Source organism: Bombus terrestris, unplaced genomic scaffold, assembly GCF_910591885.1.
Source record: "Bombus terrestris unplaced genomic scaffold, iyBomTerr1.2, whole genome shotgun sequence".
Lineage (NCBI taxonomy): Eukaryota > Metazoa > Arthropoda > Insecta > Hymenoptera > Apidae > Bombus > Bombus terrestris.
In genome coordinates, this window is record NW_025963551.1 from 1,482,595 (window position 1) to 1,626,773 (window position 144,179).

Consider the following 144,179-nt stretch of genomic DNA (forward strand, 5'->3'; position numbering starts at 1 on the left):
ACATAGTAAAGTGCAATGTGATGTCCGAAATGGCTGACAAAATTAGGTAATAAAACGAAATATATGCAAGGCAATATAAGTTACATGTATAGCTTGGAAATTGTGATCGTTGCTCGCTCGCTCCGCTCGCTCGAAAAAATCTAGTCCAACCTCACAACCGTTCCGACACGCTCCCAAATTAGAAATAAGTCGCCTCCTTATCGAATAACGAACGCGAGAAGGATTGGTTTCAGGTTAGGCTACAGTATTCGAGCGAGCACGGCGAGCGAGGGACGCGTAAAGGTGTGTCACAATCCAACGGTTTGGCACATGGGTACATTGAAATATTCGCAGCAGCCCGCCGAGCCGGAAGTCTTTATCCTATTGCCTACTGACAAAAGTTTACAGTTTATCAATAGTTTCACATAAATAGTACTATTTCCACATAGTAAAGTGCAATGTGATGTCCGAAATGGCTGACAGAATTAGGTAATAACACGACATATATGCAAGGCAATATAAGGTATATGTATAGCTTGGATATTGTGATCGTTGCTCGCTCGCTCCGCTCGCTCGTAAAAATTTAGTCCACTCTCACATCCGATCCGGCACGTTCGCAAATTTGAAATAAGTCGCCTCCACATCGAATGACGAACGCAAGAGGGATGGATTTTGGTTAGGCTATAGTTTTCGAGCGAGCACAGCGAGCGAGGGACGCGTAAAGGTGTGCCACAATCCAACGGTTTGGCACATGGGGACATTGAAATATTCGCACCAGCCCGCGGAGCTGGAAGTCTTTATCCTATTGCCTACTGTCAAAAGTTTAGAGTTTATCAATAGTTTCACATAAATAGTACTATTTCCACTTAGTAAAGTGCAATGTGATGTCAGAAGTGTCTGACAAAATTACGTAATAAGACGAAATATTTGCAAGGCAATATAAGGTATATGTATAGCTTAGAAATTGTGATCGTTGCTCTCTCGCTCCGCTCGCTCGTAAAAATCTAGTCCAACCTCACAACCGATCCGACACGTGCCCAAACTTGAAATAAGTCGCCTCCTCATTGAATGACGAACGCAAGAGGGATTGGTTTTAGGTTAGGCTATAGTTTTCGAGCGAGCTCGGCGAGCGAGGTACGCGTAAAGGTGTGTCACAATCCAACGGTTTGGCACAGTGGGACATTGAAATATTCGCACCAGCCCGAGGATCCGGAAGTCTTTATCCTATTGCCTACTGACAAAAGTTTTCAGTTTATCAATAGTTTCACATAAATAGTACTATTTCCACATAGTAAAGTGCAATGTGATGTCCGAAATGGCTGACAAAATTAGGTGATAACACGAAATATATGCAAGGCAATATAAGTTACATGTATAGCTTGGAAATTGTGATCGTTGCTCGCTCGCTCCGCTCGCTCGTAAAAATCTAGTCCAACCTCACAACCGATCCGACACGGTCCCAAACTTGAAATAAGTCGCCTCCTCATTGAATAACGAACGCGAGAAGGATTGGTTTCAGGTTAGGCTACAGTTTTCGAGCGAGCACGGCGAGCGAGGGACGCGTAAAGGTGTGTCACAATCCAACGGTTTGGCACATGGGGACATTGAAATATTCGCAGCAGCCCGCCGAGCCGGAAGTCTTTATCCTATTGCCTACTGACAAAAGTTTACAGTTTATCAATAGTTCACATAAATAGTACTATTTCCACATAGTAAAGTGCAATGTGATGTCCGAAATGGCTGACAGAATTAGGTCATAACACGACATATATGCAAGGCAATATAAGGTATATGTATAGCTTGGATATTGTGATCGTTGCTCGAGCGCTCCGCTCGCTCGTAAAAATTTAGTCCACTCTCACATCCGATCCGACACGTTCGCAAATTTGAAATAAGTCGCCTCCACATCGAATGACGAACGCAAGAGGGATGGATTTTGGTTAGGCTATAGTTTTCGAGCGAGCACAGCGAGCGAGGGACGCGTAAAGGTGTACCACAATCCAACGGTTTGGCACATGGGGACATTGAAATATTCGCACCAGCCCGAGGAGCCGGAAGTCTTTATCCTATTGCCTACTGACAAAAGTTTTCAGTTTATCAATAGTTTCACATAAATAGTACTATTTCCACATAGTAAAGTGCAATGTGATGTCCGAAATGGCTGACAAAATTAGGTAATAACACGAAATATATGCAAGGCAATATAAGTTACATGTATAGCTTGGAAATTGTGATCGTTGCTCGCTCGCTCCGCTCGCTCGTAAAAATCTAGTCCAACCTCGCAACCGATCCGACACGTTCCCAAACTTGAAATAAGTCGCCTCCTCATTGAATAACGAAAGCAAGAGTGATTGGTTTTAGGTTAGGCTATAGTTTTCGAGCGAGCAAGGCGTGCGAGGGACGCGTAAAGGTGTGTCACAATCCAACGGTTTGGCACATGGGGACATTGAAATATTCGCACCAGCCCGAGGATACGGAAGTCTTTATCCTATTGCCTACTGACAAAAGTTTTCAGTTTATCAATTGTTTCACATAAATAGTACTATTTCCGCATAGTAAAGTGCAATGGGATGTCCGAAATGGCTGACAAAATTAGGTAATAACACGAAATATATGCAAGGCAATATAAGTTACATGTATAGCTTGGAAATTGTGATCGTTGCTCGCTCGCTCCGCTCGCTCGTAAAAATCTAGTCCAACCTCACAACCGATCCGACACGTGCCCAAACTTGAAATAAGTCGCCTCCTCATTGAATGACGAACGCAAGAGGGATTGGTTTTAGGTTAGGCTATAGTTTTCGAGCGAGCTCGGCGAGCGAGGTACGCGTAAAGGTGTGTCACAATCCAACGGTTTGGCACATGGGGACATTGAAATATTCGCACCAGCCCGAGGATCCGGAAGTCTTTATCCTATTGCCTACTGACAAAAGTTTTCAGTTTATCAATAGTTTCACATAAATAGTACTATTTCCACATAGTAAAGTGCAATGTGATGTCCGAAATGGCTGACAAAATTAGGTAATAACACGAAATATATGCAAGGCAATATAAGTTACATGTATAGCTTGGAAATTGTGATCGTTGCTCGCTCGCTCCGCTCGCTCGTAAAAATCTAGTCCAACCTCACAACCGATCCGACACGTGCCCAAACTTGAAATAAGTCGCCTCCTCATTGAATGACGAACGCAAGAAGGATTGGTTTTAGGTTAGGCTATATTTTTCGAGCGAGCACAGCGAGCGAGGGACGCGTAAAGGTGTGCCACAATCCAACGGTTTGGCACATGGGGACATTGAAATATTCGCACCAGCCCGAGGAGCCGGAAGTCTTTATCCTATTGCCTACTGACAAAAGTTTTCAGTTTATCAATAGTTTCACATAAATAGTACTATTTCCACATAGTAAAGTGCAATGTGATGTCCGAAATGGCTGACAAAATTAGGTAATAACACGAAATATATGCAAGGCAATATAAGTTACATGTATAGCTTGGAAATTGTGATCGTTGCTCGCTCGCTCCGCTCGCTCGTAAAAATCTAGTCCAACCTCACAACCGATCCGACACGTTCCCAAACTTGAAATAAGTCGGCTCCTCATTGAATAACGAAAGCAAGAGGGATTGGTTTTAGGTTAGGCTATAGTTTTCGAGCGAGCAAGGCGTGCGAGGGACGCGTAAAGGTGTGTCACAATCCAACGGTTTGGCACATGGGGACATTGAAATATTCGCACCAGCCCGAGGATACGGAAGTCTTTATCCTATTGCCTACTGACAAAAGTTTTCAGTTTATCAACAGTTTCACATAAATAGTACTATTTCCACATAGTAAAGTGCAATGTGATGTCCCAAATGGCTGACAAAATTAGGTAATAACACGAAATATATGCAAGGCAATATAAGTTACATGTATAGCTTGGAAATTGTGATCGTTGCTCGCTCGCTCCGCTCGCTCGTAAAAATCTAGTCCAACCTCACAACCGATCCGACACGTTCCCAAACTTGAAATAAGTCGCCTCCTCATTGAATGACGAAAGCAAGAGGGATTGGTTTTAGGTTAGGCTATAGTTTTCGAGCGAGCAAGGCGTGCGAGGGACGCGTAAAGGTGTGTCACAATCCAACGGTTTGGCACATGGGGACATTGAAATATTCGCACCAGCCCGAGGATCCGGAAGTCTTTATCCTATTGCCTACTGACAAAAGTTTTCAGTTTATCAATTGTTTCACATAAATAGTACTATTTCCGCATAGTAAAGTGCAATGGGATGTCCGAAATGGCTGACAAAATTAGGTAATAACACGAAATATTTGCAAGGCAATATAAGGTATATGTATAGCTTAGAAATTGTGATCGTTGCTCGCTCGCTCCGCTCGCTCGTAAAAATTTAGTCCACTCTCACAACCGATCCGACACGTGCCCAAACTTGAAATAAGTCGCCTCCTCATTGAATGACGAACGCAAGAGGGATTGGTTTTAGGTTAGGCTATAGTTTTCGAGCGAGCTCGGCGAGCGAGGTACGCGTAAAGGTGTGTCACAATCCAACGGTTTGGCACATGGGGACATTGAAATATTCGCACCAGCCCGAGGATCCGGAAGTCTTTATCCTATTGCCTACTGACAAAAGTTTTCAGTTTATCAATAGTTTCACATAAATAGTACTATTTCCACATAGTAAAGTGCAATGTGATGTCCGAAATGGCTGACAAAATTAGGTAATAACACGAAATATATGCAAGGCAATATAAGTTACATGTATAGCTTGGAAATTGTGATCGTTGCTCGCTCGCTCCGCTCGCTCGAAAAAATCTAGTCCAACCTCACAACCGTTCCGACATGCTCCCAAATTAGAAATAAGTCGCCTCCTTATCGAATAACGAACGCGAGAAGGATTGGTTTCAGGTTAGGCTACAGTTTTCGAGCGAGCACGGCGAGCGAGGGACGCGTAAAGGTGTGTCACAATCCAACGGTTTGGCACATGGGGACATTGAAATATTCGCAGCAGCCCGCCGAGCCGGAAGTCTTTATCCTATTGCCTACTGACAAAAGTTTACAGTTTATCAATAGTTTCACATAAATAGTACTATTTCCACATAGTAAAGTGCAATGTGATGTCCGAAATGGCTGACAGAATTAGGTAATAACACGACATATATGCAAGGCAATATAAGGTATATGTATAGCTTGGATATTGTGATCGTTGCTCGCTCGCTCCGCTCGCTCGTAAAAATTTAGTCCACTCTCACATCCGATCGGACACGTTCGCAAATTTGAAATAAGTCGCCTCCACATCGAATGACGAACGCAAGAGGGATGGATTTTGGTTAGGCTATAGTTTTCGAGCGAGCACAGCGAGCGAGGGACGCGTAAAGGTGTGCCACAATCCCACGGTTTGGCACATGGGGACATTGAAATATTCGCACCAGCCCGAGGAGCCGGAAGTCTTTATCCTATTGCCTACTGACAAAAGTTTTCAGTTTATCAATAGTTTCACATAAATAGTACTATTTCCACATAGTAAAGTGCAATGTGATGTCCGAAATGACTGACAAAATTAGGTAATAACACGAAATATATGCAAGGCAATATAAGTTACATGTATAGCTTGGAAATTGTGATCGTTGCTCGCTCGCTCCGCTCGCTCGTAAAAATCTAGTCCAACCTCACAACCGATCCGACACGTTCCCAAACTTGAAATAAGTCGCCTCCTCATTGAATAACGAAAGCAAGAGGGATTGGTTTTAGGTTAGGCTATAGTTTTCGAGCGAGCAAGGCGTGCGAGGGACGCGTAAAGGTGTGTCACAATCCAACGGTTTGGCACATGGGGACATTGAAATATTCGCACCAGCCCGAGGATACGGAAGTCTTTATCCTATTGCCTACTGACAAAAGTTTTCAGTTTATCAACAGTTTCACATAAATAGTACTATTTCCACATAGTAAAGTGCAATGTGATGTCCGAAATGGCTGTGTTACGCCACGAGGTTTAACACAGGCTGTATTTTCTAACCGTCACTCGCGGCCCTACAATGTCTCAGTCAGATCGTCTTATCTGACCGCCGGATCATATACAATGTATCGACGAGCGCATAGCTGTTGCCAAGCAGCGAGTTCTCGAAACGTCGAATTTGGTCCGTTACGTTTTCCACGCAAGAACAGACATACGTGATCATAGGCGCGAACGGTGGCGTGACCTAAGGATAGTGGGGGTCGTCTTAAAAGATGAGACAAAGAAATCATCCAAAGTCGATCAGTTCCTTGTGACGCGTCGAACATTACACATTGCCAAACATTCGCTTATTCTGTTAAGTATCATATCGTGCTACGTCCACCAAGAGACTAACTTCAAGTGTAAGAGCCTTGCTCGATACTGTATACATTTACATTATCTGCGTGCGATGAAGTTGTTAATTGTTTATATCTTTTCAATCGTGTAGACTAGTTGTTGGAAATATACATTATTATAATTCTGTGACTCTCAGTGTTATACCGCATCAACCACCCCGATTATCCTAACCGAAATACGGGGATCGAACTATTCGTGGTGTCGATTATTCTAATCGTAACGGGAATTTACGACTCTCGTTGACGCGTATTCTAACGACCGCGTCTCCCCGCGATAGTACGAAGTTACATGGTCCTTCGAGCCGGATTCTGTGTCAAGTGAAAAGTGCACGCCAGTGACACCCACTCTCATACAGTGCCACGTGAATCCAACACAACCAGCAGCAGAAGCGTTACCACCCCAGCGAGGTCAGTAACGTAAAGGGTCGTCACCTTTGAAGAGGTATAATTCGGTGGTTGAAACGCAACCACACAGCCTCCCGCCACAAAGTGGACAATCGCCAACAGAAGTAAGTTCAAACGATTTCATTACCAATTACATAAAAAATAATGGCAACCGGAGACGAGCTCGCCAACTTGCGTCGTCGCCGGGGCTACTGTAGCGCCCAGTTTACACGCCTCGCAAAAAAACTGGGCGACATTGAACAATCAGGCTGTCCGGACGAGTTCGACTTGCTTCACATTAAAGACCGTCTAGAAACCTACGAGAAGGACATCCGTGCACTACAATACCAGATCGTAACTCTAGACGAGGGAGAGACCGCGCGCGGCAGTGAGCTAGAGGAAGAATACGAGAGGCTGCAACGCCGAGTAGCCAAACAATTAAGCAATACACGACGGAGCACGCCGTCACAGTCGACAAGCGGCGAATCAGCCGTCGGCCGCGAGTCCGCACCGCTTAAACTACCGGAGGTTCGCATACCTACATTTGATGGCGCCCTCGAGGATTGGCATTCGTTTCACGATGCCTTCTCATCAGCGATAGATAGAAATGAAAATTTAGCACCGGTTCAGAAATTTCATCATCTCCGAACAGCCCTGACTGGCTGGGCCGCGCGAAGCATACAGTCATTACCCATCACCGACGCAAATTACGCAATCGCCATGGACGCTCTTAGGGAAAAATTCGACTGCCACCGCCAGATCTGCATGCGTCACTGGGACCTGATTCTCGACTATCCCAGAATAACTAAAGAAACACCCGAAGCCATAGACGATCTTATCGAGACAGTCAAAGTACATCTTCAAGCGTTAGAAAGACTCGGGGACCCAGTCACGTCAAACGCCTTTCTCATAAAGCTTGTCACGTCGAAGTTACCCTCAGCCGTCGTTCGCGAATGGCAACATACCCTACCGGACAAGAAATTGCCGCCATATACGCATTTAGTGGATTTTTTGAAAACACGGACGAATAGCGACAGAGCATGCTCATCATTAACCGTCAAAAGGGGGGCGTCCGAGCAACACGACCGTCGGCGACAGGACGCGCCGCGAAGTTATACATTCGTAACTACACACAATACGTTGTTGTGTCCGAACTGCCACGGACAACACAAATTATGGAATTGCCATGTCTTCAAAACGAAGACGCCCAAAGAACGCCTGGAAATCGCCAAAAGGGCGTCGCTCTGTACCAATTGTTTAGGCAAGGGACACGCTCTCACTCAATGCTCCGCGGGATCATGTCGCATCTGTAGACAGCGACATCACACGTACCTGCATCAAGACCAGGGGCATAGCAAAACACGAACACGTGTCGACCGAACATCGAGCGGCCGATCGTCGAGCGACCGATCATCCAGCGGTCGATCTTCGCCCAGTTCACCGTCCCCGCGTTCGTCACATCGTTCGAGACGCTCATCTTCGTCTCCCCGAGCGTCTCGCCAGTATTCTCGCCGAGATTCTCGCCGAGATTCTCGCCGAGAGTCTCCCCGAGCGTCTCCCCGAACGTCTCCCCGAGCGTCTCCCCGAACGTCTCCCCGAACGTCTCCCCGAGCGTCTCGTCGAGATTCTCGCCAAGAGTCTCCCCGAACGTCTCCGCGAACATCCCCGAAACGCGAATCTCGGTTACCGCGATCGTCGGCATCGGGATCGACCATATCGTCCAGCCCTAAACGACACGGAAAACAATGACGTCATCAGACGAGCCTGTTAGGGACCGAACCACAGAAAACGGACTCATCGACCCCGCTCCCTTTTGAACAATTGCAACACGACTTGTTAGTCACAGCGCAGGTCAACATCTTGAATAATGAAATTCAACCAGTTCGTTGTAGAGCTCTGCTAGATACCGGCTCTAGCATGAACTTTATCACCGAAAGGCTCGCTAACTCATTAAAACTCAATCAACAGAAATGTTCGGTCCCAATCGGAGCACTCAACACGTTATCGACGACCTCGAAACGCTACATCACGGCCACGATCACCTCTATTGACGGCACATACGAACGCAACTTGACGTTTCTGATCATACCGACTATCGCGTCTTGGGTCCCAAACCAACCCGTAGATCGCTCAACGATACAGATACCTAGGAATCTCCAATTAGCCGGTCCAAGATTCCATAGACCTGCTCCGATCGAAATATTGTTGAGCGCCGGACCAACACTAGCATCACTCTGTGTCGGCCAACTTGATATCAGTCAAGCAAACGGGCCCGACTTGCGTCTGCAAAAGACGAGATTCGGATGGGTCATCGGGGGGAGCCCAACCTCACAATCATTAGCATACGCATTTCACACCTCCACGACGGCTTTACAGGCGGACCTCGCCCGTTTTTGGGAAATCGACGAGGGACCGCCCACCGCAAGAATTTCGGAATCGGAACGACAGTGCGAGGAGCACTTTCGAAATCACGTTCAACGCAACAACGAAGGGCGATACGTTGTCGCTCTCCCATTCAACGAAACAACTCCTCCGCTTGGATCTTCGAAAGCCATGGCAATGAAGCGACTCACGTCCCTCGGCCGTCGATTCCAACGAGACAAACAATTCGAAGCCGACTATCACGCCGTAATACAAGAATACTTGGAATTAGGACATATGACGAAGATCACCACGGACCACTGCACGGACGACGGATATTTTCTGCCACATCACGGCGTGATCAAAGAATCCAGCCGGACTACAAAACTCCGAGTTGTGTTTGACGGATCTGCACCAACCACCACCGGAGTTTCATTAAACGACGTACTTCATACGGGACCGAAACTACAAGACGACATATTTCTTATCCTTTTAAGATTTCGTTTTCATCAGTATGTCATTACAGGCGATGTCGAAAAGATGTATCGACAATTTCTTGTGCGTCCAGAGGATCGGAAATTCCAACAAATCTTGTGGCGCAACTCGGACGGAGAAGTGGACATCTATCAACTTAACACAGTGACATTCGGGCTGTCAGCGGCCCCCTACCTAGCCATTCGGTGCCTCAAACAACTGGCAGACGACGAGGGACATCGATACCCACGAGCAGCGATGGTCTTACAGCGAGACTTCTACGTCGACGATGTTCTCACAGGAGCCGAAACAAAGAACGAGGCACAATCACTAAGAACGGAGCTCATAGAATTGCTTAAATTAGCCGGCTTAAACATCCGAAAATGGGCAGCGAACGACCGGGAACTGCTACGAGGACTTTCCGAGCAGGACATAAACGATAAGCTGCTACTAGGCGAATCGCAAACTTTCAAAACTCTGGGTGTTGTTTGGAATTCCTTTGACGATTCGATCCTGTATTCCGTCAAAATCAATCCTACCGCCTCTCGAATTACGAAGAGAACAATCAGCTCCGAAATTGCCAAAATCTACGACCCTCTTGGATTACTGGCACCAGTGATCGTTCGCGCTAAGATGTTGCTCCAACGACTTTGGACTTTAAAACTTGACTGGGACGAATCTCTTCCGGCTGACGTACACACAGAATGGAGCAAATATTATTCACAGCTACCTTTGCTAAATAACGTGAAGTTTCCACGTAAAACTATAATCAAGACTGCAGCGGAAATTGAATTACACGGATTCTGCGACGCCAGCGAAAGGGCGTATGGGGCATGCGTCTACCTTCGCACCATCGCTCCGGATGGTCATGTTTGGACACGACTCCTCACCGCAAGGTCAAAAGTGGCTCCACTCAAATCACAAACCATTCCAAGGCTGGAACTGAGTGGAGCACTTCTTCTCGCATCATTGGCCACTACAGTCCTTCAAGCGTTACCAAGCAACATTTCTCGGACCGTTTACTGGACTGATTCTACAATCGTTTTACACTGGATTAATACATCACCCCATACGCTGAAAACCTTCGTCGCCAATCGTGTGACAGAGATTCAACAAAAGACTCACACCTCAGATTGGCGCCACATTCCCACTACCGATAACCCTGCAGATCTCATATCTCGAGGCCAATCACCCCAAGACTTCCTGCGATCTACCATTTGGCAACATGGACCAGAATGGCTCCAACAACCTGAAAAATACTGGCCGTCGTGGAACCCAGTACCATTAGTTGAAATACCAGAGCAAAAGAAGGCAACATGTCTGTCCGTGACTCCGCCTGACCACAGTCTACTGGAGAGATATTCTTCTTGGCCCAAGCTGATAAGAATTGCCGCTCGTTGCCTCCGATGGAGGCAAAAGCAGGATCGGGGGAGACCTCTAACCACACATGATTTAACCAATGCGCATAACAAATTGGTCAAATTGTTACAACTTTGTTATTTTCCAGATGAAATACGTACTCTCCGCACAGATCGAAATTCTGCAGTGAAGGGGAAGCTGCATCGACTCAATCCATTTCTGGACAAGGACGAGATATTGCGAGTCGGAGGCCGACTCAGTCATTCACCAATGCCCTTCACTCAGAAACACCCAATCATTCTACCCAAATCCTCAGTTACAGCACTCATAATCGAGCATGAACACCTCCTAAATCTCCACTCCGGAACTCAAGCTACCTTATATGCCTTAAGGAGATCTTACTGGCCTATCGACGGCCGTAGTCAAGTTTGGAGCACGCTGAAGAAGTGCGTACGTTGCTGCCGAGCCAATCCACCTCCAGTAGAGTACGTAATGGGCGACCTTCCAGCTGCACGGATAACGGAATCTCGTCCATTTACGAACGTCGGAATCGATTATTGCGGACCGTTCTACATCAAGGAACGAAAGGATCGCAACCGACGAAAAATCAAGGTATATGTAGCAATCTTCGTATGCCTTGCAGTTAAAGCAGTCCACCTCGAGCTGGTCACCGATCTCACTAGCGAGGCCTTCATTGCTGCTCTGCGAAGATTCATCGCTCGCCGAGGATTCTGTGCAACAATTTATTCTGACAACGGCACCAACTTCGTTGGCGCCAACAATGAATTACGAGAGCTCCGAAACCTCCTGCAGTCCGACGATCATAAGGTAAGGATTCAGTCCTTTTTAGCCGATCGACGAATCGAATGGCACTTCATTCCTCCCAACTCACCTCACTTCGGCGGGCTGTGGGAGGCTGCGGTGAAGTCCTTCAAACGACATCTCAGACGTGTCGCAGGTAACGAGCTCTTAACATACGAAAATTTGAACACACTGATCATTGAAATCGAGTCTATCCTCAACTCCCGTCCTCTGACTCCAATATCATCTGACCCAAACGATCTTCTTGTCCTTACTCCCGGTCACTTCCTCATCGGAGATGCACTAACAAGCTTTCGAGAACGAGATTTCCAGGATACTCCATCCAATCGTCTCTCCAGCTGGCAACATATTCAAAGGATCAAACAACATTTCTGGCGCCGTTGGCATCGAGAATACCTGAACGAGCTGAACATCCGAAATAAATGGAGCAAGGGCAGTCACGACATCCGAGTAGGCACCGTAGTAGTCCTCAGGGAGGATAACGTACCATCCATGCAATGGCCTTTGGGCCGCGTGATCAAGGTCCATCCAGGAGTCGACGGAATCATACGGACCGCCACCGTGCAGACGGCAACAACTACCCTGGATCGTGGCGTCAAAAGACTGGTCCCCTTACCCATTCACCCAGATCCAGACGAGTCCGACCACCCACACGGAGCCAAGGAGATTCGCCAGCGACGCAACTGACTCCACATCATATCATTTGATCGGTACCCTCTCAACGGGGGGAGGATGTTACGCCACGAGGTTTAACACAGGCTGTATTTTCTAACCGTCACTCGCGGCCCTACAATGTCTCAGTCAGATCGTCTTATCTGACCGCCGGATCATATACAATGTATCGACGAGCGCATAGCTGTTGCCAAGCAGCGAGTTCTCGAAACGTCGAATTTGGTCCGTTACGTTTTCCACGCAAGAACAGACATACGTGATCATAGGCGCGAACGGTGGCGTGACCTAAGGATAGTGGGGGTCGTCTTAAAAGATGAGACAAAGAAATCATCCAAAGTCGATCAGTTCCTTGTGACGCGTCGAACATTACACATTGCCAAACATTCGCTTATTCTGTTAAGTATCATATCGTGCTACGTCCACCAAGAGACTAACTTCAAGTGTAAGAGCCTTGCTCGATACTGTATACATTTACATTATCTGCGTGCGATGAAGTTGTTAATTGTTTATATCTTTTCAATCGTGTAGACTAGTTGTTGGAAATATACATTATTATAATTCTGTGACTCTCAGTGTTATACCGCATCAACCACCCCGATTATCCTAACCGAAATACGGGGATCGAACTATTCGTGGTGTCGATTATTCTAATCGTAACGGGAATTTACGACTCTCGTTGACGCGTATTCTAACGACCGCGTCTCCCCGCGATAGTACGAAGTTACAGGCTGACAAAATTAGGTAATAACACGAAATATATGCAAGGCAATATAAGTTACATGTATTGCTTGGAAATTGTGATCGTTGCTCGCTCGCTCCGCTCGCTCGTAAAAATCTAGTCCAACCTCACAACCGATCCGACACGTGCCCAAACTTGAAATAAGTCGCCTCCTCATTGAATGACGAACGCAAGAGGGATTGGTTTTAGGTTAGGCTATAGTTTTCGAGCGAGCTCGGCGAGCGAGGTACGGGTAAAGGTGTGTCACAATCCAACGGTTTGGCACATGGGGACATTGAAATATTCGCACCAGCCGGAGGATCCGGAAGTCTTTATCCTATTGCCTACTGACAAAAGTTCTCAGTTTATCAATAGTTTCACATAAATAGTACTATTTCCACATAGTAAAGTGCAATGTGATGTCCGAAATGGCTGACAAAATTAGGTAATAACACGAAATATATGCAAGGCAATATAAGTTACATGTATAGCTTGGAAATTGTGATCGTTGCTCGCTCGCTCCGCTCGCTCGTAAAAATCTAGTCCAACCTCACAACCGATCCGACACGGTCCCAAACTTGAAATAAGTCGCCTCCTCATTGAATGACGAACGCAAGAAGGATTGGTTTTAGGTTAGGCTATATTTTTCGAGCGAGCACAGCGAGCGAGGGACGCGTAAAGGTGTGCCACAATCCAACGGTTTGGCACATGGGGACATTGAAATATTCGCACCAGCCCGAGGAGCCGGAAGTCTTTATCCTATTGCCTACTGACAAAAGTTTTCAGTTTATCAATAGTTTCACATAAATAGTACTATTTCCACATAGTAAAGTGCAATGTGCTGTCCGAAATGGCTGACAAAATTAGGTAATAACACGAAATATATGCAAGGCAATATAAGTTACATGTATAGCTTGGAAATTGTGATCGTTGCTCGCTCGCTCCGCTCGCTCGTAAAAATCTAGTCCAACCTCACAACCGATCCGACACGTTCCCAAACTTGAAATAAGTCGCCTCCTCATTGAATAACGAAAGCAAGAGGGATTGGTTTTAGGTTAGGCTATAGTTTTCGAGCGAGCAAGGCGAGCGAGGGACGCGTAAAGGTGTGTCACAATCCAACGGTTTGGCACATGGGGACATTGAAATATTCGCACCAGCCCGAGGATACGGAAGTTTTTATCCTATTGCCTACTGACAAATGTTTTCAGTTTATCAACAGTTTCACATAAATAGTACTATTTCCACATAGTAAAGTGCAACGTGATGTCCGAAATGGCTGACAAAATTAGGTAATAACACGAAATATATGCAAGGCAATATAAGTTACATGTATAGCTTGGAAATTGTGATCGTTGCTCGCTCCCTCCGCTCGCTCGTAAAAATCTAGTCCAACCTCACAACCGATCCGACACGTTCCCAAACTTGAAATAAGTCGCCTCCTCATTGAATGACGAAAGCAAGAGGGATTGGTTTTAGGTTAGGCTATAGTTTTCGAGCGAGCAAGGCGTGCGAGGGACGCGTAAAGGTGTGTCACAATCCAACGGTTTGGCACATGGGGACATTGAAATATTCGCACCAGCCCGAGGATCCGGAAGTCTTTATCCTATTGCCTACTGACAAAAGATTTCAGTTTATCAATTGTTTCACATAAATAGTACTATTTCCGCATAGTAAAGTGCAATGGGATGTCCGAAATGGCTGACAAAATTAGGTAATAAGACGAAATATTTGCAAGGCAATATAAGGTATATGTATAGCTTAGAAATTGTGATCGTTGCTCTCTCGCTCCGCTCGCTCGTAAAAATCTAGTCCAACCTCACAACCGATCCGACACGTGCCCAAACTTGAAATAAGTCGCCTCCTCATTGAATGACGAACGCAAGACGGATTGGTTTTAGGTTAGGCTATAGTTTTCGAGCGAGCTCGGCGAGCGAGGTACGCGTAAAGGTGTGTCACAATCCAACGGTTTGGCACATGGGGACATTGAAATATTCGCACCAGCCCGAGGATCCGGAAGTCTTTATCCTATTGCCTACTGACAAAAGTTTTCAGTTTATCAATAGTTTCACATAAATAGTACTATTTCCACATAGTAAAGTGCAATGTGATGTCCGAAATGGCTGACAAAATTAGGTAATAACACGAAATATATGCAAGGCAATATAAGTTACATGTATAGCTTGGAAATTGTGATCGTTGCTCGCTCGCTCCGCTCGCTCGAAAAAATCTAGTCCAACCTCACAACCGTTCCGACACGCTCCCAAATTAGAAATAAGTCGCCTCCTTATCGAATAACGAACGCGAGAAGGATTGGTTTCAGGTTAGGCTACAGTTTTCGAGCGAGCACGGCGAGCGAGGGACGCGTAAAGGTGTGTCACAATCCAACGGTTTGGCACATGGGGACATTGAAATATTCGCAGCAGCCCGCCGAGCCGGAAGTCTTTATCCTATTGCCTACTGACAAAAGTTTACAGTTTATCAATAGTTTCACATAAATAGTACTATTTCCACATAGTAAAGTGCAATGTGATGTCCGAAATGGCTGACAGAATTAGGTAATAACACGACATATATGCAAGGCAATATAAGGTATATGTATAGCTTGGATATTGTGATCGTTGCTCGCTCGCTCCGCTCGCTCGTAAAAATTTAGTCCACTCTCACATCCGATCCGACACGTTCGCAAATTTGAAATAAGTCGCCTCCACATCGAATGACGAGCGCAAGAGGGATGGATTTTGGTTAGGCTATAGTTTTCGAGCGAGCACAGCGAGCGAGGGACGCGTAAAGGTGTGCCGCAATCCAACGGTTTGGCACATGGGGACATTGAAATATTCGCACCAGCCCGCGGAGCCGGAAGTCTTTATCCTATTGCCTACTGTCAAAAGTTTAGAGTTTATCATTAGTTTCACATAAATAGTACTATTTCCACTTAGTAAAGTGCAATGTGATGTCAGAAGTGTCTGACAAAATTACGTAATATGACGAAATATTTGCAAGGCAATATAAGGTATATGTATAGCTTAGAAATTGTGATCGTTGCTCTCTCGCTCCGCTCGCTCGTAAAAATCTAGTCCAACCTCACAACCGATCCGACACGTGCCCAAACTTGAAATAAGACGCCTCCTCATTGAATGACGAACGCAAGAGGGATTGGTTTTAGGTTAGGCTATAGTTTTCGAGCGAGCTCGGCGAGCGAGGTACGCGTAAAGGTGTGTCACAATCCAACGGTTTGGCACATGGGGACATTGAAATATTCGCACCAGCCCGAGGATCCGGAGGTCTTTATCCTATTGCCTACTGACAAAAGTTTTCAGTTTATCAATAGTTTCACATAAATAGTACTATTTCCACATAGTAAAGTGCAATGTGATGTCCGAAATGGCTGACAAAATTAGGTAATAACACGAAATATATGCAAGGCAATATAAGTTACATGTATAGCTTGGAAATTGTGATCGTTGCTCGCTCGCTCCGCTCGCTCGTAAAAATCTAGTCCAACCTCACAACCGATCCGACACGGTCCCAAACTTGAAATAAGTCGCCTCCTCATTGAATAACGAACGCGAGAAGGATTGGTTTCAGGTTAGGCTACAGTTTTCGAGCGAGCACGGCGAGCGAGGGACGCGTAAAGGTGTGTCACAATCCAACGGTTTGGCACATGGGGACATTGAAATATTCGCACCAGCCCGAGGATCCGGAAGTCTTTATCCTACTGCCTACTGACAAAAGTTTTCAGTTTATCAATAGTTTCACATAAATAGTACTATTTCCACATAGTAAAGTGCAATGTGATGTCCGAAATGGCTGACAAAATTAGGTAATAACACGAAATATATGCAAGGCAATATAAGTTACATGTATAGCTTGGAAATTGTGATCGTTGCTCGCTCGCTCCGCTCGCTCGTAAAAATCTAGTCCAACCTCACAACCGATCCGACACGGTCCCAAACTTGAAATAAGTCGCCTCCTCATTGAATGACGAACGCAAGAAGGATTGGTTTTAGGTTAGGCTATATTTTTCGAGCGAGCACAGCGAGCGAGGGACGCGTAAAGGTGTGCCACAATCCAACGGTTTGGCACATGGGGACATTGAAATATTCGCACCAGCCCGAGGAGCCGGAAGTCTTTATCCTATTGCCTACTGACAAAAGTTTTCAGTTTATCAATAGTTTCACATAAATAGTACTATTTCCACATAGTAAAGTGCAATGTGATGTCCGAAATGGCTGACAAAATTAGGTAATAACACGAAATATATGCAAGGCAATATAAGTTACATGTATAGCTTGGAAATTGTGATCGTTGCTCGCTCGCTCCGCTCGCTCGTAAAAATCTAGTCCAACCTCACAACCGATCCGACACGTTCCCAAACTTGAAATAAGTCGGCTCCTCATTGAATAACGAAAGCAAGAGGGATTGGTTTTAGGTTAGGCTATAGTTTTCGAGCGAGCAAGGCGTGCGAGGGACGCGTAAAGGTGTGTCACAATCCAACGGTTTGGCACATGGGGACATTGAAATATTCGCACCAGCCCGAGGATACGGAAGTCTTTATCCTATTGCCTACTGACAAAAGTTTTCAGTTTATCAACAGTTTCACATAAATAGTACTATTTCCACATAGTAAAGTGCAATGTGATGTCCGAAATGGCTGACAAAATTAGGTAATAACACGAAATATATGCAAGGCAATATAAGTTACATGTATAGCTTGGAAATTGTGATCGTTGCTCGCTCGCTCCGCTCGCTCGTAAAAATCTAGTCCAACCTCACAACCGATCCGACACGTTCCCAAGCTTGAAATAAGTCGCCTCCTCATTGAATGACGAAAGCAAGAGGGATTGGTTTTAGGTTAGGCTATAGTTTTCGAGCGAGCTCGGCGAGCGAGGTACGCGTAAAGGTGTGTCACAATCCAACGGTTTGGCACATGGGGACATTGAAATATTCGCAGCAGCCCGCCGAGCCGGAAGTCTTTATCCTATTGCCTACTGACAAAAGTTTACAGTTTATCAATAGTTTCACATAAATAGTACTATTTCCACATAGTAAAGTGCAATGTGATGTCCGAAATGGCTGACAGAATTAGGTAATAACACGACATATATGCAAGGCAATATAAGGTATATGTATAGCTTGGATATTGTGATCGTTGCTCGCTCGCTCCGCTCGCTCGTAAAAATTTAGTCCACTCTCACATCCGATCGGACACGTTCGCAAATTTGAAATAAGTCGCCTCCACATCGAATGACGAAGGCAAGAGGGATGGATTTTGGTTAGGCTATAGTTTTCGAGCGAGCACAGCGAGCGAGGGACGCGTAAAGGTGTGCCACAATCCCACGGTTTGGCACATGGGGACATTGAAATATTCGCACCAGCCCGAGGAGCCGGAAGTCTTTATCCTATTGCCTACTGACAAAAGTTTTCAGTTTATCAATAGTTTCACATAAATAGTACTATTTCCACATAGTAAAGTGCAATGTGATGTCCGAAATGGCTGACAAAATTAGGTAATAACACGAAATATATGCAAGGCAATATAAGTTACATGTATAGCTTGGAAATTGTGATCGTTGCTCGCTCGCTCCGCTCGCTCGTAAAAATCTAGTCCAACCTCACAACCGATCCGACACGTTCCCAAACTTGAAATAAGTCGCCTCCTCATTGAATAACGAAAGCAAGAGGGATTGGTTTTAGGTTAGGCTATAGTTTTCGAGCGAGCAAGGCGTGCGAGGGACGCGTAAAGGTGTGTCACAATCCAACGGTTTGGCACATGGGGACATTGAAATATTCGCACCAGCCCGAGGATACGGAAGTCTTTATCCTATTGCCTACTGACAAAAGTTTTCAGTTTATCAACAGTTTCACATAAATAGTACTATTTCCACATAGTAAAGTGCAATGTGATGTCCGAAATGGCTGACAAAATTAGGTAACAACACGAAATATATGCAAGGCAATATAAGTTACATGTATTGCTTGGAAATTGTGATCGTTGCTCGCTCGCTCCGCTCGCTCGTAAAAATCTAGTCCAACCTCACAACCGATCCGACACGTGCCCAAACTTGAAATAAGTCGCCTCCTCATTGAATGACGAACGCAAGAGGGATTGGTTTTAGGTTAGGCTATAGTTTTCGAGCGAGCTCGGCGAGCGAGGTACGCGTAAAGGTGTGTCACAATCCAACGGTTTGGCACATGGGGACATTGAAATATTCGCACCAGCCGGAGGATCCGGAAGTCTTTATCCTATTGCCTACTGACAAAAGTTCTCAGTTTATCAATAGTTTCACATAAATAGTACTATTTCCACATAGTAAAGTGCAATGTGATGTCCGAAATGGCTGACAAAATTAGGTAATAACACGAAATATATGCAAGGCAATATAAGTTACATGTATAGCTTGGAAATTGTGATCGTTGCTCGCTCGCTCCGCTCGCTCGTAAAAATCTAGTCCAACCTCACAACCGATCCGACACGGTCCCAAACTTGAAATAAGTCGCCTCCTCATTGAATGACGAACGCAAGAAGGATTGGTTTTAGGTTAGGCTATATTTTTCGAGCGAGCACAGCGAGCGAGGGACGCGTAAAGGTGTGCCACAATCCAACGGTTTGGCACATGGGGACATTGAAATATTCGCACCAGCCCGAGGAGCCGGAAGTCTTTATCCTATTGCCTACTGACAAAAGTTTTCAGTTTATCAATAGTTTCACATAAATAGTACTATTTCCACATAGTAAAGTGCAATGTGCTGTCCGAAATGGCTGACAAAATTAGGTAATAACACGAAATATATGCAAGGCAATATAAGTTACATGTATAGCTTGGAAATTGTGATCGTTGCTCGCTCGCTCCGCTCGCTCGTAAAAATCTAGTCCAACCTCACAACCGATCCGACACGTTCCCAAACTTGAAATAAGTCGCCTCCTCATTGAATAACGAAAGCAAGAGGGATTGGTTTTAGGTTAGGCTATAGTTTTCGAGCGAGCAAGGCGAGCGAGGGACGCGTAAAGGTGTGTCACAATCCAACGGTTTGGCACATGGGGACATTGAAATATTCGCACCAGCCCGAGGATACGGAAGTTTTTATCCTATTGCCTACTGACAAAAGTTTTCAGTTTATCAACAGTTTCACATAAATAGTACTATTTCCACATAGTAAAGTGCAATGTGATGTCCGAAATGGCTGACAAAATTAGGTAATAACACGAAATATATGCAAGGCAATATAAGTTACATGTATAGCTTGGAAATTGTGATCGTTGCTCGCTCCCTCCGCTCGCTCGTAAAAATCTAGTCCAACCTCACAACCGATCCGACACGTTCCCAAACTTGAAATAAGTCGCCTCCTCATTGAATGACGAAAGCAAGAGGGATTGGTTTTAGGTTAGGCTACAGTTTTCGAGCGAGCACGGCGAGCGAGGGACGCGTAAAGGTGTGTCACAATCCAACGGTTTGGCACATGGGGACATTGAAATATTCGCAGCAGCCCGCCGAGCCGGAAGTCTTTATCCTATTGCCTACTGACAAAAGTTTACAGTTTATCAATAGTTTCACATAAATAGTACTATTTCCACATAGTAAAGTGCAATGTGATGTCCGAAATGGCTGACAGAATTAGGTAATAACACGACATATATGCAAGGCAATATAAGGTATATGTATAGCTTGGATATTGTGATCGTTGCTCGCTCGCTCCGCTCGCTCGTAAAAATTTAGTCCACTCTCACATCCGATCCGACACGTTCGCAAATTTGAAATAAGTCGCCTCCACATCGAATGACGAGCGCAAGAGGGATGGATTTTGGTTAGGCTATAGTTTTCGAGCGAGCACAGCGAGCGAGGGACGCGTAAAGGTGTGCCGCAATCCAACGGTTTGGCACATGGGGACATTGAAATATTCGCACCAGCCCGCGGAGCCGGAAGTCTTTATCCTATTGCCTACTGCCAAAGTTTAGAGTTTATCATTAGTTTCACATAAATAGTACTATTTCCACTTAGTAAAGTGCAATGTGATGTCAGAAGTGTCTGACAAAATTACGTAATATGACGAAATATTTGCAAGGCAATATAAGGTATATGTATAGCTTAGAAATTGTGATCGTTGCTCTCTCGCTCCGCTCGCTCGTAAAAATCTAGTCCAACCTCACAACCGATCCGACACGTGCCCAAACTTGAAATAAGTCGCCTCCTCATTGAATGACGAACGCAAGAGGGATTGGTTTTAGGTTAGGCTATAGTTTTCGAGCGAGCTCGGCGAGCGAGGTACGCGTAAAGGTGTGTCACAATCCAACGGTTTGGCACATGGGGACATTGAAATATTCGCACCAGCCCGAGGATCCGGAGGTCTTTATCCTATTGCCTACTGACAAAAGTTTTCAGTTTATCAATAGTTTCACATAAATAGTACTATTTCCACATAGTAAAGTGCAATGTGATGTCCGAAATGGCTGACAAAATTAGGTAATAACACGAAATATATGCAAGGCAATATAAGTTACATGTATAGCTTGGAAATTGTGATCGTTGCTCGCTCGCTCCGCTCGCTCGTAAAAATCTAGTCCAACCTCACAACCGATCCGACACGGTCCCAAACTTGAAATAAGTCGCCTCCTCATTGAATAACGAACGCGAGAAGGATTGGTTTCAGGTTAGGCTACAGTTTTCGAGCGAGCACGGCGAGCGAGGGACGCGTAAAGGTGTGTCACAATCCAACGGTTTGGCACATGGGGACATTGAAATATTCGCACCAGCCCGAGGATCCGGAAGTCTTTATCCTATTGCCTACTGACAAAAGTTTTCAGTTTATCAATAGTTTCACATAAATAGTACTATTTCCACATAGTAAAGTGCAATGTGATGTCCGAAATGGCTGACAAAATTAGGTAATAACACGAAATATATGCAAGGCAATATAAGTTACATGTATAGCTTGGAAATTGTGATCGTTGCTCGCTCGCTCCGCTCGCTCGTAAAAATCTAGTCCAACCTCACAACCGATCCGACACGTTCCCAAACTTGAAATAAGTCGCCTCCTCATTGAATGACGAAAGCAAGAGGGATTGGTTTTAGGTTAGGCTACAGTTTTCGAGCGAGCACGGCGAGCGAGGGACGCGTAAAGGTGTGTCACAAACCAACGGTTTGGCACATGGGGACATTGAAATATTCGCAGCAGCCCGCCGAGCCGGAAGTCTTTATCCTATTGCCTACTGACAAAAGTTTACAGTTTATCAATAGTTTCACATAAATAGTACTATTTCCACATAGCACAGTGCAATGTGATGTCCGAAATTGCTGACAAAATTAGGTAATAACAAGAAATATATGCAAGGCAATATAAGGTATATGTATAGCTTGGATATTGTGATCGTTGCTCGCTCGCTCCGCTCGCTCGTAAAAATTTAGTCCACTCTCACATCCGATCCGACACGTTCGCAAATTTGAAATAAGTCGCCTCCACATCGAATGACGAGCGCAAGAGGGATGGATTTTGGTTAGGCTATAGTTTTCGAGCGAGCACAGCGAGCGAGGGACGCGTAAAGGTGTGCCGCAATCCAACGGTTTGGCACATGGGGACATTGAAATATTCGCACCAGCCCGCGGAGCCGGAAGTCTTTATCCTATTGCCTACTGCCAAAGTTTAGAGTTTATCATTAGTTTCACATAAATAGTACTATTTCCACTTAGTAAAGTGCAATGTGATGTCAGAAGTGTCTGACAAAATTACGTAATATGACGAAATATTTGCAAGGCAATATAAGGTATATGTATAGCTTAGAAATTGTGATCGTTGCTCTCTCGCTCCGCTCGCTCGTAAAAATCTAGTCCAACCTCACAACCGATCCGACACGTGCCCAAACTTGAAATAAGTCGCCTCCTCATTGAATGACGAACGCAAGAGGGATTGGTTTTAGGTTAGGCTATAGTTTTCGAGCGAGCTCGGCGAGCGAGGTACGCGTAAAGGTGTGTCACAATCCAACGGTTTGGCACATGGGGACATTGAAATATTCGCACCAGCCCGAGGATCCGGAGGTCTTTATCCTATTGCCTACTGACAAAAGTTTTCAGTTTATCAATAGTTTCACATAAATAGTACTATTTCCACATAGTAAAGTGCAATGTGATGTCCGAAATGGCTGACAAAATTAGGTAATAACACGAAATATATGCAAGGCAATATAAGTTACATGTATAGCTTGGAAATTGTGATCGTTGCTCGCTCGCTCCGCTCGCTCGTAAAAATCTAGTCCAACCTCACAACCGATCCGACACGGTCCCAAACTTGAAATAAGTCGCCTCCTCATTGAATAACGAACGCGAGAAGGATTGGTTTCAGGTTAGGCTACAGTTTTCGAGCGAGCACGGCGAGCGAGGGACGCGTAAAGGTGTGTCACAATCCAACGGTTTGGCACATGGGGACATTGAAATATTCGCACCAGCCCGAGGATCCGGAAGTCTTTATCCTATTGCCTACTGACAAAAGTTTTCAGTTTATCAATAGTTTCACATAAATAGTACTATTTCCACATAGTAAAGTGCAATGTGATGTCCGAAATGGCTGACAAAATTAGGTAATAACACGAAATATATGCAAGGCAATATAAGTTACATGTATAGCTTGGAAATTGTGATCGTTGCTCGCTCGCTCCGCTCGCTCGTAAAAATCTAGTCCAACCTCACAACCGATCCGACACGTTCCCAAACTTGAAATAAGTCGCCTCCTCATTGAATGACGAAAGCAAGAGGGATTGGTTTTAGGTTAGGCTATAGTTTTCGAGCGAGCTCGGCGAGCGAGGTACGCGTAAAGGTGTGTCACAATCCAACGGTTTGGCACATGGGGACATTGAAATATTCGCAGCAGCCCGCCGAGCCGGAAGTCTTTATCCTATTGCCTACTGACAAAAGTTTACAGTTTATCAATAGTTTCACATAAATAGTACTATTTCCACATAGTAAAGTGCAATGTGATGTCCGAAATGGCTGACAGAATTAGGTAATAACACGACATATATGCAAGGCAATATAAGGTATATGTATAGCTTGGATATTGTGATCGTTGCTCGCTCGCTCCGCTCGCTCGTAAAAATTTAGTCCACTCTCACATCCGATCGGACACGTTCGCAAATTTGAAATAAGTCGCCTCCACATCGAATGACGAACGCAAGAGGGATGGATTTTGGTTAGGCTATAGTTTTCGAGCGAGCACAGCGAGCGAGGGACGCGTAAAGGTGTGCCACAATCCCACGGTTTGGCACATGGGGACATTGAAATATTCGCACCAGCCCGAGGAGCCGGAAGTCTTTATCCTATTGCCTACTGACAAAAGTTTTCAGTTTATCAATAGTTTCACATAAATAGTACTATTTCCACATAGTAAAGTGCAATGTGATGTCCGAAATGGCTGACAAAATTAGGTAATAACACGAAATATATGCAAGGCAATATAAGTTACATGTATAGCTTGGAAATTGTGATCGTTGCTCGCTCGCTCCGCTCGCTCGTAAAAATCTAGTCCAACCTCACAACCGATCCGACACGTTCCCAAACTTGAAATAAGTCGCCTCCTCATTGAATAACGAAAGCAAGAGGGATTGGTTTTAGGTTAGGCTATAGTTTTCGAGCGAGCAAGGCGTGCGAGGGACGCGTAAAGGTGTGTCACAAACCAACGGTTTGGCACATGGGGACATTGAAATATTCGCACCAGCCCGAGGATACGGAAGTCTTTATCCTATTGCCTACTGACAAAAGTTTTCAGTTTATCAACAGTTTCACATAAATAGTACTATTTCCACATAGTAAAGTGCAATGTGATGTCCGAAATGGCTGACAAAATTAGGTAACAACACGAAATATATGCAAGGCAATATAAGTTACATGTATTGCTTGGAAATTGTGATCGTTGCTCGCTCGCTCCGCTCGCTCGTAAGAATCTAGTCCAACCTCACAACCGATCCGACACGTGCCCAAACTTGAAATAAGTCGCCTCCTCATTGAATGACGAACGCAAGAGGGATTGGTTTTAGGTTAGGCTATAGTTTTCGAGCGAGCTCGGCGAGCGAGGTACGCGTAAAGGTGTGTCACAATCCAACGGTTTGGCACATGGGGACATTGAAATATTCGCACCAGCCGGAGGATCCGGAAGTCTTTATCCTATTGCCTACTGACAAAAGTTCTCAGTTTATCAATAGTTTCACATAAATAGTACTATTTCCACATAGTAAAGTGCAATGTGATGTCCGAAATGGCTGACAAAATTAGGTAATAACACGAAATATATGCAAGGCAATATAAGTTACATGTATAGCTTGGAAATTGTGATCGTTGCTCGCTCGCTCCGCTCGCTCGTAAAAATCTAGTCCAACCTCACAACCGATCCGACACGGTCCCAAACTTGAAATAAGTCGCCTCCTCATTGAATGACGAACGCAAGAAGGATTGGTTTTAGGTTAGGCTATATTTTTCGAGCGAGCACAGCGAGCGAGGGACGCGTAAAGGTGTGCCACAATCCAACGGTTTGGCACATGGGGACATTGAAATATTCGCACCAGCCCGAGGAGCCGGAAGTCTTTATCCTATTGCCTACTGACTAAAGTTTTCAGTTTATCAATAGTTTCACATAAATAGTACTATTTCCACATAGTAAAGTGCAATGTGCTGTCCGAAATGGCTGACAAAATTAGGTAATAACACGAAATATATGCAAGGCAATATAAGTTACATGTATAGCTTGGAAATTGTGATCGTTGCTCGCTCGCTCCGCTCGCTCGTAAAAATCTAGTCCAACCTCACAACCGATCCGACACGTTCCCAAACTTGAAATAAGTCGCCTCCTCATTGAATAACGAAAGCAAGAGGGATTGGTTTTAGGTTAGGCTATAGCTTTCGAGCGAGCAAGGCGAGCGAGGGACGCGTAAAGGTGTGTCACAATCCAACGGTTTGGCACATGGGGCATTGAAATATTCGCACCAGCCCGAGGATACGGAAGTTTTTATCCTATTGCCTACTGACAAATGTTTTCAGTTTATCAACAGTTTCACATAAGTAGTACTATTTCCACATAGTAAAGTGCAATGTGATGTCCGAAATGGCTGACAAAATTAGGTAATAACACGAAATATATGCAAGGCAATATAAGTTACATGTATAGCTTGGAAATTGTGATCGTTGCTCGCTCCCTCCGCTCGCTCGTAAAAATCTAGTCCAACCTCACAACCGATCCGACACGTTCCCAAACTTGAAATAAGTTGCCTCCTCATTGAATGACGAAAGCAAGAGGGATTGGTTTTAGGTTAGGCTATAGTTTTCGAGCGAGCAAGGCGTGCGAGGGACGCGTAAAGGTGTGTCACAATCCAACGGTTTGGCACATGGGGACATTGAAATATTCGCACCAGCCCGAGGATCCGGAAGTCTTTATCCTATTGCCTACTGACAAAAGATTTCAGTTTATCAATTGTTTCACATAAATAGTACTATTTCCGCATAGTAAAGTGCAATGGGATGTCCGAAATGGCTGACAAAATTAGGTAATAAGACGAAATATTTGCAAGGCAATATAAGGTATATGTATAGCTTAGAAATTGTGATCGTTGCTCTCTCGCTCCGCTCGCTCGTAAAAATCTAGTCCAACCTCACAACCGATCCGACACGTGCCCAAACTTGAAATAAGTCGCCTCCTCATTGAATGACGAACGCAAGACGGATTGGTTTTAGGTTAGGCTATAGTTTTCGAGCGAGCTCGGCGAGCGAGGTACGCGTAAAGGTGTGTCACAATCCAACGGTTTGGCACATGGGGACATTGAAATATTCGCACCAGCCCGAGGATCCGGAAGTCTTTATCCTATTGCCTACTGACAAAAGTTTTCAGTTTATCAATAGTTTCACATAAATAGTACTATTTCCACATAGTAAAGTGCAATGTGATGTCCGAAATGGCTGACAAAATTAGGTAATAACACGAAATATATGCAAGGCAATATAAGTTACATGTATAGCTTGGAAATTGTGATCGTTGCTCGCTCGCTCCGCTCGCTCGAAAAAATCTAGTCCAACCTCACAACCGTTCCGACACGCTCCCAAATTAGAAATAAGTCGCCTCCTTATCGAATAACGAACGCGAGAAGAATTGGTTTCAGGTTAGGCTACAGTTTTCGAGCGAGCACGGCGAGCGAGGGACGCGTAAAGGTGTGTCACAATCCAACGGTTTGGCACATGGGGACATTGAAATATTCGCAGCAGCCCGCCGAGCCGGAAGTCTTTATCCTATTGCCTACTGACAAAAGTTTACAGTTTATCAATAGTTTCACATAAATAGTACTATTTCCACATAGTAAAGTGCAATGTGATGTCCGAAATGGCTGACAGAATTAGGTAATAACACGACATATATGCAAGGCAATATAAGGTATATGTATAGCTTGGATATTGTGATCGTTGCTCGCTCGCTCCGCTCGCTCGTAATAATTTAGTCCACTCTCACATCCGATCCGACACGTTCGCAAATTTGAAATAAGTCGCCTCCACATCGAATGACGAACACAAGAGGGATGGATTTTGGTTAGGCTATAGTTTTCGAGCGAGCACAGCGAGCGAGGGACGCGTAAAGGTGTGCCACAATCCAACGGTTTGGCACATGGGGACATTGAAATATTCGCACCAGCCCGCGGAGCCGGAAGTCTTTATCCTATTGCCTACTGTCAAAAGTTTAGAGTTTATCATTAGTTTCACATAAATAGTACTATTTCCACTTAGTAAAGTGCAATGTGATGTCAGAAGTGTCTGACAAAATTACGTAATATGACGAAATATTTGCAAGGCAATATAAGGTATATGTATAGCTTAGAAATTGTGATCGTTGCTCTCTCGCTCCGCTCGCTCGTAAAAATCTAGTCCAACCTCACAACCGATCCGACACGTGCCCAAACTTGAAATAAGTCGCCTCCTCATTGAATGACGAACGCAAGAGGGATTGGTTTTAGGTTAGGCTATAGTTTTCGAGCGAGCTCGGCGAGCGAGGTACGCGTAAAGGTGTGTCACAATCCAACGGTTTGGCACATGGGGACATTGAAATATTCGCACCAGCCCGAGGATCCGGAGGTCTTTATCCTATTGCCTACTGACAAAAGTTTTCAGTTTATCAATAGTTTCACATAAATAGTACTATTTCCACATAGTAAAGTGCAATGTGATGTCCGAAATGGCTGACAAAATTAGGTAATAACACGAAATATATGCAAGGCAATATAAGTTACATGTATAGCTTGGAAATTGTGATCGTTGCTCGCTCGCTCCGCTCGCTCGTAAAAATCTAGTCCAACCTCACAACCGATCCGACACGGTCCCAAACTTGAAATAAGTCGCCTCCTCATTGAATAACGAACGCGAGAAGGATTGGTTTCAGGTTAGGCTACAGTTTTCGAGCGAGCACGGCGAGCGAGGGACGCGTAAAGGTGTGTCACAATCCAACGGTTTGGCACATGGGGACATTGAAATATTCGCAGCAGCCCGCCGAGCCGGAAGTCTTTATCCTATTGCCTACTGACAAAAGTTTACAGTTTATCAATAGTTTCACATAAATAGTACTATTTCCACATAGTAAAGTGCAATGTGATGTCCGAAATGGCTGACAGAATTAGGTAATAACACGACATATATGCAAGGCAATATAAGGTATATGTATAGCTTGGATATTGTGATCGTTGCTCGCTCGCTCCGCTCGCTCGTAAAAATTTAGTCCACTCTCACATCCGATCCGACACGTTCGCAAATTTGAAATAAGTCGCCTCCACATCGAATGACGAACGCAAGAGGGATGGATTTTGGTTAGGCTATAGTTTTCGAGCGAGCACAGCGAGCGAGGGACGCGTAAAGGTGTGCCACAATCCAACGGTTTGGCACATGGGGACATTGAAATATTCGCACCAGCCCGAGGAGCCGGAAGTCTTTATCCTATTGCCTACTGACAAAAGTTTTCAGTTTATCAATAGTTTCACATAAATAGTACTATTTCCACATAGTAAAGTGCAATGTGATGTCCGAAATGGCTGACAAAATTAGGTAATAACACGAAATATATGCAAGGCAATATAAGTTACATGTATAGCTTGGAAATTGTGATCGTTGCTCGCTCGCTCCGCTCGCTCGTAAAAATCTAGCCCAACCTCACAACCGTTCCGACACGCTCCCAAATTAGAAATAAGTCGCCTCCTTTTCGAATAACGAACGCGAGAAGGATTGGTTTCAGGTTAGGCTACAGTTTTCGAGCGAGCACGGCGAGCGAGGGACGCGTAAAGGTGTGTCACAATCCAACGGTTTGGCACATGGGGACATTGAAATATTCGCAGCAGCCCGCCGAGCCGGAAGTCTTTATCCTATTGCCTACTGACAAAAGTTTACAGTTTATCAATAGTTTCACATAAATAGTACTATTTCCACATAGTAAAGTGCAATGTGATGTCCGAAATGGCTGACAGAATTAGGTAATAACACGACATATATGCAAGGCAATATAAGGTATATGTATAGCTTGGATATTGTGATCGTTGCTCGCTCGCGCCGCTCGCTCGTAAAAATCTAGTCCACTCTCACATCCGATCGGACACGTTCCCAAACTTGAAATAAGTCGCCTCCTCATTGAATAACGAAAGCAAGAGGGATTGGTTTTAGGTTAGGCTATAGTTTTCGAGCGAGCAAGGCGTGCGAGGGACGCGTAAAGGTGTGTCACAATCCAACGGTTTGGCACATGGGGACATTGAAATATTCGCACCAGCCCGAGGATACGGAAGTCTTTATCCTATTGCCTACTGACAAAAGTTTTCAGTTTATCAACAGTTTCACATAAATAGTACTATTTCCACATAGTAAAGTGCAATGTGATGTCCGAAATGGCTGACAAAATTAGGTAATAACACGAAATATATGCAAGGCAATATAAGTTACATGTATTGCTTGGAAATTGTGATCGTTGCTCGCTCGCTCCGCTCGCTCGTAAAAATCTAGTCCAACCTCACAACCGATCCGACACGTTCCCAAACTTGAAATAAGTCGCCTCCTCATTGAATAACGAAAGCAAGAGGGATTGGTTTTAGGTTAGGCTATAGTTTTCGAGCGAGCAAGGCGTGCGAGGGACGCGTAAAGGTGTGTCACAATCCAACGGTTTGGCACATGGGGACATTGAAATATTCGCACCAGCCCGAGGATACGGAAGTTTTTATCCTATTGCCTACTGACAAAAGTTTTCAGTTTATCAACAGTTTCACATAAATAGTACTATTTCCACATAGTAAAGTGCAATGTGATGTCCGAAATGGCTGACAAAATTAGGTAATAACACGAAATATATGCAAGGCAATATAAGTTACATGTATAGCTTGGAAATTGTGATCGTTGCTCGCTCCCTCCGCTCGCTCGTAAAAATCTAGTCCAACCTCACAACCGATCCGACACGTTCCCAAACTTGAAATAAGTCGCCTCCTCATTGAATGACGAAAGCAAGAGGGATTGGTTTTAGGTTAGGCTATAGTTTTCGAGCGAGCAAGGCGTGCGAGGGACGCGTAAAGGTGTGTCACAATCCAACGGTTTGGCACATGGGGACATTTTAATATTCGCACCAGCCCGAGGATCCGGAAGTCTTTATCCTATTGCCTACTGACAAAAGTTTTCAGTTTATCAATTGTTTCACATAAATAGTACTATTTCCGCATAGTAAAGTGCAATGGGATGTCCGAAATGGCTGACAAAATTAGGTAATAAGACGAAATATTTGCAAGGCAATATAAGGTATATGTATAGCTTAGAAATTGTGATCGTTGCTCTCTCGCTCCGCTCGCTCGTAAAAATCTAGTCCAACCTCACAACCGATCCGACACGTGCCCAAACTTGAAATAAGTCGCCTCCTCATTGAATGACAAACGCAAGAGGGATTGGTTTTAGGTTAGGCTATAGTTTTCGAGCGAGCTCGGCGAGCGAGGTACGCGTAAAGGTGTGTCACAATCCAACGGTTTGGCACATGGGGACATTGAAATATTCGCACCAGCCCGAGGATCCGGAAGTCTTTATCCTATTGCCTACTGACAAAAGTTTTCAGTTTATCAATAGTTTCACATAAATAGTACTATTTCCACATAGTAAAGTGCAATGTGATGTCCGAAATGGCTGACAAAATTAGGTAATAACACGAAATATATGCAAGGCAATATAAGTTACATGTATAGCTTGGAAATTGTGATCGTTGCTCGCTCGCTCCGCTCGCTCGAAAAAATCTAGTCCAACCTCACAACCGTTCCGACACGCTCCCAAATTAGAAATAAGTCGCCTCCTTATCGAATAACGAACGCGAGAAGGATTGGTTTCAGGTTAGGCTACAGTTTTCGAGCGAGCACGGCGAGCGAGGGACGCGTAAAGGTGTGTCACAATCCAACGGTTTGGCACATGGGGACATTGAAATATTCGCAGCAGCCCGCCGAGCCGGAAGTCTTTATCCTATTGCCTACTGACAAAAGTTTACAGTTTATCAATAGTTTCACATAAATAGTACTATTTCCACATAGTAAAGTGCAATGTGATGTCCGAAATGGCTGACAGAATTAGGTAATAACACGACATATATGCAAGGCAATATAAGGTATATGTATAGCTTGGATATTGTGATCGTTGCTCGCTCGCTCCGCTCGCTCGTAAAAATTTAGTCCACTCTCACATCCGATCCGACTCGTTCGCAAATTTGAAATAAGTCGCCTCCACATCGAATGACGAACGCAAGAGGGATGGATTTTGGTTAGGCTATAGTTTTCGAGCGAGCACAGCGAGCGAGGGACGCGTAAAGGTGTGCCACAATCCAACGGTTGGGCACATGGGGACATTGAAATATTCGCACCAGCCCGCGGAGCCGGAAGTCTTTATCCTATTGCCTACTGTCAAAAGTTTAGAGTTTATCATTAGTTTCACATAAATAGTACTATTTCCACTTAGTAAAGTGCAATGTGATGTCAGAAGTGTCTGACAAAATTACGTAATATGACGAAATATTTGCAAGGCAATATAAGGTATATGTATAGCTTAGAAATTGTGATCGTTGCTCTCTCGCTCCGCTCGCTCGTAAAAATCTAGTCCAACCTCACAACCGATCCGACACGTGCCCAAACTTGAAATAAGTCGCCTCCTCATTGAATGACGAACGCAAGAGGGATTGGTTTTAGGTTAGGCTATAGTTTTCGAGCGAGCTCGGCGAGCGAGGTACGCGTAAAGGTGTGTCACAATCCAACGGTTTGGCACATGGGGACATTGAAATATTCGCACCAGCCCGAGGATCCGGAGGTCTTTATCCTATTGCCTACTGACAAAAGTTATCAGTTTATCAATAGTTTCACATAAATAGTACTATTTCCACATAGTAAAGTGCAATGTGATGTCCGAAATGGCTGACAAAATTAGGTAATAACACGAAATATATGCAAGGCAATATAAGTTACATGTATAGCTTGGAAATTGTGATCGTTGCTCGCTCGCTCCGCTCGCTCGTAAAAATCTAGTCCAACCTCACAACCGATCCGACACGGTCCCAAACTTGAAATAAGTCGCCTCCTCATTGAATAACGAACGCGAGAAGGATTGGTTTCAGGTTAGGCTACAGTTTTCGAGCGAGCACGGCGAGCGAGGGACGCGTAAAGGTGTGTCACAATCCAACGGTTTGGCACATGGGGACATTGAAATATTCGCAGCAGCCCGAGGAGCCGGAAGTCTTTATCCTATTGCCTACTGACAAAAGTTTTCAGTTTATCAATAGTTTCACATAAATAGTACTATTTCCACATAGTAAAGTGCAATGTGATGTCCGAAATGGCTGACAGAATTAGGTAATAACACGAAATATATGCAAGGCAATATAAGTTACATGTATAGCTTGGAAATTGTGATCGTTGCTCGCTCGCTCCGCTCGCTCGTAAAAATCTAGTCCAACCTCACAACCGTTCCGACACGCTCCCAAATTAGAAATAAGTCGCCTCCTTTTCGAATAACGAACGCGAGAAGGATTGGTTTCAGGTTAGGCTACAGTTTTCGAGCGAGCACGGCGAGCGAGGGACGCGTAAAGGTGTGCCACAATCCAACGGTTTGGCACATGGGGACATTGAAATATTCGCACCAGCCCGCGGAGCCGGAAGTCTTTATCCTATTGCCTACTGTCAAAAGTTTAGAGTTTATCATTAGTTTCACATAAATAGTACTATTTCCACTTAGTAAAGTGCAATGTGATGTCAGAAGTGTCTGACAAAATTACGTAATATGACGAAATATTTGCAAGGCAATATAAGGTATATGTATAGCTTAGAAATTGTGATCGTTGCTCTCTCGCTCCGCTCGCTCGTAAAAATCTAGTCCAACCTCACAACCGATCCGACACGTGCCCAAACTTGAAATAAGTCGCCTCCTCATTGAATGACGAACGCAAGAGGGATTGGTTTTAGGTTAGGCTATAGTTTTCGAGCGAGCACAGCGAGCGAGGGACGCGTAAAGGTGTGCCACAATCCAACGGTTTGGCACATGGGGACATTGAAATATTCGCACCAGCCCGAGGAGCCGGAAGTCTTTATCCTATTGCCTACTGACAAAAGTTTTCAGTTTATCAATAGTTTCACATAAATAGTACTATTTCCACATAGTAAAGTGCAATGTGATGTCCGAAATGGCTGACAAAATTAGGTAATAACACGAAATATATGCAAGGCAATATAAGTTACATGTATAGCTTGGAAATTGTGATCGTTGCTCGCTCGCTCCGCTCGCTCGTAAAAATCTAGTCCAACCTCACAACCGATCCGACACGTTCCCAAACTTGAAATAAGTCGCCTCCTCATTGAATAACGAAAGCAAGAGGGATTGGTTTTAGGTTAGGCTATAGTTTTCGAGCGAGCAAGGCGTGCGAGGGACGCGTAAAGGTGTGTCACAATCCAACGGTTTGGCACATGGGGACATTGAAATATTCGCACCAGCCCGAGGATACGGAAGTCTTTATCCTATTGCCTACTGACAAAAGTTTTCAGTTTATCAACAGTTTCACATAAATAGTACTATTTCCACATAGTAAAGTGCAATGTGATGTCCGAAATGGCTGACAAAATTAGGTAATAACACGAAATATATGCAAGGCAATATAAGTTACATGTATTGCTTGGAAATTGTGATCGTTGCTCGCTCGCTCCGCTCGCTCGTAAAAATCTAGTCCAACCTCACAACCGATCCGACACGTGCCCAAACTTGAAATAAGTCGCCTCCTCATTGAATGACGAACGCAAGAGGGATTGGTTTTAGGTTAGGCTATAGTTTTCGAGCGAGCTCGGCGAGCGAGGTACGCGTAAAGGTGTGTCACAATCCAACGGCTTGGCACATGGGGACATTGAAATATTCGCACCAGCCCGAGGATCCGGAAGTCTTTATCCTATTGCCTACTGACAAAAGTTTTCAGTTTATCAATAGTTTCACATAAATAGTACTATTTCCACATAGTAAAGTGCAATGTGATGTCCGAAATGGCTGACAAAATTAGGTAATAACACGAAATATATGCAAGGCAATATAAGTTACATGTATAGCTTGGAAATTGTGATCGTTGCTCGCTCGCTCCGCTCGCTCGTAAAAATCTAGTCCAACCTCACAACCGATCCGACACGGTCCCAAACTTGAAATAAGTCGCCTCCTCATTGAATGACGAACGCAAGAAGGATTGGTTTTAGGTTAGGCTATATTTTTCGAGCGAGCACAGCGAGCGAGGGACGCGTAAAGGTGTGCCACAATCCAACGGTTTGGCACATGGGGACATTGAAATATTCGCACCAGCCCGAGGAGCCGGAAGTCTTTATCCTATTGCCTACTGACAAAAGTTTTCAGTTTATCAATAGTTTCACATAAATAGTACTATTTCCACATAGTAAAGTGCAATGTGCTGTCCGAAATGGCTGACAAAATTAGGTAATAACACGAAATATATGCAAGGCAATATAAGTTACATGTATAGCTTGGAAATTGTGATCGTTGCTCGCTCGCTCCGCTCGCTCGTAAAAATCTAGTCCAACCTCACAACCGATCCGACACGTTCCCAAACTTGAAATAAGTCGCCTCCTCATTGAATAACGAAAGCAAGAGGGATTGGTTTTAGGTTAGGCTATAGTTTTCGAGCGAGCAAGGCGTGCGAGGGACGCGTAAAGGTGTGTCACAATCCAACGGTTTGGCACATGGGGACATTGAAATATTCGCACCAGCCCGAGGATACGGAAGTTTTTATCCTATTGCCTACTGACAAAAGTTTTCAGTTTATCAACAGTTTCACATAAATAGTACTATTTCCACATAGTAAAGTGCAATGTGATGTCCGAAATGGCTGACAAAATTAGGTAATAACACGAAATATATGCAAGGCAATATAAGTTACATGTATAGCTTGGAAATTGTGATCGTTGCTCGCTCCCTCCGCTCGCTCGTAAAAATCTAGTCCAACCTCACAACCGATCCGACACGTTCCCAAACTTGAAATAAGTCGCCTCCTCATTGAATGACGAAAGCAAGAGGGATTGGTTTTAGGTTAGGCTATAGTTTTCGAGCGAGCAAGGCGTGCGGGGGACGCGTAAAGGTGTGTCACAATCCAACGGTTTGGCACATGGGGACATTGAAATATTCGCACCAGCCCGAGGATCCGGAAGTCTTTATCCTATTGCCTACTGACAAAAGTTTTCAGTTTATCAATTGTTTCACATAAATAGTACTATTTCCGCATAGTAAAGTGCAATGGGATGTCCGAAATGGCTGACAAAATTAGGTAATAAGACGAAATATTTGCAAGGCAATATAAGGTATATGTATAGCTTAGAAATTGTGATCGTTGCTCTCTCGCTCCGCTCGCTCGTAAAAATCTAGTCCAACCTCACAACCGATCCGACACGTGCCCAAACTTGAAATAAGTCGCCTCCTCATTGAATGACGAACGCAAGAGGGATTGGTTTTAGGTTAGGCTATAGTTTTCGAGCGAGCTCGGCGAGCGAGGTACGCGTAAAGGTGTGTCACAATCCAACGGTTTGGCACATGGGGACATTGAAATATTCGCACCAGCCCGAAGATCCGGAAGTCTTTATCCTATTGCCTACTGACAAAAGTTTTCAGTTTATCAATAGTTTCACATAAATAGTACTATTTCCACATAGTAAAGTGCAATGTGATGTCCGAAATGGCTGACAAAATTAGGTAATAACACGAAATATATGCAAGGCAATATAAGTTACATGTATAGCTTGGAAATTGTGATCGTTGCTCGCTCGCTCCGCTCGCTCGAAAAAATCTAGTCCAACCTCACAACCGTTCCGACACGCTCCCAAATTAGAAATAAGTCGCCTCCTTATCGAATAACGAACGCGAGAAGGATTGGTTTCAGGTTAGGCTACAGTTTTCGAGCCAGCACGGCGAGCGAGGGACGCGTAAAGGTGTGTCACAATCCAACGGTTTGGCACATGGGGACATTGAAATATTCGCAGCAGCCCGCCGAGCCGGAAGTCTTTATCCTATTGCCTACTGACAAAAGTTTACAGTTTATCAATAGTTTCACATAAATAGTACTATTTCCACATAGTAAAGTGCAATGTGATGTCCGAAATGGCTGACAGAATTAGGTAATAACACGACATATATGCAAGGCAATATAAGGTATATGTATAGCTTGGATATTGTGATCGTTGCTCGCTCGCTCCGCTCGCTCGTAAAAATTTAGTCCACTCTCACATCCGATCCGACTCGTTCGCAAATTTGAAATAAGTCGCCTCCACATCGAATGACGAACGCAAGAGGGATGGATTTTGGTTAGGCTATAGTTTTCGAGCGAGCACAGCGAGCGAGGGACGCGCAAAGGTGTGCCACAATCCAACGGTTGGGCACATGGGGACATTGAAATATTCGCACCAGCCCGCGGAGCCGGAAGTCTTTATCCTATTGCCTACTGTCAAAAGATTAGAGTTTATCATTAGTTTCACATAAATAGTACTATTTCCACTTAGTAAAGTGCAATGTGATGTCAGAAGTGTCTGACAAAATTACGTAATATGACGAAATATTTGCAAGGCAATATAAGGTATATGTATAGCTTAGAAACTGTGATCGTTGCTCTCTCGCTCCGCTCGCTCGTAAAAATCTAGTCCAACCTCACAACCGATCCGACACGTGCCCAAACTTGAAATAAGTCGCCTCCTCATTGAATGACGAACGCAAGAGGGATTGGTTTTAGGTTAGGCTATAGTTTTCGAGCGAGCTCGGCGAGCGAGGTACGCGTAAAGGTGTGTCACAATCCAACGGTTTGGCACATGGGGACATTGAAATATTCGCACCAGCCCGAGGATCCGGAGGTCTTTATCCTATTGCCTACTGACAAAAGTTTTCAGTTTATCAATAGTTTCACATAAATAGTACTATTTCCACATAGTAAAGTGCAATGTGATGTCCGAAATGGCTGACAAAATTAGGTAATAACACGAAATATATGCAAGGCAATATAAGTTACATGTATAGCTTGGAAATTGTGATCGTTGCTCGCTCGCTCCGCTCGCTCGTAAAAATCTAGTCCAACCTCACAACCGATCCGACACGGTCCCAAACTTGAAATAAGTCGCCTCCTCATTGAATAACGAACGCGAGAAGGATTGGTTTCAGGTTAGGCTACAGTTTTCGAGCGAGCACGGCGAGCGAGGGACGCGTAAAGGTGTGTCACAATCCAACGGTTTGGCACATGGGGACATTGAAATATTCGCAGCAGCCCGCCGAGCCGGAAGTCTTTATCCTATTGCCTACTGACAAAAGTTTACAGTTTATCAATAGTTTCACATAAATAGTACTATTTCCACATAGTAAAGTGCAATGTGATGTCCGAAATGGCTGACAGAATTAGGTAATAACACGACATATATGCAAGGCAATATAAGGTATATGTATAGCTTGGATATTGTGATCGTTGCTCGCTCGCTCCGCTCGCTCGTAAAAATTTAGTCCACTCTCACATCCGATCCGACACGTTCGCAAATTTGAAATAAGTCGCCTCCACATCGAATGACGAACGCAAGAGGGATGGATTTTGGTTAGGCTATAGTTTTCGAGCGAGCACAGCGAGCGAGGGACGCGTAAAGGTGTGCCACAATCCAACGGTTTGGCACATGGGGACATTGAAATATTCGCACCAGCCCGAGGAGCCGGAAGTCTTTATCCTATTGCCTACTGACAAAAGTTTTCAGTTTATCAATAGTTTCACATAAATAGTACTATTTCCACATAGTAAAGTGCAATGTGATGTCCGAAATGGCTGACAAAATTAGGTAATAACACGAAATATATGCAAGGCAATATAAGTTACATGTATAGCTTGGAAATTGTGATCGTTGCTCGCTCGCTCCGCTCGCTCGTAAAAATCTAGTCCAACCTCACAACCGTTCCGACACGCTCCCAAATTAGAAATAAGTCGCCTCCTTAACGAATAACGAACGCGAGAATGATTGGTTTCAGGTTAGGCTACAGTTTTCGAGCGAGCACGGCGAGCGAGGGACGCGTAAAGGTGTGTCACAATCCAACGGTTTGGCACATGGGGACATTGAAATATTCGCAGCAGCCCGCCGAGCCGGAAGTCTTTATCCTATTGCCTACTGACAAAAGTTTACAGTTTATCAATAGTTTCACATAAATAGTACTATTTCCACATAGTAAAGTGCAATGTGATGTCCGAAATGGCTGACAGAATTAGGTAATAACACGACATATATGCAAGGCAATATAAGGTATATGTATAGCTTGGATATTGTGATCGTTGCTCGCTCGCTCCGCTCGCTCGTAAAAATTTAGTCCACTCTCACATCCGATCCGACACGTTCGCAAATTTGAAATAAGTCGCCTCCACATCGAATGACGAACGCAAGAGGGATGGATTTTGGTTAGGCTATAGTTTTCGAGCGAGCACAGCGAGCGAGGGACGCGTAAAGGTGTGCCACAATCCAACGGTTTGGCACATGGGGACATTGAAATATTCGCACCAGCCCGCGGAGCCGGAAGTCTTTATCCTATTGCCTACTGTCAAAAGTTTAGAGTTTATCATTAGTTTCACATAAATAGTACTATTTCCACTTAGTAAAGTGCAATGTGATGTCAGAAGTGTCTGACAAAATTACGTAATATGACGAAATATTTGCAAGGCAATATAAGGTATATGTATAGCTTAGAAATTGTGATCGTTGCTCTCTCGCTCCGCTCGCTCGTAAAAATCTAGTCCAACCTCACAACCGATCCGACACGTGCCCAAACTTGAAATAAGTCGCCTCCTCATTGAATGACGAACGCAAGAGGGATTGGTTTTAGGTTAGGCTATAGTTTTCGAGCGAGCACAGCGAGCGAGGGACGCGTAAAGGTGTGCCACAATCCAACGGTTTGGCACATGGGGACATTGAAATATTCGCACCAGCCCGAGGAGCCGGAAGTCTTTATCCTATTGCCTACTGACAAAAGTTTTCAGTTTATCAATAGTTTCACATAAATAGTACTATTTCCACATAGTAAAGTGCAATGTGATGTCCGAAATGGCTGACAAAATTAGGTAATAACACGAAATATATGCAAGGCAATATAAGTTACATGTATAGCTTGGAAATTGTGATCGTTGCTCGCTCGCTCCGCTCGCTCGTAAAAATCTAGTCCAACCTCACAACCGATCCGACACGTTCCCAAACTTGAAATAAGTCGCCTCCTCATTGAATAACGAAAGCAAGAGGGATTGGTTTTAGGTTAGGCTATAGTTTTCGAGCGAGCAAGGCGTGCGAGGGACGCGTAAAGGTGTGTCACAATCCAACGGTTTGGCACATGGGGACATTGAAATATTCGCACCAGCCCGAGGATACGGAAGTCTTTATCCTATTGCCTACTGACAAAAGTTTTCAGTTTATCAACAGTTTCACATAAATAGTACGATTTCCACATAGTAAAGTGCAATGTGATGTCCGAAATGGCTGACAAAATTAGGTAATAACACGAAATATATGCAAGGCAATATAAGTTACATGTATTGCTTGGAAATTGTGATCGTTGCTCGCTCGCTCCGCTCGCTCGTAAAAATCTAGTCCAACCTCACAACCGATCCGACACGTGCCCAAACTTGAAATAAGTCGCCTCCTCATTGAATGACGAACGCAAGAGGGATTGGTTTTAGGTTAGGCTATAGTTTTCGAGCGAGCTCGGCGAGCGAGGTACGCGTAAAGGTGTGTCACAATCCAACGGTTTGGCACATGGGGACATTGAAATATTCGCACCAGCCCGAGGATCCGGAAGTCTTTATCCTATTGCCTACTGACAAAAGTTTTCAGTTTATCAATAGTTTCACATAAATAGTACTATTTCCACATAGTAAAGTGCAATGTGATGTCCGAAGTGGCTGACAAAATTAGGTAATAACACGAAATATATGCAAGGCAATATAAGTTACATGTATAGCTTGGAAATTGTGATCGTTGCTCGCTCGCTCCGCTCGCTCGTAAAAATCTAGTCCAACCTCACAACCGATCCGACACGGTCCCAAACTTGAAATAAGTCGCCTCCTCATTGAATGACGAACGCAAGAAGGATTGGTTTTAGGTTAGGCTATATTTTTCGAGCGAGCACAGCGAGCGAGGGACGCGTAAAGGTGTGCCACAATCCAACGGTTTGGCACATGGGGACATTGAAATATTCGCACCAGCCCGAGGAGCCGGAAGTCTTTATCCTATTGCCTACTGACAAAAGTTTTCAGTTTATCAATAGTTTCACATAAATAGTACTATTTCCACATAGTAAAGTGCAATGTGATGTCCGAAATGGCTGACAAAATTAGGTAATAACACGAAATATATGCAAGGCAATATAAGTTACATGTATAGCTTGGAAATTGTGATCGTTGCTCGCTCGCTCCGCTCGCTCGTAAAAATCTAGTCCAACCTCACAACCGATCCGACACGGTCCCAAACTTGAAATAAGTCGCCTCCTCATTGAATGACGAACGCAAGAAGGATTGGTTTTAGGTTAGGCTATATTTTTCGAGCGAGCACAGCGAGCGAGGGACGCGTAAAGGTGTGCCACAATCCAACGGTTTGGCACATGGGGACATTGAAATATTCGCACCAGCCCGAGGAGCCGGAAGTCTTTATCCTATTGCCTACTGACAAAAGTTTTCAGTTTATCAATAGTTTCACATAAATAGTACTATTTCCACATAGTAAAGTGCAATGTGATGTCCGAAATGGCTGACAAAATTAGGTAATAACACGAAATATATGCAAGGCAATATAAGTTACATGTATAGCTTGGAAATTGTGATCGTTGCTCGCTCGCTCCGCTCGCTCGTAAAAATCTAATCCAACCTCACAACCGATCCGACACGTTCCCAAACTTGAAATAAGTCGCCTCCTCATTGAATAACGAAAGCAAGAGGGATTGGTTTTAGGTTAGGCTATAGTTTTCGAGCGAGCAAGGCGTGCGAGGGACGCGTAAAGGTGTGTCACAATCCAACGGTTTGGCACATGGGGACATTGAAATATTCGCACCAGCCCGAGGATACGGAAGTCTTTATCCTATTGCCTACTGACAAAAGTTTTCAGTTTATCAACAGTTTCACATAAATAGTACTATTCCCACATAGTAAAGTGCAATGTGATGTCCGAAATGGCTGACAAAATTAGGTAATAACACGAAATATATACAAGGCAATATAAGTTACATGTATAGCTTGGAAATTGTGATCGTTGCTCGCTCGCTCCGCTCGCTCGTAAAAATCTAGTCCAACCTCACAACCGATCCGACACGTTCCCAAACTTGAAATAAGTCGCCTCCTCATTGAATGACGAAAGCAAGAGGGATTGGTTTTAGGTTAGGCTATAGTTTTCGAGCGAGCAAGGCGTGCGAGGGACGCGTAAAGGTGTGTCACAATCCAACGGTTTGGCACATGGGGACATTGAAATATTCGCACCAGCCCGTGGATACGGAAGTCTTTGTCCTATTGCCTACTGACAAAAGTTTTCAGTTTATCAACAGTTTCACATAAATAGTACTATTTCCACATAGTAAAGTGCAATGTGATGTCCGAAATGGCTGACAAAATTAGGTAATAACACGAAATATATGCAAGGCAATATAAGTTACATGTATAGCTTGGAAATTGTGATCGTTGCTCGCTCGCTCCGCTCGCTCGTAAAAATCTAGTCCAACCTCACAACCGATCCGACACGTTCCCAAACTTGAAATAAGTCGCCTCCTCATTGAATGACGAAAGCAAGAGGGATTGGTTTTAGGTTAGGCTATAGTTTTCGAGCGAGCAAGGCGTGCGAGTGACGCGTAAAGGTGTGTCACAATCCAACGGTTTGGCACATGGGGACATTGAAATATTCGCACCAGCCCGAGGATACGGAGGTCTTTATCCTATTGCCTACTGACAAAAGTTTTCCGTTTATCAACAGTTTCACATAAATAGTACTATTTCCACATAGTAAAGTGCAATGTGATGTCCGAAATGGCTGACAAAATTAGGTAATAACACGAAATATATGCAAGGCAATATAAGTTACATGTATTGCTTGGAAATTGTGATCGTCTTTCGCTCGCTGCGCTCGCTCGTAAAAATCTAGTCCAACCTCACAACTGTTCCGACACGTTGCCAAATTAGAAATAAGTCGCCTGCTTATCGACTAACGAAAGCGAGAAGGGTTGGTTTTAGGTTAGGCTATAGTTTTCGAGCGAGCACGGCGAGCGAGGGACGCGTAAAGGTGTGTCACAATCCAACGGTTTGGCACATGGGGACATTGAAATATTCGCACCAGCCCGAGGATCCGGATGTCTTTATCCTATTGCCTACTGACGAAGGTTTTCAGTTTATCAGTAGTTTCACATAAATAGTGTTATTTCCACATAGTAAAGTGCAATGTGATGTCCGAAATGGCTGACAAAATTAGGTAATAACACGAAGTATATGCAAGGCAGTATAAGTTACATGTATAGCTTGGAAATTGTGATCGTTGCTCGCTCACTCCGTTCTCTCGTAAAAATCTAGTCCAACCTCACAACCGATCCGACACGTGCCCAAACTTGAAATAAGTCGCCTCCTCATTGAATGACGAACGCAAGAGGGATTGGTTTTAGGTTAGGCTATAGTTTTCGAGCGAGCACGGCGAGCGAGGTACGCGTAAAGGTGTGTCACAATCCGACGGTTTGGCACATGGTGACATTGAAATATTCGCACCAGCCCGAGGAGCCGGATGTCTTTATCCTATTGCCTACTGACAAAAGTTTACAGTTTATCAATAGTTTCACATAAATAGTACTATTTCCACATAGTAAAGTGCAATGTGATGTCCGAAATGGCTGACAAAATTAGGTAATAACACGAAATATATGCAAGGCAATATAAGTTACATGTATAGCTTGGAAATTGTGATCGTTGCTCGCTCGCTCCGCTCGCTCGAAAAAATCTAGTCCAACCTCACAACCGTTCCGACACGCTCCCAAATTAGAAATAAGTCGCCTCCTTATCGAATAACGAACGCGAGAAGGATTAATTTTAGGTTAGGCTACAGTTTTCGAGCGAGCACGGCGAGCGAGGGACGCGTAAAGGTGTGTCACAATCCAACGGTTTGGCACATGGGGACATTGAAATATTCGCACCAGCCCGTGGATACGGAAGTCTTTATCCTATTGCCTACTGACAAAAGTTTTCAGTTTATCAACTGTTTCACATAAATAGTACTATTTCCACATAGTAAAGTGCAATGTGATGTCCGAAATGGCTGACAAAATTAGGTAATAACACGAAATATATGCAAGGCAATATAAGTTACATGTATAGCTTGGAAATTGTGATCGTTGCTCGCTCGCTCCGCTCGCTCGTAAAAATCTAGTCCAACCTCACAACCGATCCGACACGGTCCCAAACTTGAAATAAGTCGCCTCCTCATTGAATGACGAACGCAAGAAGGATTGGTTTTAGGTTAGGCTATATTTTTCGAGCTAGCACAGCGAGCGAGGGACGCATAAAGGTGTGCCACAATCCAAGGGTTTGGCACATGGGGACATTGAAATATTCGCACCAGCCCGAGGAGCCGGAAGTCTTTATCCTATTGCCTACTGACAAAAGTTTTCAGTTTATCAATAGTTTCACATAAATAGTACTATTTCCACATAGTAAAGTGCAATGTGATGTCCGAAATGGCTGACAAAATTAGGTAATAACACGAAATATATGCAAGGCAATATAAGTTACATGTATAGCTTGGAAATTGTGATCGTTGCTCGCTCGCTCCGCTCGCTCGTAAAAATCTAGTCCAACCTCACAACCGATCCGACACGTTCCCAAACTTGAAATAAGTCGCCTCCTCATTGAATGACGAAAGCAAGAGGGATTGGTTTTAGGTTAGGCTATAGTTTTCGAGCGAGCAAGGCGTGCGAGGGACGCGTAAAGGTGTGTCACAATCCAACGGTTTGGCACATGGGGACATTGAAATATTCGCACCAGCCCGTGGATACGGAAGTCTTTGTCCTATTGCCTACTGACAAAAGTTTTCAGTTTATCAACAGTTTCACATAAATAGTACTATTTCCACATAGTAAAGTGCAATGTGATGTCCGAAATGGCTGACAAAATTAGGTAATAACACGAAATATATGCAAGGCAATATAAGTTACATGTATAGCTTGGAAATTGTGATCGTTGCTCGCTCGCTCCGCTCGCTCGTAAAAATCTAGTCCAACCTCACAACCGATCCGACACGTTCCCAAACTTGAAATAAGTCGCCTCCTCATTGAATGACGAAAGCAAGAGGGATTGGTTTTAGGTTAGGCTATAGTTTTCGAGCGAGCAAGGCGTGCGAGGGACGCGTAAAGGTGTGTCACAATCCAACGGTTTGGCACATGGGGACATTGAAATATTCGCACCAGCCCGTGGATACGGAAGTCTTTGTCCTATTGCCTACTGACAAAAGTTTTCAGTTTATCAACAGTTTCACATAAATAGTACTATTTCCACATAGTAAAGTGCAATGTGATGTCCGAAATGCCTGACAAAATTGGGTAATAACACGAAATATATGCAAGGCAATATAAGTTACATGTATAGCTTGGAAATTGTGATCGGTGCTCGCTCGCTCCGCTCGCTCGTAAAAATCTAGTCCAACCTCACAACCGATCCGACACGTTCCCAAACTTGAAATAAGTCGCCTCCTCATTGAATGACGAAAGCTAGAGGGATTGGTTTTAGGTTAGGCTATAGTTTTCGAGCGAGCAAGGCGTGCGAGGGACGCGTAAAGGTGTGTCACAATCCAACGGTTTGGCACATGGGGACATTGAAATATTCGCACCAGCCCGAGGATACGGAGGTCTTTATCCTATTGCCTACTGACAAAAGTTTTCCGTTTATCAACAGTTTCACATAAATAGTACTATTTCCACATAGTAAAGTGCAATGTGATGTCCGAAATGGCTGACAAAATTAGGTAATAACACGAAATATATGCAAGGCAATATAAGTTACATGTATTGCTTGGAAATTGTGATCGTCTTTCGCTCGCTGCGCTCGCTCGTAAAAATCTAGTCCAACCTCACAACTGTTCCGACACGTTGCCAAATTAGAAATAAGTCGCCTGCTTATCGACTAACGAAAGCGAGAAGGGTTGGTTTTAGGTTAGGCTATAGTTTTCGAGCGAGCACGGCGAGCGAGGGACGCGTAAAGGTGTGTCACAATCCAACGGTTTGGCACATGGGGACATTGAAATATTCGCACCAGCCCGAGGATCCGGATGTCTTTATCCTATTGCCTACTGACAAAGGTTTTCAGTTTATCAGTAGTTTAACATAAATAGTGTTATTTCCACATAGTAAAGTGCAATGTGATGTCCGAAATGGCTGACAAAATTAGGTAATAACACGAAATATATGCAAGGCAGTATAAGTTACATGTATAGCTTGGAAATTGTGATCGTTGCTCGCTCGCTCCGCTCGCTCGTAAAAATCTAGTCCAACCTCACAACCGATCCGACACGTGCCCAAACTTGAAATAAGTCGCCTCCTCATTGAATGACGAACGCAAGAGGGATTGGTTTTAGGTTAGGCTATAGTTTTCGAGCGAGCTCGGCGAGCGAGGTACGCGTAAAGGTGTGTCACAATCCGACGGTTTGGCACATGGGGACATTGAAATATTCCCACCAGCCCGTGGATACGGAAGTCTTTATCCTATTGCCTACTGACAAAAGTTTTCAGTTTATCAACAGTTTCACATAAATAGTACTATTTCCACATAGTAAAGAGCAATGTGATGTCCGAAATGGCTGACAAAATTGGGTAATAACACGAAATATATGCAAGGCAATATAAGTTATATGAATAGCTTGGAAATTGTGATCGTTGCTCGCTCGCTCCGCTCGCTCGAAAAAATCTAGTCCAACCTCACAACCGTTCCGACACGCTCCCAAATTAGAAATAAGTCGCCTCCTCATTGAATGACGAACGCAAGAGGGGTTGGTTTTAGGTTAGGCTATAGTTTTCGAGCGAGCAAGGCGTGCGAGGGACGCGTAAAGGTGTGTCACAATCCAACGGCTTGGCACATGGGGACATTGAAATATTCGCACCAGCCCGAGGATACGGAAGTCTTTATCCTATTGCCTACTGACAAAAGTTTTCAGTTTATCAACAGTTTCACATAAATAGTACTATTTCCACATAGTAAAGTGCAATGTGATGTCCGAAATGGCTGACAAAATTAGGTAATAACACGAAATATATGCAAGGCAATATAAGTTACATGTATTGCTTGGAAATTGTGATCGTTGCTCGCTCGCTCCGCTCGCTCGTAAAAATCTAGTCCAACCTCACAATCGTTCCGACACGCTCCCAAATTAGAAATAAGTCGCCTCCTTATCGAATAACGAACGCGAGAAGGATTGGTTTCAGGTTAGGCTACAGTTTTCGAGCGAGCACGGCGAGCGAGGGACGCGTAAAGGTGTGTCACAATCCAACGGTTTGGCACATGGGGACATTGAAATATTCGCAGCAGCCCGCCGAGCCGGAAGTCTTTATCCTATTGCCTACTGACAAAAGTTTACAGTTTATCAATAGTTTCACATAAATAGTACTATTTCCACATAGTAAAGTGCAATGTGATGTCCGAAATGGCTGACAGAATTAGGTAATAACACGACATATATGCAAGGCAATATAAGGTATATGTATAGCTTGGATATTGTGATCGTTGCTAGCTCGCTCCGCTCGCTCGTAAAAATTTAGTCCACTCTCACATCCGATCCGACACGTTCGCAAATTTGAAATAAGTCGCCTCCACATCGAATGACGAACGCAAGAGGGATGGATTTAGGTTAGGCTATAGTTTTCGAGCGAGCACAGCGAGCGAGGGACGCGTAAAGGTGTGCCACAATCCAACGGTTTGGCACATGGGGACATTGAAATATTCGCACCAGCCCGAGGAGCCGGAAGTCTTTATCCTATTGCCTACTGACAAAAGTTTTCAGTTTATCAATACTTTCACATAAATAGTACTATTTCCACTTAGTAAAGTGCAATGTGATGTCAGAAGTGTCTGACAAAATTACGTAATAAGACGAAATATTTGCAAGGCAATATAAGGTATATGTATAGCTTAGAAATTGTGATCGTTGCTCTCTCGCTCCGCTCGCTCGTAAAAATTTAGTCCAATCTCACATCCGATCCGACACGTTCGCAAATTTGAAATAAGTCACCTCCACATCGAATGACGAACGCAAGAAGGATTGGTTTTAGGTTAGGCTATATTTTTCGAGCGAGCACAGCGAGCGAGGGACGCGTAAAGGTGTGCCACAATCCAACGGTTTGGCACATGGGGACATTGAAATATTCGCACCAGCCCTAGGAGCCGGAAGTCTTTATCCTATTGCCTACTGACAAAAGGTTTCAGTTTATCAATAGTTTCACATAAATAGTACTATTTCCACATAGTAAAGTGCAATGTGATGTCCGAAATGGCTGACAAAATTAGGTAATAACACGAAATATATGCAAGGCAATATGAGTTACATGTATAGCTTGGAAATTGTGATCGTTGCTTGCTCGCTCCGCTCGCTCGTAAAAATCTAGTCCAACCTCACAACCGATCCGACACGTTCCCAAACTTGAAATAAGTCGCCTCCTCATTGAATGACGAAAGCAAGAGGGATTGGTTTTAGGTTAGGCTATAGTTTTCGAGCGAGCAAGGCGTGCGAGGGACGCGTAAAGGTGTGTCACAATCCAACGGTTTGGCACATGGGGACATTGAAATATTCGCACCAGCCCGTGGATACGGAAGCCTTTATCCTATTGCCTACTGACAAAAGTTTTCAGTTTATCAACAGTTTCACATAAATAGTTCTATTTCCACATAGTAAAGTGCAATGTGATGTCCGAAATGGCTGACAAAATTAGGTAATAACACGAAATATATACAAGGCAATATAAGTTACATGTATAGCTTGGAAATTGTGATCGTTGCTCGCTCGCTCCGCTCGCTCGTAAAAATCTAGTCCAACCTCACAACCGATCCAATACGTTCCCAAACTTGAAATAAGTCGCCTCCTCATTGAATGACGAAAGCAAGAGGGATTGGTTTTAGGTTAGGCTATAGTTTTCGAGCGAGCAAGGCGTGCGAGGGACGCGTAAAGGTGTGTCACAATCCAACGGTTTGGCACATGGGGACATTGAAATATTCGCGCCAGCCCGAGGATACGGAAGTCTTTATCCTATTGCCTACTGACAAAAGTTTTCAGTTTATCAACAGTTTCACATAAATAGTGCTATTTCCACATAGTAAAGTGCAATGTGATGTCCGAAATGGCTGACAAAATTAGATAATAACACGAAATATATGCAAGGCAATATAAGTTACATGTATAGCTTGGAAATTGTGATCGTTGCTCGCTCGCTCCGCTCGCTCGTAAAAATCTAGTCCAACCTCACAACCGATCCGACACGTTCCCAAACTTGAAATAAGTCGCCTCCTCATTGAATGACGAAAGCAAGAGGGATTGGTTTTAGGTTAGGCTATAGTTTTCGAGCGAGCAAGGCGTGCGAGGGACGCGTAAAGGTGTGTCACAATCCAACGGTTTGGCACATGGGGACATTGAAATATTCGCACCAGCCCGTGGATACGGAAGTCCTTATCCTATTGCCTACTGACAAAAGTTTTCAGTTTATCAACAGTTTCACATAAATAGTACTATTTCCACATAGTAAAGTGCAATGTGATGTCCGAAATGCCTGACAAAATTGGGTAATAACACGAAATATATGCAAGGCAATATAAATTACATGTATAGCTTGGAAATTGTGATCGTTGCTCGCTCGCTCCGCTCGCTCGTAAAAATCTAGTCCAACCTCACAACCGATCCGACACGTTCCCAAACTTGAAATAAGTCGCCTCCTCATTGAATGACGAAAGCAAGGGGGATTGGTTTTAGGTTAGGCTATAGTTTTCGAGCGAGCAAGGCGTGCGAGGGACGCGTAAAGGTGTGTCACAATCCAACGGTTTGGCACATGGGGACATTGAAATATTCGCACCAGCCCGAGGATACGGAGGTCTTTATCCTATTGCCTACTGACAAATTTTTCAGTTTATCAACAGTTTCACATAAATAGTACTATTTCCACATAGTAAAGTGCAATGTGATGTCCGAAATGGCTGACAAAATTAGGTAATAACACGAAATATATGCAAGGCAATATAAGTTACATGTATTGCTTGGAAATTGTGATCGTATTTCGCTCGCTGCGCTCGCTCGTAAAAATCTAGTCCAACCTCACAACTGTTCCGACACGTTGCCAAATTAGAAATAAGTCGCCTGATTATCGACTAACGAAAGCGAGAAGGGTTGGTTTTAGGTTAGGCTATAGTTTTCGAGCGAGCACGGCGAGCGAGGGACGCGTAAAGGTGTGTCACAATCCAACGGTTTGGCACATGGGGACATTGAAATATTCGCACCAGCCCGAGGAGCCGGAAGTCTTTATCCTATTGCCTACTGACAAAAGTTTTCAGTTTATCAACAGTTTCACATAAATAGTGCTATTTCCACATAGTAAAGTGCAATATGATGTCCGAAATGGCTGACAAAATTAGATAATAACACGAAATATATGCAAGGCAATATAAGTTACATGTATAGCTTGGAAATTGTGATCGTTGCTCGCTCGCTCCGCTCGCTCGTAAAAATCTAGTCCAACCTCACAACCGATCCGACACGTTCCCAAACTTGAAATAAGTCGCCTCCTCATTGAATGACGAAAGCAAGAGGGATTGGTTTTAGGTTAGGCTATAGTTTTCGAGCGAGCAAGGCGTGCGAGGGACGCGTAAAGGTGTGTCACAATCCAACGGTTTGGCACATGGGGACATTGAAATATTCGCACCAGCCCGTGGATACGGAAGTCTTTATCCTATTGCCTACTGACAAAAGTTTTCAGTTTATCAACAGTTTCACATAAATAGTACTATTTCCACATAGTAAAGTGCAATGTGATGTTCGAAATGGCTGACAAAATTAGGTAATAACACGAAATATATGCAAGGCAATATGAGTTACATGTATAGCTTGGAAATTGTGATCGTTGCTCGCTCGCTCCGCTCGCTCGTAAAAATCTAGTCCAACCTCACAACCGATCCGACACGTTCCCAAACTTGAAATAAGTCGCCTCCTCATTGAATGACGAAAGCAAGGGGGATTGGTTTTAGGTTAGGCTATAGTTTTCGAGCGAGCAAGGCGTGCGAGGGACGCGTAAAGGTGTGTCAAATCCAACGGTTTGGCACATGGGGACATTGAAATATTCGCACCAGCCCGAGGATACGGAGGTCTTTATCCTATTGCCTACTGACAAATTTTTCAGTTTATCAACAGTTTCACATAAATAGTACTATTTCCACATAGTAAAGTGCAATGTGATGTCCGAAATGGCTGACAAAATTAGGTAATAACACGAAATATATGCAAGGCAATATAAGTTACATGTATTGCTTGGAAATTGTGATCGTCTTTCGCTCGCTGCGCTCGCTCGTAAAAATCTAGTCCAACCTCACAACTGTTCCGACACGTTGCCAAATTAGAAATAAGTCGCCTGATTATCGACTAACGAAAGCGAGAAGGGTTGGTTTTAGGTTAGGCTATAGTTTTCGAGCGAGCACGGCGAGCGAGGGACGCGTAAAGGTGTGTCACAATCCAACGGTTTGGCACATGGGGACATTGAAATATTCGCACCAGCCCGAGGAGCCGGAAGTCTTTATCCTATTGCCTACTGACAAAAGTTTTCAGTTTATCAACAGTTTCACATAAATAGTGCTATTTCCACATAGTAAAGTGCAATGTGATGTCCGAAATGGCTGACAAAATTAGGTAATAACACGAAATATATGCAAGGCAATATAAGTTACATGTATAGCTTGGAAATTGTGATCGTTGCTCGCTCGCTCCGCTCGCTCGAAAAAATCTAGTCCAACCTCACAACCGTTCCGACACGCTCCCAAATTAGAAATAAGTCGCCTCCTTATCGAATAACGAACGCGAGAAGGATTGGTTTTAGGTTAGGCTACAGTTTTCGAGCGAGCACGGCGTGCGAGGAACGCGTAAAGGTGTGTCACAATCCAACGGTTTGGCACATGGGGACATTGAAATATTCGCACCAGCCCGTGGATACGGAAGTCTTTATCCTATTGCCTACTGACAAAAGTTTTCAGTTTATCAACAGTTTCACATAAATAGTACTATTTCCACATAGTAAAGTGCAATGTGATGTCCGAAATGGCTGACAAAATTAGGCAATAACACGAAATATATGCAAGGCAATATAAGTTACATGTATTGCTTGGAAATTGTGATCGTTTTTCGCTCGCTGCGCTCGCTCGTGAAAATCTAGTCCAACCTCACAACTGTTCCGACACGTTGCCAAATTAGAAATAAGTCGCCTGCTTATCGACTAACGAAAGCGAGAAGGGTTGGTTTTAGGTTAGGCTATAGTTTTCGAGCGAGCACGGCGAGCGAGGTACGCGTAAAGGTGTGTCACAATCCAACGGTTTGGCACATGGGGACATTGAAATATTCGCACCAGCCCGAGGATCCGGAAGTCTTTATCCTAATGCCTACTGACAAAAGTTTTCAGTTTAGCAATAGTTTCACATAAATAGTACTATTTCCACATAGTAAAGTGCAATGTGATGTCCGAAATGGCAGACAAAATTAGGTAATAACACGAAATATATGCAAGGCAATATAAGTTACATGTATAGCTTGGAAATTGTGATCGTTGTTCGCTCGCTCCGCTCGCTCGTAAAAATCTAGTCCAACCACACAACCGATCCGACACGTGCCCAAACTTGAAATAAGTCGCCTCCTCATTGAATGACGAACGCACGATTGATTGGTTTTAGGTTAGGCTATAGTTTTCGAGCGAGCTCGGCGAGCGAGGTACGCGTAAAGGTGTGTCACAATCCAACGGTTTGGCACATGGGGACATTGAAATATTCGCACCAGCCCGAGGATCCGGAAGTCTTTATCCTATTGCCTACTGACAAAGGTTTTCAGTTTATCAGTAGTTTCACATAAATAGTGTTATTTCCACATAGTAAAGTGCAATGTGATGTCAGAAGTGTCTGACAAAATTACGTAATACCACGAAATATATGCAAGGCAATGTAAGTTACATGTATAGCTTGGAAATTGTGATCGTTGCTCGCTCGCTCCGCTCGCACGTAAAAATCTAGTCCAACCTCACAACCGATCCGACACGTGCCCAAACTTGAAATAAGTCGCCTCCTCATTGAATGACGAACGCAAGAGGGATTGGTTTTAGGTTAGGCAATAGTTTTCGAGCGAGCACGGCGAGCGAGGGACGCGTAGAGGTGTGTCACAATCCAACGGTTTGGCACATGGGGACATTGAAGTATTCGCACCAGCCCGAGGATCCGGAAGTCTTTATCCTATTGCCTACTGACAAAAGTTTACAGTTTATCAATAGTTTCACATAAATAGTACTATTTCCACATAGTAAAGTGCAATGTGATGTCCGAATGGCTGACAGAATTAGGTAATAACACGACATATATGCAAGGCAATATAAGGTATATGTATAGCTTGGATATTGTGATCGTTGCTCGCTCGCTCCGCTCGCTCGTAAAAATTTAGTCCACTCTCACATCCGATCCGGCACGTTCGCAAATTTGAAATAAGTCGCCTCCACATCGAATGACGAACGCAAGAGGGATGGATTTAGGTTAGGCTATAGTTTTCGAGCGAGCACAACGAGCGAGGGACGCGTAAAGGTGTGCCACAATCCAACGGTTTGGCACATGGGGACATTGAAATATTCGCACCAGCCCGAGGAGCCGGAAGTCTTAATCCTATTGCCTACTAACAAAAGTTTTCAGTTTATCAACAGTTTCACATAAATAGTACTATTTCCACATAGTAAAGTGCAATGTGATGTCCGAAATGGCTGACAAAATTAGATAATAACACGAAATATATGCAAGGCAATATAAGTTACATGTATAGCTTGGAAATTGTGATCGTTGCCCGCTCGCTCCGCTCGCTCGTAAAAATCTAGTCCAACCTCACAACCGATCCGACACGTTCCCAAACTTGAAATAAGTCGCCTCCTCATTGAATGACGAAAGCAAGAGGGATTGGTTTTAGGTTAGGCTATAGTTTTCGAGCGAGCAAGGCGTGCGAGGGACGCGTAAAGGTGTGTCACAATCCAACGGTTTGGCACATGGGGACATTGAAATATTCGCACCAGCCCGTGGATACGGAAGTCTTTATCCTATTGCCTACTGACAAAAGTTTTCAGTTTATCAATAGTTTCACATAAATAGTACTATTTCCACATAGTAAAGTGCAATGTGATGTCCGAAATGGCTGACAAAATTAGGTAATAACACGAAATATATGCAAGGCAATATGAGTTACATGTATAGCTTGGAAATTGTGATCGTTGCTCGCTCGCTCCGCTCGCTCGTAAAAATCTAGTCCAACCTCACAACCGATCCGACACGTTCCCAAACTTGAAATAAGTCGCCTCCTCATTGAATGACGAAAGCAAGAGGGATTGGTTTTAGGTGAGGCTATAGTTTTCGAACGAGCAAGGCGTGCGAGGGACGCGTAAAGGTGTGTCACAATCCAACGGTTTGGCACATGGGGACATTGAAATATTCGCACCAGCCCGTGGATACGGAAGTCTTTATCCTATTGCCTACTGACAAAAGTTTTCAGTTTATCAACAGTTTCACATAAATAGTACTATTTCCACATAGTAAAGTGCAATGTGATGTCCGAAATGCCTGACAAAATTGGGTAATAACACGAAATATATGCAAGGCAATATAAGTTACATGTATAGCTTGGAAATTGTGATCGTTGCTCGCTCGCTCCGCTCGCTCGTAAAAATCTAGTCTAACCTCACAACCGATCCGACACGTTCCCAAACTTGAAATAAGTCGCCTCCTCATTGAATGACGAAAGCAAGGGGGATTGGTTTTAGGTTAGGCTATAGTTTTCGAGCGAGCAAGGCGTGCGAGGGACGCGTAAAGGTGTGTCACAATCCAACGGTTTGGCACATGGGGACATTGAAATATTCGCACCAGCCCGAGGATACGGAGGTCTTTATCCTATTGCCTACTGACAAATTTTTCAGTTTATCAACAGTTTCACATAAATAGTACTATTTCCACATAGTAAAGTGCAATGTGATGTCCGAAATGGCTGACAAAATTAGGTAATAACACGAAATATATGCAAGGCAATATAAGTTACATGTATTGCTTGGAAATTGTGATCGTATTTCGCTCGCTGCGTTCGCTCGTAAAAATCTAGTCCAACCTCACAACTGTTCCGACACGTTGCCAAATTAGAAATAAGTCGCCTGATTATCGACTAACGAAAGCGAGAAGGGTTGGTTTTAGGTTAGGCTATAGTTTTCGAGCGAGCACGGCGAGCGAGGGACGCGTAAAGGTGTGTCACAATCCAACGGTTTGGCACATGGGGACATTGAAATATTCGCACCAGCCCGAGGAGCCGGAAGTCTTTATCCTATTGCCTACTGACAAAAGTTTTCAGTTTATCAACAGTTTCACATAAATAGTGCTATTTCCACATAGTAAAGTGCAATGTGATGTCCGAAATGGCTGACAAAATTAGATAATAACACGAAATATATGCAAGGCAATATAAGTTACATGTATAGCTTGGAAATTGTGATCGTTGCTCGCTCGCTCCGCTCGCTCGTAAAAATCTAGTCCAACCTCACAACCGATCCGACACGTGCCCAAACTTGAAATAAGTCGCCTCCTCATTGAATGACGAACGCAAGAGGGATTGGTTTTAGGTTAGGCTATAGTTTTCGAGCGAGCTCGGCGAGCGGGGTACGCGTAAAGGTGTGTCACAAACCAACGGTTTGGCACATGGGGACATTGAAATATTCGCACCAGCCCGAGGATCCGGAAGACTTTATCCTATTGCCTACTGACAAAGGTTTTCAGTTTATCAGTAGTTTCACATAAATAGTGTTATTTCCACATAGTAAAGTGCAATGTGATGTCCGAAATGGCTGACAAAATTAGGTAATAACACGAAATATATGCAAGGCAATATAAGTTACATGTATAGCTTGGAAATTGTGATCGTTGCTCGCTCGCTCCGCTCGCTCGTAAAAATCTAGTCCAACCTCACAACCGATCCGACACGTGCCCAAACTTGAAATAAGTCGCCTAGTCATTGAATGACGAACGCAAGAGGGATTGGTTTTAGGTTAGGCTATAGTTTTCGAGCGAGCACGGCGAGCGAGGGACGCGTAGAGGTGTGTCACAATCCAACTGTTTCGCACATGGTGACATTGAAATATTCGCACCAGCCCGGGGAGCCGGATGTCTTTATCCTATTGCCTACTGACAAAAGTTTTCAGTTTATCAATAGTTTCACATAAATAGTACTATTTCCACATAGTAAAGTGCAATGTGATGTCCGAAATGGCTGACAAAATTAGGTAATAACACGAAATATATGCAAGGCAATATAAGTTACATGTATAGCTTGGAAATTGTGATCGTTGCTCGCTCGCTCCGCTCGCTCGTAAAAATTTAGTCCAACCTCACAACTGTTCCGACACGTTGCCAAATTAGAAATAAGTCGCCTGATTATCGACTAACGAAAGCGAGAAGGGTTGGTTTTAGGTTAGGCTATAGTTTTCGAGCGAGCACGGCGAGCGAGGGACGCGTAAAGGTGTGTCACAATCCAACGGTTTGGCACATGGGGACATTGAAATATTCGCACCAGCCCGAGGAGCCGGAAGTCTTTATCCTATTGCCTACTGACAAAAGTTTTCAGTTTATCAACAGTTTCACATAAATAGTACTATTTCCACATAGTAAAGTGCAATGTGATGTCCGAAATGGCTGACAAAATTAGGTAATAACACGAAATATATGCAAGGCAATATAAGTTACATGTATAGCTTGGAAATTGTGATCGTTGCTCGCTCGCTCCGCTCGCTCGTAAAAATCTAGTCTAACCTCACAACCGATCCGACACGTTCCCAAACTTGAAATAAGTCGCCTCCTCATTGAATGACGAAAGCAAGGGGGATTGGTTTTAGGTTAGGCTATAGTTTTCGAGCGAGCAAGGCGTGCGAGGGACGCGTAAAGGTGTGTCACAATCCAACGGTTTGGCACATGGGGACATTGAAATATTCGCACCAGCCCGAGGATACGGAGGTCTTTATCCTATTGCCTACTGACAAATTTTTCAGTTTATCAACAGTTTCACATAAATAGTACTATTTCCACATAGTAAAGTGCAATGTGATGTCCGAAATGGCTGACAAAATTAGGTAATAACACGAAATATATGCAAGGCAATATAAGTTACATGTATTGCTTGGAAATTGTGATCGTATTTCGCTCGCTGCGTTCGCTCGTAAAAATCTAGACCAACCTCACAACTGTTCCGACACGTTGCCAAATTAGAAATAAGTCGCCTGATTATCGACTAACGAAAGCGAGAAGGGTTGGTTTTAGGTTAGGCTATAGTTTTCGAGCGAGCACGGCGAGCGAGGGACGCGTAAAGGTGTGTCACAATCCAACGGTTTGGCACATGGGGACATTGAAATATTCGCACCAGCCCGAGGAGCCGGAAGTCTTTATCCTATTGCCTACTGACAAAAGTTTTCAGTTTATCAACAGTTTCACATAAATAGTGCTATTTCCACATAGTAAAGTGCAATGTGATGTCCGAAATGGCTGACAAAATTAGATAATAACACGAAATATATGCAAGGCAATATAAGTTACATGTATAGCTTGGAAATTGTGATCGTTGCTCGCTCGCTCCGCTCGCTCGTAAAAATCTAGTCCAACCTCACAACCGATCCGACACGTTCCCAAACTTGAAATAAGTCGCCTCCTCATTGAATGACGAAAGCAAGAGGGATTGGTTTTAGGTTAGGCTATAGTTTTCGAGCGAGCTCGGCGAGCGGGGTACGCGTAAAGGTGTGTCACAAACCAACGGTTTGGCACATGGGGACATTGGAATATTCGCACCAGCCCGAGGATCCGGAAGACTTTATCCTATTGCCTACTGACAAAGGTTTTCAGTTTATCAGTAGTTTCACATAAATAGTGTTATTTCCACATAGTAAAGTGCAATGTGATGTCCGAAATGGCTGACAAAATTAGGTAATAACACGAAATATATGCAAGGCAATATAAGTTACATGTATAGCTTGGAAATTGTGATCGTTGCTCGCTCGCTCCGCTCGCTCGTAAAAATCTAGTCCAACCTCACAACCGATCCGACACGTGCCCAAACTTGAAATAAGTCGCCTCCTCATTGAATGACGAACGCAAGAGGGATTGGTTTTAGGTTAGGCTATAGTTTTCGAGCGAGCACGGCGAGCGAGGGACGCGTAGAGGTGTGTCACAATCCAACTGTTTCGCACATGGTGACATTGAAATATTCGCACCAGCCCGAGGAGCCGGATGTCTTTATCCTATTGCCTACTGACAAAAGTTTTCAGTTTATCAATAGTTTCACATAAATAGTACTATTTCCACATAGTAAAGTGCAATGTGATGTCCGAAATGGCTGACAAAATTAGGTAATAACACGAAATATATGCAAGGCAATATAAGTTACATGTATAGCTTGGAAATTGTGATCGTTGCTCGCTCGCTCCGCTCGCTCGTAAAAATCTAGTCCAACCTCACAACTGTTCCGACACGTTGCCAAATTAGAAATAAGTCGCCTGATTATCGACTAACGAAAGCGAGAAGGGTTGGTTTTAGGTTAGGCTATAGTTTTCGAGCGAGCACGGCGAGCGAGGGACGCGTAAAGGTGTGTCACAATCCAACGGTTTGGCACATGGGGACATTGAAATATTCGCACCAGCCCGAGGAGCCGGAAGTCTTTATCCTATTGCCTACTGACAAAAGTTTTCAGTTTATCAACAGTTTCACATAAATAGTACTATTTCCACATAGTAAAGTGCAATGTGATGTCCGAAATGGCTGACAAAATTAGGTAATAACACGAAATATATGCAAGGCAATATAAGTTACATGTATAGCTTGGAAATTGTGATCGTTGCTCGCTCGCTCCGCTCGCTCGAAAAAATCTAGTCCAACCTCACAACCGTTCCGACACGCTCCCAAATTAGAAATAAGTCGCCTCCTTATCGAATAACGAACGCGAGAAGGATTGGTTTTAGGTTAGGCTACAGTTTTCGAGCGAGCACGGCGTGCGAGGGACGCGTAAAGGTGTGTCACAATCCAACGGTTTGGCACATGGGGACATTGAAATATTCGCACCAGCCCGTGGATACGGAAGTCTTTATCCTATTGCCTACTGACAAAAGTTTTCAGTTTATCAACAGTTTCACATAAATAGTACTATTTCCACATAGTAAAGTGCAATGTGATGTCCGAAATGGCTGACAAAATTAGGTAATAACACGAAATATATGCAAGGCAATATAAGTTACATGTATTGCTTGGAAATTGTGATCGTTTTTCGCTCGCTGCGCTCGCTCGTGAAAATCTAGTCCAACCTCACAACTGTTCCGACACGTTGCCAAATTAGAAATAAGTCGCCTGCTTATCGACTAACGAAAGCGAGAAGGGTTGGTTTTAGGTTAGGCTATAGTTTTCGAGCGAGCACGGCGAGCGAGGGACGCGTAAAGGTGTGTCACAATCCAACGGTTTGGCACATGGGGACATTGAAATATTCGCACCAGCCCGTGGATACGGAAGTCTTTATCCTATTGCCTACTGACAAAAGTTTTCAGTTTATCAACAGTTTCACATAAATAGTACTATTTCCACATAGTAAAGTGCAATGTGATGTCCGAAATGGCTGACAAAATTAGGTAATAACACGAAATATATGCAAGGCAATATAAGTTACATGTATAGCTTGGAAATTGTGATCGTTGCTCGCTCGCTCCGCTCGCTCGTAAAAATCTAGTCCAACCTCACAACCGATCCGACACGTGCCCAAACTTGAAATAAGTCGCCTCCTCATTGAATGACGAACGCAAGAGGGATTGGTTTTAGGTTAGGCTATAGTTTTCGAGCGAGCTCGGCGAGCGAGGTACGCGTAAAGGTGTGTCACAAACCAACGGTTTGGCACATGGGGACATTGAAATATTCGCACCAGCCCGAGGATCCGGAAGTCTTTATCCTATTGCCTACTGACAAAGGTTTTCAGTTTATCAGTAGTTTCACATAAATAGTGTTGTTTCCACATAGTAAAGTGCAATGTGATGTCCGAAATGGCTGACAAAATTAGGTAATAACACGAAATATATGCAAGGCAATATAAGTTACATGTATAGCTTGGAAATTGTGATCGTTGCTCGCTCGCTCCGCTCGCTCGTAAAAATCTAGTCCAACCTCACAACCGATCCGACACGTGCTCAAACTTGAAATAAGTCGCCTCCTCATTGAATGACGAAAGCAAGAGGGATTGGTTTTAGGTTAGGCTATAGTTTTCGAGCGAGCTCGGCGTGCGAGGGACGCGTAAAGGTGTGTCACAATCCAACGGTTTGGCACATGGTGACATTGAAATATTCGCACCAGCCCGAGGAGCTGGATGTCTTTATCCTATTGCCTACTGACAAAAGTTTACAGTTTATCAATAGTTTCACATAAACAGTACTATTTCCACATAGTAAAGTGCAATGTGATGTCCGAAATGGCTGACAAAATTAGGTAATAACACGAAATATATGCAAGGCAATATAAGTTACATGTATAGCTTGGAAATTGTGATCGTTGCTCGCTCGCTCCGCTCGCTCGAAAAAATCTAGTCCAACCTCACAACCGTTCCGACACGCTCCCAAATTAGAAATAAGTCGCCTCCTTATCGAATAACGAACCCGAGAAGGATTGGTTTTAGGTTAGGCTATATTTTTCGAGCGAGCACAGCGAGCGAGGGACGCGTAAAGGTGTGCCACAATCCAACGGTTTGGCACATGGGGACATTGAAATATTCGCACCAGCCCGAGGAGCCGGAAGTCTTTATCCTATTGCCTACTGACAAAAGTTTTCAGTTTATCAATAGTTTCACATAAATAGTACTATTTCCACATAGTAAGGTGCAATGTGATGTCCGAAATGGCTGACAAAATTAGGTAATAACACGAAATATATGCAAGGCAATATAAGTTACATGTATAGCTTGGAAATTGTGATCGTTGCTCGCTCGCTCCGCTCGCTCGTAAAAATCTAGTCCAACCTCACAACCGATCCGACACGTTCCCAAACTCGAAATAAGTCGCCTCCTCATTGAATGACGAAAGCAAGAGGGATTGGTTTCAGGTTAGGCTATAGTTTTCGAGCGAGCAAGGCGTGCGAAGGACGCGTAAAGGTGTGTCACAATCCAACGGTTTGGCACATGGGGACATTGAAATATTCGCACCAGCCCGAGGATACGGAAGTCTTTATCCTATTGCCTACTGACAAATTTTTCAGTTTATCAACAGTTTCACATAAATAGTACTATTTCCACATAGTAAAGTGCAATGTGATGTCCGAAATGGCTGACAAAATTAGGTAATAACACGAAATATATGCAAGGCAATATAAGTTACATGTATCGCTTGGAAATTGTGATCGTTGCTCGCTCGCTCCGCTCGCTCGTAAAAATCTAGTCCAACCTCACAACCGATCCGACACGTTCCCAAACTTGAAATAAGTCGCCTCCTCATTGAATGACGAAAGCAAGAGGGATTGGTTTTAGGTTAGGCTATAGTTTTCGAGCGAGCAAGGCGTGCGAGGGACGCGTAAAGGTATGTCACAATCCAACGGTTTGGCACATGGGGACATTGAAATATTCGCACCAGCCCGAGGATACGGAAGTCTTTATCCTATTGCCTACTGACAAAAGTTTTCAGTTTATCAACAGTTTCACATAAATAGTACTATTTCCACATAGTAAAGTGCAATGTGATGACCGAAATGGCTGACAAAATTAGGTAATAACACGAAATATATGCAAGGCAATATAAGTTACATGTATAGCTTGGAAATTGTGATCGTTGCTCGCTCGCTCCGCTCGCTCGAAAAAATCTAGTCCAACCTCACAACCGTTCCGACACGCTCCCAAATTAGAAATAAGTCGCCTCCTTATCGAATAACGAACGCGAGAAGGATTGGTTTTAGGTTAGGCTACAGTTTTCGAGCGAGCACGGCGTGCGAGGGACGCGTAAAGGTGTGTCACAATCCACCGGTTTGGCACATGGGGACATTGAAATATTCGCACCAGCCCGTGGATACGGAAGTCTTTATCCTATTGCCTACTGACAAAAGTTTTCAGTTTATCAACAGTTTCACATAAATAGTACTATTTCCACATAGTAAAGTGCAATGTGATGTCCGAAATGGCTGACAAAATTAGGTAATAACACGAAATATATGCAAGGCAATATAAGTTACATGTATTGCTTGGAAATTGTGATCGTTTTTCGCTCGCTGCGCTCGCTCGTAAAAATCTAGTCCAACCTCACAACTGTTCCGACACGTTGCCAAATTAGAAATAAGTCGCCTGCTTATCGACTAACGAAAGCGAGAAGGGTTGGTTTTAGGTTAGGCTATAGTTTTCGAGCGAGCACGGCGAGCGGGGGACGCGTAAAGGTGTGTCACAATCCAACGGTTTGGCACATGGGGACATTGAAATATTCGCACCAGCCCGTGGATACGGAAGTCTTTATCCTATTGCCTACTGACAAAAGTTTTCAGTTTATCAACAGTTTCACATAAATAGTACTATTTCCACATAGTAAAGTGCAATGTGATGTCCGAAATGGCTGACAAAATTAGGTAATAACACGAAATATATGCAAGGCAATATAAGTTACATGTATAGCTTGGAAATTGTGATCGTTGCTCGCTCGCTCCGCTCGCTCGTAAAAATCTAGTCCAACCTCACAACCGATCCGACACGTGCCCAAACTTGAAATAAGTCGCCTCCTCATTGAATGACGAACGCAAGAGGGATTGGTTTTAGGTTAGGCTATAGTTTTCGAGCGAGCTCGGCGAGCGAGGTACGCGTAAAGGTGTGTCACAAACCAACGGTTTGGCACATGGGGACATTGAAATATTCGCACCAGCCCGAGGATCCGGAAGTCTTTATCCTATTGCCTACTGACAAAGGTTTTCAGTTTATCAGTAGTTTCACATAAATAGTGTTGTTTCCACATAGTAAAGTGCAATGTGATGTCCGAAATGGCTGACAAAATTAGGTAATAACACGAAATATATGCAAGGCAATATAAGTTACATGTATAGCTTGGAAATTGTGATCGTTGCTCGCTCGCTCCGCTCGCTCGTAAAAATCTAGTCCAACCTCACAACCGATCCGACACGTGCTCAAACTTGAAATAAGTCGCCTCCTCATTGAATGACGAAAGCAAGAGGGATTGGTTTTAGGTTAGGCTATAGTTTTCGAGCGAGCTCGGCGTGCGAGGGACGCGTAAAGGTGTGTCACAATCCAACGGTTTGGCACATGGTGACATTGAAATATTCGCACCAGCCCGAGGAGCTGGATGTCTTTATCCTATTGCCTACTGACAAAAGTTTACAGTTTATCAATAGTTTCACATAAACAGTACTATTTCCACATAGTAAAGTGCAATGTGATGTCCGAAATGGCTGACAAAATTAGGTAATAACACGAAATATATGCAAGGCAATATAAGTTACATGTATAGCTTGGAAATTGTGATCGTTGCTCGCTCGCTCCGCTGGCTCGAAAAAATCTAGTCCAACCTCACAACCGTTCCGACACGCTCCCAAATTAGAAATAAGTCGCCTCCTTATCGAATTACGAACCCGAGAAGGATTGGTTTTAGGTTAGGCTATATTTTTCGAGCGAGCACAGCGAGCGAGGGACGCGTAAAGGTGTGCCACAATCCAACGGTTTGGCACATGGGGACATTGAAATATTCGCACCAGCCCGAGGAGCCGGAAGTCTTTATCCTATTGCCTACTGACAAAAGTTTTCAGTTTATCAATAGTTTCACATAAATAGTACTATTTCCACATAGTAAGGTGCAATGTGATGTCCGAAATGGCTGACAAAATTAGGTAATAACACGAAATATATGCAAGGCAATATAAGTTACATGTATAGCTTGGAAATTGTGATCGTTGCTCGCTCGCTCCGCTCGCTCGTAAAAATCTAGTCCAACCTCACAACCGATCCGACACGTTCCCAAACTCGAAATAAGTCGCCTCCTCATTGAATGACGAAAGCAAGAGGGATTGGTTTCAGGTTAGGCTATAGTTTTCGAGCGAGCAAGGCGTGCGAAGGACGCGTAAAGGTGTGTCACAATCCAACGGTTTGGCACATGGGGACATTGAAATATTCGCACCAGCCCGAGGATACGGAAGTCTTTATCCTATTGCCTACTGACAAATTTTTCAGTTTATCAACAGTTTCACATAAATAGTACTATTTCCACATAGTAAAGTGGAATGTGATGTCCGAAATGGCTGACAAAATTAGGTAATAACACGAAATATATGCAAGGCAATATAAGTTACATGTATCGCTTGGAAATTGTGATCGTTGCTCGCTCGCTCCGCTCGCTCGTAAAAATCTAGTCCAACCTCACAACCGATCCGACACGTTCCCAAACTTGAAATAAGTCGCCTCCTCATTGAATGACGAAAGCAAGAGGGATTGGTTTTAGGTTAGGCTATAGTTTTCGAGCGAGCAAGGCGTGCGAGGGACGCGTAAAGGTATGTCACAATCCAACGGTTTGGCACATGGGGACATTGAAATATTCGCACCAGCCCGAGGATACGGAAGTCTTTATCCTATTGCCTACTGACAAAAGTTTTCAGTTTATCAACAGTTTCACATAAATAGTACTATTTCCACATAGTAAAGTGCAATGTGATGACCGAAATGGCTGACAAAATTAGGTAATAACACGAAATATATGCAAGGCAATATAAGTTACATGTATAGCTTGGAAATTGTGATCGTTGCTCGCTCGCTCCGCTCGCTCGAAAAAATCTAGTCCAACCTCACAACCGTTCCGACACGCTCCCAAATTAGAAATAAGTCGCCTCCTTATCGAATAACGAACGCGAGAAGGATTGGTTTTAGGTTAGGCTACAGTTTTCGAGCGAGCACGGCGTGCGAGGGACGCGTAAAGGTGTGTCACAATCCACCGGTTTGGCACATGGGGACATTGAAATATTCGCACCAGCCCGTGGATACGGAAGTCTTTATCCTATTGCCTACTGACAAAAGTTTTCAGTTTATCAACAGTTTCACATAAATAGTACTATTTCCACATAGTAAAGTGCAATGTGATGTCCGAAATGGCTGACAAAATTAGGTAATAACACGAAATATATGCAAGGCAATATAAGTTACATGTATTGCTTGGAAATTGTGATCGTTTTTCGCTCGCTGCGCTCGCTCGTGAAAATCTAGTCCAACCTCACAACTGTTCCGACACGTTGCCAAATTAGAAATAAGTCGCCTGCTTATCGACTAACGAAAGCGAGAAGGGTTGGTTTTAGGTTAGGCTATAGTTTTCGAGCGAGCACGGCGAGCGGGGGACGCGTAAAGGTGTGTCACAATCCAACGGTTTGGCACATGGGGACATTGAAATATTCGCACCAGCCCGTGGATACGGAAGTCTTTATCCTATTGCCTACTGACAAAAGTTTTCAGTTTATCAACAGTTTCACATAAATAGTACTATTTCCACATAGTAAAGTGCAATGTGATGTCCGAAATGGCTGACAAAATTAGGTAATAACACGAAATATATGCAAGGCAATATAAGTTACATGTATAGCTTGGAAATTGTGATCGTTGCTCGCTCGCTCCGCTCGCTCGTAAAAATCTAGTCCAACCTCACAACCGATCCGACACGTGCCCAAACTTGAAATAAGTCGCCTCCTCATTGAATGACGAACGCAAGAGGGATTGGTTTTAGGTTAGGCTATAGTTTTCGAGCGAGCTCGGCGAGCGAGGTACGCGTAAAGGTGTGTCACAAACCAACGGTTTGGCACATGGGGACATTGAAATATTCGCACCAGCCCGAGGATCCGGAAGTCTTTATCCTATTGCCTACTGACAAAGGTTTTCAGTTTATCAGTAGTTTCACATAAATAGTGTTGTTTCCACATAGTAAAGTGCAATGTGATGTCCGAAATGGCTGACAAAATTAGGTAATAACACGAAATATATGCAAGGCAATATAAGTTACATGTATAGCTTGGAAATTGTGATCGTTGCTCGCTCGCTCCGCTCGCTCGTAAAAATCTAGTCCAACCTCACAACCGATCCGACACGTGCTCAAACTTGAAATAAGTCGCCTCCTCATTGAATGACGAAAGCAAGAGGGATTGGTTTTAGGTTAGGCTATAGTTTTCGAGCGAGCTCGGCGTGCGAGGGACGCGTAAAGGTGTGTCACAATCCAACGGTTTGGCACATGGTGACATTGAAATATTCGCACCAGCCCGAGGAGCTGGATGTCTTTATCCTATTGCCTACTGACAAAAGTTTACAGTTTATCAATAGTTTCACATAAACAGTACTATTTCCACATAGTAAAGTGCAATGTGATGTCCGAAATGGCTGACAAAATTAGGTAATAACACGAAATATATGCAAGGCAATATAAGTTACATGTATAGCTTGGAAATTGTGATCGTTGCTCGCTCGCTCCGCTGGCTCGAAAAAATCTAGTCCAACCTCACAACCGTTCCGACACGCTCCCAAATTAGAAATAAGTCGCCTCCTTATCGAATTACGAACCCGAGAAGGATTGGTTTTAGGTTAGGCTATATTTTTCGAGCGAGCACAGCGAGCGAGGGACGCGTAAAGGTGTGCCACAATCCAACGGTTTGGCACATGGGGACATTGAAATATTCGCACCAGCCCGAGGAGCCGGAAGTCTTTATCCTATTGCCTACTGACAAAAGTTTTCAGTTTATCAATAGTTTCACATAAATAGTACTATTTCCACATAGTAAGGTGCAATGTGATGTCCGAAATGGCTGACAAAATTAGGTAATAACACGAAATATATGCAAGGCAATATAAGTTACATGTATAGCTTGGAAATTGTGATCGTTGCTCGCTCGCTCCGCTCGCTCGTAAAAATCTAGTCCAACCTCACAACCGATCCGACACGTTCCCAAACTCGAAATAAGTCGCCTCCTCATTGAATGACGAAAGCAAGAGGGATTGGTTTCAGGTTAGGCTATAGTTTTCGAGCGAGCAAGGCGTGCGAAGGACGCGTAAAGGTGTGTCACAATCCAACGGTTTGGCACATGGGGACATTGAAATATTCGCACCAGCCCGAGGATACGGAAGTCTTTATCCTATTGCCTACTGACAAATTTTTCAGTTTATCAACAGTTTCACATAAATAGTACTATTTCCACATAGTAAAGTGGAATGTGATGTCCGAAATGGCTGACAAAATTAGGTAATAACACGAAATATATGCAAGGCAATATAAGTTACATGTATCGCTTGGAAATTGTGATCGTTGCTCGCTCGCTCCGCTCGCTCGTAAAAATCTAGTCCAACCTCACAACCGATCCGACACGTTCCCAAACTTGAAATAAGTCGCCTCCTCATTGAATGACGAAAGCAAGAGGGATTGGTTTTAGGTTAGGCTATAGTTTTCGAGCGAGCAAGGCGTGCGAGGGACGCGTAAAGGTATGTCACAATCCAACGGTTTGGCACATGAGGACATTGAAATATTCGCACCAGCCCGAGGATACGGAAGTCTTTATCCTATTGCCTACTGACAAAAGTTTTCAGTTTATCAACAGTTTCACATAAATAGTACTATTTCCACATAGTAAAGTGCAATGTGATGACCGAAATGGCTGACAAAATTAGGTAATAACACGAAATATATGCAAGGCAATATAAGTTACATGTATAGCTTGGAAATTGTGATCGTTGCTCGCTCGCTCCGCTCGCTCGTAAAAATCTAGTCCAACCTCACAACCGATCCGACACGTTCCCAAACTTGAAATAAGTCGCCTCCTCATTGAATGACGAAAGCAAGAGGGATTGGTTTTAGGTTAGGCTATAGTTTTCGAGCGAGCACGGCGTGCGAGGGACGCGTAAAGGTGTGTCACAATCCAACGGTTTGGCACATGGGGACATTGAAATATTCGCACCAGCCCGTGGATACGGAAGTCTTTATCCTATTGCCTACTGACAAAAGTTTTCAGTTTATCAACAGTTTCACATAAATAGTACTATTTCCACATAGTAAAGTGCAATGTGATGTCCGAAATGGCTGACAAAATTAGGTAATAACACGAAATATATGCAAGGCAATATAAGTTACATGTATTGCTTGGAAATTGTGATCGTTTTTCGCTCGCTGCGCTCGCTCGTGAAAATCTTGTCCAACCTCACAACTGTTCCGACACGTTGCCAAATTAGAAATAAATCGCCTGCTTATCGACTAACGAAAGCGAGAAGGGTTGGTTTTAGGTTAGGCTATAGTTTTCGAGCGAGCACGGCGAGCGAGGTACGCGTAAAGGTGTGTCACAATCCAACGGTTTGGCACATGGGGACAGTGAAATATTCGCACCAGCCCGAGGATCCGGAAGTCTTTTCCTATTGCCTACTGACAAGAGTTTTCAGTTTATCAATAGTTTCACATAAATAGTACTATTTCCACATAGTAAAGTGCAATGTGATGTCCGAAATGGCTGACAAAATTAGGTAATAACACGAAATATATGCAAGGCAATATAAGTTACATGTATAGCTTGGAAATTGTGATCGTTGCTCGCTCGCTCCGCTCGCTCGTAAAAATCTAGTCCAACCTCACAACCGATCCGACACGTGCCCAAACTTGAAATAAGTCGCCTCCTCATTGAATGACGAACGCAAGAGGGATTGGTTTTAGGTTAGGCTATAGCTTTCGAGCGAGCTCGGCGAGCGAGGTACGCGTAAAGGTGTGTCACAATCCAACGGTTTGGCACATGGGGACATTGAAATATTCGCACCAGCCCGTGGATACGGAAGTCTTTATCCTATTGCCTACTGACAAAAGTTTTCAGTTTATCAACAGTTTCACATAAATAGTGTTATTTCCACATAGTAAAGTGCAATGTGATGTCCGAAATGGCTGACAAAATTGGGTAATAACACGAAATATATGCAAGGCAATACAAGTTACATGTATAGCTTGGAAATTGTGATCGTTGCTCGCTCGCCCCGCTCGCTCGTAAAAATCTAGTCCAACCTCACAACCGATCCGACACGTGCCCAAACTTGAAATAAGTCGCCTCCTCATTGAATGACGAACGCACGATTGATTGGTTTTAGGTTAGGCTATAGTTTTCGAGCGAGCTCGGCGAGCGAGGTACGCGTAAAGGTGTGTCACAATCCAACGGTTTGGCACATGGGGACATTGAAATATTCGCACCAGCCCGAGGATCCGGAAGTCTTTATCCTATTGCCTACTGACAAAGGTTTTCAGTTTATCAGTAGTTTCACATAAATAGTGTTATTTCCACATAGTAAAGTGCAATGTGATGTCAGAAGTGTCTGACAAAATTACGTAATACCACGAAATATATGCAAGGCAATGTAAGTTACATGTATAGCTTGGAAATTGTGATCGTTGCTCGCTCGCTCCGCTCGCACGTAAAAATCTAGTCCAACCTCACAACCGATCCGACACGTGCCCAAACTTGAAATAAGTCGCCTCCTCATTGAATGACGAACGCAAGAGGGATTGGTTTTAGGTTAGGCTATAGTTTTCGAGCGAGCACGGCGAGCGAGGGACGCGTAGAGGTGTGTCACAATCCAACGGTTTGGCACATGGGGACATTGAAGTATTCGCACCAGCCCGAGGATCCGGAAGTCTTTATCCTATTGCCTACTGACAAAAGTTTACAGTTTATCAATAGTTTCACATAAATAGTACTATTTCCACATAGTAAAGTGCAATGTGATGTCCGAATGGCTGACAGAATTAGGTAATAACACGACATATATGCAAGGCAATATAAGGTATATGTATAGCTTGGATATTGTGATCGTTGCTCGCTCGCTCCGCTCGCTCGTAAAAATTTAGTCCACTCTCACATCCGATCCGGCACGTTCGCAAATTTGAAATAAGTCGCCTCCACATCGAATGACGAACGCAAGAGGGATGGATTTAGGTTAGGCTATAGTTTTCGAGCATGCACAACGAGCGAGGGACGCGTAAAGGTGTGCCACAATCCAACGGTTTGGCACATGGGGACATTGAAATATTCGCACCAGCCCGAGGAGCCGGAAGTCTTAATCCTATTGCCTACTAACAAAAGTTTTCAGTTTATCAACAGTTTCACATAAATAGTACTATTTCCACATAGTAAAGTGCAATGTGATGTCCGAAATGGCTGACAAAATTAGATAATAACACGAAATATATGCAAGGCAATATAAGTTACATGTATAGCTTGGAAATTGTGATCGTTGCCCGCTCGCTCCGCTCGCTCGTAAAGATCTAGTCCAACCTCACAACCGATCCGACACGTTCCCAAACTTGAAATAAGTCGCCTCCTCATTGAATGACGAAAGCAAGAGGGATTGGTTTTAGGTTAGGCTATAGTTTTCGAGCGAGCAAGGCGTGCGAGGGACGCGTAAAGGTGTGTCACAATCCAACGGTTTGGCACATGGGGACATTGAAATATTCGCACCAGCCCGTGGATACGGAAGTCTTTATCCTATTGCCTACTGACAAAAGTTTTCAGTTTATCAATAGTTTCACATAAATAGTACTATTTCCACATAGTAAAGTGCAATGTGATGTCCGAAATGGCTGACAAAATTAGGTAATAACACGAAATATATGCAAGGCAATATGAGTTACATGTATAGCTTGGAAATTGTGATCGTTGCTCGCTCGCTCCGCTCGCTCGTAAAAATCTAGTCCAACCTCACAACCGATCCGACACGTTCCCAAACTTGAAATAAGTCGCCTCCTCATTGAATGACGAAAGCAAGAGGGATTGGTTTTAGGTGAGGCTATAGTTTTCGAGCGAGCAAGGCGTGCGAGGGACGCGTAAAGGTGTGTCACAATCCAACGGTTTGGCACATGGGGACATTGAAATATTCGCACCAGCCCGTGGATACGGAAGTCTTTATCCTATTGCCTACTGACAAAAGTTTTCAGTTTATCAACAGTTTCACATAAATAGTACTATTTCCACATAGTAAAGTGCAATGTGATGTCCGAAATGCCTGACAAAATTGGGTAATAACACGAAATATATGCAAGGCAATATAAGTTACATGTATAGCTTGGAAATTGTGATCGTTGCTCGCTCGCTCCGCTCGCTCGTAAAAATCTAGTCCAACCTCACAACCGATCCGACACGTTCCCAAACTTGAAATAAGTCGCCTCCTCATTGAATGACGAAAGCAAGGGGGATTGGTTTTAGGTTAGGCTATAGTTTTCGAGCGAGCAAGGCGTGCGAGGGACGCGTAAAGGTGTGTCACAATCCAACGGTTTGGCACATGGGGACATTGAAATATTCGCACCAGCCCGAGGATACGGAGGTCTTTATCCTATTGCCTACTGACAAATTTTTCAGTTTATCAACAGTTTCACATAAATAGTACTATTTCCACATAGTAAAGTGCAATGTGATGTCCGAAATGGCTGACAAAATTAGGTAATAGCACGAAATATATGCAAGGCAATATAAGTTACATGTATTGCTTGGAAATTGTGATCGTATTTCGCTCGCTGCGCTCGCTCGTAAAAATCTAGTCCAACCTCACAACTGTTCCGACACGTTGCCAAATTAGAAATAAGTCGCCTGATTATCGACTAACGAAAGCGAGAAGGGTTGGTTTTAGGTTAGGCTATAGTTTTCGAGCGAGCACGGCGAGCGAGGGACGCGTAAAGGTGTGTCACAATCCAACGGTTTGGCACATGGGGACATTGAAATATTCGCACCAGCCCGAGGAGCCGGAAGTCTTTATCCTATTGCCTACTGACAAAAGTTTTCAGTTTATCAACAGTTTCACATAAATAGTGCTATTTCCACATAGTAAAGTGCAATGTGATGTCCGAAATGGCTGACAAAATTAGATAATAACACGAAATATATGCAAGGCAATATAAGTTACATGTATAGCTTGGAAATTGTGATCGTTGCTCGCTCGCTCCGCTCGCTCGTAAAAATCTAGTCCAACCTCACAACCGATCCGACACGTGCCCAAACTTGAAATAAGTCGCCTCCTCATTGAATGACGAACGCAAGAGGGATTGGTTTTAGGTTAGGCTATAGTTTTCGAGCGAGCTCGGCGAGCGAGGTACGCGTAAAGGTGTGTCACAAACCAACGGTGTGGCACATGGGGACATTGAAATATTCGCACCAGCCCGAGGATCCGGAAGTCTTTATCCTATTGCCTACTGACAAAGGTTTTCAGTTTATCAGTAGTTTCACATAAATAGTGTTATTTCCACATAGTAAAGTGCAATGTGATGTCCGAAATGGCTGACAAAATTAGGTAATAACACGAAATATATGCAAGGCAATATAAGTTACATGTATAACTTGGAAATTGTGATCGTTGCTCGCTCGCTCCGCTCGCTCGTAAAAATCTAGTCCAACCTCACAACCGATCCGACACGTTCCCAAACTCGAAATAAGTCGCCTCCTCATTGAATGACGAAAGCAAGAGGGATTGGTTTCAGGTTAGGCTATAGTTTTCGAGAGAGCAAGGCGTGCGAAGGACGCGTAAAGGTGTGTCACAATCCAACGGTTTGGCACATGGGGACATTGAAATATTCGCACCAGCCCGAGGATACGGAAGTCTTTATCCTATTGCCTACTGACAAAAGTTTTCAGTTTATCAACAGTTTCACATAAATAGTACTATTTCCACATAGTAAAGTGGAATGTGATGTCCGAAATGGCTGACAAAATTAGGTAATAACACGAAATATATGCAAGGCAATATAAGTTACATGTATCGCTTGGAAATTGTGATCGTTGCTCGCTCGCTCCGCTCGCTCGTAAAAATCTAGTCCAACCTCACAACCGATCCGACACGTTCCCAAACCTGAAATAAGTCGCCTCCTCATTGAATGACGAAAGCAAGAGGGATTGGTTTTAGGTTAGGCTATAGTTTTCGAGCGAGCACGGCGTGCGAGGGACGCGTAAAGGTGTGTCACAATCCAACGGTTTGGCACATGGGGACATTGAAATATTCGCACCAGCCCGTGGATACGGAAGTCTTTATCCTATTGCCTACTGACAAAAGTTTTCAGTTTATCAACAGTTTCACATAAATAGTACTATTTCCACATAGTAAAGTGCAATGTGATGTCCGAAATGGCTGACAAAATTAGGTAATAACACGAAATATATGCAAGGCAATATAAGTTACATGTATTGCTTGGAAATTGTGATCGTTTTTCGCTCGCTGCGCTCGCTCGTGAAAATCTTGTCCAACCTCACAACTGTTCCGACACGTTGCCAAATTAGAAATAAATCGCCTGCTTATCGACTAACGAAAGAGAGAAGGGTTGGTTTTAGGTTAGGCTATAGTTTTCGAGCGAGCACGGCGAGCGAGGTACGCGTAAAGGTGTGTCACAATCCAACGGTTTGGCACATGGGGACATTGAAATATTCGCACCAGCCCGAGGATCCGGAAGTCTTTATCCTATTGCCTACTGACAAAAGTTTTCAGATTATCAACAGTTTCACATAAATAGTACTATTTCCACATAGTAAAGTGCAATGTGATGTCCGAAATGGCTGACAAAATTAGGTAATAACACGAAATATATGCAAGGCAATATAAGTTACATGTATAGCTTGGAAATTGTGATCGTTGCTCGCTCGCTCCGCTCGCTCGTAAAAATCTAGTCCAACCTCACAACCGATCCGACACGTGCCCAAACTTGAAATAAGTCGCCTCCTCATTGAATGACGAACGCAAGAGGGATTGGTTTTAGGTTAGGCTATAGTTTTCGAGCGAGCTCGGCGAGCGAGGTACGCGTAAAGGTGTGTCACAAACCAACGGTTTGGCACATGGGGACATTGAAATATTCGCACCAGCCCGAGGATCCGGAAGTCTTTATCCTATTGCCTACTGACAAAGGTTTTCAGTTTATCAGTAGTTTCACATAAATAGTGTTATTTCCACATAGTAAAGTGCAATGTGATGTCCGAAATGGCTGACAAAATTAGGTAATAACACGAAATATATGCAAGGCAATATAAGTTACATGTATAGCTTGGAAATTGTGATCGTTGCTCGCTCGCTCCGCTCGCTCGTAAAAATCTAGTCCAACCTCACAACCGATCCGACACGTGCCCAAACTTGAAATAAGTCGCCTCCTCATTGAATGACGAACGCAAGAGGGATTGGTTTTAGGTTAGTCCATAGTTTTCGAGCGAGCACGGCGAGCGAGGGACGCGTAGAGGTGTGTCACAATCCAACTGTTTGGCACATGGGGACAGTGAAATATTCGCACCAGCCCGAGGAGCCGGAAGTCTTTATCCTATTGCCTACTGACAAAAGTTTTCAGTTTATCAATAGTTTCACATAAATAGTACTATTTCCACATAGTAAAGTGCAATGTGATGTCCGAAATGGCTGACAAAATTAGGTAATAACACGAAATATATGCAAGGCAATATAAGTTACATGTATAGCTTGGAAATTGTGATCGTTGCTCGCTCGCTCCGCTCGCTCGTAAAAATCTAGTCCAACCTCACAACCGATCCGACACGTTCCCAAACTCGAAATAAGTCGCCTCCTCATTGAATGACGAAAGCAAGAGGGATTGGTTTCAGGTTAGGCTATAGTTTTCGAGAGAGCAAGGCGTGCGAAGGACGCGTAAAGGTGTGTCACAATCCAACGGTTTGGCACATGGGGACATTGAAATATTCGCACCAGCCCGAGGATACGGAAGTCTTTATCCTATTGCCTACTGACAAAAGTTTTCAGTTTATCAACAGTTTCACATAAATAGTACTATTTCCACATAGTAAAGTGGAATGTGATGTCCGAAATGGCTGACAAAATTAGGTAATAACACGAAATATATGCAAGGCAATATAAGTTACATGTATCGCTTGGAAATTGTGATCGTTGCTCGCTCGCTCCGCTCGCTCGTAAAAATCTAGTCCAACCTCACAACCGATCCGACACGTTCCCAAACCTGAAATAAGTCGCCTCCTCATTGAATGACGAAAGCAAGAGGGATTGGTTTTAGGTTAGGCTATAGTTTTCGAGCGAGCACGGCGTGCGAGGGACGCGTAAAGGTGTGTCACAATCCAACGGTTTGGCACATGGGGACATTGAAATATTCGCACCAGCCCGTGGATACGGAAGTCTTTATCCTATTGCCTACTGACAAAAGTTTTCAGTTTATCAACAGTTTCACATAAATAGTACTATTTCCACATAGTAAAGTGCAATGTGATGTCCGAAATGGCTGACAAAATTAGGTAATAACACGAAATATATGCAAGGCAATATAAGTTACATGTATTGCTTGGAAATTGTGATCGTTTTTCGCTCGCTGCGCTCGCTCGTGAAAATCTTGTCCAACCTCACAACTGTTCCGACACGTTGCCAAATTAGAAATAAATCGCCTGCTTATCGACTAACGAAAGCGAGAAGGGTTGGTTTTAGGTTAGGCTATAGTTTTCGAGCGAGCACGGCGAGCGAGGTACGCGTAAAGGTGTGTCACAATCCAACGGTTTGGCACATGGGGACATTGAAATATTCGCACCAGCCCGAGGATCCGGAAGTCTTTATCCTATTGCCTACTGACAAAAGTTTTCAGATTATCAACAGTTTCACATAAATAGTGTTATTTCCACATAGTAAAGTGCAATGTGATGTCCGAAATGGCTGACAAAATTGGGTAATAACACGAAACATATGCAAGGCAATACAAGTTACATGTATAGCTTGGAAATTGTGATCGTTGCTCGCTCGCTCCGCTCGCTCGTAAAAATCTAGTCCAACCTCACAACCGATCCGACACGTGCCCAAACTTGAAATAAGTCGCCTCTTCATTGAATAACGAACCCGAGAAGGATTGGTTTTAGGTTAGGCTATAGTTTTCGAGCGAGCTCGGCGAGCGAGGTACGCGTAAAGGTGTGTCACAATCCAACGGTTTGGCACATGGGGACATTGAAATATTCGCACCAGCCCGAGGATCCGGAAGTCTTTATCCTATTGCCTACTGACAAAAGTTTTCAGTTTATCAATAGTTTCACATAAATAGTACTATTTCCACATAGTAAAGTGCAATGTGATGTCCGAAATGGCTGACAAAATTAGGTAATAACACGAAATATATGCAAGGCAATATAAGTTACATGTATAGCTTGGAAATTGTGATCGTTGCTCGCTCGCTCCGCTCGCTCGAAAAAATCTAGTCCAACCTCACAACCGTTCCGACACGCTCCCAAATTAGAAATAAGTCGCCTCCTTATCGAATAACGAACGCGAGAAGGATTGGTTTTAGGTTAGGCTACAGTTTTCGAGCGAGCACGGCGTGCGAGGGACGCGTAAAGGTGTGTCACAATCCAACGGTTTGGCACATGGGGACATTGAAATATTCGCACCAGCCCGTGGATACGGAAGTCTTTATCCTATTGCCTACTGACAAAAGTTTTCAGTTTATCAACAGTTTCACATAAATAGTACTATTTCCACATAGTAAAGTGCAATGTGATGTCCGAAATGGCTGACAAAATTAGGTAATAACACCAAATATATGCAAGGCAATATAAGTTACATGTATTGCTTGGAAATTGTGATCGTTTTTCGCTCGCTGCGCTCGCTCGTGAAAATCTAGTCCAACCTCACAACTGTTCCGACACGTTGCCAAATTAGAAATAAGTCGCCTGCTTATCGACTAACGAAAGCGAGAAGGGTTGGTTTTAGGTTAGGCTATAGTTTTCGAGCGAGCACGGCGAGCGAGGGACGCGTAAAGGTGTGTCACAATCCATCGGTTTGGCACATGGGGACATTGAAATATTCGCACCAGCCCGTGGATACGGAAGTCTTTATCCTATTGCCTACTGACAAAAGTTTTCAGTTTATCAACAGTTTCACATAAATAGTACTATTTCCACATAGTAAAGTGCAATGTGATGTCCGAAATGGCTGACAAAATTAGGTAATAACACGAAATATATGCAAGGCAATATAAGTTACATGTATAGCTGGGAAATTGTGATCGTTGCTCGCTCGCTCCGCTCGCTCGTAAAAATCTAGTCCAACCTCACAACCGATCCGACACGTGCCCAAACTTGAAATAAGTCGCCTCCTCATTGAATGACGAACGCAAGAGGGATTGGTTTTAGGTTAGGCTATAGTTTTCGAGCGAGCTCGGCGAGCGAGGTACGCGTAAAGGTGTGTCACAAACCAACGGTTTGGCACATGGGGACATTGAAATATTCGCACCAGCCCGAGGAGCCGGATGTCTTTATCCTATTGCCTACTGACAAAAGTTTACAGTTTATCAATAGTTTCACATAAACAGTACTATTTCCACATAGTAAAGTGCAATGTGATGTCCGAAATGGCTGACAAAATTAGGTAATAACACGAAATATATGCAAGGCAATATAAGTTACATGTATAGCTTGGAAATTGTGATCGTTGCTCGCTCGCTCCGCTCGCTCGAAAAAATCTAGTCCAACCTCACAACCGTTCCGACACGCTCCCAAATTAGAAATAAGTCGCCTCCTTATCGAATAACGAACCCGAGAAGGATTGGTTTTAGGTTAGGCTATATTTTTCGAGCGAGCACAGCGAGCGAGGGACGCGTAAAGGTGTGCCACAATCCAACGGTTTGGCACATGGGGACATTGAAATATTCGCACCAGCCCGAGGAGCCGGAAGTCTTTATCCTATTGCCTACTGACAAAAGTTTTCAGTTTATCAACAGTTTCACATAAATAGCACTATTTCCACATAGTAAAGTGCAATGTGATGTCCGAAATGGCTGACAAAATTAGGTAATAACACGAAATATATGCAAGGCAATATAAGTTACATGTATAGCTTGGAAATTGTGATCGTTGCTCGCTCGCTCCGCTCGCTCGTAAAAATCTAGTCCAACCTCACAACCGATCCGACACGTGCCCAAACTTGAAATAAGTCGCCTCCTCATTGAATGACGAACGCAAGAGGGATTGGTTTTAGGTTAGGCTATAGTTTTCGAGCGAGCTCGGCGAGCGAGGTACGCGTAAAGGTGTGTCACAAACCAACGGTTTGGCACATGGGGACATTGAAATATTCGCACCAGCCCGAGGATCCGGAAGTCTTTATCCTATTGCCTACTGACAAAGGTTTTCAGTTTATCAGTAGTTTCACATAAATAGTGTTATTTCCACATAGTAAAGTGCAATGTGATGTCCGAAATGGCTGACAAAATTAGGTAATAACACGAAATATATGCAAGGCAATATAAGTTACATGTATAGCTTGGAAATTGTGATCGTTGCTCGCTCGCTCCGCTCGCTCGTAAAAATCTAGTCCAACCTCACAACCGATCCGACACGTGCCCAAACTTGAAATAAGTCGCCTCCTCATTGAATGACGAACGCAAGAGGGATTGGTTTTAGGTTAGGCCATAGTTTTCGAGCGAGCACGGCGAGCGAGGGACGCGTAGAGGTGTGTCACAATCCAACTGTTTGGCACATGGGGACAGTGAAATATTCGCACCAGCCCGAGGAGCCGGAAGTCTTTATCCTATTGCCTACTGACAAAAGTTTTCAGTTTATCAATAGTTTCACATAAATAGTACTATTTCCACATAGTAAAGTGCAATGTGATGTCCGAAATGGCTGACAAAATTAGGTAATAACACGAAATATATGCAAGGCAATATAAGTTACATGTATAGCTTGGAAATTGTGATCGTTGCTCGCTCGCTCCGCTCGCTCGTAAAAATCTAGTCCAACCTCACAACCGATCCGACACGTTCCCAAACTCGAAATAAGTCGCCTCCTCATTGAATGACGAAAGCAAGAGGGATTGGTTTCAGGTTAGGCTATAGTTTTCGAGCGAGCAAGGCGTGCGAAGGACGCGTAAAGGTGTGTCACAATCCAACGGTTTGGCACATGGGGACATTGAAATATTCGCACCAGCCCGTGGATACGGAAGTCTTTATCCTATTGCCTACTGACAAAAGTTTTCAGTTTATCAACAGTTTCACATAAATAGTACTATTTCCACATAGTAAAGTGCAATGTGATGTCCGAAATGGCTGACAAAATTAGGTAATAACACGAAATATATGCAAGGCAATATAAGTTACATGTATTGCTTGGAAATTGTGATCGTTTTTCGCTCGCTGCGCTCGCTCGTGAAAATCTTGTCCAACCTCACAACTGTTCCGACACGTTGCCAAATTAGAAATAAATCGCCTGCTTATCGACTAACGAAAGCGAGAAGGGTTGGTTTTAGGTTAGGCTATAGTTTTCGAGCGAGCACGGCGAGCGAGGTACGCGTAAAGGTGTGTCACAATCCAACGGTTTGGCACATGGGGACATTGAAATATTCGCACCAGCCCGAGGATCCGGAAGTCTTTATCCTATTGCCTACTGACAAGAGTTTTCAGTTTATCAATAGTTTCACATAAATAGTACTATTTCCACATAGTAAAGTGCAATGTGATGTCCGAAATGGCTGACAAAATTAGGTAATAACACGAAATATATGCAAGGCAATATAAGTTACATGTATAGCTTGGAAATTGTGATCGTTGTTCGCTCGCTCCGCTCGCTCGTAAAAATCTAGTCCAACCTCACAACCGATCCGACACGTGCCCAAACTTGAAATAAGTCGCCTCCTCATTGAATGACGAACGCAAGAGGGATTGGTTTTAGGTTAGGCTATAGCTTTCGAGCGAGCTCGGCGAGCGAGGTACGCGTAAAGGTGTGTCACAATCCAACGGTTTGGCACATGGGGACATTGAAACATTCGCACCAGCCCGTGGATACGGAAGTCTTTATCCTATGCCTACTGACAAAAGTTTTCAGTTTATCAACAGTTTCACATAAATAGTGTTATTTCCACATAGTAAAGTGCAATGTGATGTCCGAAATGGCTGACAAAATTGGGTAATAACACGAAATATATGCAAGGCAATACAAGTTACATGTATAGCTTGGAAATTGTGATCGTTGCTCGCTCGCTCCGCTCGCTCGTAAAAATCTAGTCCAACCTCACAACCGATCCGACACGTGCCCAAACTTGAAATAAGTCGCCTCTTCATTGAATAACGAACGCGAGAAGGATTGGTTTTAGGTTAGGCTATAGTTTTCGAGCGAGCTCGGCGAGCGAGGTACGCGTAAAGGTGTGTCACAATCCAACGGTTTGGCACATGGGGACATTGAAATATTCGCACCAGCCCGAGGATCCGGAAGTCTTTATCCTATTGCCTACTGACAAAAGTTTTCAGTTTATCAGTAGTTTCACATAAATAGTGTTATTTCCACATAGTAAAGTGCAATGTGATGTCCGAAATGGCTGACAAAATTAGGTAATAACACGAAATATATGCAAGGCAATATAAGTTACATGTATAGCTTGGAAATTGTGATCGTTGCTCGCTCGCTCCGCTCGCTCGTAAAAATCTAGTCCAACCTCACAACCGATCCGACACGTGCCCAAACTTGAAATAAGTCGCCTCCTCATTGAATGACGAACGCAAGAGGGATTGGTTTTAGGTTAGGCTATAGTTTTCGAGCGAGCACGGCGAGCGAGGGACGCGTAGAGGTGTGTCACAATCCAACTGTTTCGCACATGGTGACATTGAAATATTCGCACCAGCCCGAGGAGCCGGATGTCTTTATCCTATTGCCTACTGACAAAAGTTTTCAGTTTATCAATAGTTTCACATAAATAGTACTATTTCCACATAGTAAAGTGCAATGTGATGGCCGAAATGGCTGACAAAATTAGGTAATAACACGAAATATATGCAAGGCAATATAAGTTACATGTATAGCTTGGAAATTGTGATCGTTGCTCGCTCGCTCCGCTCGCTCGTAAAAATCTAGTCCAACCTCACAACCGATCCGACACGTTCCCAAACTTGAAATATGTCGCCTCCTCATTGAATGACGAAAGCAAGAGGGATTGGTTTCAGGTTAGGCTATAGTTTTCGAGCGAGCAAGGCGTGCGAAGGACGCGTAAAGGTGTGTCACAATCCAACGGTTTGGCACATGGGGACATTGAAATATTCGCACCAGCCCGAGGATACGGAAGTCTTTATCCTATTGCCTACTGACAAAAGTTTTCAGTTTATCAACAGTTTCACATGAATAGTACTATTTCCACATAGTAAAGTGCAATGTGATGTCCGAAATGGCTGACAAAATTAGGTAATAACACGAAATATATGCAAGGCAATATAAGTTACATGTATAGCTTGGAAATTGTGATCGTTGCTCGCTCGCTCCGCTCGCTCGTAAAAATCTAGTCCAACCTCACAACCGATCCGACACGTTCCCAAACTTGAAATAAGTCGCCTCCTCATTGAATGACGAAAGCAAGAGGGATTGGTTTTAGGTTAGGCTATAGTTTTCGAGCGAGCAAGGCGTGCGAGGGACGCGTAGAGGTGTGTCACAATCCAACTGTTTCGCACATGGTGACATTGAAATATTCGCACCAGCCCGAGGAGCCGGATGTCTTTATCCTATTGCCTACTGACAAAAGTTTTCAGTTTATCAATAGTTTCACATAAATAGTACTATTTCCACATAGTAAAGTGCAATGTGATGTCCGAAATGGCTGACAAAATTAGGTAATAACACGAAATATATGCAAGGCAATATAAGTTACATGTATAGCTTGGAAATTGTGATCGTTGCTCGCTCGCTCCGCTCGCTCGTAAAAATCTAGTCCAACCTCACAACCGATCCGACACGTTCCCAAACTTGAAATATGTCGCCTCCTCATTGAATGACGAAAGCAAGAGGGATTGGTTTCAGGTTAGGCTATAGTTTTCGAGCGAGCAAGGCGTGCGAAGGACGCGTAAAGGTGTGTCACAATCCAACGGTTTGGCACATGGGGACATTGAAATATTCGCACCAGCCCGAGGATACGGAAGTCTTTATCCTATTGCCTACTGACAAAAGTTTTCAGTTTATCAACAGTTTCACATGAATAGTACTATTTCCACATAGTAAAGTGCAATGTGATGTCCGAAATGGCTGACAAAATTAGGTAATAACACGAAATATATGCAAGGCAATATAAGTTACATGTATAGCTTGGAAATTGTGATCGTTGCTCGCTCGCTCCGCTCGCTCGTAAAAATCTAGTCCAACCTCACAACCGATCCGACACGTTCCCAAACTTGAAATAAGTCGCCTCCTCATTGAATGACGAAAGCAAGAGGGATTGGTTTTAGGTTAGGCTATAGTTTTCGAGCGAGCAAGGCGTGCGAGGGACGCGTAAAGGTGTGTCACAATCCAACGGTTTGGCACATGGGGACATTGAAATATTCGCACCAGCCCGAGGATACGGAAGTCTTTATCCTATTGCCTACTGACAAAAGTTTTCAGTTTATCAAGAGTTTCACATAAATAGTACTATTTCCACATAGTAAAGTGCAATGTGATGTCCGAAATGGCTGACAAAATTAGGTAATAACACGAAATATATGCAAGGCAATATAAGTTACATGTATAGCTTGGAAATTGTGATCGTTGCTCGCTCGCTCCGCTCGCTCGTAAAAATCTAGTCCAACCTCACAACCGATCCGACACGTTCCCAAACTTGAAATAAGTCGCCTCCTCATTGAATGACGAAAGCAAGAGGGATTGGTTTTAGGTTAGGCTATAGTTTTCGAGCGAGCAAGGCGTGCGAGGGACGCGTAAAGGTGTGTCACAATCCAACGGTTTGGCACATGGGGACATTGAAATATTCGCACCAGCCCGTGGATACGGAAGTCTTTATCCTATTGCCTACTGACAAAAGTTTTCAGTTTATCAATAGTTTCACATAAATAGTACTATTTCCACATAGTAAAGTGCAATGTGATGTCCGAAATGGCTGACAAAATTGGGTAATAACACGAAATATATGCAAGGCAATATAAGTTACATGTATAGCTTGGAAATTGTGATCGTTGCTCGCTCTCTCCGCTCGCTCGTAAAAATCTAGTCCAACCTCACAACCGATCCGACACGTTCCCAAACTTGAAATAGGTCGCCTCCTCATTGAATGACGAAAGCAAGAGGGATTGGTTTTAGGTTAGGCTATAGTTTTCGAGCGAGCAAGGCGTGCGAGGGACGCGTAAAGGTGTGTCACAATCCAACGGTTTGGCACGTGGGGACATTGAAATATTCGCAGCAGCCCGCCGAGCCGGAAGTCTTTATCCTATTGCCTACTGATAAAAGTTTACAGTTTATCAATAGTTTCACATAAATAGTACTATTTCCACATAGTAAAGTGCAATGTGATTTCCGAAATGGCTGACAAAATTAGGTAATAACACGACATATATGCAAGGCAATATAAGGTATATGTATAGCTTGGAAATTGTGATCGTTGCTCGCTCGCTCCACTCGCTCGTAAAAATCTAGTCCAACCTCACAACCGATCCGACACGTGCCCAAACTTGAAATAAGTCGCCTCCTCATTGAATGACGAAACCAAGAGGGATTGGTTTTAGGTTAGGCTATAGTTTTCGAGCGAGCAAGGCATGCCAGGGACGCGTAAAGGTGTGTCACAATCCAACGGTATGGCACATGGGGACATTGAAATATTCGCACCAGCCCGTGGATACGGAAGTCTTTATCCTATTGCCTACTGACAAAAGTTTTCAGTTTATCAATAGTTTCACATAAATAGTACTATTTCCACATAGTAAAGTGCAATGTGATTTCCGAAATGGCTGACAAAATTAGGTAATAGCACGACATATATGCAAGGCAATACAAGGTATATGTATAGCTTGGAAATTGTGTTCGTTGCTCGCTCGCACCGCTCGCTCGTAAAAATCTAGTCCAACCTCACAACCGATCCGACACGTTCCCAAACTTGAAATAAGTCGCCTCCTCATTGAATGACGAACGCAAGAGGGATTGGTTTTAGGTTAGGCTATAATTTTCGAGCGAGCTCGGCGAGCGAGGTACGCGTAAAGGTGTGTCACAATCCAACGGTTTGGCACGTGGGGACATTGAAATATTCGCACCAGCCCGAGGATCCGGAAGTCTTTATCCTATTGCCTACTGACAAATGTTTACAGTTTATCAATAGTTTCACATAAATAGTACTATTTCCACATAGTAAAGTGCAATGTGATGTCCGAAATGGCTGACAAAATTAGGTAATAACACGAAATATATGCAAGGCAATATAAGTTACATGTATAGCTTGGAAATTGTGATCGTTGCTCGCTCGCTCCGCTCGCTCGTAAAAATCTAGTCCAACCTCACAACCGATCCGACACGTGCCCAAACTTGAAATAAGTCGCCTCCTCATTGAATGACGAACGCAAGAGGGATTGGTTTCAGGTTAGGCTATAGTTTTCGAGCAAGCAAGGCGTGCGAAGGACGCGTAAAGGTGTGTCACAATCCAACGGTTTGGCACATGGGGACATTGAAATATTCGCACCAGCCCGAGGATACGGAAGTCTTTATCCTATTGCCTACTGACAAAAGTTTGCAGTTTATCAACAGTTTCACATAAATAGTACTATTTCCACATAGTAAAGTGCAATGTGATGTCCGAAATGGCTGACAAAATTAGGTAATAACACGAAATATATGCAAGGCAATATAAGTTGCATGTATAGCTTGGAAATTCTGATCGTTGCTCGCTCGCTCCGCTCGCTCGTAAAAATCTAGTCCAACCTCACAACCGATCCGACACGTTCCCAAACTTGAAATAAGTCGCCTCCTCATTGAATGACGAAAGCAAGAGGGATTGGTTTTAGGTTAGGCTATAGTTTTCGAGCGAGCAAGGCGTGCGAGGGACGCGTAAAGGTGTGTCACAATCCAACGGTTTGGCACATGGGGACATTGAAATATTCGCACCAGCCCGAGGATACGGAAGTCTTTATCCTATTGCCTACTGACAAAAGTTTTCAGTTTATCAACAGTTTCACATAAATAGTACTATTTCCACATAGTAAAGTGCAATGTGATGTCCGAAATGGCTGACAAAATTAGGTAATAACACGAAATATATGCAAGGCAATATAAGTTACATGTATAGCTTGGAAATTGTGATCGTTGCTCGCTCGCTCCGCTCGCTCGTAAAAATCTAGTCCAACCTCACAACCGATCCGACACGTTCCCAAACTTGAAATAAGTCGCCTCCTCATTGAATGACGAAAGCAAGAGGGATTGGTTTTAGGTTAGGCTATAGTTTTCGAGCGAGCAAGGCGTGCGAGGGACGCGTAAAGGTGTGTCACAATCCAACGGTTTGGCACATGGGGACATTGAAATATTCGCACCAGCCCGTGGATACGGAAGTCTTTATCCTATTGCCTACTGACAAAAGTTTTCAGTTTATCAATAGTTTCACATAAATAGTACTATTTCCGCATAGTAAAGTGCAATGTGATGTCCGAAATGGCTGACAAAATTGGGTAATAACACGAAATATATGCAAGGCAATATAAGTTACATGTATAGCTTGGAAATTGTGATCGTTGCTCGCTCTCTCCGCTCGCTCGTAAAAATCTAGTCCAACCTCACAACCGATCCGACACGTTCCCAAACTTGAAATAGGTCGCCTCCTCATTGAATGACGAAAGCAAGAGGGATTGGTTTTAGGTTAGGCTATAGTTTTCGAGCGAGCAAGGCGTGCGAGGGACGCGTAAAGGTGTGTCACAATCCAACGGTTTGGCACATGGGGACATTGAAATATTCGCAGCAGCCCGCCGAGCCGGAAGTCTTTATCCTATTGCCTACTGATAAAAGTTTACAGTTTATCAATAGTTTCACATAAATAGTACTATTTCCACATAGTAAAGTGCAATGTGATTTCCGAAATGGCTGACAAAATTAGGTAATAACACGACATATATGCAAGGCAATATAAGGTATATGTATAGCTTGGAAATTGTGATCGTTGCTCGCTCGCTCCACTCGCTCGTAAAAATCTAGTCCAACCTCACAACCGATCCGACACGTGCCCAAACTTGAAATAAGTCGCCTCCTCATTGAATGACGAAACCAAGAGGGATTGGTTTTAGGTTAGGCTATAGTTTTCGAGCGAGCAAGGCGTGCCAGGGACGCGTAAAGGTGTGTCACAATCCAACGGTTTGGCACATGGGGACATTGAAATATTCGCACCAGCCCGTGGATACGGAAGTCTTTATCCTATTGCCTACTGACAAAAGTTTTCAGTTTATCAATAGTTTCACATAAATAGTACTATTTCCACATAGTAAAGTGCAATGTGATTTCCGAAATGGCTGACAAAATTAGGTAATAGCACGACATATATGCAAGGCAATATAAGGTATATGTATAGCTTGGAAATTGTGTTCGTTGCTCGCTCGCTCCGCTCGCTCGTAAAAATCTAGTCCAACCTCACAACCGATCCGACACGTTCCCAAACTTGAAATAAGTCGCCTCCTCATTGAATGAGGAACGCAAGAGGGATTGGTTTTAGGTTAGGCTATAGTTTTCGAGCGAGCTCGGCGAGCGAGGTACGCGTAAAGGTGTGTCACAATCCAACGGTTTGGCACGTGGGGACATTGAAATATTCGCACCAGCCCGAGGATCCGGAAGTCTTTATCCTATTGCCTACTGACAAATGTTTACAGTTTATCAATAGTTTCACATAAATAGTACTATTTCCACATAGTAAAGTGCAATGTGATGTCCGAAATGGCTGACAAAATTAGGTAATAACACGAAATATATGCAAGGCAATATAAGTTACATGTATAGCTTGGAAATTGTGATCGTTGCTCGCTCGCTCCGCTCGCTCGTAAAAATCTAGTCCAACCTCACAACCGATCCGACACGTGCCCAAACTTGAAATAAGTCGCCTCCTCATTGAATGACGAACGCAAGAGGGATTGGTTTCAGGTTAGGCTATAGTTTTCGAGCAAGCAAGGCGTGCGAAGGACGCGTAAAGGTGTGTCACAATCCAACGGTTTGGCACATGGGGACATTGAAATATTCGCACCAGCCCGAGGATACGGAAGTCTTTATCCTATTGCCTACTGACAAAAGTTTTCAGTTTATCAACAGTTTCACATAAATAGTACTATTTCCACATAGTAAAGTGCAATGTGATGTCCGAAATGGCTGACAAAATTAGGTAATAACACGAAATATATGCAAGGCAATATAAGTTACATGTATAGCTTGGAAATTGTGATCGTTGCTCGCTCGCTCCGCTCGCTCGTAAAAATCTAGTCCAACCTCACAACCGATCCGACACGTTCCCAAACTTGAAATAAGTCGCCTCCTCATTGAATGACGAAAGCAAGAGGGATTGGTTTTAGGTTAGGCTATAGTTTTCGAGCGAGCAAGGCGTGCGAGGGACGCGTAAAGGTGTGTCACAATCCAACGGTTTGGCACATGGGGACATTGAAATATTCGCACCAGCCCGAGGGTACGGAAGTCTTTATCCTATTGCCTACTGACAAAAGTTTTCAGTTTATCAACAGTTTCACATAAATAGTACTATTTCCACATAGTAAAGTGCAATGTGATGTCCGAAATGGCTGACAAAATTAGGTAATAACACGAAATATATGCAAGGCAATATAAGTTACATGTATATCTTGGAAATTGTGATCGTTGCTCGCTCGCTCCGCTCGCTCGTAAAAATCTAGTCCAACCTCACAACCGATCCGACACGTTCCCAAACTTGAAATAAGTCGCCTCCTCATTGAATGACGAAAGCAAGAGGGATTGGTTTTAGGTTAGGCTATAGTTTTCGAGCGAGCAAGGCGTGCGAGGGACGCGTAAAGGTGTGTCACAATCCAACGGTTTGGCACATGGGGACATTGAAATATTCGCACCAGCCCGTGGATACGGAAGTCTTTATCCTATTGCCTACTGACAAAAGTTTTCAGTTTATCAATAGTTTCACATAAATAGTACTATTTCCACATAGTAAAGTGCAATGTGATGTCCGAAATGGCTGACAAAATTGGGTAATAATACGAAATATATGCAAGGCAATATAAGTTACATGTATAGCTTGGAAATTGTGATCGTTGCTCGCTCTCTCCGCTCGCTCGTAAAAATCTAGTCCAACCTCACAACCGATCCGACACGTTCCCAAACTTGAAATAGGTCGCCTCCTCATTGAATGACGAAAGCAAGAGGGATTGGTTTTAGGTTAGGCTATAGTTTTCGAGCGAGCAAGGCGTGCGAGGGACGCGTAAAGGTGTGTCACAATCCAACGGTTTGGCACATGGGGACATTGAAATATTCGCAGCAGCCCGCCGAGCCGGAAGTCTTTATCCTATTGCCTACTGATAAAAGTTTACAGTTTATCAATAGTTTCACATAAATAGTACTATTTCCACATAGTAAAGTGCAATGTGATTTCCGAAATGGCTGACAAAATTAGGTAATAACACGACATATATGCAAGGCAATATAAGGTATATGTATAGCTTGGAAATTGTGATCGTTGCTCGCTCGCTCCACTCGCTCGTAAAAATCTAGTCCAACCTCACAACCGATCCGACACGTGCCCAAACTTGAAATAAGTCGCCTCCTCATTGAATGACGAAACCAAGAGGGATTGGTTTTAGGTTAGGCTATAGTTTTCGAGCGAGCAAGGCGTGCCAGGGACGCGTAAAGGTGTGTCACAATCCAACGGTTTGGCACATGGGGACATTGAAATATTCGCACCAGCCCGTGGATACGGAAGTCTTTATCCTATTGCCTACTGACAAAAGTTTTCAGTTTATCAATAGTTTCACATAAATAGTACTATTTCCACATAGCAAAGTGCAATGTGATTTCCGAAATGGCTGACAAAATTAGGTAATAGCACGACATATATGCAAGGCAATATAAGGTATATGTATAGCTTGGAAATTGTGTTCGTTGCTCGCTCGCTCCGCTCGCTCGTAAAAATCTAGTCCAACCTCACAACCGATCCGACACGTTCCCAAACTTGAAATAAGTCGCCTCCTCATTGAATGACGAACGCAAGAGGGATTGGTTTTAGGTTAGGCTATAGTTTTCGAGCGAGCTCGGCGAGCGAGGTACGCGTAAAGGTGTGTCACAATCCAACGGTTTGGCACGTGGGGACATTGAAATATTCGCACCAGCCCGAGGATCCGGAAGTCTTTATCCTATTGCCTACTGACAAATGTTTACAGTTTATCAATAGTTTCACATAAATAGTACTATTTCCACATAGTAAAGTGCAATGTGATGTCCGAAATGGCTGACAAAATTAGGTAATAACACGAAATATATGCAAGGCAATATAAGTTACATGTATAGCTTGGAAATTGTGATCGTTGCTCGCTCGCTCCGCTCGCTCGTAAAAATCTAGTCCAACCTCACAACCGATCCGACACGTGCCCAAACTTGAAATAAGTCGCCTCCTCATTCAATGACGAACGCAAGAGGGATTGGTTTCAGGTTAGGCTATAGTTTTCGAGCAAGCAAGGCGTGCGAAGGACGCGTAAAGGTTTGTCACAATCCAACGGTTTGGCACATGGGGACATTGAAATATTCGCACCAGCCCGAGGATACGGAAGTCTTTATCCTATTGCCTACTGACAAAAGTTTTCAGTTTATCAACAGTTTCACATAAATAGTACTATTTCCACATAGTAAAGTGCAATGTGATGTCCGAAATGGCTGACAAAATTAGGTAATAACACGAAATATATGCAAGGCAATATAAGTTACATGTATAGCTTGGAAATTGTGATCGTTGCTCGCTCGCTCCGCTCGCTCGTAAAAATCTAGTCCAACCTCACAACCGATCCGACACGTTCCCAAACTTGAAATAAGTCGCCTCCTCATTGAATGACGAAAGCAAGAGGGATTGGTTTTAGGTTAGGCTATAGTTTTCGAGCGAGCAAGGCGTGCGAGGGACGCGTAAAGGTGTGTCACAATCCAACGGTTTGGCACATGGGGACATTGAAATATTCGCACCAGCCCGAGGTTACGGAAGTCTTTATCCTATTGCCTACTGACAAAAGTTTTCAGTTTATCAACAGTTTCACATAAATAGTACTATTTCCACATAGTAAAGTGCAATGTGATGTCCGAAATGGCTGACAAAATTAGGTAATAACACGACATATATGCAAGGCAATATAAGGTATATGTATAGCTTGGAAATTGTGATCGTTGCTCGCTCGCTCCACTCGCTCGTAAAAATCTAGTCCAACCTCACAACCGATCCGACACGTGCCCAAACTTGAAATAAGTCGCCTCCTCATTGAATGACGAAACCAAGAGGGATTGGTTTTAGGTTAGGCTATAGTTTTCGAGCGAGCTCGGCGAGCGAGGTACGCGTAAAGGTGTGTCACAATCCAACGGTTTGGCACGTGGGGACATTGAAATATTCGCACCAGCCCGAGGATCCGGAAGTCTTTATCCTATTGCCTACTGACAAATGTTTACAGTTTATCAATAGTTTCACATAAATAGTACTATTTCCACATAGTAAAGTGCAATGTGATTTCCGAAATGGCTGACAAAATTAGGTAATAGCACGACATATATGCAAGGCAATATAAGGTATATGTATAGCTTGGAAATTGTGTTCGTTGCACGCTCGCTCCGCTCGCTCGTAAAAATCTAGTCCAACCTCACAACCGATCCGACACGTTCCCAAACTTGAAATAAGTCGCCTCCTCATTGAATGACGAAAGCAAGAGGGATTGGTTTTAGGTTAGGCTATAGTTTTCGAGCGAGCAAGGCGTGCGAGGGACGCGTAAAGGTGTGTCACAATCCAACGGTTTGGCACATGGGGACATTGAAATATTCGCACCAGCCCGAGGATACGGAAGTCTCTATCCTATTGCCTACTGACAAAAGTTTTCAGTTTATCAACAGTTTCACATAAATAGTACTATTTCCACATAGTAAAGTGCAATGTGATGTCCGAAATGGCTGACAAAATTAGGTAATAACACGAAATATATGCAAGGCAATATAAGTTACATGTATAGCTTGGAAATTGTGATCGTTGCTCGCTCGCTCCGCTCGCTCGTAAAAATCTAGTCCAACCTCACAACCGATCCGACACGTTCCCAAACTTGAAATAAGTCGCCTCCTCATTGAATGACGAAAGCAAGAGGGATTGGTTTTAGGTTAGGCTATAGTTTTCGAGCGAGCAAGGCGTGCGAGGGACGCGTAAAGGTGTGTCACAATCCAACGGTTTGGCACATGGGGACATTGAAATATTCGCACCAGCCAGTGGATACGGAAGTCTTTATCCTATTGCCTACTGACAAAAGTTTTCAGTTTATCAATAGTTTCACATAAATAGTACTATTTCCACATAGTAAAGTGCAATGTGATGTCCGAAATGGCTGACAAAATTGGGTAATAACACGAAATATATGCAAGGCAATATAAGTTACATGTATAGCTTGGAAATTGTGATCGTTGCTCGCTCTCTCCGCTCGCTCGTAAAAATCTAGTCCAACCTCACAACCGATCCGACACGTTCCCAAACTTGAAATAAGTCGCCTCCTCATTGAATGACGAAAGCAAGAGGGATTGGTTTTAGGTTAGGCTATAGTTTTCGAGCGAGCAAGGCGTGCGAGGGACGCGTAAAGGTGTGTCACAATCCAACGGTTTGGCACATGGGGACATTGAAATATTCGCAGCAGCCCGCCGAGCCGGAAGTCTTTATCCTATTGCCTACTGATAAAAGTTTACAGTTTATCAATAGTTTCACATAAATAGTACTATTTCCTCATAGTAAAGTGCAATGTGATTTCCGAAATGGCTGACAAAATTAGGTAATAACACGACATATATGCAAGGCAATATAAGGTATATGTATAGCTTGGAAATTGTGATCGTTGCTCGCTCGCTCCACTCGCTCGTAAAAATCTAGTCCAACCTCACAACCGATCCGACACGTGCCCAAACTTGAAATAAGTCGCCTCCTCATTGAATGACGAAAGCAAGAGGGATTGGTTTTCGGTTAGGCTATAGTTTTCGAGCGAGCAAGGCGTGCGAAGGACGCGTAAAGGTGTGTCACAATCCAACGGTTTGGCACATGGGGACATTGAAATATTCGCACCAGCCCGAGGATACGGAAGTCTTTATCCTATTGCCTACTGCCAAAAGTTTTCAGTTTATCAGCAGTTTCACATAAATAGTACTATTTCCACATAGTAAAGTGCAATGTGATGTCCGAAATGGCTGACAAAATTAGGTAATAACACGAAATATATGCAAGGCAATATAAGTTACATGTATAGCTTGGAAATTGTGATCGTTGCTCGCTCTCTCCGCTCGCTCGTAAAAATCTAGTCCAACCTCACAACCGATCCGACACGTTCCCAAACTTGAAATAAGTCGCCTCCTCATTGAATGACGAAAGCAAGAGGGATTGGTTTTAGGTTAGGCTATAGTTTTCGAGCGAGCAAGGCGTGCGAGGGACGCGTAAAGTTGTGTCACAATCCAACGGTTTGGCACATGGGGACATTGAAATATTCGCAGCAGCCCGCCGAGCCGGAAGTCTTTATCCTATTGCCTACTGATAAAAGTTTACAGTTTATCAATAGTTTCACATAAATAGTACTATTTCCTCATAGTAAAGTGCAATGTGATTTCCGAAATGGCTTACAAAATTAGGTAATAACACGAAATATATGCAAGGCAATATAAGTTACATGTATAGCTTGGAAATTGTGATCGTTGCTCGCTCTCTCCGCTCGCTCGTAAAAATCTAGTCCAACCTCACAACCGATCCGACACGTTCCCAAACTTGAAATAAGTCGCCTCCTCATTGAATGACGAAAGCAAGAGGGATTGGTTTTAGGTCAGGCTATAGTTTTCGAGCGAGCAAGGCGTGCCAGGGACGCGTAAAGGTGTGTCACAATCCAACGGTTTGGCACATGGGGACATTGAAATATTCGCACCAGCCCGTGGATACGGAACTCTTTATCCTATTGCCTACTGACAAAAGTTTTCAGTTTATCAATAGTTTCACATAAATAGTACTATTTCCACATAGTAAAGTGCAATGTGATTTCCGAAATGGCTGACAAAATTAGGTAATAGCACGACATATATGCAAGGCAATATAAGGTATATGTATAGCTTGGAAATTGTGTTCGTTGCTCGCTCGCTCCGCTCGCTCGTAAAAATCTAGTCCAACCTCACAACCGACCCGACACGTTCCCAAACTTGAAATAAGTCGCCTCCTCATTGAATGAGGAACGCAAGAGGGATTGGTTTTAGGTTAGGCTATAGTTTTCGAGCGAGCTCGGCGAGCGAGGTACGCGTAAAGGTGTGTCACAATCCAACGGTTTGGCACGTGGGGACATTGAAATATTCGCACCAGCCCGAGGATCCGGAAGTCTTTATCCTATTGCCTACTGACAAATGTTTACAGTTTATCAATAGTTTCACATAAATAGTACTATTTCCACATAGTAAAGTGCAATGTGATGTCCGAAATGGCTGACAAAATTAGGTAATAACACGAAATATATGCAAGGCAATATAAGTTACATGTATAGCTTGGAAATTGTGATCGTTGCTCGCTCGCTCCGCTCGCTCGTAAAAATCTAGTCCAACCTCACAACCGATCCGACACGTGCCCAAACTTGAAATAAGTCGCCTCCTCATTGAATGACGAACGCAAGAGGGATTGGTTTCAGGTTAGGCTATAGTTTTCGAGCAAGCAAGGCGTGCGAAGGACGCGTAAAGGTGTGTCACAATCCAACGGTTTGGCACATGGGGACATTGAAATATTCGCACCAGCCCGAGGATACGGAAGTCTTTATCCTATTGCCTACTGACAAAAGTTTTCAGTTTATCAACAGTTTCACATAAATAGTACTATTTCCACATAGTAAAGTGCAATGTGATGTCCGAAATGGCTGACAAAATTAGATAATAACACGAAATATATGCAAGGCAATATAAGTTACATGTATAGCTTGGAAATTGTGATCGTTGCTCGCTCGCTCCGCTCGCTCGTAAAAATCTAGTCCAACCTCACAACCGATCCGACACGTTCCCAAACTTGAAATAAGTCGCCTCCTCATTGAATGACGAAAGCAAGAGGGATTGGTTTTAGGTTAGGCTATAGTTTTCGAGCGAGCAAGGCGTGCGAGGGACGCGTAAAGGTGTGTCACAATCCAACGGTTTGGCACATGGGGACATTGAAATATTCGCACCAGCCCGAGGATACGGAAGTCTTTATCCTATTGCCTACTGACAAAAGTTTTCAGTTTATCAACAGTTTCACATAAATAGTACTATTTCCACATAGTAAAGTGCAATGTGATGTCCGAAATGGCTGACAAAATTAGGTAATAACACGAAATATATGCAAGGCAATATAAGTTACATGTACAGCTTGGAAATTGTGATCGTTGCTCGCTCGCTCCGCTCGCTCGTAAAAATCTAGTCCAACCTCACAACCGATCCGACACGTGCCCAAACTTGAAATAAGTCGCCTCCTCATTGAATGACGAACGCAAGAGGGATTGGTTTCAGGTTAGGCTATAGTTTTCGAGCAAGCAAGGCGTGCGAAGGACGCGTAAAGGTGTGTCACAATCCAACGGTTTGGCACATGGGGACATTGAAATATTCGCACCAGCCCGAGGATACGGAAGTCTTTATCCTATTGCCTACTGACAAAAGTTTTCAGTTTATCAACAGTTTCACATAAATAGTACTATTTCCACATAGTAAAGTGCAATGTGATGTCCGAAATGGCTGACAAAATTAGGTAATAACACGAAATATATGCAAGGCAATATAAGTTACATGTATAGCTTTGAAATTGTGATCGTTGCTCGCTCGCTCCGCTCGCTCGTAAAAATCTAGTCCAACCTCACAACCGATCCGACACGTTCCCAAACTTGAAATAAGTCGCCTCCTCATTGAATGACGAAAGCAAGAGGGATTGGTTTTAGGTTAGGCTATAGTTTTCGAGCGAGCAAGGCGTGCGAGGGACGCGTAAAGGTGTGTCACAATCCAACGGTTTGGCACATGGGGACATTGAAATATTCGCACCAGCCCGAGGGTACGGAAGTCTTTATCCTATTGCCTACTGACAAAAGTTTTCAGTTTATCAACAGTTTCACATAAATAGTACTATTTCCACATAGTAAAGTGCAATGTGATGTCCGAAATGGCTGACAAAATTAGGTAATAACACGAAATATATGCAAGGCAATATAAGTTACATGTATAGCTTGGAAATTGTGATCGTTGCTCGCTCGCTCCGCTCGCTCGTAAAAATCTAGTCCAACCTCACAACCGATCCGACACGTTCCCAAACTTGAAATAAGTCGCCTCCTCATTGAATGACGAAAGCAAGAGGGATTGGTTTTAGGTTAGGCTATAGTTTTCGAGCGAGCAAGGCGTGCGAGGGACGCGTAAAGGTGTGTCACAATCCAACGGTTTGGCACATGGGGACATTGAAATATTCGCACCAGCCCGTGGATACGGAAGTCTTTATCCTATTGCCTACTGACAAAAGTTTTCAGTTTATCAATAGTTTCACATAAATAGTACTATTTCCACATAGTAAAGTGCAATGTGATGTCCGAAATGGCTGACAAAATTGGGTAATAACACGAAATATAGGCAAGGCAATATAAGTTACATGTATAGCTTGGAAATTGTGATCGTTGCTCGCTCTCTCCGCTCGCTCGTAAAAATCTAGTCCAACCTCACAACCGATCCGACACGTTCCCAAACTTGAAATAGGTCGCCTCCTCATTGAATGACGAAAGCAAGAGGGATTGGTTTTAGGTTAGGCTATAGTTTTCGAGCGAGCAAGGCGTGCGAGGGACGCGTAAAGGTGTGTCACAATCCAACGGTTTGGCACATGGGGACATTGAAATATTCGCAGCAGCCCGCCGAGCCGGAAGTCTTTATCCTATTGCCTACTGACAAAAGTTTTCAGTTTATCAATAGTTTCACATAAATAGTACTATTTCCACATAGTAAAGTGCAATGTGATTTCCGAAATGGCTGACAAAATTAGGTAATAACACGACATATATGCAAGGCAATATAAGGTATATGTATAGCTTGGAAATTGTGATCGTTGCTCGCTCGCTCCACTCGCTCGTAAAAATCTAGTCCAACCTCACAACCGATCCGACACGTGCCCAAACTTGAAATAAGTCGCCTCCTCATTGAATGACGAAAGCAAGAGGGATTGGTTTTCGGTTAGGCTATAGTTTTCGAGCGAGCAAGGCGTGCGAAGGACGCGTAAAGGTGTGTCACAATCCAACGGTTTGGCACATGGGGACATTGAAATATTCGCACCAGCCCGAGGATACGGAAGTCTTTATCCTATTGCCTACTGACAAAAGTTTTCAGTTTATCAGCAGTTTCACATAAATAGTACTATTTCCACATAGTAAAGTGCAATGTGATGTCCGAAATGGCTGACAAAATTAGGTAATAACACGAAATATATGCAAGGCAATATAAGTTACATGTATAGCTTGGAAATTGTGATCGTTGCTCGCTCTCTCCGCTCGCTCGTAAAAATCTAGTCCAACCTCACAACCGATCCGACACGTTCCCAAACTTGAAATAAGTCGCCTCCTCATTGAATGACGAAAGCAAGAGGGATTGGTTTTAGGTTAGGCTATAGTTTTCGAGCGAGCAAGGCGTGCGAGGGACGCGTAAAGTTGTGTCACAATCCAACGGTTTGGCACATGGGGACATTGAAATATTCGCAGCAGCCCGCCGAGCCGGAAGTCTTTATCCTATTGCCTACTGATAAAAGTTTACAGTTATTCAATAGTTTCACATAAATAGTACTATTTCCTCATAGTAAAGTGCAATGTGATTTCCGAAATGGCTTACAAAATTAGGTAATAACACGAAATATATGCAAGGCAATATAAGTTACATGTATAGCTTGGAAATTGTGATCGTTGCTCGCTCGCTCCGCTCGCTCGTAAAAATCTTGTCCAACCTCACAACCGATCCGACACGTTCCCAAACTTGAAATAAGTCGCCTCCTCATTGAATGACGAAAGCAAGAGGGATTGGTTTTAGGTTAGGCTATAGTTTTCCAGCGAGCAAGGCGTGCCAGGGACGCGTAAAGGTGTGTCACAATCCAACGGTTTGGCACATGGGGACATTGAAATATTCGCACCAGCCCGTGGATACGGAAGTCTTTATCCTATTGCCTACTGACAAAAGTTTTCAGTTTATCAATAGTTTCACATAAATAGTACTATTTCCACATAGTAAAGTGCAATGTGATTTCCGAAATGGCTGACAAAATTAGGTAATAGCACGACATATATGCAAGGCAATATAAGGTATATGTATAGCTTGGAAATTGTGTTCGTTGCTCGCTCGCTCCGCTCGCTCGTAAAAATCTAGTCCAACCTCACAACCGATCCGACACGTGCCCAAACTTGAAATAAGTCGCCTCCTCATTGAATGACGAACGCAAGAGGGATTGGTTTCAGGTTAGGCTATAGTTATCGAGCAAGCAAGGCGTGCGAAGGACGCGTAAAGGTTTGTCACAATCCAACGGTTTGGCACATGGGGACATTGAAATATTCGCACCAGCCCGAGGATACGGAAGTCTTTATCCTATTGCCTACTGACAAAAGTTTTCAGTTTATCAACAGTTTCACATAAATAGTACTATTTCCACATAGTAAAGTGCAATGTGATGTCCGAAATGGCTGACAAAATTAGGTAATAACACGAAATATATGCAAGGCAATATAAGTTACATGTATAGCTTGGAAATTGTGATCGTTGCTCGCTCGCTCCGCTCGCTCGTAAAAATCTAGTCCAACCTCACAACCGATCCGACACGTTCCCAAACTTGAAATAAGTCGCTCCTCATTGAATGACGAAAGCAAGAGGGATTGGTTTTAGGTTAGGCTATAGTTTTCGAGCGAGCAAGGCGTGCGAGGGACGCGTAAAGGTGTGTCACAATCCAACGGTTTGGCACATGGGGACATTGAAATATTCGCACCAGCCCGAGGTTACGGAAGTCTTTATCCTATTGCCTACTGACAAAAGTTTTCAGTTTATCAACAGTTTCACATAAATAGTACTATTTCCACATAGTAAAGTGCAATGTGATGTCCGAAATGGCTGACAAAATTAGGTAATAACACGACATATATGCAAGGCAATATAAGGTATATGTATAGCTTGGAAATTGTGATCGTTGCTCGCTCGCTCCACTCGCTCGTAAAAATCTAGTCCAACCTCACAACCGATCCGACACGTGCCCAAACTTGAAATAAGTCGCCTCCTCATTGAATGACGAAACCAAGAGGGATTGGTTTTAGGTTAGGCTATAGTTTTCGAGCGAGCTCGGCGAGCGAGGTACGCGTAAAGGTGTGTCACAATCCAACGGTTTGGCACGTGGGGACATTGAAATATTCGCACCAGCCCGAGGATCCGGAAGTCTTTATCCTATTGCCTACTGACAAATGTTTACAGTTTATCAATAGTTTCACATAAATAGTACTATTTCCACATAGTAAAGTGCAATGTGATTTCCGAAATGGCTGACAAAATTAGGTAATAGCACGACATATATGCAAGGCAATATAAGGTATATGTATAGCTTGGAAATTGTGTTCGTTGCTCGCTCGCTCCGCTCGCTCGTAAAAATCTAGTCCAACCTCACAACCGATCCGACACGTTCCCAAACTTGAAATAAGTCGCCTCCTCATTGAATGACGAAAGCAAGAGGGATTGGTTTTAGGTTAGGCTATAGTTTTCGAGCGAGCAAGGCGTGCGAGGTACGCGTAAAGGTGTGTCACAATCCAACGGTTTGGCACATGGGGACATTGAAATATTCGCACCAGCCCGAGGATACGGAAGTCTCTATCCTATTGCCTACTGACAAAAGTTTTCAGTTTATCAACAGTTTCACATAAATAGTACTATTTCCACATAGTAAAGTGCAATGTGATGTCCGAAATGGCTGACAAAATTAGGTAATAACACGAAATATATGCAAGGCAATATAAGTTACATGTATAGCTTGGAAATTGTGATCGTTGCTCGCTCGCTCCGCTCGCTCGTAAAAATCTAGTCCAACCTCACAACCGATCCGACACGTTCCCAAACTTGAAATAAGTCGCCTCCTCATTGAATGACGAAAGCAAGAGGGATTGGTTTTAGGTTAGGCTATAGTTTTCGAGCGAGCAAGGCGTGCGAGGGACGCGTAAAGGTGTGTCACAATCCAACGGTTTGGCACATGGGGACATTGAAATATTCGCACCAGCCCGTGGATACGGAAGTCTTTATCCTATTCCCTACTGACAAAAGTTTTCAGTTTATCAATAGTTTCACATAAATGGTACTATTTCCACATAGTAAAGTGCAATGTGATGTCCGAAATGGCTGACAAAATTGGGTAATAACACGAAATATATGCAAGGCAATATAAGTTACATGTATAGCTTGGAAATTGTGATCGTTGCTCGCTCTCTCCGCTCGCTCGTAAAAATCTAGTCCAACCTCACAACCGATCCGACACGTTCCCAAACTTGAAATAAGTCGCCTCCTCATTGAATGACGAAAGCAAGAGGGATTGGTTTTAGGTTAGGCTATAGTTTTCGAGCGAGCAAGGCGTGCGAGGGACGCGTAAAGGTGTGTCACAATCCAACGGTTTGGCACATGGGGACATTGAAATATTCGCAGCAGCCCGCCGAGCCGGAAGTCTTTATCCTATTGCCTACTGATAAAAGTTTACAGTTTATCAATAGTTTCACATAAATAGTACTATTTCCTCATAGTAAAGTGCAATGTGATTTCCGAAATGGCTGACAAAATTAGGTAATAACACGACATATATGCAAGGCAATATAAGGTATATGTATAGCTTGGAAATTGTGATCGTTGCTCGCTCGCTCCACTCGCTCGTAAAAATCTAGTCCAACCTCACAACCGATCCGACACGTGCCCAAACTTGAAATAAGTCGCCTCCTCATTGAATGACGAAAGCAAGAGGGATTGGTTTTCGGTTAGGCTATAGTTTTCGAGCGAGCAAGGCGTGCGAAGGACGCGTAAAGGTGTGTCACAATCCAACGGTTTGGCACATGGGGACATTGAAATATTCGCACCAGCCCGAGGATACGGAAGTCTTTATCCTATTGCCTACTGACAAAAGTTTTCAGTTTATCAGCAGTTTCACATAAATAGTACTATTTCCACATAGTAAAGTGCAATGTGATGTCCGAAATGGCTGACAAAATTAGGTAATAACACGAAATATATGCAAGGCAATATAAGTTACATGTATAGCTTGGAAATTGTGATCGTTGCTCGCTCTCTCCGCTCGCTCGTAAAAATCTAGTCCAACCTCACAACCGATCCGACACGTTCCCAAACTTGAAATAAGTCGCCTCCTCATTGAATGACGAAAGCAAGAGGGATTGGTTTTAGGTTAGGCTATAGTTTTCGAGCGAGCAAGGCGTGCGAGGGACGCGTAAAGTTGTGTCACAATCCAACGGTTTGGCACATGGGGACATTGAAATATTCGCAGCAGCCCGCCGAGCCGGAAGTCTTTATCCTATTGCCTACTGATAAAAGTTTACAGTTTATCAATAGTTTCACATAAATAGTACTATTTCCTCATAGTAAAGTGCAATGTGATTTCCGAAATGGCTTACAAAATTAGGTAATAACACGAAATATATGCAAGGCAATATAAGTTACATGTATAGCTTGGAAATTGTGATCGTTGCTCGCTCGCTCCGCTCGCTCGTAAAAATCTTGTCCAACCTCACAACCGATCCGACACGTTCCCAAACTTGAAATAAGTCGCCTCCTCATTGAATGACGAAAGCAAGAGGGATTGGTTTTAGGTTAGGCTATAGTTTTCCAGCGAGCAAGGCGTGCCAGGGACGCGTAAAGGTGTGTCACAATCCAACGGTTTGGCACATGGGGACATTGAAATATTCGCACCAGCCCGTGGATACGGAAGTCTTTATCCTATTGCCTACTGACAAAAGTTTTCAGTTTATCAATAGTTTCACATAAATAGTACTATTTCCACATAGTAAAGTGCAATGTGATTTCCGAAATGGCTGACAAAATTAGGTAATAGCACGACATATATGCAAGGCAATATAAGGTATATGTATAGCTTGGAAATTGTGTTCGTTGCTCGCTCGCTCCGCTCGCTCGTAAAAATCTAGTCCAACCTCACAACCGATCCGACACGTTCCCAAACTTGAAATAAGTCGCCTCCTCATTGAATGACGAAAGCAAGAGGGATTGGTTTTAGGTTAGGCTATAGTTTTCGAGCGAGCAAGGCGTGCGAGGGACGCGTAAAGTTGTGTCACAATCCAACGGTTTGGCACATGGGGACATTGAAATATTCGCAGCAGCCCGCCGAGCCGGAAGTCTTTATCCTATTGCCTACTGATAAAAGTTTACAGTTTATCAATAGTTTCACATAAATAGTACTATTTCCTCATAGTAAAGTGCAATGTGATTTCCGAAATGGCTTACAAAATTAGGTAATAACACGAAATATATGCAAGGCAATATAAGTTACATGTATAGCTTGGAAATTGTGATCGTTGCTCGCTCGCTCCGCTCGCTCGTAAAAATCTTGTCCAACCTCACAACCGAACCGACACGTTCCCAAACTTGAAATAAGTCGCCTCCTCATTGAATGACGAAAGCAAGAGGGATTGGTTTTAGGTTAGGCTATAGTTTTCGAGCGAGCAAGGCGTGCGAGGGACGCGTAAAGGTGTGTCACAATCCAACGGTTTGGCACATGGGGACATTGAAATATTCGCACCAGCCCGTGGATACGGAAGTCTTTATCCTATTGCCTACTGACAAAAGTTTTCAGTTTATCAATAGTTTCACATAAATAGTACTATTTCCACATAGTAAAGTGCAATGTGATGTCCGAAATGGCTGACAAAATTGGGTAATAACACGAAATATATGCAAGGCAATATAAGTTACATGTATAGCTTGGAAATTGTGATCGTTGCTCGCTCTCTCCGCTCGCTCGTAAAAATCTAGTCCAACCTCACAACCGATCCGACACGTTCCCAAACTTGAAATAGGTCGCCTCCTCATTGAATGACGAAAGCAAGAGGGATTGGTTTTAGGTTAGGCTATAGTTTTCGAGCGAGCAAGGCGTGCGAGGGACGCGTAAAGGTGTGTCACAATCCAACGGTTTGGCACATGGGGACATTGAAATATTCGCAGCAGCCCGCCGAGCCGGAAGTCTTTATCCTATTGCCTACTGATAAAAGTTTACAGTTTATCAATAGTTTCACATAAATAGTACTATTTCCACATAGTAAAGTGCAATGTGATTTCCGAAATGGCTGACAAAATTAGGTAATAACACGACATATATGCAAGGCAATATAAGGTATATGTATAGCTTGGAAATTGTGATCGTTGCTCGCTCGCTCCACTCGCTCGTAAAAATCTAGTCCAACCTCACAACCGATCCGACACGTGCCCAAACTTGCAATAAGTCGCCTCCTCATTGACTGACGAAACCAAGAGGGATTGGTTTTAGGTTAGGCTATAGTTTTCGAGCGAGCAAGGCGTGCCAGGGACGCGTAAAGGTGTGTCACAATCCAACGGTTTGGCACATGGGGACATTGAAATATTCGCACCAGCCCGTGGATACGGAAGTCTTTATCCTATTGCCTACTGACAAAAGTTTTCAGTTTATCAATAGTTTCACATAAATAGTACTATTTCCACATAGTAAAGTGCAATGTGATTTCCGAAATGGCTGACAAAATTAGGTAATAGCACGACATATATGCAAGGCAGTATAAGGTATATGTATAGCTTGGAAATTGTGTTCGTTGCTCGCTCGCTCCGCTCGCTCGTAAAAATCTAGTCCAACCTCACAACCGATCCGACACGTTCCCAAACTTGAAATAAGTCGCCTCCTCATTGAATGACGAACGCAAGAGGGATTGGTTTCAGGTTAGGCTATAGTTTTCGAGCAAGCAAGGCGTGCGAAGGACGCGTAAAGGTGTGTCACAATCCAACGGTTTGGCACATGGGGACATTGAAATATTCGCACCAGCCCGAGGATACGGAAGTCTTTATCCTATTGCCTACTGACAAAAGTTTTCAGTTTATCAACAGTTTCACATAAATAGTACTATTTCCACATAGTAAAGTGCAATGTGATGTCCGAAATGGCTGACAAAATTAGGTAATAACACGAAATATATGCAAGGCAATATAAGTTACATGTATAGCTTGGAAATTGTGATCGTTGCTCGCTCGCTCCGCTCGCTCGTAAAAATCTAGTCCAACCTCACAACCGATCCGACACGTTCCCAAACTTGAAATAAGTCGCCTCCTCATTGAATGACGAAAGCAAGAGGGATTGGTTTTAGGTTAGGCTATAGTTTTCGAGCGAGCAAGGCGTGCGAGGGACGCGTAAAGGTGTGTCACAATCCAACGGTTTGGCACATGGGGACATTGAAATATTCGCACCAGCCCGAGGATACGGAAGTCTTTATCCTATTGCCTACTGACAAAAGTTTTCAGTTTATCAACAGTTTCACATAAATAGTACTATTTCCACATAGTAAAGTGCAATGTGATGTCCGAAATGGCTGACAAAATTAGGTAATAACACGAAATATATGCAAGGCAATATAAGTTACATGTATAGCTTGGAAATTGTGATCGTTGCTCGCTCGCTCCGCTCGCTCGTAAAAATCTAGTCCAACCTCACAACCGATCCGACACGTTCCCAAAGTTGAAATAAGTCGCCTCCTCATTGAATGACGAAAGCAAGAGGGATTGGTTTTAGGTTAGGCTATAGTTTTCGAGCGAGCAAGGCGTGCGAGGGACGCGTAAAGGTGTGTCACAATCCAACGGTTTGGCACATGGGGACATTGAAATATTCGCACCAGCCCGTGGATACGGAAGTCTTTATCCTATTGCCTACTGACAAAAGTTTTCAGTTTATCAATAGTTTCACATAAATAGTACTATTTCCACATAGTAAAGTGCAATGTGATGTCCGAAATGGCTGACAAAATTGGGTAATAACACGAAATATATGCAAGGCAATATAAGTTACATGTATAGCTTGGAAATTGTGATCGTTGCTCGCTCTCTCCGCTCGCTCGTAAAAATCTAGTCCAACCTCACAACCGATCCGACACGTTCCCAAACTTGAAATAAGTCGCCTCCTCATTGAATGACGAAAGCAAGAGGGATTGGTTTTAGGTTAGGCTATAGTTTTCGAGCGAGCAAGGCGTGCGAGGGACGCGTAAAGGTGTGTCACAATCCAACGGTTTGGCACATGGGGACATTGAAATATTCGCAGCAGCCCGCCGAGCCGGAAGTCTTTATCCTATTGCCTACTGATAAAAGTTTACAGTTTATCAATAGTTTCACATAAATAGTACTATTTCCTCATAGTAAAGTGCAATGTGATTTCCGAAATGGCTGACAAAATTAGGTAATAACACGACATATATGCAAGGCAATATAAGGTATATGTATAGCTTGGAAATTGTGATCGTTGCTCGCTCGCTCCACTCGCTCGTAAAAATCTAGTCCAACCTCACAACCGATCCGACACGTGCCCAAACTTGAAATAAGTCGCCTCCTCATTGAATGACGAAACCAAGAGGGATTGGTTTTAGGTTAGGCTATAGTTTTCGAGCGAGCTCGGCGAGCGAGGTACGCGTAAAGGTGTGTCACAATCCAACGGTTTGGCACGTGGGGACATTGAAATATTCGCACCAGCCCGAGGATCCGGAAGTCTTTATCCTATTGCCTACTGACAAATGTTTACAGTTTATCAATAGTTTCACATAAATAGTACTATTTCCACATAGTAAAGTGCAATGTGATTTCCGAAATGGCTGACAAAATTAGGTAATAGCACGACATATATGCAAGGCAATATAAGGTATATGTATAGCTTGGAAATTGTGTTCGTTGCTCGCTCGCTCCGCTCGCTCTTAAAAATCTAGTCCAACCTCACAACCGATCCGACACGTTCCCAAACTTGAAATAAGTCGCCTCCTCATTGAATGACGAAAGCAAGAGGGATTGGTTTTAGGTTAGGCTATAGTTTTCGAGCGAGCAAGGCGTGCGAGGGACGCGTAAAGGTGTGTCACAATCCAACGGTTTGGCACATGGGGACATTGAAATATTCGCACCAGCCCGAGGATACGGAAGTCTTTATCCTATTGCCTACTGACAAAAGTTTTCAGTTTATCAACAGTTTCACATAAATAGTACTATTTCCACATAGTAAAGTGCAATGTGATGTCCGAAATGGCTGACAAAATTAGGTAATAACACGAAATATATGCAAGGCAATATAAGTTACATGTATAGCTTGGAAATTGTGATCGTTGCTCGCTCGCTCCGCTCGCTCGTAAAAATCTAGTCCAACCTCACAACCGATCCGACACGTTCCCAAACTTGAAATAAGTCGCCTCCTCATTGAATGACGAAAGCAAGAGGGAATGGTTTTAGGTTAGGCTATAGTTTTCGAGCGAGCAAGGCGTGCGAGGGACGCGTAAAGGTGTGTCACAATCCAACGGTTTGGCACATGGGGACATTGAAATATTCGCACCAGCCCGTGGATACGGAAGTCTTTATCCTATTGCCTACTGACAAAAGTTTTCAGTTTATCAATAGTTTCACATAAATAGTACTATTTCCACATAGTAAAGTGCAATGTGATGTCCGAAATGGCTGACAAAATTGGGTAATAACACGAAATATATGCAAGGCAATATAAGTTACATGTATAGCTTGGAAATTGTGATCGTTGCTCGCTCTCTCCGCTCGCTCGTAAAAATCTAGTTCAACCTCACAACCGATCCGACACGTTCCCAAACTGGAAATAAGTCGCCTCCTCATTGAATGACGAAAGCAAGAGGGATTGGTTTTAGGTTAGGCTATAGCTTTCGAGCGAGCAAGGCGTGCGAGGGACGCGTAAAGGTGTGTCACAATCCAACGGTTTGGCACATGGGGACATTGAAATATTCGCACCAGCCCGAGGATACGGAAGTCTTTATCCTATTGCCTACTGACAAAAGTTTTCAGTTTATCAACAGTTTCACATAAATAGTACTATTTCCACATAGTAAAGTACAATGTGATGTCCGAAATGGCTGACAAAATTAGGTAATAACACGAAATATATGCAAGGCAATATAAGTTACATGTATAGCTTGGAAATTGTGATCGTTGCTCGCTCGCTCCGCTCGCTCGTAAAAATCTAGTCCAACCTCACAACCGATCCGACACGTGCCCAAACTTGAAATAAGTCGCCTCCTCATTGAATGACGAACGCAAGAGGGATTGGTTTTAGGTTAGGCTATAGTTTTCGAGCGAGCTCGGCGAGCGAGGTACGCGTAAAGGTGTGTCACAATCCAACGGTTTGGCACATGGGGACATTGAAATATTCGCACCAGCCCGAGGATACGGAAGTCTTTATCCTATTGCCTACTGACAAAAGTTTTCAGTTTATCAACAGTTTCACATAAATAGTACTATTTCCACATAGTAAAGTGCAATGTGATGTCCGAAATGGCTGACAAAATTAGGTAATAACACGAAATATATGCAAGGCAATATAAGTTACATGTATAGCTTGGAAATTGTGATCGTTGCTCGCTCGCTCCGCTCGCTCGTAAAAATCTAGTCAAACCTCACAACCGATCCGACACGTTCCCAAACTTGAAATAAGTCGCCTCCTCATTGAATGACGAAAGCAAGAGGGATTGGTTTTAGGTTAGGCTATAGTTTTCGAGCGAGCAAGGCGTGCGAGGGACGCGTAAAGGTGTGTCACAATCCAACGGTTTGGCACATGGGGACATTGAAATATTCGCACCAGCCCGAGGATACGGAAGTCTTTATCCTATTGCCTACTGACAAAAGTTTTCAGTTTATCAACAGTTTCACATAAATAGTACTATTTCCACATAGTAATGTGCAATGTGATGTCCGAAATGGCTGACAAAATTAGGTAATAACACGAAATATATGCAAGGCAATATAAGTTACATGTATAGCTTGGAAATTGTGATCGTTGCTCGCTCGCTCCGCTCGCACGTAAAAATCTAGTCCAACCTCACAACCGATCCGACACGTGCCCAAACTTGAAATAAGTCGCCTCCTCATTGAATGACGAACGCAAGAGGGATTGGTTTTAGGTTAGGCTATAGTTTTCGAGCGAGCTCGGCGAGCGAGGTACGCGTAAAGGTGTTTCACAATCCAACGGTTTGGCACATGGTGACATTCAAATATTCGCACCAGCCCGAGGAGCCGGATGTCTTTATCCTATGGCCTACTGACAAAAGTTTACAGTTTATCAATAGGTTCACATAAACAGTACTATTTCCACATAGTAAAGTGCAATGTGATGTCCGAAATGGCTGACAAAATTAGGTAATAACACGAAATATATGCAAGGCAATATAAGTTACATGTATAGCTTGGAAATTGTGATCGTTGCTCGCTCGCTCCGCTCGCACGTAAAAATCTAGTCCAACCTCACAACCGATCCGACACGTGCCCAAACTTGAAATAAGTCGCCTCCTCATTGAATGACGAACGCAAGAGGGATTGGTTTTAGGTTAGGCTATAGTTTTCGAGCGAGCACGGCGAGCGAGGGACGCGTAGAGGTGTTTCACAATCCAACGGTTTGGCACATGGTGACATTCAAATATTCGCACCAGCCCGAGGAGCCGGATGTCTTTATCCTATGGCCTACTGACAAAAGTTTACAGTTTATCAATAGGTTCACATAAACAGTACTATTTCCACATAGTAAAGTGCAATGTGATGTCCGAAATGGCTGACAAAATTAGGTAATAACACGAAATATATGCAAGGCAATATAAGTTACATGTATAGCTTGGAAATTGTGATCGTTGCTCGCTCGCTCCGCTCGCACGTAAAAATCTAGTCCAACCTCACAACCGATCCGACACGTGCCCAAACTTGAAATAAGTCGCCTCCTCATTGAATGACGAACGCAAGAGGGATTGGTTTTAGGTTAGGCTATAGTTTTCGAGCGAGCTCGGCGAGCGAGGTACGCGTAAAGGTGTGTCACAATCCAACGGTTTGGCACGTGGGGACATTGAAATATTCGCACCAGCCCGAGGATCCGGAAGTCTTTATCCTATTGCCTACTGACAAATGTTTACAGTTTATCAATAGTTTCACATAAATAGTACTATTTCCACATAGTAAAGTGCAATGTGATGTCCGAAATGGCTGACAAAATTAGGTAATAACACGAAATATATGCAAGGCAATATAAGTTACATGTATAGCTTGGAAATTGTGATCGTTGCTCGCTCGCTCCGCTCGCTCGTAAAAATCTAGTCCAACCTCACAACCGATCCGACACGTGCCCAAACTTGAAATAAGTCGCCTCCTCATTGAATGACGAACGCAAGAGGGATTGGTTTTAGGTTAGGCTATAGTTTTCGAGCGAGCACGGCGAGCGAGGGACGCGTAGAGGTGTTTCACAATCCAACGGTTTGGCACATGGTGACATTCAAATATTCGCACCAGCCCGAGGAGCCGGATGTCTTTATCCTATGGCCTACTGACAAAAGTTTACAGCTTATCAATAGGTTCACATAAACAGTACTATTTCCACATAGTAAAGTGCAATGTGATGTCCGAAATGGCTGACAAAATTGGGTAATAACACGAAATATATGCAAGGCAATACAAGTTACATGTATAGCTTGGAAATTGTGATCGTTGCTCGCTCGCTCCGCTCGCTCGTAAAAATCTAGTCCAACCTCACAACCGATCCGACACGTGCCCAAACTTGAAATAGGTCGCCTCCTCATTGAATGACGAACGCAAGAGGGATTGGTTTTAGGTTAGGCTATAGTTTTCGAGCGAGCAAGGCGTGCGAGGGACGGGTAAAGGTGTGTCACAATCCAACGGTTTGACACATGGGGACATTGAAATATTCGCACCAGCCCGTGGATACGGAAGTCTTTATCCTATTGCCTACTGACAAAAGTTTTCAGTTTATCAACAGTTTCACATAAATAGTGTTATTTCCACATAATAAAGTGCAATGTGATGTCCGAAATGGCTGACAAAATTGGGTAATAACACGAAATATATGCAAGGCAATACAAGTTACATGTATAGCTTGGAAATTGTGATCGTTGCTCGCTCGCTCCGCTCGCTCGTAAAAATCTAGTCCAACCTCACAACCGATCCGACACGTGCCCAAACTTGAAATAGGTCGCCTCCTCATTGAATGACGAACGCAAGAGGGATTGGTTTTAGGTTAGGCTATAGTTTTCGAGCGAGCACGGCGAGCGAGGGACGCGTAGAGGTGTGTCACAATCCAACGGTTTGGCACATGGTGACATTCAAATATTCGCACCAGCCCGAGGAGCCGGTTGTCTTTATCCTATGGCCTACTGACAAAAGTTTACAGTTTATCAATAGGTTCACATAAACAGTACTATTTCCACATAGTAAAGTGCAATGTGATGTCCGAAATGGCTGACAAAATTAGGTAATAACACGAAATATATGCAAGGCAATATAAGTTACATGTATAGCTTGGAAATTGTGATCGTTGCTCGCTCGCTCCGCTCGCACGTAAAAATCTAGTCCAACCTCACAACCGATCCGACACGTGCCAAACTTGAAATAAGTCGCCTCCTCATTGAATGACGAACGCAAGAGGGATTGGTTTTAGGTTTGGCTATAGTTTTCGAGCGAGCTCGGCGAGCGAGGTACGCGTAAAGGTGTGTCACAATCCAACGGTTTGGCACGTGGGGACATTGAAATATTCGCACCAGCCCGAGGATCCGGAAGTCTTTATCCTATTGCCCACTGACAAATGTTTACAGTTTATCAATAGTTTCACATAAATAGTACTATTTCCACATAGTAAAGTGCAATGTGATGTCCGAAATGGCTGACAAAATTAGGTAATAACACGAAATATATGCAAGGCAATATAAGTTACATGTATAGCTTGGAAATTGTGATCGTTGCTCGCTCGCTCCGCTCGCTCGTAAAAATCAAGTCCAACCTCACAACCGATCCGACACGTTCCCAAACTTGAAATAAGTCGCCTCCTCATTGAATGACGAAAGCAAGAGGGATTGGTTTTAGGTTAGGCTATAGTTTTCGAGCGAGCAAGGCGTGCGAGGGACGCGTAAAGGTGTGTCACAATCCAACAGTTTGGCACATGGGGACATTGAAATATTCGCAGCAGCCCGCCGAGCCGGAAGTCTTTATCCTATTGCCTACTGATAAAAGTTTACAGTTTATCAATAGTTTCACATAAATAGTACTATTTCCACATAGTAAAGTGCAATGTGATTTCCGAAATGGCTGACAAAATTAGGTAATAACACGACATATATGCAAGGCAATATAAGGTATATGTATAGCTTGGAAATTGTGATCGTTGCTCGCTCGCTCCGCTCGCTCGTAAAAATCTAGTCCAACCTCACAACCGATCCGACACGTGCCCAAACTTGAAATAAGTCGCCTCCTCATTGAATGACGAACGCAAGAGGGATTGGTTTTAGGTTAGGCTATAGTTTTCGAGCGAGCACGGCGAGCGAGGGACGCGTAGAGGTGTTTCACAATCCAACGGTTTGGCACATGGTGACATTCAAATATTCGCACCAGCCCGAGGAGCCGGATGTCTTTATCCTATGGCCTACTGACAAAAGTTTACAGTTTATCAATAGGTTCACATAAACAGTACTATTTCCACATAGTAAAGTGCAATGTGATGTCCGAAATGGCTGACAAAATTAGGTAATAACACGAAATATATGCAAGGCAATATAAGTTACATGTATAGCTTGGAAATTGTGATCGTTGCTCGCTCGCTCCGCTCGCACGTAAAAATCTAGTCCAACCTCACAACCGATCCGACACGTGCCCAAACTTGAAATAAGTCGCCTCCTCATTGAATGACGAACGCAAGAGGGATTGGTTTTAGGTTAGGCTATAGTTTTCGAGCGAGCACGGCGAGCGAGGGACGCGTAGAGGTGTTTCACAATCCAACGGTTTGGCACATGGTGACATTCAAATATTCGCACCAGCCCGAGGAGCCGGATGTCTTTATCCTATGGCCTACTGACAAAAGTTTACAGTTTATCAATAGGTTCACATAAACAGTACTATTTCCACATAGTAAAGTGCAATGTGATGTCCGAAATGGCTGACAAAATTAGGTAATAACACGAAATATATGCAAGGCAATATAAGTTACATGTATAGCTTGGAAATTGTGATCGTTGCTCGCTCGCTCCGCTCGCACGTAAAAATCTAGTCCAACCTCACAACCGATCCGACACGTGCCCAAACTTGAAATAAGTCGCCTCCTCATTGAATGACGAACGCAAGAGGGATTGGTTTTAGGTTAGGCTATAGTTTTCGAGCGAGCTCGGCGAGCGAGGTACGCGTAAAGGTGTTTCACAATCCAACGGTTTGGCACATGGTGACATTCAAATATTCGCACCAGCCCGAGGAGCCGGATGTCTTTATCCTATGGCCTACTGACAAAAGTTTACAGTTTATCAATAGGTTCACATAAACAGTACTATTTCCACATAGTAAAGTGCAATGTGATGTCCGAAATGGCTGACAAAATTAGGTAATAACACGAAATATATGCAAGGCAATATAAGTTACATGTATAGCTTGGAAATTGTGATCGTTGCTCGCTCGCTCCGCTCGCACGTAAAAATCTAGTCCAACCTCACAACCGATCCGACACGTGCCCAAACTTGAAATAAGTCGCCTCCTCATTGAATGACGAACGCAAGAGGGATTGGTTTTAGGTTAGGCTATAGTTTTCGAGCGAGCACGGCGAGCGAGGGACGCGTAGAGGTGTTTCACAATCCAACGGTTTGGCACATGGTGACATTCAAATATTCGCACCAGCCCGAGGAGCCGGATGTCTTTATCCTATGGCCTACTGACAAAAGTTTACAGTTTATCAATAGGTTCACATAAACAGTACTATTTCCACATAGTAAAGTGCAATGTGATGTCCGAAATGGCTGACAAAATTAGGTAATAACACGAAATATATGCAAGGCAATATAAGTTACATGTATAGCTTGGAAATTGTGATCGTTGCTCGCTCGCTCCGCTCGCACGTAAAAATCTAGTCCAACCTCACAACCGATCCGACACGTGCCCAAACTTGAAATAAGTCGCCTCCTCATTGAATGACGAACGCAAGAGGGATTGGTTTTAGGTTAGGCTATAGTTTTCGAGCGAGCTCGGCGAGCGAGGTACGCGTAAAGGTGTGTCACAATCCAACGGTTTGGCACGTGGGGACATTGAAATATTCGCACCAGCCCGAGGATCCGGAAGTCTTTATCCTATTGCCTACTGACAAATGTTTACAGTTTATCAATAGTTTCACATAAATAGTACTATTTCCACATAGTAAAGTGCAATGTGATGTCCGAAATGGCTGACAAAATTAGGTAATAACACGAAATATATGCAAGGCAATATAAGTTACATGTATAGCTTGGAAATTGTGATCGTTGCTCGCTCGCTCCGCTCGCTCGTAAAAATCTAGTCCAACCTCACAACCGATCCGACACGTGCCCAAACTTGAAATAAGTCGCCTCCTCATTGAATGACGAACGCAAGAGGGATTGGTTTTAGGTTAGGCTATAGTTTTCGAGCGAGCACGGCGAGCGAGGGACGCGTAGAGGTGTTTCACAATCCAACGGTTTGGCACATGGTGACATTCAAATATTCGCACCAGCCCGAGGAGCCGGATGTCTTTATCCTATGGCCTACTGACAAAAGTTTACAGCTTATCAATAGGTTCACATAAACAGTACTATTTCCACATAGTAAAGTGCAATGTGATGTCCGAAATGGCTGACAAGATTAGGTAATAACACGAAATATATGCAAGGCAATATAAGTTACATGTATAGCTTGGAAATTGTGATCGTTGCTCGCTCGCTCCGCTCGCACGTAAAAATCTAGTCCAACCTCACAACCGATCCGACACGTGCCCAAACTTGAAATAAGTCGCCTCCTCATTGAATGACGAACGCAAGAGGGATTGGTTTTAGGTTAGGCTATAGTTTTCGAGCGAGCTCGGCGAGCGAGGTACGCGTAAAGGTGTGTCACAATCCAACGGTTTGGCACGTGGGGACATTGAAATATTCGCACCAGCCCGAGGATCCGGAAGTCTTTATCCTATTGCCTACTGACAAATGTTTACAGTTTATCAATAGTTTCACATAAATAGTACTATTTCCACATAGTAAAGTGCAATGTGATGTCCGAAATGGCTGACAAAATTAGGTAATAACACGAAATATATGCAAGGCAATATAAGTTACATGTATAGCTTGGAAATTGTGATCGTTGCTCGCTCGCTCCGCTCGCTCGTAAAAATCTAGTCCAACCTCACAACCGATCCGACACGTGCCCAAACTTGAAATAAGTCGCCTCCTCATTGAATGACGAACGCAAGAGGAATTGGTTTTAGGTTAGGCTATAGTTTTCGAGCGAGCAAGGCGTGCGAGGGACGGGTAAAGGTGTGTCACAATCCAACGGTTTGGCACATGGGGACATTGAAATATTCGCACCAGCCCGTGGATACGGAAGTCTTTATCCTATTGCCTACTGACAAAAGTTTTCAGTTTATCAACAGTTTCACATAAATAGTGTTATTTCCACATAGTAAAGTGCAATGTGATGTCCGAAATGGCTGACAAAATTGGGTAATAACACGAAATATATGCAAGGCAATACAAGTTACATGTATAGCTTGGAAATTGTGATCGTTGCTCGCTCGCTCCGCTCGCTCGTAAAAATCTAGTCCAACCTCACAACCGATCCGACACGTGCCCAAACTTGAAATAAGTCGCCTCCTCATTGAATGACGAACGCAAGAGGGATTGGTTTTAGGTTAGGCTATAGTTTTCAAGCGAGCACGGCGAGCGAGGGACGCGTAGAGTTGTGTCACAATCCAACGGTTTGGCACATGGTGACATTCAAATATTCGCACCAGCCGGAGGAGCCGGATGTCTTTATCTTATGGCCTACTGACAAAAGTTTACAGTTTATCAATAGGTTCACATAAACAGTACTATTTCCACATAGTAAAGTGCAATGTGATGTCCGAAATGGCTGACAAAATTAGGTAATAACACGAAATATATGCAAGGCAATATAAGTTACATGTATAGCTTGGAAATTGTGATCGTTGCTCGCTCGCTCCGCTCGCACGTAAAAATCTAGTCCAACCTCACAACCGATCCGACACGTGCCCAAACTTGAAATAAGTCGCCTCCTCATTGAATGACGAACGCAAGAGGGATTGGTTTTAGGTTAGGCTATAGTTTTCGAGCGAGCTCGGCGAGCGAGGTACGCGTAAAGGTGTGTCACAATCCAACGGTTTGGCACGTGGGGACATTGAAATATTCGCACCAGCCCGAGGATCCGGAAGTCTTTATCCTATTGCCTACTGACAAATGTTTACAGTTTATCAATAGTTTCACATAAATAGTACTATTTCCACATAGTAAAGTGCAATGTGATGTCCGAAATGGCTGACAAAATTAGGTAATAACACGAAATATATGCAAGGCAATATAAGTTACATGTATAGCTTGGAAATTGTGATCGTTGCTCGCTCTCTCCGCTCGCTCGTAAAAATCTAGTCCAACCTCACAACCGATCCGACACGTTCCCAAACTTGAAATAAGTCGCCTCCTCATTGAATGACGAAAGCAAGAGGGATTGGTTTTAGGTTAGGCTATAGTTTTCGAGCGAGCAAGGCGTGCGAGGGACGCGTAAAGGTGTGTCACAATCCAACAGTTTGGCACATGGGGACATTGAAATATTCGCAGCAGCCCGCCGAGCCGGAAGTCTTTATCCTATTGCCTACTGATAAAAGTTTACAGTTTATCAATAGTTTCACATAAATAGTACTATTTCCACATAGTAAAGTGCAATGTGATTTCCGAAATGGCTGACAAAATTAGGTAATAACACGACATATATGCAAGGCAATATAAGGTATATGTATAGCTTGGAAATTGTGATCGTTGCTCGCTCGCTCCACTCGCTCGTAAAAATCTAGTCCAACCTCACAACCGATCCGACACGTGCGCAAACTGGGAAATAAGTCGCCTCCTCATTGAATGACGAAAGCAAGAGGGATTGGTTTTAGGTTAGGCTATAGTTTTCGAGCGAGCTCGGCGAGCGAGGTACGCGTAAAAGTGTGTCACAATCCAACGGTTTGGCACATGGGGACATTGAAATATTCGCACCAGCCCGAGGATCCGGAAGTCTTTATCCTATTGCCTACTGACAAAGGTTTTCAGTTTATCAGTAGTTTCACATAAATAGTGTTATTTCCACATAGTAAAGTGCAATGTGATGTCAGAAGTGTCTGACAAAATTACGTAATAACACGAAATATATGCAAGGCAATATAAGTTACATGTATAGCTTGGAAATTGTGATCGTTGCTCGCTCGCTCCGCTCGCACGTAAAAATCTAGTCCAACCTCACAACCGATCCGACACGTGCCCAAACTTGAAATAAGTCGCCTCCTCATTGAATGACGAACGCAAGAGGGATTGGTTTTAGGTTAGGCTATAGTTTTCGAGCGAGCTCGGCGAGCGAGGTACGCGTAAAGGTGTGTCACAATCCAACGGTTTGGCACGTGGGGACATTGAAATATTCGCACCAGCCCGAGGATCCGGAAGTCTTTATCCTATTGGCTACTGACAAATGTTTACAGTTTATCAATAGTTTCACATAAATAGTACTATTTCCACATAGTAAAGTGCAATGTGATGTCCGAAATGGCTGACAAAATTGGGTAATAACACTAAATATATGCAAGGCAATACAAGTTACATGTATAGCTTGGAAATTGTGATCGTTGCTCGCTCGCTCCGCTCGCTCGTAAAAATCTAGTCCAACCTCACAACCGATCCGACACGTGCCCAAACTTGAAATAAGTCGCCTCCTCATTGAATGACGAACGCAAGAGGGATTGGTTTTAGGTTAGGCTATAGTTTTCGAGCGAGCACGGCGAACGAGGGACGCGTAGAGGTGTGTCACAATCCAACGGTTTGGCACATGGTGACATTCAAATATTCGCACCAGCCCGAGGAGCCGGATGTCTTTATCCTATGGCCTACTGACAAAAGTTTACAGCTTATCAATAGGTTCATATAAACAGTACTATTTCCACATAGTAAAGTGCAATGTGATGTCCGAAATGGCTGACAAAATTAGGTAATAACACGAAATATATGCAAGGCAATATAAGTTACATGTATAGCTTGGAAATTGTGATCGTTGCTCGCTCGCTCCGCTCGCACGTAAAAATCTAGTCCAACCTCACAACCGATCCGACACGTGCCCAAACTTGAAATAAGTCGCCTCCTCATTGAATGACGAACGCAAGAGGGATTGGTTTTAGGTTAGGCTATAGTTTTCGAGCGAGCTCGGCGAGCGAGGTACGCGTAAAGGTGTGTCACAATCCAACGGTTTGGCACGTGGGGACATTGAAATATTCGCACCAGCCCGAGGATCCGGAAGTCTTTATCCTATTGCCTACTGACAAATGTTTACAGTTTATCAATAGTTTCACATAAATAGTACTATTTCCACATAGTAAAGTGCAATGTGATGTCCGAAATGGCTGACAAAATTAGGTAATAACACGAAATATATGCAAGGCAATATAAGTTACATGTATAGCTTGGAAATTGTGATCGTTGCTCGCTCGCTCCGCTCGCTCGTAAAAATCTAGTCCAACCTCACAACCGATACGACACGTGCCCAAACTTGAAATAAGTCGCCTCCTCATTGAATGACGAACGCAAGAGGGATTGGTTTTAGGTTAGGCTATAGTTTTCGAGCGAGCTCGGCGAGCGAGGTACGCGTAAAGGTGTGTCACAATCCAACGGTTTGGCACGTGGGGACATTGAAATATTCGCACCAGCCCGAGGATCCGGAAGTCTTTATCCTATTGCCTACTGACAAATGTTTACAGTTTATCAATAGTTTCACATAAATAGTACTATTTCCACATAGTAAAGTGCAATGTGATGTCCGAAATGGCTGACAAAATTAGGTAATAACACGAAATATATGCAAGGCAATATAAGTTACATGTATAGCTTGGAAATTGTGATCGTTGCTCGCTCGCTCCGCTCGCTCGTAAAAATCTAGTCCATCCTCACAACCGATCCGACACGTGCCCTAACTTGAAATAAGTCGCCTCCTCATTGAATGACGAACGCAAGAGGGATTGGTTTTAGGTTAGGCTATAGTTTTCGAGCGAGCTCGGCGAGCGAGGTACGCGTAAAGGTGTGTCACAATCCAACGGTTTGGCACATGGGGACATTGAAATATTCGCACCAGCCCGAGGATCCGGATGTCTTTATCCTATTGCCTACTGACAAAGGTTTTCAGTTTATCAGTAGTTTCACATAAATAGTGTCATTTCCACATACTAAAGTGCAATGTGATGTCCGAAATGGCTGACAAAATTAGGTAATAACACGAAATATACGCAAGGCAATATAAGTTACATGTATAGCTTGGAAATTGTGATCGTTGCTCGCTCGCTCCGCTCGCTCGTAAAAATCTAGTCCAACCTCACAACCGATCCGACACGTGCCCAAACTTGAAATAAGTCGCCTCCTCATTGAATGACGAACGCAAGAGGGATTGGTTTTAGGTTAGGCTACAGTTTTCGAGCGAGCACGGCGAGCGAGGGACGCGTAAAGGTGTGTCACAATCCAACGGTTTGATCCATGGGGACATTGAAATATTCGCACCAGCCCGAGGATCCGGAAGTCTTTATCCTATTGCCTACTGACAAAGGTTTTCAGTTTATCAGTAGTTTCTCATAAATAGTGTTATTTCCACATAGTAAAGTGCAATGTGATGTCAGAAGTGTCTGACAAAATTACGTAATAACACGAAATATATGCAAGGCAATATAAGTTACATGTATAGCTTGGAAATTGTGATCGTTGCTCGCTCGCTCCGCTCGCACGTAAAAATCTAGTCCAACCTCACAACCGATCCGACACGTGCCCAAACTTGAAATAAGTCGCCTCCTCATTGAATGACGAACGCAAGAGGGATTGGTTTTAGGTTAGGCTATAGTTTTCGAGCGAGCTCGGCGAGCGAGGTACGCGTAAAGGTGTGTCACAATCCAACGGTTTGGCACGTGGGGACATTGAAATATTCGCACCAGCCCGAGGATCCGGAAGTCTTTATCCTATTGCCTACTGACAAATGTTTACAGTTTATCAATAGTTTCACATAAATAGTACTATTTCCACATAGTAAAGTGCAATGTGATGTCCGAAATGGCTGACAAAATTACGTAATAACACGAAATATATGCAAGGCAATATAAGTTACATGTATAGCTTGGAAATTGTGATCGTTGCTCGCTCGCTGCGCTCGCTGGTAAAAATCTAGTCCAACCTCACAACCGATCCGACACGTGCCCAAACTTGAAATAAGTCGCCTCCTCATTGAATGACGAACGCAAGAGGGATTGGTTTTAGGTTAGGCTATAGTTTTCGAGCGAGCACGGCGAGCGAGGGACGCGTAGAGGTGTGTCACAATCCAACGGTTTGGCACATGGTGACATTGAAATATTCGCACCAGCCCGAGGAGCCGGATGTCTTTATCCTATTGCCTACTGACAAAAGTTTACAGTTTATCAATAGTTTCACATAAACAGTACTATTTCCACATAGTAAAGTGCAATGTGATGTCCGAAATGCCTGACAAAATTAGGTAATAACACGAAATATATGCAAGGCAATATAAGTTACATGTATAGCTTGGAAATTGTGATCGTTGCTCGCTCGCTCCGCTCGCTCGAAAAAATCTAGTCCAACCTCACAACCGTTCCGACACGCTCCCAAATTAGAAATAAGTCGCCTCCTTATCGAATAACGAACCCGAGAAGGATTGGTTTTAGGTTAGGCTACAGTTTTCGAGCTAGCACGGCGAGCGAGGGACGCGTAAAGGTGTGTCACAATCCAACGGTTTGGCACATGGGGACATTGAAATATTCGCACCAGCCCGAGGATCCGGATGTCTTTATCCTATTGCCTACTGACAAAGGTTTTCAGTTTATCAGTAGTTTCACATAAATAGTGTTATTTCCACATACTAAAGTGCAATGTGATGTCCGAAATGGCTGACAAAATTAGGTAATAACACGAAATATATGCAAGGCAATATAAGTTACATGTATAGCTTGGAAATTGTGATCGTTGCTCGCTCGCTCCGCTCGCTCGCTCCGCTCGCTCGAAAAAATCTAGTCCAACCTCACAACCGTTCCGACACGCTCCCAAATTAGAAATAAGTCGCCTCCTTATCGAATAACGAACCCGAGAAGGATTGGTTTTAGGTTAGGCTACAGTTTTCGAGCTAGCACGGAGAGCGAGGGACGCGTAAAGGTGTGTCACAATCCAACGGTTTGGCACATGGGGACATTGAAATATTCGCAGCAGCCCGCCGAGCCGGAAGTCTTTATCCTATTGCCTACTGATAAAAGTTTACAGTTTATCAATAGTTTCACATAAATAGTACTATTTCCACATAGTAAAGTGCAATGTGATTTCCGAAATGTCTGACAAAATTAGGTAATAACACGACATATATGCAAGGCAATATAAGGTATATGTATAGCTTGGAAATTGTGATCGTTGCTCGCTCGCTCCACTCGCTCGTAAAAATCTAGTCCAACCTCACAACCGATCCGACACGTTCCCAAACTTGAAATAAGTCGCCTCCTCATTGAATGACGAAAGCAAGAGGGATTGGTTTTAGGTTAGGCTATAGTTTTCGAGCGAGCAAGGCGTGCGAGGGACGCGTAAAGGTGTGTCACAATCCAACGGTTTGGCACATGGGGACGTTGAAATACTCGCGCCAGCCCATGGATACGGAAGTCTTTATCCTATTGCCTACTGACAAAAGTTTTCAGTTTATCAACAGTTTCACATAAATAGTGTTATTTCCACATAGTAAAGTGCAATGTGATGTCAGAAGTGTCTGACAAAATTACGTAATAACACGAAATATATGCAAGGCAATATAAGTTACATGTATGTCTTGGAAATTGTGATCGTTGCTCGCTCGCTCCGCTCGCACGTAAAAATCTAGTCCAACATCACAACCGATCCGACACGTGCCCAAACTTGAAATAAGTCGCCTCCTCATTGAATGACGAACGCAAGAGGGATTGGTTTTAGGTTAGGCTATAGTTTTCGAGCGAGATCGGCGAGCGAGGTACGCGTAAAGGTGTGTCACAATCCAACGGTTTGGCACATGGGGACATTGAAATATTCGCACCAGCCCGAGGATCCGGAAGTCTTTATCCTATTGCCTACTGACAAATGTTTACAGTTTATCAATAGTTTCACATAAATAGTACTATTTCCACATAGTAAAGTGCAATGTGATGTCCGAAATGGCTGACAGAATTAGGTAATAACACGACATATATGCAAGGCAATATAAGGTATATGTATAGCTTGGATATTGTGATCGTTGCTCGCTCGCTCCGCTCGCTCGTAAAAATTTAGTCCACTCTCACATCCGATCCGACACGTTCGCAAATTTGAAATAAGTCGCCTCCACATCGAATGACGGACGCAAGAGGGATTGGTTTTGGGTTAGGCTATAGTTTTCGAGCGAGCACGGCGAGCGAGGGACGCGTAAAGGTGTGTCACAATCCAACGGTTTGGCACATGGGGACATTGAAATATTCGCACCAGCCCGAGGATCCGGATGTCTTTATCCTATTGCCTACTGACAAAGGTTTTCAGTTTATCAGTAGTTTCACATAAATAGTGTTATTTCCACATACTAAAGTGCAATGTGATGTCCGAAATGGTTGACAAAATTAGGTAATAACACGAAATATATGCAAGGCAATATAAGTTACATGTATAGCTTGGAAATTGTGATCGTTGCTCGCTCGCTCCGCTCGCTCGTAAAAATCTAGTCCAACCTCACAACCGATCCGACACGTGCCCAAACGTGAAATAAGTCGCCTCCTCATTGAATGACGAACGCAAGAGGGATTGGTTTTGGGTTAGGCTATAGTTTTCGAGCGAGCACGGCGAGCGAGGGACGCGTAGAGGTGTGTCACAATCCAACGGCTTGGCACATGGTGACATTCAAATATTCGCACCAGCCCGAGGAGCCTGATGTCTTTATCCTATGGCCTACTGACAAAAGTTTACAGTTTATCAATAGGTTCACATAAACAGTACTATTTCCACATAGTAAAGTGCAATGTGATGTCAGAAGTGTCTGACAAAATTACGTAATAACACGAAATATATGCAAGGCAATATAAGTTACATGTATAGCTTGGAAATTGTGATCGTTGCTCGCTCGCTCCGCTCGCACGTAAAAATCTAGTCCAACCTCACAACCGATCCGACACGTGCCCAAACTTGAAATAAGTCGCCTCCTCATTGAATGACGAACGCAAGAGGGATTGGTTTTAGGTTAGGCTATAGTTTTCGAGCGAGCTCGGCGAGCGAGGTACGCGTAAAGGTGTGTCACAATCCAACGGTTTGACACGTGGGGACATTGAAATATTCGCACCAGCCCGAGGATCCGGAAGTCTTTATCCTATTGCCTACTGACAATTGTTTACAGTTTATCAATAGTTTCACATAAATAGTACTATTTCCACATAGTAAAGTGCAATGTGATGTGAGAAGTGTCTGACAAAATTACGTAATAACACGAAATATATGCAAGGCATTATAAGTTACATGTATAGCTTGGAAATTGTAATCGTTGCTCGCTCGCTCCGCTCGCACGTAAAAATCTAGTCCAACCTCACAACCGATCCGACACGTGCCCAAACTTGAAATAAGTCGCCTCCTCATTGAATGACGAACGCAAGAGGGATTGGTTTTAGGTTAGGCTATAGTTTTCGAGCGAGCTCGGCGAGCGAGGTACGCGTAAAGGTGTGTCAGAATCCAACGGTTTGGCACGTGGGGACATTGAAATATTCGCACCAGCCCGAGGATCCGGAAGTCTTTATCCTATTGCCTACTGACAAATGTTTACAGTTTATCAATAGTTTCACATAAATAGTACTATTTCCACATAGTAAAGTGCAATGTGATGTCCGAAATGGCTGACAAAATTAGGTAATAACACGAAATATATGCAAGGCAATATAAGTTACATGTATAGCTTGGAAATTGTGATCGTTGCTCGCTCGCTCCGCTCGCTCGTAAAAATCTAGTCCATCCTCACAACCGATCCGACACGTGCCCTAACTTGAAATAAGTCGCCTCCTCATTGAATGACGAACGCAAGAGGGATTGGTTTTAGGTTAGGCTATAGTTTTCGAGCGAGCTCGGCGAGCGAGGTACGCGTAAAGGTGTGTCACAATCCAACGGTTTGGCACATGGGGACATTGAAATATTCGCAGCAGCCCGAGGATCCGGATGTCTTTATCCTATTGCCTACTGACAAAGGTTTTCAGTTTATCAGTAGTTTCACATAAATAGTGTCATTTCCACATACTAAAGTGCAATGTGATGTCCGAAATGGCTGACAAAATTAGGTAATAACACGAAATATACGCAAGGCAATATAAGTTACATGTATAGTTTGGAAATTGTGATCGTTGCTCGCTCGCTCCGCTCGCTCGTAAAAATCTAGTCCAACCTCACAACCGATCCGACACGTGCCCAAACTTGAAATAAGTCGCCTCCTCATTGAATGACGAACGCAAGAGGGATTGGTTTTAGGTTAGGCTATAGTTTTCGAGCGAGCAAGGCGTGCGAGGGACGGGTAAAGGTGTGTCACAATCCAACGGTTTGGCACATGGGGACATTGAAATATTCGCACCAGCCCGTGGATACGGAAGTCTTTATCCTATTGCCTACTGACAAAAGTTTTCAGTTTATCAACAGTTTCACATAAATAGTGTTATTTCCACATAGTAAAGTGCAATGTGATGTCCGAAATGGCTGACAAAATTGGGTAATAACACTAAATATATGCAAGGCAATACAAGTTACATGTATAGCTTGGAAATTGTGATCGTTGCTCGCTCGCTCCGCTCGCTCGTAAAAATCTAGTCCAACCTCACAACCGATCCGACACGTGCCCAAACTTGAAATAAGTCGCCTCCTCATTGAATGACGAACGCAAGAGGGATTGGTTTTAGGTTAGGCTATAGTTTTCGAGCGAGCTCGGCGAGCGAGGTACGCGTAAAGGTGTGTCACAATCCAACGGTTTGATCCATGGGGACATTGAAATATTCGCACCAGCCCGAGGATCCGGAAGTCTTTATCCTATTGCCTACTGACAAAGGTTTTCAGTTTATCAGTAGTTTCTCATAAATAGTGTTATTTCCACATAGTAAAGTGCAATGTGATGTCAGAAGTGTCTGACAAAATTACGTAATAACACGAAATATATGCAAGGCAATATAAGTTACATGTATAGCTTGGAAATTGTGATCGTTGCTCGCTCGCTCCGCTCGCACGTAAAAATCTAGTCCAACCTCACAACCGATCCGACACGTGCCCAAACTTGAAATAAGTCGCCTCCTCATTGAATGACGAACGCAAGAGGGATTGGTTTTAGGTTAGGCTATAGTTTTCGAGCGAGCTCGGCGAGCGAGGTACGCGTAAAGGTGTGTCACAATCCAACGGTTTGGCACGTGGGGACATTGAAATATTCGCACCAGCCCGAGGATCCGGAAGTCTTTATCCTATTGCCTACTGACAAATGTTTACAGTTTATCAATAGTTTCACATAAATAGTACTATTTCCACATAGTAAAGTGCAATGTGATGTCCGAAATGGCTGACAAAATTAGGTAATAACACGACATATATGCAAGGCAATATAAGGTATATGTATAGCTTGGAAATTGTGATCGTTGCTCGCTCGCTCCGCTCGCTCGTAAAAATCTAGTCCAACCTCACAACTGTTCCGACACGTTGCCAAATTAGAAATAAGTCGCCTGCTTATCGACTATCGAAAGCGAGAAGGGTTGGTTTTAGGTTAGGCTATAGTTTTCGAGCGAGCACGGCGAGCGAGGGACGCGTAAAGGTGTGTCACAATCCAACGGTTTGGCACATGGGGACATTGAAATATTCGCACCAGCCCGAGGATCCGGATGTCTTTATCCTATTGCCTACTGACAAAGGTTTTCAGTTTATCAGTAGATTCACATAAATAGTGTTATTTCCACATACTAAAGTGCAATGTGATGTCCGAAATGGTTGACAAAATTAGGTAATAACACGAAATATATGCAAGGCAATATAAGTTACATGTATAGCTTGGAAATTGTGATCGTTGCTCGCTCGCTCCGCTCGCTCGTAAAAATCTAGTCCAACCTCACAACCGATCCGACACGTGCCCAAACGTGAAATAAGTCGCCTCCTCATTGAATGACGAACGCAAGAGGGATTGGTTTTGGGTTAGGCTATAGTTTTCGAGCGAGCACGGCGAGCGAGGGACGCGTAGAGGTGTGTCACAATCCAACGGCTTGGCACATGGTGACATTCAAATATTCGCACCAGCCCGAGGAGCCTGATGTCTTTATCCTATGGCCTACTGACAAAAGTTTACAGTTTATCAATAGGTTCACATAAACAGTACTATTTCCACATAGTAAAGTGCAATGTGATGTCCGAAATGGCTGACAAAATTAGGTAATAACACGAAATATATGCAAGGCAATATAAGTTACATGTATAGCTTGGAATTTGTGATCGTTGCTCGCTCGCTCCGCTCGCTCGAAAAAATCTAGTCCAACCTCACAACCGTTCCGACACGCTCCCAAGTTAGAAATAAGCCGCCTCCTTATCGAATAACGAACCCGAGAAGGATTGGTTTTAGGTTAGGCTACAGTTTTCGAGCTAGCACGGCGAGCGAGGGACGCGTAAAGGTGTCTCACAATCCAACGGTTTGGCACATGGGGACATTGAAATATTCGCAGCAGCCCGCCGAGCCGGAAGTCTTTATCCTATTGCCTAGTGACAAAAGTTTACAGTTTATCAATAGTTTCACATAAATAGTACTATTTCCACATAGTAAAGTGCAATGTGATGTCCGAAATGGCTGACAAAATTAGGTAATAACACGACATATATGCAAGGCAATATAAGGTATATGTATAGCTTGGATATTGTGATCGTTGCTCGCTCGCTCCGCTCGCTCGTAAAAATTTAGTCCACTCTCACATCCGATCCGACACGTTCGCAAATTTGAAATAAGTCGCCTCCACATCGAATGACGAACGCAAGAGGGATGGATTTAGGTCAGGCTACAGTTTTCGAGCGAACTTGGCGAGCGAGGTACGCGTAAAGGTGTGTCACAATCCAACGGTTTGATCCATGGGGACATTGAAATATTCGCACCAGCCAGAGGATCCGGAAGTCCTTATCCTATTGCCTACTGACAAAGGTTTTCAGTTTATCAGTAGTTTCTCATAAATAGTGTTATTTCCACATAGTAAAGTGCAATGTGATGTCAGAAGTGTCTGACAAAATTACGTAATAACACGAAATATATGCAAGGCAATATAAGTTACATGTATAGCTTGGAAATTGTGATCGTTGCTCGCTCGCTCCGCTCGCACGTAAAAATCTAGTCCAACCTCACAACCGATCCGACACGTGCCCAAACTTGAAATAAGTCGCCTCCTCATTGAATGACGAACGCAAGAGGGATTGGTTTTAGGTTAGGCTATAGTTTTCGAGCGAGCTCGGCGAGCGAGGTACGCGTAAAGGTGTGTCACAATCCAACGGTTTGACACGTGGGGACATTGAAATATTCGCACCAGCCCGAGGATCCGGAAGTCTTTATCCTATTGCCTACTGACAAATGTTTACAGTTTATCAATAGTTTCACATAAATAGTACTATTTCCACATAGTAAAGTGCAATGTGATGTGAGAAGTGTCTGACAAAATTACGTAATAACACGAAATATATGCAAGGCAATATAAGTTACATGTATAGCTTGGAAATTGTGATCGTTGCTCGCTCGCTCCGCTCGCACGTAAAAATCTAGTCCAACCTCACAACCGATCCGACACGTGCCCAAACTTGAAATAAGTCGCCTCCTCATTGAATGACGAACGCAAGAGGGATTGGTTTTAGGTTAGGCTATAGTTTTCGAGCGAGCTCGGCGAGCGAGGTACGCGTAAAGGTGTGTCACAATCCAACGGTTTGGCACGTGGGGACATTGAAATATTCGCACCAGCCCGAGGATCCGGAAGTCTTTATCCTATTGCCTACTGACAAATGTTTACAGTTTATCAATAGTTTCACATAAATAGTACTATTTCCACATAGTAAAGTGCAATGTGATGTCCGAAATGGCTGACAAAATTAGGTAATAACACGAAATATATGCAAGGCAATATAAGTTACATGTATAGCTTGGAAATTGTGATCGTTGCTCGCTCGCTCCGCTCGCTCGTAAAAATCTAGTCCATCCTCACAACCGATCCGACACGTGCCCTAACTTGAAATAAGTCGCCTCCTCATTGAATGACGAACGCAAGAGGGATTGGTTTTAGGTTAGGCTATAGTTTTCGAGCGAGCTCGGCGAGCGAGGTAAGCGTAAAGGTGTGTCACAATCCAACGGTTTGGCACATGGGGACATTGAAATATTCGCACCAGCCCGAGGATCCGGATGTCTTTATCCTATTGCCTACTGACAAAGGTTTTCAGTTTATCAGTAGTTTCACATAAATAGTGTCATTTCCACATACTAAAGTGCAATGTGATGTCCGAAATGGCTGACAAAATTAGGTAATAACACGAAATATACGCAAGGCAATATAAGTTACATGTATAGTTTGGAAATTGTGATCGTTGCTCGCTCGCTCCGCTCGCTCGTAAAAATCTAGTCCAACCTCACAACCGATCCGACACGTGCCCAAACTTGAAATAAGTCGCCTCCTCATTGAATGACGAACGCAAGAGGGATTGGTTTTAGGTTAGGCTATAGTTTTCGAGCGAGCTCGGCGAGCGAGGTACGCGTAAAGGTGTGTCACAATCCAACGGTTTGGCACATGGGGACATTGAAATATTCGCACCAGCCCGAGGATCCGGAAGTCTTTATCCTATTGCCTACTGACAAAAGTTTTCAGTTTATCAATAGTTTCACATAAATAGTACTATTTCCACATAGTAAAGTGCAATGTGATGTCCGAAATGGCTGACAAAATTAGGTAATAACACGAAATATATGCAAGGCAATATAAGTTACATGTATAGCTTGGAAATTGTGATCGTTGCTCGCTCGCTCCGTTCGCTCGAAAAAATCTAGTCCTACCTCACAACCGATCCGACACGTGCCCAAACTTGAAATAAGTCGCCTCCTCATTGAATGACGAACGCAAGAGGGATTGGTTTTAGGTTAGGCTATAGTTTTCGAGCGAGCTCGGCGAGCGAGGTACGCGTAAAGGTGTGTCACAATCCAACGGTTTGGCACGTGGGGACATTGAAATATTCGCACCAGCCCGAGGATCCGGAAGTCTTTATCCTATTGCCTACTGACAAATGTTTACAGTTTATCAATAGTTTCACATAAATAGTACTATTTCCACATAGTAAAGTGCAATGTGATGTCCGAAATGGCTGACAAAATTAGGTAATAACACGAAATATATGCAAGGCAATATAAGTTACATGTATAGCTTGGAAAGTGTGATCGTTGCTCGCTCGCTCCGCTCGCTCGTAAAAATCTAGTCCTACCTCACAACCGATCCGACACGTGCCCAAACTTGAAATAAGTCGCCTCCTCATTGAATGACGAACGCAAGAGGGATTGGTTTTAGGTTAGGCTATAGTTTTCGAGCGAGCTCAGCGAGCGAGGTACGCGTAAATGTGTGTCACAATCCAACGGTTTGGCACATGGGGACATTGAAATATTCGCACCAGCCCGAGGATCCGGATGTCTTTATCCTATTGCCTACTGACAAAGGTTTTCAGTTTATCAGTAGTTTCACATAAATAGTGTCATTTCCACATACTAAAGTGCAATGTGATGTCCGAAATGGCTGACAAAATTAGGTAATAACACGAAATATACGCAAGGCAATATAAGTTACATGTATAGCTTGGAAATTGTGATCGTTGCTCGCTCGCTCCGCTCGCTCGTAAAAATCTAGTCCAACCTCACAACCGATCCGACACGTGCCCAAACATGAAATAAGTCGCCTCCTCATTGAATGACGAACGCAAGAGGGATTGGTTTTAGGTTAGGCTATAGTTTTCGAGCGAGCACGGCGAGCGAGGGACGCGTAGAGGTGTGTCACAATCCAACGGTTTGGCACATGGTGACATTGAAATATTCGCACCAGCTCGAGGAGCCGGATGTCTTTATCCTATTGCCTACTGACAAAAGTTTACAGTTTATCAATAGTTTCACATAAACAGTACTATTTCCACATAGTAAAGTGCAATGTGATGTCCGAAATGGCTGACAAAATTAGGTAATAACACGAAATATATGCAAGGCAATATAAGTTACATGTATAGCTTGGAAATTGTGATCGTTGCTCGCTCGCTCCGCTCGCTCGAAAAAATCTAGTCCAACCTCACAACCGTTCCGACACGCTCCCAAATTAGAAATAAGTCGCCTCCTTATCGAATAACGAACCCGAGAAGGATTGGTTTTAGGTTAGGCTACAGTTTTCGAGCTAGCACGGCGAGCGAGGGACGCGTAAAGGTGTGTCACAATCCAACGGTTTGGCACATGGGGACATTGAAATATTCGCAGCAGCCCGCCGAGCCGGAAGTCTTTATCCTATTGCCTACTGACAAAGGTTTTCAGTTTATCAGTAGTTTCACATAAATAGTGTTATTTCCACATAGTAAAGTGCAATGTGATGTCCGAAATGGCTGACAAAATTAGGTAATAACACGAAATATATGCAAGGCAATATAAGTTACATGTATAGCTTGGAAATTGTGATCGTTGCTCGCTCGCTCCGCTCGCTCGAAAAAATCTAGTCCAACCTCACAACCGTTCCGACACGCTCCCAAATTAGAAATAAGTCGCCTCCTTATCGAATAACGAACCCGAGAAGGATTGGTTTTAGGTTAGGCTACAGTTTTCGAGCTAGCACGGCGAGCGAGGGACGCGTAAAGGTGTGTCACAATCCAACGGTTTGGCACATGGGGACATTGAAATATTCGCAGCAGCCCGCCGAGCCGGAAGTCTTTATCCTATTGCCTACTGATAAAAGTTTACAGTTTATCAATAGTTTCACATAAATAGTACTATTTCCACATAGTAAAGTGCAATGTGATGTCCGAAATGGCTGACAAAATTAGGTAATAACACGAAATATATGCAAGGCAATATAAGTTACATGTATAGCTTGGAAATTGTGATCGTTGCTCGCTCGCTCCGCTCGCTCGTAAAAATCTAGTCCAACCTCACAACCGATCCGACAAGTGCCCAAACTTGAAATAAGTCGCCTCCTCATTGAATGACGAACGCAAGAGGGATTGGTTTTAGGTTAGGCTATAGTTTTCGAGCGAGCAAGGCGTGCGAGGGACGGGTAAAGGTGTGTCACAATCCAACGGTTTGGCACATGGGGACATTGAAATATTCGCACCAGCCCGTGGATACGGAAGTCTTTATCCTATTGCCTACTGACAAAAGTTTTCAGTTTATCAACAGTTTCACATAAATAGTGTTATTTCCACATAGTAAAGTGCAATGTGATGTCCGAAATGGCTGACAAAATTGGGTAATAACACGAAATATATGCAAGGCAATAAAGTTACATGTATAGCATGGAAATTGTGATCGTTGCTCGCTCGCTCCGCTCGCTCGTAAAAATCTAGTCCAACCTCACAACCGATCCGACACGTGCCCAAACTTGAAATAAGTCGCCTCCTCATTGAATGACGAACGCAAGAGGGATTGGTTTTAGGTTAGGCTATAGTTTTCGAGCGAGCAAGGCGAGCGAGGGACGGGTAAAGGTGTGTCACAATCCAACGGTTTGGCACATGGGGACATTGAAATATTCGCACCAGCCCGTGGATACGGAAGTCTTTATCCTATTGCCTACTGACAAAAGTTTTCAGTTTATCAACAGTTTCACATAAATAGTGTTATTTCCACATAGTAAAGTGCAATGTGATGTCCGAAATGGCTGACAAAATTGGGTAATAACACGAAATATATGCAAGGCAATAAAGTTACATGTATAGCATGGAAATTGTGATCGTTGCTCGCTCGCTCCGCTCGCTCGTAAAAATCTAGTCCAACCTCACAACCGATCCGACACGTGCCCAAACTTGAAATAAGTCGCCTCCTCATTGAATAACGAACGCGAGAAGGATAGGTTTTAGGTTAGGCTATAGTTTTCGAGCGAGCTCGGCGAGCGAGGTACGCGTAAAGGTGTGTCACAATCCAACGGTTTGGCACATGGGGACATTGAAATATTCGCACCAGCCCGAGGATCCGGAAGTCTTTATCCTATTGCCTACTGACAAAAGTTTTCAGTTTATCAATAGTTTCACATAAATAGTACTATTTCCACATAGTAAAGTGCAATGTGATGTCCGAAATGGCTGACAAAATTAGGTAATAACACGAAATATATGCAAGGCAATATAAGTTACATGTATAGCTTGGAAATTGTGATCGTTGCTCGCTCGCTCCGTTCGCTCGAAAAAATCTAGTCCTACCTCACAACCGATCCGACACGTGCCCAAACTTGAAATAAGTCGCCTCCTCATTGAATGACGAACGCAAGAGGGATTGGTTTTAGGTTAGGCTATAGTTTTCGAGCGAGCTCGGCGAGCGAGGTACGCGTAAAGGTGTGTCACAATCCAACGGTTTGGCACGTGGGGACATTGAAATATTCGCACCAGCCCGAGGATCCGGAAGTCTTTATCCTATTGCCTACTGACAAATGTTTACAGTTTATCAGTAGTTTCACATAAATAGTGTCATTTCCACATACTAAAGTGCAATGTGATGTCCGAAATGGCTGACAAAATTAGGTAATAACACGAAATATACGCAAGGCAATATAAGTTACATGTATAGCTTGGAAATTGTGATCGTTGCTCGCTCGCTCCGCTCGCTCGTAAAAATCTAGTCCAACCTCACAACCGATCCGACACGTGCCCAAACATGAAATAAGTCGCCTCCTCATTGAATGACGAACGCAAGAGGGATTGGTTTTAGGTTAGGCTATAGTTTTCGAGCGAGCACGGCGAGCGAGGGACGCGTAGAGGTGTGTCACAATCCAACGGTTTGGCACATGGTGACATTGAAATATTCGCACCAGCCCGAGGAGCCGGATGTCTTTATCCTATTGCCTACTGACAAAAGTTTACAGTTTATCAATAGTTTCACATAAACAGTACTATTTCCACATAGTAAAGTGCAATGTGATGTCCGAAATGGCTGACAAAATTAGGTAATAACACGAAATATATGCAAGGCAATATAAGTTACATGTATAGCTTGGAAATTGTGATCGTTGCTCGCTCGCTCCGCTCGCTCGAAAAAATCTAGTCCAACCTCACAACCGTTCCGACACGCTCCCAAATTAGAAATAAGTCGCCTCCTTATCGAATAACGAACCCGAGAAGGATTGGTTTTAGGTTAGGCTACAGTTTTCGAGCTAGCACGGCGAGCGAGGGACGCGTAAAGGTGTGTCACAATCCAACGGTTTGGCACATGGGGACATTGAAATATTCGCAGCAGCCCGCCGAGCCGGAAGTCTTTATCCTATTGCCTACTGACAAAGGTTTTCAGTTTATCAGTAGTTTCACATAAATAGTGTTATTTCCACATAGTAAAGTGCAATGTGATGTCCGAAATGGCTGACAAAGTTAGGTAATAACACGAAATATATGCAAGGCAATATAAGTTACATGTATAGCTTGGAAATTGTGATCGTTGCTCGCTCGCTCCGCTCGCTCGAAAAAATCTAGTCCAACCTCACAACCGTTCCGACACGCTCCCAAATTAGAAATAAGTCGCCTCCTTATCGAATAACGAACCCGAGAAGGATTGGTTTTAGGTTAGGCTACAGTTTTCGAGCTAGCACGGCGAGCGAGGGACGCGTAAAGGTGTGTCACAATCCAACGGTTTGGCACATGGGGACATTGAAATATTCGCAGCAGCCCGCCGAGCCGGAAGTCTTTATCCTATTGCCTACTGATAAAAGTTTACAGTTTATCAATAGTTTCACATAAATAGTACTATTTCCACATAGTAAAGTGCAATGTGATTTCCGAAATGGCTGACAAAATTAGGTAATAACACGACATATATGCAAGGCAATATAAGGTATATGTATAGCTTGGAAATTGTGATCGTTGCTCGCTCGCTCCACTCGCTCGTAAAAATCTAGTCCAACCTCACAACCGATCCGACACGTTCCCAAACTTGAAATAAGTCGCCTCCTCATTGAATGACGAAAGCAAGAGGGATTGGTTTTAGGTTAGGCTATAGTTTTCGAGCGAGCAAGGCGTGCGAGGGACGCGTAAAGGTGTGTCACAATCCAACGGTTTGGCACATGGGGACATTGAAATACTCGCACCAGCCCATGGATACGGAAGTCTTTATCCTATTGCCTACTGACAAAAGTTTTCAGTTTATCAACAGTTTCACATAAATAGTGTTATTTCCACATAGTAAAGTGCAATGTGATGTCAGAAGTGTCTGACAAAATTACGTAATAACACGAAATATATGCAAGGCAATATAAGTTACATGTATAGCTTGGAAATTGTGATCGTTGCTCGCTCGCTCCGCTCGCACGTAAAAATCTAGTCCAACCTCACAACCGATCCGACACGTGCCCAAACTTGAAATAAGTCGCCTCCTCATTGAATGACGAACGCAAGAGGGATTGGTTTTAGGTTAGGCTATAGTTTTCGAGCGAGATCGGCGAGCGAGGTACGCGTAAAGGTGTGTCACAATCCAACGGTTTGGCACATGGGGACATTGAAATATTCGCACCAGCCCGAGGATCCGGAAGTCTTTATCCTATTGCCTACTGACAAATGTTTACAGTTTATCAATAGTTTCACATAAATAGTACTATTTCCACATAGTAAAGTGCAATGTGATGTCCGAAATGGCTGACAGAATTAGGTAATAACACGACATATATGCAAGGCAATATAAGGTATATGTATAGCTTGGATATTGTGATCGTTGCTCGCTCGCTCCGCTCGCTCGTAAAAATTTAGTCCACTCTCACATCCGATCCGACACGTTCGCAAATTTGAAATAAGTCGCCTCCACATCGAATGACGGACGCAAGAGGGATGGATTTAGGTTAGGCTATAGATTTCGAGCGAGCACAGCGAGCGAGGGACGCGTAAAGGTGTGCCACAATCCAACGGTTTGGCACATGGGGACATTGAAATATTCGCACCAGCCCGAGGAGCCGGAAGTCTTTATCCTATTGCCTACTGACAAAAGTTTTCAGTTTATCAACAGTTTCACATAAATAGTACTATTTCCACATAGTAAAGTGCAATGTGATGTCCGAAATGGCTGACAAAATTAGGTAATAACACGAAATATATGCAAGGCAATATAAGTTACATGTATAGCTTGGAAATTGTGATCGTTGCTCGCTCGCTCCGCTCGCTCGTAAAAATCTAGTCCAACCTCACAACGGTTCCGACACGTTGCCAAATTAGAAATAAGTCGCCTGCTTATCGACTATCGAAAGCGAGAAGGGTTGGTTTTAGGTTAGGCTATAGTTTTCGAGCGAGCACGGCGAGCGAGGGACGCGTAAAGGTGTGTCACAATCCAACGGTTTGGCACATGGGGACATTGAAATATTCGCACCAGCCCGAGGATCCGGATGTCTTTATCCTATTGCCTACTGACAAAGGTTTTCAGTTTATCAGTAGTTTTACATAAATAGTGTTATTTCCACATACTAAAGTGCAATGTGATGTTCGAAATGGCTGACAAAATTAGGTAATAACACGAAATATATGCAAGGCAATATAAGTTACATGTATAGCTTGGAAATTGTGATCGTTGCTCGCTCGCTCCGCTCGCTCGTAAAAATCTAGTCCAACCTCACAACCGATCCGACACGTGCCCAAACTTGAAATAAGTCGCCTCCTCATTGAATGACGAACGCAAGAGGGATTGGTTTTAGGTTAGGCTATAGTTTTCGAGCGAGCACGGCGAGCGAGGGACGCGTAGAGGTGTGTCACAATCCAACGGTTTGGCACATGGTGACATTCAAATATTCGCACCAGCCCGAGGAGCCTGATGTCTTTATCCTATGGCCTACTGACAAAAGTTTACAGTTTATCAGTAGGTTCACATAAACAGTACTATTTCCACATAGTAAAGTGCAATGTGATGTCCGAAATGGCTGACAAAATTAGGTAATAACACGAAATATATGCAAGGCAATATAAGTTACATGTATAGCTTGGAATTTGTGATCGTTGCTCGCTCGCTCCGCTCGCTCGAAAAAATCTAGTCCAACCTCACAACCGTTCCGACACGCTCCCAAATTAGAAATAAGTCGCCTCCTTATCGAATAACGAACCCGAGAAGGATTGGTTTTAGGTTAGGCTACAGTTTTCGAGCTAGCACGGCGAGCGAGGGACGCGTAAAGGTGTCTCACAATCCAACGGTTTGGCACATGGGGACATTGAAAAATTCGCAGCAGCCCGCCGAGCCGGAAGTCTTTATCCTATTGCCTACTGACAAAAGTTTACAGTTTATCAATAGTTTCACATAAATAGTACTATTTCCACATAGTAAAGTGCAATGTGATGTCCGAAATGGCTGACAAAATTACGTAATAACACGAAATATATGCAAGGCAATATAAGTTACATGTATAGCTTGGAAATTGTGATCGTTGCTCGCTCGCTCCGCTCGCACGTAAAAATCTAGTCCAACCTCACAACCGATCCGACACGTGCCCAAACTTGAAATAAGTCGCCTCCTCATTGAATGACGAACGCAAGAGGGATTGGTTTTAGGTTAGGCTATAGTTTTCGAGCGAGCTCGGCGAGCGAGGTACGCGTAAAGGTGTGTCACAATCCAACGGTTTGACACGTGGGGACATTGAAATATTCGCACCAGCACGAGGATCCGGAAGTCTTTATCCTATTGCCTACTGACAAATGTTTACAGTTTATCAATAGTTTCACATAAATAGTACTATTTCCACATAGTAAAGTGCAATGTGATGTCCGAAATGGCTGACAAAATTAGGTAATAACACGAAATATATGCAAGGCAATATAAGTTACATGTATAGCTTGGAAATTGTGATCGTTGCTCGCTCGCTCCGCTCGCTCGCAAAAATCTAGTCCATCCTCACAACCGATCCGACACGTGCCCTAACTTGAAATAAGTCGCCTCCTCATTGAATGACGAACGCAAGAGGGATTGGTTTTAGGTTAGGCTATAGTTTTCGAGCGAGCTCGGCGAGCGAGGTACGCGTAAAGGTGTGTCACAATCCAACGGTTTGGCACATGGGGACATTGAAATATTCGCACCAGCCCGAGGATCCGGATGTCTTTATCCTATTGCCTACTGACAAAGGTTTTCAGTTTATCAATAGGTTCACATAAACAGTACTATTTCCACATAGTAAAGTGCAATGTGATGTCCGAAATGGCTGACAAAATTAGGTAATAACACGAAATATATGCAAGGCAATATAAGTTACATGTATAGCTTGGCATTTGTGATCGTTGCTCGCTCGCTCCGCTCGCTCGAAAAAATCTAGTCCAACCTCACAACCGTTCCGACACGCTCCCAAATTAGAAATAAGTCGCCTCCTTATCGAATAACGGACCCGAGAAGGATTGGTTTTAGGTTAGGCTATAGTTTTCGAGCGAGCACGGCGAGCGAGGGACGCGTAGAGGTGTGTCACAATCCAACGGTTTGGCACATGGTGACATTGAAATATTCGCACCAGCCCGAGGAGCCGGATGTCTTTATCCTATTGCCTACTGACAAAAGTTTACAGTTTATCAATAGTTTCACATAAACAGTACTATTTCCACATAGTAAAGTGCAATGTGATGTCCGAAATGGCTGACAAAATTAGGTAATAACACGAAATATATGCAAGGCAATATAAGTTACATGTATAGCTTGGAAATTGTGATCGTTGCTGGCTCGCTCCGCTCGCTCGAAAAAATCTAGTCCAACCTCACAACCGTTCCGACACGCTCCCAAATTAGAAATAAGTCGCCTCCTTATCGAATAACGAACCCGAGAAGGATTGGTTTTAGGTTAGGCTACAGTTTTCGAGCTAGCACGGCGAGCGAGGGACGCGTAAAGGTGTGTCACAATCCAACGGTTTGGCACATGGGGACATTGAAATATTCGCAGCAGCCCGCCGAGCCGGAAGTCTTTATCCTATTGCCTACTGATAAAAGTTTACAGTTTATCAATAGTTTCACATAAATAGTACTATTTCCACATAGTAAAGTGCAATGTGATTTCCGAAATGGCTGACAAAATTAGGTAATAACACGACATATATGCAAGGCAATATAAGGTATATGTATAGCTTGGAAATTGTGATCGTTGCTCGCTCGCTCCACTCGCTCGTAAAAATCTAGTCCAACCTCACAACCGATCCGACACGTTCCCAAACTTGAAATAAGTCGCCTCCTCATTGAATGACGAAAGCAAGAGGGATTGGTTTTAGGTTAGGCTATAGTTTTCGAGCGAGCAAAGCGTGCGAGGGACGCGTAAAGGTGTGTCACAATCCAACGGTTTGGCACATGGGGACATTGAAATACTCGCACCAGCCCATGGATACGGAAGTCTTTATCCTATTGCCTACTGACAAAAGTTTTCAGTTTATCAACAGTTTCACATAAATAGTACTATTTCCACATGGTAAAGTGCAATGTGATGTCCGAAATGGCTGACAAAATTAGGTAATAACACGAAATATATGCAAGGCAATATAAGTTACATGTATAGCTTGGAAATTGTGATCGTTGCTCGCTCGCTCCGCTCGCTCGTAAAAATATAGTCCAACCTCACAACCGATCCGACACGTGCCCAAACTTGAAATAAGTCGCCTCCTCATTGAATGACGAACGCAAGAGGGATTGGTTTTAGGTTAGGCTATAGTTTTCGAGCGAGCAAGGCGTGCGAGGGACGCGTAAAGGTGTGTCACAATCCAACGGTTTGGCACATGGGGACATTGAAATATTCGCTCCAGCCCGAGGATACGGAAGTCTTTATCCTATTGCCTACTGACAAAAGTTTTCAGTTTATCAACAGTTTCACATAAATAGTACTATTTCCAAATAGTAAAGTGCAATGTGATGTCCGAAATGGCTGACAATATTAGGTAATAACACGAAATATATGCAAGGCAATATAAGTTACATGTATAGCTTTGAAATTGTGATCGTTGCTCGCTCGCTCCGCTCGCTCGTAAAAATCTAGTCCAACCTCACAACCGATCCGACACGTGCCCAAACTTGAAATAAGTCGCCTCCTCATTGAATGACGAACGCAAGAGGGATTGGTTTTAGGTTAGGCTATAGTTTTCGAGCGAGCTCGGCGAGCGAGGTACGCGTAAAGGTGTGTCACAATCCAACGGTTTGGCACATGGGGACATTGAAATATTCGCACCAGCCCGAGGATCCGGAAGTCTTTATCCTATTGCCTACTGACAAAGGTTTTCAGTTTATCAGTAGTTTCACATAAATAGTGTTATTTCCACATAGTAAAGTGCAATGTGATGTCAGAAGTGTCTGACAAAATTACGTAATAACACGAAATATATGCAAGGCAATATAAGTTACATGTATAGCTTGGAAATTGTGATCGTTGCTCGCTCGCTCCGCTCGCACGTAAAAATCTAGTCCAACCTCACAACCGATCCGACACGTGCCCAAACTTGAAATAAGTCGCCTCCTCATTGAATGACGAACGCAAGAGGGATTGGTTTTAGGTTAGGCTATAGTTTTCGAGCGAGATCGGCGAGCGAGGTACGCCTAAAGGTGTGTCACAATCCAACGGATTGGCTCATGGGGACATTGAAATATTCGCACCAGCCCGAGGATCCGGAAGTCTTTATCCTATTGCCTACTGACAAATGTTTACAGTTTATCAATAGTTTCACATAAATAGTACTATTTCCACATAGTAAAGTGCAATGTGATGTCCGAAATGGCTGACAGAATTAGGTAATAACACGACATATATGCAAGGCAATATAAGGTATATGTATAGCTTGGATATTGTGATCGTTGCTCGCTCGCTCCGCTCGCTCGTAAAAATTTAGTCCACTCTCACATCCGATCCGACACGTTCGCAAATTTGAAATAAGTCGCCTCCACATCGAATGACGAACGCAAGAGGGATGGATTTAGGTTAGGCTATAGTTTTCGAGCGAGCACAGCGAGCGAGGGACGCGTAAAGGTGTGTCACAATCCAACGGTTTGGCACATGGGGACATTGAAATATTCGCACCAGCCCGAGGATCCGGATGTCTTTATCCTATTGCCTACTGACAAAGGTTTTCAGTTTATCAGTAGTTTCACATAAATAGTGTCATTTCCACATACTAAAGTGCAATGTGATGTCCGAAATGGCTGACAAAATTAGGTAATAACACGAAATATACGCAAGGCAATATAAGTTACATGTATAGCTTGGAAATTGTGATCGTTGCTCGCTCGCTCCGCTCGCTCGTAAAAATCTAGTCCAACCTCACAACCGATCCGACACGTGCCCAAACTTGAAATAAGTCGCCTCCTCATTGAATGACGAACGCAAGAGGGATTGGTTTTAGGTTAGGCTATAGTTTTCGAGCGAGCTCGGCGAGCGAGGTACGCGTAAAGGTGTGTCACAATCCAACGGTTTGGCACGTGGGGACATTGAAATATTCGCACCAGCCCGAGGATCCGGAAGTCTTTATCCTATTGCCTACTGACAAAGGTTTACAGTTTATCAATAGTTTCACATAAATAGTACTATTTCCACATAGTAAAGTGCAATGTGATGTCCGAAATGGCTGACAAAATTAGGTAATAACACGAAATATATGCAAGGCAATATAAGTTACATGTATAGCTTGGAAATTGTGATCGTTGCTCGCTCGCTCCGCTCGCTCGTAAAAATCTAGTCCATCCTCACAACCGATCCGACACGTGCCCTAACTTGAAATAAGTCGCCTCCTCATTGAATGACGAACGCAAGAGGGATTGGTTTTAGGTTAGGCTATAGTTTTCGAGCGAGCACGGCGAGCGAGGGACGCGTAGAGGTGTGTCACAGTCCAACGGTTTGGCACATGGTGACATTGAAATATTCGCACCAGCCCGAGGAGCCGGATGTCTTTATCCTATTGCCTACTGACAAAAGTTTACAGTTTATCAATAGTTTCACATAAACAGTACTATTTCCACATAGTAAAGTGCAATGTGATGTCCGAAATGGCTGACAAAATTAGGTAATAACACGAAATATATGCAAGGCAATATAAGTTACATGTATAGCTTGGAAATTGTGATCGTTGCTGGCTCGCTCCGCTCGCTCGAAAAAATCTAGTCCAACCTCACAACCGTTCCGACACGCTCCCAAATTAGAAATAAGTCGCCTCCTTATCGAATAACGAACCCGAGAAGGATTGGTTTTAGGTTAGGCTACAGTTTTCGAGCTAGCACGGCGAGCGAGGGACGCGTAAAGGTGTGTCACAATCCAACGGTTTGGCACATGGGGACATTGAAATATTCGCAGCAGCCCGCCGAGCCGGAAGTCTTTATCCTATTGCCTACTGATAAAAGTTTACAGTTTATCAATAGTTTCACATAAATAGTATTATTTCCACATAGTAAAGTGCAATGTGATTTCCGAAATGGCTGACAAAATTAGGTAATAACACGAAATATATGCAAGGCAATATAAGTTACATGTATAGCTTGGAAATTGTGATCGTTGCTCGCTCGCTCCGCTCGCTCGTAAAAATATAGTCCATCCTCACAACCGATCCGACACGTGCCCAAACTTGAAATAAGTCGCCTCCTCATTGAATGACGAACGCAAGAGGGATGGATTTAGGTTAGGCTATAGTTTTCGAGCGAGCACAGCGAGCGAGGGACGCGTAAAGGTGTGCCACAATCCAACGGTTTGGCACATGGGGACATTGAAATATTCGCACCAGCCCGAGGAGCCGGAAGTCTTTATCCTATTGCCTACTGACAAAAGTTTTCAGTTTATCAACAGTTTCACATAAATAGTACTATTACCACATAGTAAAGTGCAATGTGATGTCCGAAATGGCTGACAAAATTAGGTAATAACACGAAATATATGCAAGGCAATATAAGTTACATGTATAGCTTGGAAATTGTGATCGTTGCTGGCTCGCTCCGCTCGCTCGAAAAAATCTAGTCCAACCTCACAACCGTTCCGACACGCTCCCAAATTAGAAATAAGTCGCCTCCTTATCGAATAACGAACCCGAGAAGGATTGGTTTTAGGTTAGGCTACAGTTTTCGAGCTAGCACGGCGAGCGAGGGACGCGTAAAGGTGTGTCACAATCCAACGGTTTGGCACATGGGGACATTGAAATATTCGCAGCAGCCCGCCGAGCCGGAAGTCTTTATCCTATTGCCTACTGATAAAAGTTTACAGTTTATCAACAGTTTCACATAAATAGTACTATTTCCAAATAGTAAAGTGCAATGTGATGTCCGAAATGGCTGACAAAATTAGGTAATAACACGAAATATATGCAAGGCAATATAAGTTACATGTATAGCTTGGAAATTGTGATCGTTGCTCGCTCGCTCCGCTCGCTCGTAAAAATCTAGTCCAACCTCACAACCGATCCGACACGTGCCCAAAGTTGAAATAAGTCGCCTCCTCATTGAATGACGAACGCAAGAGGGATTGGTTTTAGGTTAGGCTATAGTTTTCGAGCGAGCTCGGCGAGCGAGGTACGCGTAAAGGTGTGTCACAATCCAACGGTTTGGCACATGGGGACATTGAAATATTCGCACCAGCCCGAGGATCCGGAAGTCTTTATCCTATTGCCTACTGACAAAGGTTTTCAGTTTATCAGTAGTTTCACATAAATAGTGTTATTTCCACATAGTAAAGTGCAATGTGATGTCAGAAGTGTCTGACAAAATTACGTAATAACACGAAATATATGCAAGGCAATATAAGTTACATGTATAGCTTGGAAATTGTGATCGTTGCTCGCTCGCTCCGCTCGCACGTAAAAATCTAGTCCAACCTCACAACCGATCCGACACGTGCCCAAACATGAAATAAGTCGCCTCCTCATTGAATGACGAACGCAAGAGGGATTGGTTTTAGGTTAGGCTATAGTTTTCGAGCGAGATCGGCGAGCGAGGTACGCGTAAAGGTGTGTCACAATCCAACGGATTGGCACATGGGGACATTGAAATATTCGCACCAGCCCGAGGATCCGGAAGTCTTTATCCTATTGCCTACTGACAAATGTTTACAGTTTATCAATAGTTTCACATAAATAGTACTATTTCCACATAGTAAAGTGCAATGTGATGTCCGAAATGGCTGACAGAATTAGGTAATAACACGACATATATGCAAGGCAATATAAGGTATATGTATAGCTTGGATATTGTGATCGTTGCTCGCTCGCTCCGCTCGCTCGTAAAAATTTAGTCCACTCTCACATCCGATCCGACACGTTCGCAAATTTGAAATAAGTCGCCTCCACATCGAATGACGAACGCAAGAGGGATGGATTTAGGTTAGGCTATAGTTTTCGAGCGAGCACAGCGAGCGAGGGACGCGTAAAGGTGTGCCACAATCCAACGGTTTGGCACATGGGGACATTGAAATATTCGCACCAGCCCGAGGAGCCGGAAGTCTTTATCCTATTGCCTACTGACAAAAGTTTTCAGTTTATCAACAGTTTCACATAAATAGTACTATTACCACATAGTAAAGTGCAATGTGATGTCCGAAATGGCTGACAAAATTAGGTAATAACACGAAATATATGCAAGGCAATATAAGTTACATGTATAGCTTGGAAATTGTGATCGTTGCTCGCTCGCTCCGCTCGCTCGTAAAAATCTAGTCCAACCTCACAACTGTTCCGACACGTTGCCAAATTAGAAATAAGTCGCCTGCTTATCGACTATCGAAAGCGAGAAGGGTTGGTTTTAGGTTAGGCTATAGTTTTCGAGCGAGCACGGCGAGCGAGGGACGCGTAAAGGTGTGTCACAATCCAACGGTTTGGCACATGGGGACATTGAAATATTCGCACCAGCCCGAGGATCCGGATGTCTTTATCCTATTGCCTACTGACAAAGGTTTTCAGTTTATCAGTAGTTTCACATAAATAGTGTTATTTCCACATACTAAAGTGCAATGTGATGTCCGAAATGGCTGACAAAATTAGGTAATAACACGAAATATATGCAAGGCAATATAAGTTACATGTATAGCTTGGAAATTGTGATCGTTGCTCGCTCGCTCCGCTCGCTCGTAAAAATCTAGTCCAACCTCACAACCGATCCGACACGTGCCCAAACTTGAAATAAGTCGCCTCCTCATTGAATGACGAACGCAAGAGGGATTGGTTTTAGGTTAGGCTATAGTTTTCGAGCGAGCACGGCGAGCGAGGGACGCGTAGAGGTGTGTCACAATCCAACGGTTTGGCACATGGTGACATTCAAATATTCGCACCAGCCCGAGGAGCCTGATGTCTTTATCCTATGGCCTACTGACAAAAGTTTACAGTTTATCAATAGGTTCACATAAACAGTACTATTTCCACATAGTAAAGTGCAATGTGATTTCCGAAATGGCTGACAAAATTAGGTAATAACACGAAATATATGCAAGGCAATATAAGTTACATGTATAGCTTGGAATTTGTGATCGTTGCTCGCTCGCTCCGCTCGCTCGAAAAAATCTAGTCCAACCTCACAACCGTTCCGACACGCTCCCAAATTAGAAATAAGTCGCCTCCTTATCGAATAACGAACCCGAGAAGGATTGGTTTTAGGTTAGGCTATAGTTTTCGAGCGAGCTCGGCGAGCGAGGGACGCGTAAAGGTGTGCCACAATCCAACGGTTTGGCACATGGGGACATTGAAATATTCGCACCAGCCCGAGGAGCCGGAAGTCTTTATCCTATTGCCTACTGACAAAAGTTTTCAGTTTATCAACAGTTTCACATAAATAGTACTATTTCCACATAGTAAAGTGCAATGTGATGTCCGAAATGGCTGACAAAATTAGGTAATAACACGAAATATATGAAAGGCAATATAAGTTACATGTATAGCTTGGAAATTGTGATCGTTGCTCGCTCGCTCCGCTCGCTCGTAAAAATCTAGTCCAACCTCACAACTGTTCCGACACGTTGCCAAATTAGAAATAAGTCGCCTGCTTATCGACTAACGAAAGCGAGAAGGGTTGGTTTTAGGTTAGGCTATAGTTTTCGAGCGAGCACGGCGAGCGAGGGACGCGTAAAGGTGTGTCACAATCCAACGGTTTGGCACATGGGGACATTGAAATATTCGCACCAGCCCGAGGATCCGGATGTCTTTATCCTATTGCCTACTGACAAAGGTTTTCAGTTTATCAGTAGTTTCACATAAATAGTGTTATTTCCACATACTAAAGTGCAATGTGATGTCCGAAATGGCTGACAAAATTAGGTAATAACACGAAATATATGCAAGGCAATATAAGTTACATGTATAGCTTGGAAATTGTGATCGTTGCTCGCTCGCTCCGCTCGCTCGTAAAAATCTAGTCCAACCTCACAACCGATCCGACACGTGCCCAAACTTGAAATAAGTCGCCTCCTCATTGAATGACGAACGCAAGAGGGATTGGTTTTAGGTTAGGCTATAGTTCTCGAGCGAGCACGGCGAGCGAGGGACGCGTAGAGGTGTGTCACAATCCAACGGTTTGGCACATGGTGACATTCAAATATTCGCACCAGCCCGAGGAGCCTGATGTCTTTATCCTATGGCCTACTGACAAAAGTTTACAGTTTATCAATAGGTTCACATAAACAGTACTATTTCCACATAGTAAAGTGCAATGTGATGTCCGAAATGGCTGACAAAATTAGGTAATAACACGAAATATATGCAAGGCAATATAAGTTACATGTATAGCTTGGAATTTGTGATCGTTGCTCGCTCGCTCCGCTCGCTCGAAAAAATCTAGTCCAACCTCACAACCGTTCCGACACGCTCCCAAATTAGAAATAAGTCGCCTCCTTATCGAATAACGAACCCGAGAAGGATTGGTTTTAGGTTAGGCTATAGTTTTCGAGCTAGCACGGCGAGCGAGGGACGCGTAAAGGTGTGCCACAATCCAACGGT

General features: G+C 43.7%; 1 protein-coding gene across 1 annotated transcript; it reads left to right on the forward strand.

Annotated features, from left to right (window-relative positions):
- Window positions 1–8,611: 8,611 nt before the first annotated feature.
- On the forward strand, window positions 8,612–102,331 carry LOC125386974. The gene is made up of 2 exons (XM_048414160.1): window positions 8,612–12,310; window positions 102,327–102,331. The coding sequence occupies exons 1-2, from the start codon at window positions 8,617–8,619 to the stop codon at window positions 102,329–102,331; spliced, it is 3,699 nt and encodes a 1,232-aa protein (XP_048270117.1). The 5' UTR covers window positions 8,612–8,616.
- The last annotated feature ends 41,848 nt before the right edge of the window (window positions 102,332–144,179 follow it).

Bases quoted from the DNA above. Each gene is read 5' to 3' on its own strand.
- LOC125386974 (XM_048414160.1), top strand. From the start codon at position 8,617: ATGAACTTTATCACCGAAAGGCTCGCTAACTCATTAAAACTCAATCAA.